This window comes from Haliotis cracherodii, unplaced genomic scaffold (assembly GCF_022045235.1).
Source record: "Haliotis cracherodii isolate W230 unplaced genomic scaffold, xgHalCrac1.p SCAF_8, whole genome shotgun sequence".
Lineage (NCBI taxonomy): Eukaryota > Metazoa > Mollusca > Gastropoda > Lepetellida > Haliotidae > Haliotis > Haliotis cracherodii.
Window position 1 is genome coordinate 35,403,963 of NW_027266341.1, and position 107,601 is coordinate 35,511,563.

The 107,601-nt window shown below is 40.1% G+C and overlaps 1 protein-coding gene across 3 annotated transcripts; it reads right to left on the reverse strand.

The window, feature by feature from the left end:
- Nucleotides 1–15,566: 15,566 nt before the first annotated feature.
- LOC139450730 (protein WWC2-like) lies at nt 15,567–105,549 on the reverse strand. Of its 3 annotated transcripts, none has more exons than XM_071232535.1 (25): nt 105,370–105,549; nt 82,322–82,431; nt 79,235–79,329; nt 75,301–75,409; nt 65,412–65,571; nt 58,905–59,034; nt 51,726–51,854; nt 50,514–50,650; nt 49,650–49,814; nt 48,908–48,997; nt 47,389–48,180; nt 43,958–44,023; nt 37,877–37,963; nt 33,321–33,507; nt 32,693–32,890; nt 31,283–31,398; nt 30,606–30,709; nt 29,968–30,086; nt 28,452–28,703; nt 28,071–28,169; nt 27,539–27,686; nt 26,572–26,645; nt 25,810–25,833; nt 20,229–20,356; nt 15,567–19,594 (listed from the first exon to the last, which is right to left on the reverse strand). In XM_071232535.1, the coding sequence occupies exons 1-25, from the start codon at nt 105,495–105,497 to the stop codon at nt 19,471–19,473; spliced, it is 3,771 nt and encodes a 1,256-aa protein (XP_071088636.1). In that variant the 5' UTR covers nt 105,498–105,549; the 3' UTR covers nt 15,567–19,470. The 3 variants fall into 3 exon arrangements, with proteins under 3 accessions (XP_071088636.1, XP_071088635.1, XP_071088637.1); XM_071232534.1 differs by having other exon boundaries at nt 50,514–50,665; XM_071232536.1 differs by lacking the exon at nt 25,810–25,833 and having other exon boundaries at nt 50,514–50,665.
- Nucleotides 105,550–107,601: the final 2,052 nt, after the last annotated feature.

The window sequence follows — 107,601 nt, forward strand, 5'->3', positions numbered from 1 at the left end:
AGATCACATATCACCCCGGATTCCCAGCCTAGGCCTATCTCGGAAGCTTGACCACTGATTATTATTCTTGTCATTGTCATTTCCACTGCTCTCACATTTTATGTTGCCATTGAACATTGTACTACCACTCTATTGTGTACTGCCATTGTAATTGCCGTGCAATAATTTGTATTGATTTGTAAGCCTAGTTAATTTTGTAATACAATTTTTGATTGTATGCCATTTGTTGTTTGTTGGTTTCACACTAAATTCTTTGAGGTACTGATTTCTGGGTTAATATATTGTTTCAATTTGGGAATCGACACTGACAACACGTCTACCATAAAACCCTTTGAAAGCTTTATTTAGGCATTGAATGTTGTAATCCTGATCAAACAACTTCTGAGCAAGAGTCGTATGACGCTCTTTAAAATCTTCAATGAGTGTACCTCAAAAGTTGTGAAAAGTAAACACCACAGGCTGGCGCTGTTGGGGTATTGCTCGACATCATAAAAAATGACAGCGAAAGAGGGGGTCACTTTTGATTCAGTATTGTCACATAAAATGAGTGGGGGGTCAGCCAAATATGATACAATCCTACGAACATTTTAATGGTCATCGAAACACAGTGTCATCTCTTTGGAAGCGTTATCTACATCAGGGAGACACTTATGCCTTGCCCCCTCGAGCCGATCGTCAAGTCAATAAGACAGCCATATTCGGTTGGTGTAGCTACGGAATCGATACGTTGCAGACGAATAACCAAATATTTTGTTATTATTGTCAATAACATTACATTTACACCACTCTATATGAAGCACGGGGCGAAGGGGTAGCCTAGTGGTTAAAGCGATCGCTCGTCACGCCGAAAATCCGGGTTCAATTCCTCGATTTCTGGTGTCCCCCGCCGTGATATTGCTGGAATATTGCTAAAAGCGGCGTAAAACCATATTCACTCACTCACTATATATAGCACAGTTTTTTCCGCTAGTATATATCTACGGTCAGCACGTTTAGTTACAATGCCCCTTTGGCGTGAGCAGTTGTGGTGCACAAAGTTGAAAAATCCAATGTTTTGACAGAATTGAAGATACTGTTTTTTTCTGAGATTGTAAAAATTCAAGCAAATCCTTTGAGATTTTAAGAATCCACTTTGTATTAATTTCCCTTGTCGCAAATACTTTCTGTGAGCATAAAGTCCGTCCTTTATTGTATTAAAGATTATGGTTTATCTTTGAGGCAGGGATTTGGTGGTACATTTGCTGGACCCAGCAATATATCTTTGCAGGACTTTTATGGAGCTTTGGAATGCAGTATAAAAGAGGAATAAATATGTCTTCAGGTTTTAGAGTTTGGTCCAAAGAGGATGGTACTGATGTATAGTTTTGGTAGATTTCCTCATCAGTTAACGTCCTGGTCTTATATCTGGCATTATTTGACATGCCACTTATACCTAGCACCAAGCGTCTTTAGTGGCAGTTCGACATTATTTTCTTTCTTTCAGAACCATGGACATCATAGCTAACTTGCGTCAGGTCACCGGAGTATAAGTTCCTGACCGAACCATTAGAAATCGCTAACATGCTCGGCAGTGATAATACATGGTCCTCGCGAAAAACCTCTTATGCACTATTAGGTCGACTTGGTACCCATGTCTCGAAAACTCAAATGGACGTCTCACCATGATCCACAAATTAATTTAAGCTTCCATGATTGAGAAGCTCAAATGCAGAACCCATTTATTGCAAAATAGGGCTTGCAGATAATATGTATGACCAGGCGGTGTGCATGGTTCAAGAATGACAAATAAGCGGTGTGACATCACAGCGGTCAGGTTCCTCCGGTCAAAACTCCAAGGTTTATTCAAGGAATAGAGTGAGTTAGATTTTACGCCGCTTTTAGCAGTATTCCATCCAGTGAGTGAGTATGGTTTTAGGCCGCTGTCAGCAATATCACGGCGGGGGGACACCAGAAATGGGCTTCACACATTGTACCCATGTCGGGAATCGAACCCGGGTCTTCGGCGTGACGAGCGAACGCTTTAACCACTAGGCTACCCGACCGCCCCTATTCCACCCATATCACCAGCTTCACACTATGAAACCATGCAGGGAATCGAACCCGGGTCTTCGGCGTAAGGTGTGAACGCTTTAACCACTAGGCTACCCGACCGCCCCTATTCCATCCATATCACAAGCTTCACACTATGAAACTATGTAGGGAATCAAACCCGGGTCTTCGTCGTCATGTGTGAACGCTTTAACCACTAGGCTACCCCGCTGCTCCAAGGTATAGAAAATCAGCATGATGGCGATTCTACCCGATAGTATGATATACAGCGAGTTCTCACACCCCTTGCTCACTGACTTACTTTAATGGATAGGCATAGGGCACCCGTGATCATCCAGGTAGAATAGGTCTTCCACAAACTATGCTTGCTGTAAAAGGCGACTATGCTTGTTGTAAGAGGCGACTGACGGATCGGGTGGTCAGGCTGGCTGATTTGGTTGATGCATGTCATCGTATTCCAATTGCATGAATCGATGGTCATGATATCAATCACTGGATTGTCTGGTCCAGACTTATTTACAGACCGCCGTCATGTAGCTGGAATTTTGCTGAGTGCGGCGTTTCACAACAAACAAACAAACAAACTAATAGATCGGCAGTTTGGCAAGGACTATAGGACTAGTGCCAATAATTAACGCTGCTTGGTTGAAAACGTGTCGTCGTACCACAACGACGAGGATCATTGCTCATTATATCGATCACTGGATTGTCACCAGACTCGATTGTTACATACCGACGTGGAATGGGGGTACTATATCTGGTTACGGCTTGAGACAACAGTTACTACTTATGTGAAATATGAGTGGCGGGTGCTACAGGTACAGGTCATGCTTACCCTTTTCGCGAACACCTGGTGTCATCACTGTTTTTATGTGTTCCAGTGATATAATTATTATCACTATTTTGTTTTTACGCTGAAATGAATCTGTTTTGGCAATGATCGAGACAGATTATTTTCTGGCGTTTTGAATAGACAGAAAGATTAAATGCTACTAACACTATCTGGTATTTCGGGGTATATTTATCACGCCAAACAGATCTTTACAGCTGTTACACAATGTCTTAAATCAGTAGACTCTCATGCAGAGGGCCAGATTATACAGATTTTCCTATAGGATAAACATGGATTCACATTGCTAAGCCAACGTAAGACAACCGGACAGGATAAGGCCATTGCGAATATATAAATACCTGGGTAAGACTCAAAATAACACACATACCAAGGCATTAATCCTAATTCTATCACTATCAATTAACAAGGAAGGGAACACGTAGTTATGTCTCGTCGCCGAGATGTTCTATATTATTTAAACTAGTTTAGGTACAGAAACGCGGCTTCTAAACAATGTATGTGTTGAAGCAATTTGACAGTTTGCAAAATGCAACAAATTTGATTTGACCCTTCTGTCTGATATCATCACAGCCACCACCATAGCACTGCCAACACTGAACGGTTTCGCTGTCACTTTATAATTGGGGGCAGTCCGCCGTGTCACGTTGGTGGTTGTCGTTACTGACCCATTTTTGGTGACAAGAAAATTATTGATTCAGTTGAAAGGGACCCGTGAAGATCGGGGTTAGAATAGGTCTTCAGCAACCCATGCTTGTCATAAAAGGCGACTATGCTTGTCGTAAGAGGCGGCTAACGGGATCGGGTGGTCAGGCTCGCTAACGAGGTTGATACATTGCATCATATCCCAAATCCGTATCAATCGTTGGATTGTCTGGTCCAGTCTCGATTATTTACAGACCGCTGTCATATAGCTGGAATATTGCTGAGTGCGGCTTTAAACAATAAACAAACAAATAATGCACTTGTAAATATCTCTGTTAAATCTATATTTGTAACCGCTGATTTTACACAACTGAAGTATGCCTGAGCAAACCACAGTCAATCAATGCATGAATACTAACTAACCTTACGATAGCCAAAACACTGACCCGTCCCCACCTTTCGTTAATGTTATGTTATTGCTATATAGTTTAAACTCAGCGGTGGCCCCGATACGTTAAATACTCACTCTCAAGCAGACAAACAGTCAAGTATATAGTTACTTGGCAATTAGAGGATTTCAAGTCCCGCGGATATTTGGAGATCGTCGGTCTACTGCATACTCCAAAGATTAGTTTGAGATACTGTGTTTATAGATTGTTAAGCATGGGAGAAAACACACCTCCGAGGTTATGGTTGAAAATATAAACTAGGGAGAGGGATTTCCTGACTCCCGCGTGTTTATTTTTTCAACCAAAACCGAGGGATAGTGTTTTCTCTGGCTCATAAACTGACATCATGAACATCGACCTACGCAATTGGGATACGATGACTAGCGTGACTAGCATCAACCAAGTCAGCGAGCCTGGACACCCGATCCCGCTAGTCGCCTCTTTCGACAAGCATAGTCACCTTTTACGGTGGGCATGGGTTCCTGAAGACCTGTTCTACCGCGGATCTTTACGGGTCTCAAGGTTCTATAGATCATTGGCAACTTGAACAACAGTGCTATAGATCATTGGCTATAGATCATTGGCAACTTGAACAACAGTGCATGAAGACCTGTTCTGCGGCGAAGCGGACGTACAATATCCGTGTATGGCCTACATGATAACGTCAATCAAAACATACAGATGTCCACAAAATGTACAGAAAAACGAAAGCCGAAAAGTAGTTCCACGGCGGTGAAGATATCTTTTGATGGTTTTTCTCTATATTTTGAGTTTACATTTTAATCTTGGTGATTCTCATTTGAATTGTTTCGGTGCTTTTTGGCAATATTCCCGGTGTTCCTGCTATTCCCTTGGTCTGTTTGAAGTTTGGCCTGTCCTAAAGAATATCTGTTGTTTTGTGTATTTAAGACGCTACGGCTCACTCGCGACTCAAGCAGTACAGAGGTAGATCGTGCTTCATGTATTACTCGAATCGGTTCAAATAGACCGGATTTCAATGGCGTACAGTACAGGTCTACAGTCTGTTGTCCACGCAATTGGGATACGATGACATGCATCAACCATTCAGCGAGCCTGACCGTTAGTCGCCTCTTACGATAAGCATAGTCCTATTCTAACCCGGATCTTCGCGGGTACATGGCAGAGGTCAGGAAGGTGCAAAGGACAATAGCAGATTCATAAAGGTTTCAATGGCAATCTGGTTCTGATTGAAAGGAATATACTTCAATACCAAACCGCCAATTGTTCTGACCGCGTGGCCAATGAATTTGCTCTGACACAAACCGAGGCAATTCTAAAAGGTTCCAAACACCCTTATCCATATATAATTGCTTTTATATCCGAAAAGGTAGCCTTACTCCAAGGCTGGACTGAAAGATAAATCCACGGATGTATAGTAACTCTATCCATATAACAGGCAAGTCTAGATAAGTGGTCAATACAAGGACATCTAAAGGACCCAGTCTAAGAAAAAATGATTTAAAATAATAACTATCGCTTTGGAGACTTGTGCAAGTCTCACGAACGAGTGAATCAAAGCTGTGGACTGCTTCATGTTCGCCGTCGGGATTAACGCCACAATATACCGTAACTATTCCGATGTGTACAATACCATTTTCACAAATCACTACACAAACTCAAGGCCTGTTATGAATGCCTCTCATCCAGTAAACCTCAGTGTGGACTTCGTGTTCATATCGCTAGAGGGGCTCTCTGAGGGCGAACAATCCATCACCACCAACGGCTGGTTCGTGCTGAATTGGCAAGATCCGGCACTGAACGGCGGTGGTGACAGGCTTCTAGTTCAACAGAAAACTATATGGCTTCCGGATATCACTTTGAAAAACTCTGTGAGAAAAAGATCGAAAATTGGATCATCACACCTAATGGGATGTTCTGTGGTTGCCTGGGGATATATATGTGACGTCATGTGACCTCGCGGTTACCTATTACCTGTTTGATGTACAGCGCTGTCAGGTGTCGATATACCTCTGGATGTCTAGCCAAACAGATATTACACTTTCATTGGCTAACATTGGAATGGCGTTCTATTCGGAAAACGGCCAGTGGGAGGTCATCAGTCTTCGGCTAAGAAAAGAGGGGTCAATAATGTTCCTGAGATCGTCTTCATCATCAACCCGAGACGTCGTCGACTGTGTTCTACGTCGTCAACATCATTGTCCCTCTTCTCTTTCTCTCCTGCTTCCCACATCTGGTGTTCGCTCTTCCCGCGGATTGCGGGGAGAAAATGGGGTTCTCTATTACTATCTTGCTGGCCTACACGGTATTCATGACAATCATTGGTGAGTAGCCCTCGATTATCCTGTGTACAAGAAGGACGTTGATAGTCATGATCATTAGGATCAACAAACAGCGAGTAAATAAATGTACATCTCACAGCGCCAGTATAGAATAGTGAGTTGGGTTTAACGCCGCTTTTAACAGTATTCCAGTTTACATCACAGCGTGTCAGCTTAATGTGGGAGGAAAGCCCGAAATGATGCAGGTCTCAGACGTTTACCACTTCAGTGAAACCAACCAGCAAGGGTACGGTGCTTACAAACCTAGAAAAAAATAATCGGGGGGAGCCGGGATTCGAACCCACAAGCTGGCGTGCTCAAGGGACGCAACTCTGCACAGCAAATAGCGGCGCCTTAGAGTACTGGGCCATCTTGCCCCTGCAATATATAGAGGTTATCACGCGAGTGTGTTTGGGGATGGTAAATATCCTGCATTAGGAATAAACATTGTATTTAGCTCGCCAAGGCTCGCTAAATACAATGTTTATTCCTAATGCCAAGGCTCGCTAAATACAATGTTTATTCCTAATGCAGGATATTTACCATCCCCAAACACACTCGCGTGATAACCTCTTTATGATATAATGTCATTCTTTAATTCTGTGCTTTAAAATCGCTTTCCCTCTCTCACAAACATTACCGAAACATTGCGAGTTTTCCTGGAATGCGCGCATTAATATTTATTACGTCACAGGGTAAGTGATGTGTCAGTCGGACTGACAGTAGCCAATATAGTTCCAAATGAAATCTATTTCTTATACAGTGGCGAAGCAACTTATACGCAAAACAACAGTTGTTTTTAATTGCCTTTCGCGGCAATCCATCGGTCTGTCCGCTAAAGTAACTGTCCTTTGTCAAAGGGAAGCTACTCTAACCCTAGTCTATGAGACGTCACGGCCACGGTCAGACGTTGTTGACAGTCGGTCTGTCCTTTCATAACGTTAAGAAGTGCAGTCAGATGTACACACAGCGACAAACCGAAACAAGGTAACAGTTCAAACATATTTCGGCCGAATCCGACCATTTTGATTTGTGGAGAAGGTTTCAAGCCACAGAGTTCTACTAGCAGAGATATGGCTACAGATATGGCGCTTGGCTAGGCCTCGTGGCCTCGAAAAATTGTTTCGAAATTTATATCTTATAAAATGCCTTAGCTACGTCACAGTTAGACACTGATTTTTAGTATATTAGACTGTTCGTTTGATAATGATAGAAATTATCCCTGTTGTTTATCCAGATTCACGATGGTTAATTCTGACTCGATCGAATGACGAGGGCGACGCCATGTTTGTTTATAAACAGTGAAAGTAGTCCTACTTAACCTTTTATATTTGCATCTCTATCCGCATATGACCCCAACGGATATCGTTTTTATCCGTTGGCTTTATCCTGCCGAGAAACCTACCCATTATATGATAAAGAATAGTATGCATGTGTATTGTATTGCCGCTGTAAGAAGTAAATGCGTCCGCCCGGAGAGCGGAAGGTCCGGGGTTCAATCCCCGGCCGTGTCATTCCAAAAGATGTTTAAAGATGGTACTTGTTGTTAGCCTGTCTGGTGATCGACATTAAGGGGCTAAAACAAGGAGCTGCCTTTTCTATGTTTTCGGCAGCGTGTTCTCAGATTTATGATGTTGTTTCTTAGCTTTTGGCTACGTTCTTTTTGTTGTCGATTCCTTGTTTGGCGTTTGACATATGACAGTTTTCTGTTGCAGTCTATCAGTTTTCATTGGAAGGCATGACGTAGGAGGTGTAGCGGAAAAAGCGCCCTCCCGGAGATCTATCGGTGATGCGTCAAACCAAAAGATGTTAAAATATGGTACTTGTTGTTACCCTGCCTGGAGCATTAAGGGGATAACTCAAAGCCTCCTGCATGGCAGGCATATACGTAAACTTCTGATCTGTTCTGGGTAAATCAAGGACTGGTCAGCTCGGAGTCAGTATACGTCGTATGTGTGGGGCATTCGTGTTAAACTGCGGCATGGTATCTACATGAGCTGATATTATAAAACCGTCAGGACACACACACACACGCGCGTGCGCTCGACGTTTAAACCGCATGTCATATCTCCATTTATCATCATCCTATTATGATACATATCCTGGATCCAGCATCTTCCGGAAGAAAGGCAGTTAACTGAATGTAAAAGCCCAGTTTCCACCCTTGCCGAACTAGGCTGGAATTTCTGGGCTCGATCGTTGCGCCACCAGTGGCAATTCACTTGTATTTGCTTCGAACAAAACGGCGGTGCAAAGTCAAAAAGATATGATCCATAATCATCATCTATATTGCAATAAAACAGGTTTGTCCCCCTACGTGTCATGTACACATTTCTATACAAAATTACATGATAGTTTCTTAAAGAACTTCATCCGTCATGGGTCTTAAAATAAACAAAATTCAGATTTTGTTGGGTACAGGGTATTCATGGTCAAGTACCGTATTGATGTTTCATACACTTTTCTGGATTTCGAGTTATTTTGCAATTCATCGTTCTCATTTGGAGTCAAACGGACTGTATAGTCTGGAAGGTAATTTAAGGTACCGACGTTTACTACAATATCTGAAAAACTATCGTACCTACTCCAATCTAAGTTGGTATGAGATTATTGAACAGTCATACATAACTGGATATTACATTTAAAGACAATCGGTGCATGAATAAAAAATCTGTCTATTTACCTATCACTATATTTCATCAACAACCAGACCTGTTCGTCACGGGTGGAACGAGTATTCATTGAAACAGCCATCTGCATAATGCTACCCCTGCGTTACAGGGCCATATGACACAGTTGAACCAATCAACTCAACTCGAAAGGGTGCACGGGAATCACGCACGCACGAATACGGTGTTAGCGTTGGGCGTCTCAACGTGCGTGATTCCCGTGCACCCTTTCGAGTTGAGTTGATTGGTTCAACTGTGTCATATGGCCCTGTAACGCAGATATTGTAGTAAACGTCGGTACCTTAAATTACCTTCCAGACTATAATTTAAGCCAGGAACGTTTTTCAGCATAAAACATTACAGTATATGATAGTCTTCTAATTCGAAAGCATATATCGAGGACTCACTTGGACGAGGTCGCGATTTTACATATATCTATCCCGAAGTTGTGTTTAGAAGAGGCAGTTTCATTGGTTGATGATTTCAAGAGCATGCACAAGAAATATTCTGTGCTGAGGTAGTTATATAAACTCTTGGACTGGTGACGTCCTTCAGAAATGAAAGTATGGTGGCGAATGTGTCTGGAGTATGTATATTTTATCATAATAAAATGGCGATGATTTACTGGGATTTTGGTGAGCATACTGGTGAAGGACCGGCAAGAACATGGAATTAACTCTTACTAAACAAAATCCAGTTTCTGAGTTGACGGTTATTCCTAAGAATATCTCAGATGAAGCTTTGTGTTCTTAATGACTGCATTGGATTGGTGTAATTTAGGATGATGAGTGTCGTTAAACTATCAAAACCTATAAACGAAGGGCAGCAATATACAGACTATCACAGGCGTAGTTTTAAGACTAACATGGAACAATGAATAGATATCACCAAAGCTAACAAGACAATACAAATAGGACTGAGCTTCTAACAATCTCCGCCAATAATCATACTCCCAGTTTATTAACAACTACCTGACCCGTGAAGATCCGGGTTAGAACAGGTCTTCAACAGCCCATGCTTGCCGTAAAAGGCAACTATATGTGCTTGTCGTAAGAGGCGACTAACGGGATCGGGTGGTCAGGCTCGCTGAATGGTTGATGCATGTCATTGTATACCAATTGCGTGGACAACAGACTGTAGACATGTACAGTATGCCATTGAAATCCGGTCTGGTTGAAATGGTAAAGAACTGTTCCCAAGTACGATATCGTCATGTTCTTCTACATCTCCCCGAGGAAAGGGCGTTTTTTGACCATGTCTTGCATGTGGTAGTATGCCCCAGACGTCGCTACAAACCGCCATTTTGTCCGTCTACCTGACCGCCATCTTGACCATAAGTGCTCTCGCTGTCATCCTCACCGTCATCCTGCTGAGAATCTGCCTCAAGCCGGAAAACTCAAAACCTACCCACAACTTTCAACTTGTTAGACGAACCCTCCGGCGAATCTTCTCATTTACAAATGGACAACAAAAGAAAATTGCTTCCGGCGAGACCAACAAGGGAGACAACTCTTACTCAAAGTCAAAATTGTCTGTCAGTTCGGCAGATTCCGTTGATGGCGACGTGAGCTGGAAAACCGTACCTCAGACGTTCGACACTTTGTTAGTGATCACCTTTTCAATTATAACGGTACTGTTTACAATCCCTTGCCTTACAACCATGGTATGTCAGTCGACTCAATAGCAAGATGTTTCTATCCCGCTAATGTTAGATTAGGAAGTTCAGAAATGGAAATATTTTCTACAGAAGTCACGTTGTGACATCGTCCCGAGGTAGTCAATTATAAGTTTAAACTCCCTTGCCTCGGGACTATGCTTCGTGAATAAACGTCTTGTCATTTGACACTGTTTTACCCTCAAAGCCAAAAGTGCCAATGGTTGGTTGGTTTGTTGTTTAACGCCGAACTCGGCAATATTCCAGCTATATGACGGCGGTCTGTAAATAATCGAGTCTGTACCAGACAATCCAGAGATTAATATCATGACACATCGATCCAAGCAATTGGGATCATGACATGTATCAACCAAGTCAGTAAGCCTGACCACCCGATCCCGTTAGTCGCCTTTTACGACAAGCATAGTCACCTTTTACGGCAAGCATGGGTTTCTGAAGACCTGTTCTACCCCGGAAAAGTGCCAATGGGATAACTATTGCATCTAACAGTGTGCCTGGTACCTGACAACCTGGTAAATGAATCGGTTGTCAGGCACGTTCATTTGCTTGATTGCATCAGGGAGTCTAGTATATCCTTAAGACTGCCGGGGGTTACAACAAATACTTTTTGCATTAGGGTCGTACTGGAAGTGCCAGACGATTCCTTTGAAATAGCTCTATTACTATTGTCTTGTATGCAGTCACAGAGATAAAGCCCTAAGGTTGTCAAAGATGAATTTGAAACAAGGGTAAACCGTTAGCCGCAAACTTCGGCCCTTCGCGTGGGCTTAATTTTAAAAAACTCTTTGAACCATTTTTTCACCCTGGCATTTCTGTGTCTGTATTGAGATTACTGCCCAGGGTCTGTTCTTTCCGCAGATACCAAATTGTTAGGAGTTTTCCACATAGGTCTTGAAGTATCAGGGGTTACTGATAAAAATTTAAAAAGCACTGAATATTTTTCTTCTTTTCATTACTTCAAATGGCTTTAACGTCATTAGTTTGGTAGTTTTGATTTATTTTAGTGATAATGTTGAATGTGCATTTCCAAGACCTTTCCATATATCTATTACACATATGGTACGGTTGCCAAAAGGGGTCACGTGACCAGCCCAAAATGCGTTTTAGTCGGTAATTACGTTTGAACCCGGCTTGGACGTGCAAAGGGTATAGTCTTTGCATGTTATCGTATCCCAATTGCGTGGATCGATGTTCATGACAATAACAGGACTGGCCCACACTCGATTATTTCCAGAATGACTGAGTGCGACTTTTAGCAAAACAAAACAAGCAAAGATCCCATATTCTTCTGTGAGGTTGCAAACTGTGTTTATTCATTCACACCATATAATAGAAACTTTATTTATTATCAAAGAGAAGACCTACATTTGTATTATTCAATATATACCGCTCAATAAAGTTAAAGAACATCTGATTTTTTTTTATCGGACTCTAGAGACTGACATTTAGTCCCAGAAAAAAGTTATGTTTTAAATATGTATATCTGCAAAATAAAATGAATAAGATCCAAATGGAGCCCAGAACAATTCTACATTTCAGAGCAGAGGCAATCTAGACTTGTCAAATCATTCTATCCTTGAGCTGGTCTCCTTTTTAATTTTTCTCTCTAAGGTCTGGGTGACAGACTCTGAGCCTGTTAACAAGTGTACTAATTTATAAGCTTGACCTTTGACATGGTGTGTGCGAACAACTCTCCAAGGTTGACCATGGCCCAATTCTACATGTCCATCAAAACAATAAAAAATCAAACTTCTACTGGTCTCAGGCAGGTGTCTGGCTCAAGAGATTGGCCACAGGCAACATTTTGTGTGTTTGAAGCTGCACCCTGTTCCAGCGGAGTCAGGGTTTGAATGACGATGTTTCGAACAGTAAAGTACTTACGACAGTGTTTCAGTCGTGGCAGGACAGCCGGAGTGGTAAAGGTCAAAGATGTTTACCATTTTGGTCAAACCATCCCACGGAACTGTGCTGGCAAACAATCGGGTTCGAGACCCACACATATAACCACAGCTCAGACCACTGGGCAAACTTTACCACCCCATCATAAGTGAAAATTGTTTTTGATTCAGCCATGGGCACTTTCTTTTATTAACTATAGGAGTTCATGTCTGGCTGTCTGGAGTAGCAGGAGTGGTGTTGCCATTTTTAAAAAAATCCGAGTCATGCTGGTATGCAAACAAATCCATTATATTTTCTTATATAAAAATAAAATGGAAAATAAAGTTTTGATACAGTAGAGCCCTCTGGCAATAAAATCCTTGAAACTATCGACTCAGTGGGTGGGGTCCATAGCCCTTTTGTGGGTGCAAGTTTTGTAACCCAACTCAGACTGCTTTAAAATAAACTTCTTGTCGAAATTGAGTGGGGCCACAGTTGTGCTGCATGAAATTCACATGGTTGGAACATGACCTTGGGGGATGCAGTAGGACAGACAAACTACTAATGTTGTCAATCTTAACAACACAATAGTCCCTTTATGCTCTATAAAATACACAAATTTGTTCATTTTCAAAACTTTGAATCCACATCTACCATACCCCAGCAATAACCTGGAAATCCTGGAATGGGATGTTGGGACACTCTATGGTGTTGCAAAGGCCAACCAGAAAGCCCATATTGTGCCTCTGAAATATCAAACCTGTCTTATGCAAGACATCACACCTTCCACAAGGCTACCCAATAAAAAACAAAACAAATTCTATGTTTAATATGTCATTTTATGCAAAATATATAAATGTTACATTTAATTTAAACAGACAATGTGCTCATAATCCAACCTGAGTATGAAGATATTAAGTTTTGGCTGTGTACAGGATGCGAGAGTCTACACAGGCAGCTGTCAGCCGGTCCAGAAACACCCTCACACACAGGAACCAGCAAAACACAAATATGATCTCCGTTATCCTTAAAACTTAACAGACATTTCTTAAATTTATTTGATCCAACGTGAACAAGTTATCACACATTAAGACTTGATCAGGTCAATAAATAAAAATGAGGACGAAGCCACAATTAAAAGTAAAATCATTGATTATCAACAATTAGCCTAAAATAAATGCAAAAATATTTTTCGGATCTAAAATATGGCTGGCACCTTGTTGAGGGTGTCTAGGATCAGGTGAAGGTGACAGAAGGGGCAGAGATAGAGAGAGATGTCAACTCGCATAGAACAGTCGGTATGGTTTTACATCACTCCAGCAACACAGCTTCAGCAACACTGTCATATCGGGACAAAGTGATGGGCTCAACAGATCTTACCCATGGGTCTTCAGTGTGTCGAGCTTGAACCACTGACTACCCACTGCCCACAAGAAAACAGCTATGTACATCGCCTGCCTATGCTGGTGTTGAATACACAGAGTCAACAAGCACCTGCATCTTTCAAAAAAGAAACAACCACCTCATAAACAAAAGGTGCATTAATTTATGGAAATGGAACTGAATCATATACTACTCTCCATGTCAGTTTTGAATATCCCTATTGAAGTTGAGTAGCATAATTTGGATGAATGCATTACAGTTTCTTCTGTGTATTCAACACTAGCTGTGAAGAAGCATTTTCAGAGATAATGTGGAACCCTACACGGGAAACTATCAATGTCTCTTTGAGAGTACATTCCATTCTTTTTGAAGTTTAAATGCCGCGGGAAAGAAGTTAAAATCTGGAGTTAGATATACAATAAGATTAAAATAGGATCCGATCAATACCCACTCCCACAAGTCTATTGGATGTGTTTCTAGGTTAATTTGTGTCTTCCTCCTCATTAAAATATCTTACAAACAAAATGCAAGTTTCAGAAATATACTCTTTCACATTAGGATTGTCAGCAACATCAGAAGTTAAAATTACAGCAAACCATGTTATTGGTACTTTAATGTGAAGAGGATAATTTTATCTTCCATTGTCCCTACTCGTGCAGGAGTTGACAGGGAGGAAAGAGGTGGAACTACTTTTGATAATAAGCTCGTGTATATAATTCTGACAAAGCAGAGTCTTTAGAAAAGACAGGTTTCACACCAAGTCTCCACTATTTTGACAAAAAGACTTCGTAGCAATATTGTCAGAGTCTCATGTACAATTATGACAAAGGTCTTCGAACAAAATTTTACAAATGATCTCTTATGCTTTTGGATAATACATACTCATGTTGGAATCTGGTTAAGTGAAATAAATTTATGTTTGCAAAAAACATATTAATGGATAATTTAATATGAAAAATTTAAACAAAATTCCAAAAGAAAATATTTCAGATAAAACTGTTTTCTGATTAAATTTTGAGTTAAGATCAAATTAATTTTAAGTCACAATGTGAGTATTTCCACCATATTGGGGATTTCAAGTTATTGAAGTCGTACAACTCATGTCTTAACTCCACATGTCACTCAAACAATAATATGTTTCAAGAGTTTATGACAAATTGCAGTCAATTCTTGATCAACATGTGCCAAACGCAACGGAAATAGTCCTTATTGAAACAATTCAATTGACTTGGCAACAACCCAAACTTGCATATATTTCATGTTCAACATATAGTTTCAATTTCAAATTTCACATAAATACCATTTATAACTTTTAATAATGTCACTGAAACCATACACATATCATTCAAGAACTAACTGCAAAAAGAACATGATTCTTAAAGCAAGGAGAAAAACTTCAAAACAGAGTATTATCAACAAGTCATTCTACGCGACTTTCTGTAAAACTTGCTACATTCTAGACGGAGCACCCGACCAGCTCTCCACACATAGAATAGAGTCTTGCACAACTGCCATCAGACACAACACTACTGTATTTCTCCCACAGTTCTTAATATACTGGCCTTGTGCTAGAGAAATGCAACTGTTTACCAAGATGCTAACAGTGTCTTCAATGAAAATGGACTCTTTCCTTTGACATACTGTCCCCCCCCCCCCCCCCCCCCCCCCCCATCTTTTGTCTTACTGATGCTCAAACGATTTTTTTCTCTCATTCTTTTGAATAGTACATATCAAATAAAAGACTTATGGCGCTAAGATTCAGCCAAAGTTTGGGCACCAGAATCCATCAGTATTTAAGCTGTTGTGTCTCCTCACAATGGTAAGGGCCGGTGAGGATGGTAACTGTGCAGGGCCTAATCCATGCAAATGCCAGTTCAGCTGATCTCGGTAAGGATTGAACGATGAGGTTATGTCAATGTATGTGAGGGCGCAGATGGGTTCTCGAGAACATTGTCAAGTAATTCTTACAAAAATAACCATAACAATTGGTGTCCAGCTTTTTTTTTAGCAAAACAATTATTTCAGTTTTCTTCTTGGATATAAGTGAAAAAAGGAGCGAGTTGCCTCCCTTGCGGGTCCTCGTGAGTATATGCCAGCCGTGACAAACAACTCTATACATACATATCTACGTAGTGTAGATCCACCGTAAGTCCCTGACGGCTGCACAGTGGTATCCGAGCGGTTGTCATTATCGCGTTTCACGACAAATGTCCCCACCCTTCCCGATGAGTTATCATATAAAATACACTATCAAATATCATGTGGTGTGTAATGAGAAGTATAACAATGTTAATATTGACACAAGTGGGTGATACTATATTGTTGAGTATGACGGATGATTCTATGAAAATGTATACACAATATTCAATATCATGACGGCGATAGATACTCTATACACACAATGACTATAGACAGATGAGGATGAAGATGATGATGATGATGATGATGATGATGGTGGTGACAATGAAACAAATACAATATGGATATGCTCTATGAGAAATAAATATGATCACAGACAGGAGTAACCAAGTATTCCTGCTTCTACAATAGACTATATACAGTTAGACTTTGGCATGCACGTATTGTCTCACTAAGTAGATCCTTTTTATTTACATATCGTACAAAAATCTAATAACCATGTTCAACAGCAAAGCCCAAGCCTCGCCACGTAGGTCTTCCGTTAATGAGTTTTCTGGAATAAATCAACGAACACAACGTTCCTATTGCATGGTTTGTGCAGCACAAACAACACACATGTTCAAGCATACGATTGTTATATAATGACAAAATATGTAACATACACTCTTTGTACTACTCCATGTAAACTACACAACATTCGAGAGGGGAATTTCGAGTATCAAGGGGGGATAAATGACGGGATGTCTGAAGATGTATGAATCAGATGTGATTTGGGCCGGACTTGACTCATGTGAAGCGGACATAGAAACAAAAGTATCTTGTCTCATGGCTTTCGTAAGAGTGTGAGCTAGCACAGCATCTCAATCAGGAGTTGAGAAGGATTGTTCAAACACAGGCATCTGAGTGAGCTTAGGACTCATTTTGTTGTTTTGGCAAGAAGTGAAGCTGTTTGCATCAAAGATTTACTTCTTCCAATTCAGTGTCTAAACACATACACTCGCTGTTTAAACAATGAAATCTTATTCTTATCACTATTGCATGCTCCCATGGCATGATGGTTCATTCAGGGGTGAAAATATTCTGTGGATCCTTGAATTTCCGCAAATTTTAATGACCACAAATTTGATAAAATCCCATGGCTTCCCCCTAAACACCCCCAAATTACGGACCACGGTCCTTTGCAAAGAAGTTTCAGCTGAAAAGAAAAACATCCATTCTCATCCCTGTTTAAAGAAGCTTAACAGACATCAGCTCCAGCCCAAATGGCATCCTATTCGTAGGCCAACATCTCCAACCATCCAGACCGATTTATCCCGCATCTGGGCACGCCGAGTATCCCTATGCCATGTTGAGTAGTATATGACACAAGAGTAAGAATTGCGGTACAGAAATCCATACTATCAGCAAACTATCACTTCACTGGTAAAATGTAAAAACTGCGATATCACAATTATCACATGTATCCTCATCACCAAATATGGACACAGATTTTCAGTATTGCCATAGTAACATCAGCATTCATATTCTCAGAGTTTATCAACATTCATGAAAACCTTTTGAAAATGAAACCTTACAACTGAACCCAGCATGACCAAAAAGTTTCAGTTAGAGCAATTCCTACATAAACGTTAACCATGAAAAACAGATAAAAACCACTGTATCCATGACAGCGGAATATTAGAGGAAATCATATTCAAACTAGTTTCCCACATAATGTTCATCCACAAGAGAAGCCAAGTTCCTGCCAGCATCTGCTAGGCATCTTTTGTCTAACATGAAATATGGCTCAGGGATCTTACAAAAATAATTTGATCATTATTATTATTTTTTACATTCAAAAGCACATTTTTTTTAATTGATTGCCTAAAAGTATTGACTATCAGGTGGAAAATAGAAATCTGAAATGCAAGAAAGTGTTTGTCATGAAAAGTTAACTCTTCTTTGAAGTTTTGTCCATAAGAAAACCTGGTTTAAGTTCCTGACACTAAAAGTATACAGTTCTGAAATTATAATTTCTCCACATTTGTGAATTTTTGGTAGGCAGATCCTAAACCCAAATAAATTAAACTAAAATGCCTAATATACATTCATAATCTTGTGGTCAGAGGACAAGGACAGCCATATTGTACCAAGTCAAGCCTACAACATCCCAATACTGATTCCAAGACTGAACACGTCACTGCACACATATCATTCCCAGTCGCATGGCAGTTTATCATATAACTATGTAACCATGGCAACCTGGGCTTTAGTTTAACTTGCTACTGAGACAATTACAACCACTGAAGCTGAAGAGTGCTATTTTTATAACTGGTATGGAAAGCTACAATATTATTAATAACGCAGAGCTAAATTGCACGATGTAACTGAGACATTCATTTATATATGAATATTCATAAATCAAAAGTCACCGCAATAAATTCACTTTTAAAGAAGAAAGACAACTGCAAACTTAGTTTTTGCGTAATCAACAATCTTTCTTTCAAAAGAGCAGAATATAGTATACATATAGCCAATACATATACCTTCAGGGAATACTGAGTACAATCTTTTGATGTCAACCATTGTCTTTCAAGACAAGTACCCTGTTGCAGAATCTAGCCATCAATACCAGTGCATTATCTCATGGTCTCCATGACGACATGTTTTCATTATTTCTGCAAATGGTATCAAATAAAATTTACGGAAAATATAAAATTTAGAAAATACTTTTTGAGCTTCATCATGTTAATATCCAGTAGTAATACTGAGAAGATATTCTGATAATGTTCTTGCCCGTCAAATGATGGACTGGTTTTATAATGCTGATCATGAAAATGAAACACAACCATTCACCTAATAAACAAATTGGAAGGCTTGTCCCAGCTTCAACTTGATTTTTTGGAAGAAATTTCGAGGTATAATTCTTTCTGTTCAATACTGACATGACAATGTATCCGTGTATTATAAAAAAGGCAGGAAAAACAAAGTAAACTTATCCAAAATTTTAGTTTGTAAACTTTCCATTAAAATTAGTTGCCAACATTTCCTCAGATCATGTAAGTACTGCTAAATCACATGACTACCAAATATGGTACTGCTGATCACATGACAACCAAATATGGCTCTGTTGATCATATGAGTATCAAATATGGCCATACGGCCTAATGGCAATTGTCTTCAAAGATCATGTCACCCACATGATCCTCACAGCTGTGATTTCTTCTTTTCCACTTTGCTCTTACTCGGTCACATTCTTGTTCCTTGACTTCCACAAGCTCTACCTCACCACCAGCACAACCATTGGTGTGAACAGCAGAACATTGCCTGTGTTCTGTCCAATCAGTATGCAGATGTTGGGCAGCTCTTAAATGTGTCTCTATGCTGACGACTTCCTCAGGGGCAGATAATTCATCTTATGACTTCTTTCACAAATGGACATTTGGCAAAGCAATCAGACTTCTTCTCCAACTCGGTCATCGTTGAGGAATTCCTCGAGTCTGTCGTCCGTCGTGGTGGTTTCACAAGGTATGACAGGCACCTTCATGTTGACTGTTGTGAAAAAGGCCATCTTTTCTCTGAAACAAATCAACATTACCATTCAAAATTTCAAACAATAAGTTTATAATGTGTTCCATGGTCATATGGTTTTGACACAGACAGCAGGTCAATTTTCAAATTCATACCCAAATGTGCTCAGTTGAGAATTGAACTAGACATATCATCCTTCAGACAAACCAGTGATATATCACTGCATGGGAGCTTGGTGTTGATAGAAAGTCCTAGCTGATGAAACAAATCACTGACAGGACCAGAAGTAGGGCACAGGCAGTGCATTCTCTCCGCTTTCTCAGTTCACGTCTTGACTTGATCAACTCAGTCATAAATTTACCGGACCAGAAATCTTATACGAATTCAAAACTATACAAAGTGCATCCACTGGGACACAGACAATTTGTATGCATGTTTAGGAATGAATGTGCTATTTCCAAATTACACCAAATTTCTTTCTGTACACAATCATCTTCCAAACACAGTCGAATGATTCACGATCTTCTCATGCTCCTACTGAGCATGTGCAAACTGGTGTCACTTGTGGAGGAGTATTCAATTTTTGACATTTCTATAGGATCCTGCTACCCATACAAATAAAGGCTTTGAGTCCTGTGGACCTCAAATTAAACACCCAAGGTAAATCCTGACGACTATTACCTGAAGTTGATGGCATTACACTGCTGACTTCCTCTGCGCATGCGCTGTACATCCCTTGTGACCTTCTTCATCAGCTGCTGGGCACGGCGATCTTGTTTAGACACATTCATCAAAGTTTTCTTTTGACTCTGCAAGACAAGGAAAGGATCAACTTGAGCACTGACAAATAGCCACCCCTCCAGCAGACCAATCAGCACCTGTCATCCAAGGACAGGTGAGTACAAGGGGAGTGGTCTCCCTTGACACAAGTCACATTAACACTCCTCCTCTGTATCTCCTAGGCTCACATTTCAGTAAACTGACACTGGCCCATGGATCCATTCCCTTTGTTCTTGCTATTTCAAATCACCCACCCTTAATTTTCAGTAACATTTTACCAACCCATCAAACGTCAAGATAAGGAAAAGGGAAATGGGTAAAGGACTTCCCATCCCTAGCTTTAATGGACACAAAGACATCTTTACCATCAAAAAGTATCTTAAAGCCTTTTTTTTACATGTCAGTCAGTTCTTTAATGTTGAATTTCTCACAAACTCTATCCTAATCAATTGAACTGACTGCCATGTTGTTGATATTGCCAATCCAACATTGAGGGTGGCTTATAACTCGCATTCTGAATGAGTAGCAAATGAAATTGGTAAATGAAAATAATGGGAGGTGGGGGGTGGTGGTGGTGGTAATTTAAGTCTGTGAGAACCATGGGAAAGCATAAAGGGGTGAGTGTAGGTTTACTGAAATGTGAGACATAGAGGATGTACAGCACAAGAGCAAAGTCCTTCTTGAAGGATATCATCAGGACATCTTCGTAATACAAAACAATAATGATATGGCATATATCTTTTGAGACAGATTGATAATACTTCGCCCACACGAATTTGAAAAAAAGCAGAGAGAGAAATAGTATACATAATGCAGACTGTTATATGCGATAATTTTCATCAATACAATACAGACAGCTTGAACATCAACATCAAAATATATTTTCCAACTCTATACTTAATGATATTCATTTCAAATTTCGGAACAACAGTGTTTGTTCAAATTGAGAGGAACAATCAAATTTTCATAACATGCATGGGTCATGCCAGCTCTATCATATGTCACGATATGTATGACACACATTCCGGCAGTGTTTACAAACAAACATCACATGGAAAGTCACTCGCGTCAACATTCTATACAGTACAATGATCAAGTCGTACTCCGGCATGCCAAACATTCCAAATATTCCCCTCAGGCCCAGATTAGTGTTAATAGACCATACATATTGTTCATTGCAATAACTAGGTCACTGCCAGCAAATCACATGCCTTGATGTACACACTGACCTGTGATGGAGTTCACTGAAGTTTAATGACCAAATTCTTCAACTCAAAAGCATCTTCATTATAACACCTGGTTCTAACCATGTTAACTAGTTCAAAGGTAACACAAACAAATAGCCTTCAAGGTGAATATACATGCTCCAGGGCTATAGTGTGCTGTACTGACTCCAGAACATGTATAAACCTTGATAAGGTATGTCAATGATCAAAGTCAAGCCTGGTGGGGATCAATCATGCACAAACAGACATCAATCAGGACAGCTCTATACTCCAGTTGTGAATGAATGACCTACTTCCTGACATGGTTGTCAAGAGCAACATGACCCCAATCTCTGCCATTCACATTCCAGGACATCCAAGTAACTTGTATACAACAGCATGTGATGAATATATTAACATTTACACATGGGACCAAGGGAGGTAACTCACTTCAACTGAAAAGCAAATTGACCCCAAACACTGATGATACCATCTTTACAGAAACCCAAATTATTTATAAAATACAAACATTAGGGATCAAAGTGGTCCCGTTTGAAGATCAGTGAAGAAGGGTCTATTCAATCCAGTTTCTTTCAGACAATTCCACTACATAAAATTAGACTTCTGATTGGTCATACTTTTTAAAACAATTATAAATCATACTATTTCTGGTCTATGGCAGATTCCAAAGCCAGTCAACAATGATGTGCATGGAACTATCGGTAGATTCAAGAGGGCTCCATTCCAGAAAGTAATCTTTGAGCAATGATCGTCGTAAGTCTATGTTAAAGTATGATTGCCTCCTCTTTGAGGAATGGGGCCCAGCCACTGAGTGAATAAGTTCTCACACCATTGGTACAGTTGTTCAGTAACATTACACAGCACCAGCTTAATGTGAAAGTGTGACCCTGCAAGGCATTATGACATCATATCCTGTTACAACCAAGGGATACAACTCTGTTCAATGATGTAACACAATGAAGGGAAAACATGAAGAGAAAACTTCAAACACGATGAGAATCAAACCTGGCACTCATGTATACCATGCAAATATGCTACCCATTAGGTTGGTCATTAGTGTAAACATCCACTCACCCATCCATCCATACACCAACCAACGACAACTACTTTCAACATGACCTATACTTCATATTGTCAATAACCAATCGATCTTCTACATATTTCATGGCGACTAATACAACTAAGTGGTTTTGTATTGTTTACGTAATCTAATGTAAAATATTCATGCTAACAAACAGAAAGCAGATGCAATCTCTAGAATTACCAGTCTAACAAGACACTAACGAGAGGCAAAACAATAGCATCCTCAAACACACATGCTTCCATAGTTGAATTTCTGTCTATTTTGCTAATGCTAATTTGCAGAAGACAAATAGAAGCTGACATTCAGCATACTGTACATTTGGTATCAAGGTGCACGAGCCACAACACATTACACAATACACACTCACAAATCATTGCATACCCAAGGTAATCTAAGAAACAGTTTACCCTATTTTTATGCAAGATGATTCTGAAATTCATATGCAAATTCTTATTTTCATGCAAACACAATGTCCAAGACAAACTGAATCTGTTAATAAAGATGGATGAGGGCCGCCAAATGATTGATACATGTAGAATCTCAATCATGTGTCTTTTGGTATCAAATATATCTACATAAGTCGAGAAAACTTTTATCAACGAGTGTTGACATATTTGATATCAAAAGACACAAGCGTGAGATTCTATTTATCATCCAACATCATTCTTCCAACTTTTTCAGTTTGTAGACATTAATAAGCAGTGTCTTAAGTGTAAAAAGTACTGCTAACAGCTTCAGTAGCAGAGCCATATTAGTGATGTCAATGGATTGTGACATCATGGTACCCAATGACGTCACAATGGTCTGGGAAGCATTGTGATGTAATTTCATTGCAGCGATATCTAAAATGTAGATATCGCTTGATCTCACCCAATCAATATCTCCTGTGGGAGACAGTTTTGGAAGATAAATCTAAGTTCTCATTAGTTTGTTTGATGTGTAATGCCACATACAGCAATATTCCAGCTGACCAATATTCTTGACAAGACAATCCAGTGACTGATATTGTGAGCAACGATCCATACTGTCGTGGTACAATGAAACACAATCAACCAAGCCACCAAGTCTTGTTACCTTTGACCCGTGTGGTTGCCTCTTACGACCAGCATAGGTTGCTAGGGACCTATTCTAACCCAGAATCCCCCTTAGGGTTTCTCATCAGTACCTGAATCCTTATTAGCAAAAGAAAAAGATGTCATCACACTTCAACCACTGTCATTCCAATATGCTTATTCTAATGATGACGATAGAACTACCATCTTTGGTCTAGAAAGTGGATTTTAATGACAAGCTCAGGACTAATGCAGAAGTATCTCTGACATCAGAAAATTGCTTTCACAAATTGCGTTACGCATGGAATTGGACCAGGTAGAGGCATGATTCAGCAAGCTGGCACACGACACAAATCGGGAGCAGAGAGCCGCACTGATCAGCTGTATAGATCAAGGGACAGCCGGGCAGATCAAAGTCTAGTGTGATACAGGTATTTAGTAGTCAGAGTGGGGTGTGAGTGGTGAGGAAGTTAGTTCCTAGACTGTTTCATATGCCTGTAAGTTGCGTCTCGCCGCAGTCAGCAATATTCCAGCTACAATATGTGGAATCTGTCCAAATCGGGACTCTGTCAAATTCGGATTTCGGCGAAAATCTGGACCTTTTCTCCAGTCTCCTGAGTTCCTTAATAATTTATCGTCAAACGGACCTAAAACTCTCTAATACCGACTTTTTACACGTCAGACTTCGGACTAAAATAACAGTCCCAAAAACCAATTTACTATTGAAATGAAGCTGCATGCCGGACATTCTCGTACTTGGAAGTAAGCTCAGTCATTGTCAGCTCAAACAACACTGCTAATCCTGAATGTAATCCTATTGATCCCAACACTTTGTTGTCCATTTGGTTAATTAGAATTTACTCACCTGTTAATGAGAAACTAAGCTTAATTAGATTGACTAAACGGAAAACACAGATTTGTCAGGAGTGAACCACTTCCTGAACTTCACCTCTGAACTTCACCTCTGAACTCCGACTGAGGACACGACTTTGAAAAACAGTCTTCAGAAACAAGGCAGTCTGTTTGTTCTCAGCATCCCAGGTCAATATTTCATGTACAATGTATGTGTACGCAAACAAAGATGAATGATTGTTGCTTTCTGTTTTGTCTTTATATATAGTCCAACCTTTTAACCAGTCCCAACAGAGTCAAAATTTGACAGATTCCAAGGATATAGTTCATGAGTGAGTTAAAAATTAGTCACATATAAAGTCACAGTTGGTGACTGGAATAGGTTCTACATGTACATAAAGATCTACAAACTTCAAACCACAGGTTGTTTATGTCAACATGGGGTGAACTTTTAGACACATTTTATGATAGTTAGAAGATACAGAGTTTACATTACATGCTCCTGTCTACAGATATATACGAATAAACCCGAGAACAGCAAAAGTAAAAACTGGCAACACCAAAAATGGCAACAACTTCTTCTTACGTGTTTAACAAAAAACACCACACTTGAACGGAAACCGTTTTTGTAAAAAGATGACAATTTTTAATCTGTCAGAATAGAAAAATCGACCAATGATACAATGCCGCAACACATTTATGCCAAATGCTATTTTGCTCATTATGTGATTATCGTGTTGTTATGGAAGCAAAACATATCGATCTTATTGCCAGTCGTAAGAAATAGTCAGTACACACAGACACAGAAATACACCAGGTATACAGGGTTTCTGTAAATTTTGTACATTGTTCCTATTAATTCCTTCTGTATTGACAGGATAATGATATAATACCTGTAAATTCGTGCACACTGAGTGACGTGGAAAAATCATAATTTCTGTTGATTTCTTTTTCTACTGACCACCACATATACCATACCAGATAATATATCAATGTTAAAAAGGGTTAATGAAAATGTGTTTCCATTTTTGTTTCTAATCTAAAGAAAAAGCTGTCACGTTTTCGGTTAAAAACATCTTGCCGTTTTGGGTTTTGCCATTTTTAACAATTGTCGTTTTCGGTTGATCCCATTTACACTACAAAGGTTTTCTTGTCGCCATATGTTTCTGTTAACACACACATGCTATGGGAGAGGGCAAACAGCATCAGCATCATGCGTTCATGCTGATTGGTCGACTGACTGCAGGATTAACTAATCAAACGCTTACATGATGTCGAAGAATCCCCAGTTTCTGTAACGAACACAGCATAATGAGGATGCAGTCTGTGAAGGTTTATTTCATAGCAGTCACTGAAGGGGATTCCAAGAATAAGCTACAAAAACTGGGTCCATGTTTGGATCCAAATATTGATGTTGTGGAGGATAGTGCCTTCCCTATCAAACTACCCTACCACCCTGCCACTCCAGCACAGTGATGGCTTAGCATTACACCGCTGCCACAAGCTTATCTGTACATCATGTGACTGGACTTTCCTTTTGTTTTTAAACAAACAAACATATTCTGAAACCCATTAGCTGGTATGGTGCGGAAACACTTAGAAACATAATCAGGGTGAATCAGATATACGAAAAAAATGGTGCTAAGGATGCAACTCTGCAGAGTACGACTGAGGTGTCCTGGTTGACAGGTGCCATTGTACAAAACAACCTTAGTGCCACGACTGTCGTAGGTCTATGTTAAGGAATTGGAGTAACGATCACCCTAGTGCTAAGATCGCTTTGTACAATGGCACCCTGGACCACCTGGTCCCACCTCAAGTTTTACCCTTAATGTCCATGGGGTTGAGGAACTACTCTGATCCATCATCTCCATGAAGAGCACCAGGACAACCTCACCTCAAGGAGAGCATCCTGCAGACAGGACTGGCCCTGGCGTTTCCAGGAGGAACTATGTTCGGCCATATTGTATTTCTAAACTGCCAGTTCCTATTTCTCTTCACAAATGTATCAGTAACTACTTTTTACTCACCAACTTCTCCGCATCGGACAGCAGCTTCTGGAGCTGGTCGTCATCAGACAACCAATTTGGCAGCTCTGTTGCTCCTGTGGGAGAAGGTGTAACATGTCAAAGGCACTCTTACTACATAGCTTCTGAATTGAGGGCATAACAACGTGGTTCGCAGATAATCTATAAATCTATCAATCCTTGCTTATATTCCATATATCAGAGTCTGTATATACCCAAGTCTGTGTTGGGAAAACTGGTGGTTGATAGTATCAGCAACTAGCCATGCTTTCGGGATACAATGACAGCCAGGTCACATGTTGCAACCATCAAAAAAATTGTTAATCTTAAGAACACACCACAAGCAGCCCACCCCCACCCCATCCCCATCCCAATGCTCTGTTCATGCTTCAATTTCAGCCATTTCAAAATTAGGGTAGGTAGTTTTGTTTGTCTACTTTGAAAAAAGTGACATGTAGTAGGTCAAGAGAAGCCTGCTTTCAATTGGCAAGTATTGCTATATTGACAACTGGCTTTTCAAAAGTGAGCCTGTGAATAGTAACAAATTAAAGTCAATGAAAGGTCCGGTGAAATGGGGTTTAACATCGCAAGATTATTGCACTTATATAGCGATGTGCATGTACGTGTGTGTGTTTGTGGCTGCTTGTTCTAGTCCGGACTGATGGAGATTTAGAGTGATAGCACACTGAGATACTATACCGCAGTTTCACATGAATACCCCAATCAGACACAGTATACGGACTCCGATCTAACCGAGCGCCACACAGGGAAACAGTAAGTACCATCTTTTAACGTCTTTATGTATGAAGCTGCCAGGGATCAAACCCCAGACCTTCCGCTCTCCACTGATGCTCTACCACTAGACCAGAGAGGCGGTTTAAAAGAAGTAAAAAGAAGCAAAACGCATGAGCTACTGGAAACCACTTCATCATACTAACATAGGGTAGTTTGACAGATCCCATCAATGTACCTTTTGACTTGGCATCCTCCATTAGTCGCTTCAGTTCTTTTAAGCGTGTGATTTCATCGTTGAGGTGCGAGAGCTTGACGTGGGAGGCCTGCAGGTCCAGCTCCAGGTCCAGAGATGTCCTCGGGTTCAGGTGGGCGGAGGACGACGACTGCAACATCCAGAGGGGTGCAGTGCAGGGTAAGAAATGTTCACCAGATCATGTTTTATTGGGGGGAGGAATTCACCAGCCTTTATATTGGATCAAAATGTTGGCATGAGCCTACTCCACTGCACTTTTCTATACAGAATGTTTTATAGGTACCGTATTTGACATAATAAGCGAATAAATAAGTGTTGAGTACATTGATCAATCAGAAGGGGTGCTAATTGGTATTGTTCACTGGCCAATATATTAGCAAATATCGCCGTGGGAGCTTATTAGAGCGGAGCCCTTATTACGTTGAATACGGTAATACCTTACATTCATGGAAATAGTATTGGGGGATTTTGGACACAGAATGGTTGAATTGTGTCTCAACATTGTGATAAGTACCTTGGCTTTCCATCGAAGGCTTCTTCTCTCCAATGCATTTCTCTGGAATGGCCCTCGTTTGTACAATGGCATAGAACTGTCACTGTCGCTACGATTGAGCTGGAAAATAGGGAACTCATAACATCATGTAATACATGAAAAGAGTAAGCACCCCATTTCATTAAACAGAAAAATATCAAATATATTATTCTGAAACAAGTTTCCACTCGTGTTTAGCGCCATGGACAGCAAGAAATCACGACAACCACCAGTGTTAACACCAACTATCCAAGACAGCCGTTAATAATGACACGTAATCAGCCAAGTGAGGCAGTGATTCTTTTCAGAAATGTTTACCTTATCATAAATGAGTGGGAGAGTGAGTTTTCTGAGGTTACATACCTTGCACACATAGCCAGGCGGTTGTTGTCTGCATGCCGGTGAGAATGTTTGTGACCGACGGATGGTGCTGTTTCGAATGTGATGATTGTGTGGCCTCCGTTTGATTTCTTTCACCGAATAATCTCCTTCGGTATTTGTCTCAGCATCACATGTTTTCACGTGTAGAGATTCATCCGATTCAGAGAAGTGGTCGTCCAGGTTTTCAATGTTTTCCAGTTCAGCCAGGACTTCCTGCATCATTTCATTGTAGTCCTGAAGCAGGGAGCACACACAAACTCAGGCTACCTTCTCAAGGTGGATCCAACATTTTCAAAAGGGAGGGGTCATCTTCAACATAATACAACCCCCTAGAACCCCTTTTGAATCCACCATGCTTCTCACACCTGGAACTAATGCCATCTAGCATGGGATATGGCAAAGTAAGGCCTTTATTTTCTAATTTAATATTGGCTGGTTTAAAAAAAATATGGTCTAAAATTCAATGTAGGTGGCCGGAAAAAAGTCCACTTCCAGATTAGTACTGCTACAGTTAAAAAGAAAATAGGTCTTAACATGGCATGACACCACAAGGTAACTGATTGTTATTTAGTTAAAATAAAGACTTTTATACATATTATTCATCCATCTTACGAGGAGCAGTGATAAAATCTTGTGTGCCTTTTTTATTTAATCTAATTGTAAAACAGAGTTGGACCAACTTTTTTTGTCAAAAATATTTTCTTTCTTTCATGGTTTTATTGTCAGTTGGTCTCTTCACCTTCACCACCTAAAACCAGGGGTCAATCGATATCAATTTTTTTTATGGTCAATAATTAAGTACAGTTGAAAAAGTATTCAAATAACTACTGCTATCAACGATAGTTTAGGATTTATGATTATATTATCTGTCTTGTTTTTAAATAATCTTTAGTTTAAAAAACTTTTCCCGTGAGGTCACGTGATAACCAAATATGGGATAATAGTCTCGATCCAAATGTTACAACGCGTACACTTGAGAAGACTCATGAATATTAATTAGACCGTTGACAGATCGATATTATAACAGAAACAAACGTATGTTTTCCATATATATCTAAAATGATATTATTTGTTATTAATTGTCCGGTGAATTAAACAATTTAAATTGAAACAATTCATAATTCATCATATTATGAATACGTAACAACTTGTAATTTGTGTGTAAAAAGTCGTACTAAAACACGCTGTTTGAAGGGGGCGTGGCATAAATGTAAATGTCCGATTGGGATTTTAAATTTTACGGACCCCTGCCTAAAACACTACATACAGACATAAGGCGTAACTAGCTGTTAATGAACTTCCTCACAAACAAACACATTCATACTTTATGAAAATCAGAAAGAAGTACACAATACTATATGCACATATAAGGAACTGGAGTTTATTTAATATAAAATATATCAAATGACAATTGTTGTAATTCTTCCTTTTCTTGTATGCTTTTCATACTTATTGTCCATTGTTCACTAAACATTCCCTTATTATATTTGACCCTCACTTTCTCATCTTCTTCTTCCAAGTCGTCATCATCTTCGTCCTCCTCATCATCATTCTCCCCAAATCCAGCCAGACGTGGGCTTGTCTCCCTATCTTGGTGGCTGGCCATGTCCTCGGGACCTGTCGGCAAAGGTGTTTGTTAAATAGATGCATCTGACCGGAGGTAAACCTTGTCTAATTTCATTCAGAAAGCAAGCGAGCGAGCGAGCGAGCAATGTATGGTTTTAATCACCATCATCAATATTTCAGCACAGCAGGGGACACCAGGAATGGGTTTCATGTGGGGAATTAAACCCAGGTGTTCAGCACTTTAACCACTAGGCTACCCTACCGCCGTGTTGAATGTGATTCAAAGCCCAGATTGAAACAGTATATGAATAATTGTCTCACTAAAAATCTTGTCCTCTTGTTCACATTGTCACAACATGGTACCTAACATAGTCACCTGCATGTGTTACTCATACTTTCAACAAGACAAATGTCAGGCAGCAAAGCATTGCTTTAGTTGACTCTTTGCATTTGAACATTTAAAACCTCCGCTACACTTCTGACATAGAACACTCATCTAGAGGATTACAGTCCTGGAACGTTTCTAGTCATCAACTGAATAAATGATTGTGGCATCAAGTCTGCTGTTACCTTGGTTCCTGGTGAGCGTGGATGTCTGGGAGGAGATGATGGTGGACTCGTCGCTACTTTCTTCCTTCACCGAGGACACGGCAGGATGAGGAGACTTGTAGTGACTGAAACACGGCACACTTAAATATAATACACATCAGCTGAACACTGTCATATTGCATACACCATCCTGTCCAGCATACACCATCTCATATTCCATACACTATCTCATCTTGCATACACCATCTCATAGTGCATACACCATCTCATATTGCATACACCATCCTTTCTAGCATACACCATCTCATATTCCATACACTATCTCATCTTGCATACACCATCTCATAGTGCATACACCATCTCATATTTCATGTACCATCTCATATTTCATACACCATCTCATGCTGCATAAACCATCTCATATTTCATGTTCCATCTCATATTTCATGCACCATCTCATATTGCATACACCATTTCATCTTGCATACACCATCTCATATTGCATACACCATCTCATATTGCAAACACCATCTCATATTTCATGTTCCATCTCATATTGCATACACCATCTCATCATATTGCATACACCATCTCATATTGCATACACCATCTCATATCGCATACACCATCAAATACTGCAAACACCATCTAACAATGCCTGTCACATATGACCTAGTTATGTTCTACAGCACGCCTACCTGGCCTCCTTCACGACGACCTCCAGGACTGGCTTCTCGTCACTTGGAAGAGACGACTTGCGCAGCTTGGCAGAAGAAGCTTCAAGCAGCTGTGTAACTCTGTCAGACGATTCTCTCTGGAATAAAACAGATGGTTGGAATGTTCAGGTCTTGTGTGCAAGAAACAATAATAGTGTGTGTTATAAAGCAGGCTTTGTGGAACATGCTAAGGAGGCATTTAACTATCAGTACCACATTCAGGAGAAACAAAAGCTGGTCATCCAGATGTGTGTTAAGGAAACACAAAATGGGGGACACCAGTGGGTGACAGCATGAGCCACAAAGGAATTCACCCACAGACGTACAACAACATTTGCATGTTAATCCCCACCAGGAATTCACCCACAGACGTACAACAACATTTGCATGTTAATCCCCACCAAGAATTCACCCACAGACGTACAACAACATTTGCATGTTAATCCCGACCAGGAATTCACCCACAGACGTATAACAACCCTTTGGATATTAATCCCTACCAGGAATTCACCCACAGATGTAGAACAACATTTGCATGTTAATCCCGACCAGGAATTCACCCACAGGCGTAGAACAACATTTGCATGTTTATCCCGACCAGGAATTCACCCACAGATGTAGAACAACATTTGCATGTTTATCTTGACCAAGAATTCACCCACAGACGTAGAACAACATTTGCATGGTTAATCCCGACCAGGAATTCACCCACAGATGTAGAACAACATTTGCATGTTAATCCCGACCAGGAATTCACCCACAGACGTAGAACAACATTTGCACGTTTATCCCCACCAGGAATTCACCCACAGATGTAGAACAACATTTGCATGTTAATCCTGACGAGGAATTCACCCACAGACTTAGAACAACATTTGCATGTTAATCCCGACCAGGAATTCACCCACAGGCATAGAACAACATTTGGATGTTAATCCCCACCAGGAATTCACCCACAGACGTAGAACAACATTTGCATGTTAATCCCGACCAGGAATTCACCCACAGACGTATAACAACCCTTTGGATATTAATCCCTACCAGGAATTCACCCACAGACGTACAACAACATTTGCATGTTAATCCCGACCAGGAATTCACCCACAGGCATAGAACAACATTTGGATGTTAATCCCCACCAGGAATTCACCCACAGATGTAGAACAACATTTGCATGTTAATCCCGACCAGGAATTCACCCACAGGCGTATAACAACCCTTTGGATATTAATCCCTACCAGGAATTCACCCACAGACGTAGAACAACATTTGCATGTTTATCCCTACCAGGAATTCACCCTGACCTACCACAACCCTTGCATATTAATCACTTCAAGACCCACAGACCTTCCACCACCTTGCATGAAAACGTTCCCCCATCTAAACTGTTACCTGTGTGAGAGTTTGGCTGGAGGAGTGCCGTGTGTCATCCGAGCTGAGGGTACTGCTGGACGATGGCTGACTGGCTTCACTTGATTTCTTCGTCCCGGTCCTCAAATCTGACTGCATGAACTTAAAACTCAGAATGTTGTACCATCGGGTAGAAACCTCCTTCGGGTCGAAATCAGCCAGACTCACTTGAGCACAGCCCTGTCAACACAACAGACATCTGGGAATAAGTTGACTCTCCATGGGTTTGACATGGTACAAGATCCCATTAGTCCATATACTACTCAAATTTTGATAGGGATATTTAAATCTTTCCATGACTCACAAAAATGAATCTCAAAATATATCACGTACATACAGTAGAACATGGATATGGACTACAAGGAACTGGAGAAATCAGTTCGTTTTTATATGTTGAATAAAGATAAAGCTTCAGTCAACTTCAGTGTATATATGACCAGATCGATTTATAGTGTATATATATATATATATATATTCTCAATTGGACATTTTGTATTCATCTCTTGAGACCTACAGTGGGTATCAGTGTAGAGTTGGGTAATAGGGGGCTTGGTACCCAGGTAGTAAATTTGGACTCCCAGCCGAAATGTGACACATCTGCCGCACTCACCAGGCACTCCTCCTCCCTAGTGGGGTGTACGCTCCACACGTTGACCTGCAGCGTCTTAGAAGACAACTTCTGCTCAGCGAGGGTCACCCGAAATGTCTCTGCAAACTTGGTGTTCTTCAGATCTGGTAGCGTCTTTGTCTTCCACGCCGTCTCCATGTTGTGAGGCAACAGTGCAGCTTTAATACATCTGAATACCGAGAACGTCAGCATTAGACTGGGAGGGAGGAAAGGAGGGGTGCAGCTTTAATACATCTGAATACCGAGAACATCAGCATCAGACTTAGAGGGAGGAAAGGAGGGGTGCAGCTTTAATATATCTGAATACCGAGAACATCAGCATTAGACTGGGAGGGAGGAAAGGAGGGGTGCAGCTTTAATATATCTGAATACCGAGAACATCAGCATTAGACTCAGAGGGAGGAAAGGAGGGGTGCAGCTTTAATACATCTGAACACCGAGAACATCAGCATTAGACTCAGAGGGAGGAAAGGAGGGGTGCAGCTTTAATATATCTGAATACTGAGAACATCAGCATTAGACTCAGCGGGAGGAAAGGAGGGGTGCAGCTTTAATATATCTGAATACCGAGAACATCAGCATTAGACTCAGCGGGAGGAAAGGAGGGGTGCAGCTTTAATATATCTGAATACCGAGAACATCAGCATTAGACTCAGAGGGAGGAAAGGAGGGGTGCTGCTTATAACAGGAGCTTAAAATTGGGGGATAGTCCAGTGATGCAGGTTGTCAGTGTTTGTAGTTTAACGCCACACTCAGCAATGTTCCAGCTATATGACGGCGGTCTGTAAATAATCGAGTCTGGACCAGACAATTAGTGATTGACATCATGAGCATCGACCTACGCAATTGGCTTACGATGACATGCATTAACTAAGTCAGCGAGCCTGACCATCCAATCCCTAGTCACATCTTACAACAAGCATAGTCGCCTATAAAGAAACGTAAGGGTTGCAGAATACATATCCAAACCCGGATCTACACGGGTCAGGTTGTCTGAATGTGTGAATTGTGTGACCTTCTATTGGTACGTGTGTAAGAAACTAGGCAGACATGTACACATTGACACGGAATCTTTCAGAAACACACATCGAAATATCCTAACAAATGTTTGGGAGCACAGTATGAAAAGGTGTACAGACAGATTCAAGCAGTTACACAATTATCCAAAGTTGGCAAAATCTCTGATAAACTAAGGGAAACTAATTGCAAGTATTTCCACGAATCATAAACATGGTGAAACAGGGATTAAAACCATATCTATCTGTTGATCATTACAGCAAAGGGAAGCAACTCTGCACACCAACAATTTTGAAAGTGGAACTGGGAATGATATGAGCATTGTAGGCTTAGAATATTACTTTCCATACTGCAGCATCGTGGTTTTCTCGTTTCTTCCAGAGACTCCCCAATCAATATCCTCATTCCATGAAAACAAGGAGGAAACCATTCACATCTTGTGTGGCCAAATCAAAACCAAATACTTTGCAGTGTCTAATTAATCTACGACAGCCAGCTCATTATGAACAGAAGTAATTTCACGGTTGATCCACTGTGATGCAGTTTGGCTTGTTTCTGTGTTGCATCGATGTGGGGGGGGGGGGGGGGGGGCGAGAAATGTGTGCATAACATGCCGAATTCATCTACACTCGCTAAAATCACAAATTCCTGGAATTCAATTTGGGCACTTTTTAGTCAAATAACACATTTTCCTTGGTATAAACAGAGAAATATATGACAATCTCTTTAGTCAGACTTGTCCTGACCTTCATACAATATTTGAAGCAGACAATATCAGTAGCAGAAAAGCTTCAAAGCAGACAATCTCTGATGGTTGCTTATTTAAACACTAGTACTCTTTCTAAGCATTGATGCAAACACAACTGCAGAAGAAGAACGATAAAGTTAGTAACTTCAGCAAGATCAATTACTTTTCAAAATTTTCTCATAAATGAAATTGAACTAACTTAAAGGTCATGTATGACAAAACCTGTTGCGTCCAAATTCTGTCAGTACACCATCTCTGGCGGACCCATGAAGATCCGGGGTAGAATAGGTCTTCAGGAACCCATGCTTGTCGTAAGAGACGACTAACGGGATAGGGTGGTCAGGCTCGCTGACTTGGTTGATGCATGTCCTCGATCCTAATCATGTGGATCCATGTTCATGATGTAAATCACTGAATTGCCTGGTCCAGACTCGATTATTTACAGACCGCCGTCATATAGCAGGAATATTGTTGAGTGTGGCGTAAAACAACAAACCAAACCAAACCAAACCAAACCATCTCTGGCGATCATATTTCTTGACAAAGGCTACAAATTAAGTGATGGCAGCTGGGTTTAAAGATACCTTACAGTATTTCAGGGACCCTCCATTTAATATTCTGGAAGGCACCTGGGACATTAGTGAGAAACAGGATATTTTTTCGGTCACTGCTTTCAAAAACATTTCACTGTTAGTTTCAGGACAGTCAGTATATCCAGTGAACAATAGTCAGGTGTTTCATGGAGATTATTATCTGAGTGTCTTTCTGTATCGCAAATATGTTAAGGATAAAAATTGTATTATGAGCACATAATACATAGTTTGTATTTCTAGCATACTTACACACAGGGGTCCGGAAACCGTCATATGCGCCGGACATGTCCGATTGGGAATCTCAAATGTCCGGTTTAAAATATTGCTTACCGGACATTTAAATTTTTCTGTCCGGACATTTTAAAAAGTATTGTCCGGACATTCTTAAATTTTGACCGGACATGATCAACAGTTAGGACTAAGCAATTTCTGTCTGCAATTGTAACACAATGAAGATTATCTACACTGACAAGCTTTGTTTGTTTTGATTGCTGTAAATACATCGTACCTAGAATGATAGTCCAATCGGTCAATCACTGTAATAGGCAATAAACTGAGTTGACACTGATTAATCGAGGATTTATTACTGAGAACATCTTGTTAATTTGAGTAAAATGTGTTTACAACTGTACATAAATACCTTGCATCATCGATGTACCTCATTATCCTCACAATGCTACGATACGTAACCTCAGACAAGAAGCGAAAGCGTGACGACAGCCAGTCGACCGATGCAGATCAGTCGAGCGGATCTGACAAACCCACGAAGTCTGAATGATCATTTTGTAAGTCGTGGCAAACGACTTTCACTTGGTTGACATACAATGAGGATTTGCCGATTATATTGTTTTCAGTAGCTAGTCGTATATTGAATCTTGATTGACCGCCATTTTGCTTTCTGTGACGATCGATATCAAATTTTTTTATGGTCAATAATTAAGTAAAGATGAAAAAGTATTCAAATAACTATTGCTATCAACGATAGTTTAGGATTTATGATTATATTATCTGTCTTGTTTTTAAATAATCTTTAGTTTAAAAAAAAAACTTTTCCCGTGAGGTCACGTGATAACCAAATATGGGATAATAGTCTCGATCCAAATGTTACAACGCGTACACTTGAGCAGACTCATGAATATTAATTAGACCGTTCACAACGTTGACAGATCGTTATTATAACAGAAACAAACGTATGTTTTCCATATATATCTAAAATGATATTATTTGTTATTAATTGTCCGGTGAATTAAACAATTTAAATTGAAACAATTCATAATTCATCATATTATGAATACGTAACAACTTGTAATTTGTGTGTAAAAAGTCGTACTAAAACACGCTGTTTGAAGGGGGCGTGGCATAAATGTAAATGTCCGATTGGGATTTTAAATTTTCAAGACCCCTGCTTACACATCAGAAACCACTACGTAAACTTATTGGGAATATTAGCTAGTTATTGATTGAGCAGAAATTGTGTTGATGTATGGGGCCTAATATTCCTGCAAGGTGACCTTATTTGCGTATTCATCTAATCAGGATACCAAATTTATCCGATTTGTTCATCACATCAATGACACCATCCATCATATGATAAATGTCGACAACAGCATGACCTGCTGTGCCATCCCCCATTCAGCAGATGAAGGTGCATGGGGAGAAGGGATATACCCCTGGTGTCAAGGCTGTTACATCAGACATGAGTAGTGGTATTCAAATTAATTGCAACAATTGTAAAAGATCAAGAAGATCCATGAATGATTTTGGCCCCCTCTCGAGATGGTAACTATTCTTATGGTATAACCGCCTCTGTGGTCTAGCAGAAGGTTTGGGGTTTCATCCCTAGCTGCGTCATACCAAAAGACGTTATAAAGATGATAATTATAACCCTGTCTGGTGCTCGGCATTAAGGGGCTAAAAGAAGGGCTGGTCAGCTCAGAGTCAGTATACTGTGTCTGAGTGGGGTATTCATGTTAAACTACGGCAGTGGGCTAGCACTATAAAATCGACATTAGTCCCGACTAGTACAAGCAGACACAAGTGCATGCACATCGCCATACCAGTGCAACCTTGGACACGACGTGAAACCCTATTTTACCTCACCTCACCCTAAGGTGTATTCAGTACATAGTACTCGGACAGTCAAGTGAGAACCACTTCCCGGCACCAGCAATAATACTTACACATGGCCTCCTTCCGGGAAAGCAAGTGCCATCAGGTTGCGGGCTTGTTCGATCCCTATCAACAACATCTTCTCGACACCTTCGTACCTGGAACAAAAAGCAGCACTATAAAACAATGTCCGGAGTAAGCAGCATCAAGAAAAACAGAGTACCATCACATTATGCAGAAAACAGCATTACAATTGACCGATATCAGCATTATAATTGACCGATATCAGCATTACAATTGACCGATATCAAATAACAATTTGCTGATATCAGCATAAAAATTGACCGATATCAGCATAACAAATGACCAATATCAGCATAACTATTGACCACTATCAGCATAAAAAATGACAGATATCAATAACAATTCGCTGATATCAGCATAACAAAGGACAGATATCAGCATAACAATTGACAGATATCAGCATAACAATTGACCAATATCAGCATAACAATTGACCGACACAGCATAACAATTGAGATATCAGAATAACAATTGACCGATATCAGCATAACAATTGACCGATGTCACAATCACAATTCACAGCTAACAATTAGGCCGATGAGTGAGGGGGATATTGTCCACAATACTATCTTATTGGACAATTTCCCTGGAGTCCAGGAAGACCATTGCTTGAAACTATCATCAGGCCATATGCTTTCTGACTAAAAATGCAACTGAATGACATAAAGAAATTGACTTTGTAATGATTTAGTCTTCCAAATCCATGAACAAGACAAGATGGATTCATAATTATTTGTACAAGAGTAAAAAGACCAAACAGAAAAACACAATTTCGAACAACCAGTTTACAGAATCTTTGTGTGCAGACGTCATCGTCTGTGTTGAAGTAGATGCCGGTATGTAGGAGTCATGGCAGATCACCATGACATAGGTCAGTGAAAACCCATCTCCCCCCAATAATAACACATGACACACATTCCTCCCATTTCATCTCAAACCACAGGAAACAAACCAAGAAAGATGCAACCTGGTAAAGTGCATGTGCGTCTCTCTGAACCCTTGGAGTAGGCCTTATATTGAATTACACAGCTCGGCAGACACTGGAATCTGTCCAATACCTTTGCCTAGCAATGTGCAGAAAACAGCATCTTTCCACCAAAACCAGCAATCAAAAATAATATTCAAAACAAATCCAGAAAAACATTTTCAAATTATCAAACATCTTTTAAACCCTGAACATCTCAAAAAGGAAAAGCGCTCCCTCCCTGTCTCAGACAATTCTATTTCTCCGGTCAGTAGGTGCTCTGTTCATCGGCAGCAAGACTGAAAGACAACTGGGAGATGAGGGTTTCTTGCGCACTCAAAGACGAACCAGGCAGGAGAGTGTGCATCACAAAATACACGCCTTCGGCTTGTTGCCAAGATCTGCACAGAGGAGAGACGACAGTTTATCGCACAATAATGGCGGAATGGTCCTGCCCATCAGGGAGTCTGCTCCATGATCTATAGTGGAGAATCAGATACACAGGTACTGCTTACTGAATTCTAAGGAAATATGAATCATAGCTCAATGTCAAGGTGTCCCATTAGGTGTCCCTTCGTCAAACTGAACCTGAGACAGCCCTGACTGTACAGTACTCTTGACGAGATGAGTTAATGAGGGAGGGGGTCCTCAAATTGGCTTAACACATTAACCATATTGAGAACTGAACCTGGCATGACATTGAAATGCTCTGAGACAGAACACAGAACATCCTAAGTGACAGTGCACATCACACTGACATGGGAAACAATGCATGAGTGAGTGAGTGAGTGAGTGAGTGAGTGAGTGAGTGAGTGAGGGGTTTAAGGCCGTTTTAAATAAACAGTACTCCAGTTATACCACGGGGTGTCAGCTTAATGCGAGAGGAAAGCCGGAAGTGCCGTAGTTCTCACTTTTATCACGTAGGTGAAACCCATGAGCACGGATATGGTGCTATCAAACCTAGATACACAGTAGGTGAGTGAGTGAGTGAGCGAGCAAAATCTGGAAAAGCACAACAAGTGGTTGGCATTAATCGACAACGATTCAGGCTGCTCATGCAATGATACACACGGCTGGCGTGCCATGTCAGTCAACCAGTCCGATCACACACAGGCATCACCTGATTCTCTTATGACAAGCATAGGGTACAGACTCCTCTACTCTGCCCCTGAATACTGACAGGGATCAACTCCAGTAAATGTAACCACTCACCCCAAACCTACACCCACAGTGTTGCTACACAACAGCAAGAAAAGGCACGTTTAACAGTGAAAGAATTATTCAAAACCCTACACCACATTGAAAGCATCATCATGGAAAGAGAATGAAAATTAAATTGGAGTTACATAAACAAAAGTACTATCATATTTCAAACCCACTAGGAAAAACAAACGGCACTGAATATTGAAGCACATGCTATTAAAGAAAGCGAGAGAACTATTTCTGTCTGTACAGTGCAGACACCATGAATGTATGACAGTGTGTCTGGCACGCCACCAAGGCATGCACACCGGCTCGTGGCCAGCGCCAATAGAACGGCATACAGGGACTGGGTTACTACGTTCCGCTCAGAAAACAATCCACACTCATTCCGTAACCGCAATGTCCGATTTTTTTAATTTTGGAGATGCTGGCTGCAAGTTTGCCAAGATTGAGGTACAGAGGCATCTTCTTCAGTGTGACTCATGCTGTCTGAGACTGTATTCCTCGGTGCTGGAAGTCCATCAGTGTCTGGCGCCACCGCCAGCTTTACCATATTCCTTATAATCAACACCATGTCAAATATAGTGAGGTGATATCATATTCCTCAATATCAACACCTTGTCATATATATTGTGAAGTTTATACATCATCTGGTCAGCTGATCATGTACCACATACTGGTAATTAACACTCCAACACAGCTGACATACAATATTCCTTATAATCAACATCCTGTCATATATATAATGAGTTTTTTAGACCATATTCCTTATAATCAACACCCTGTCATATATATATATATAATGAGGTTTCTAGACCATATTCCTTATAATCAACACCCTATCATATAAATATAATGAGGTTTCTATACCATATTCCTTATAATCAACACCCTATCATATAAATATAATGAGGTTTCTATACCATATTCCTTATAATCAACACCCTGTCATACATAGTGAGTAGGACCTGTGGTTAGTCACTTCATGATCAGATTGTTTTATACATGTTTTAGACTCCAGTAAACCAATTCCCAAACAGACATTTTGTACCCAACACTTGAGACCTACAGCATGTACCAGGGTCGGATAGGGTCGGGTAATAGGGAGCCAGGTACCTGCAGGGTAGGGTAGGGTCGGGTAATAGGGGCCAGGTACCTGGGTAGGGTAGGGTCGGGTAATAGGGGGCCCGGTACCTGGGTAATAAATTTAGACTCGCCCCAGCCCTACGTCGCATGTGTTCATACTAATGTTCATATCCCAGAACCAAAAAGGGCAATGAGTTATTGATAAATACCCCTGAGATTGTTGTTTGTTGTTTAACAGAGTGGCCTGTAAATATTCAAGTTTGGACCAGAGAAACCAGTGGTTGATATCATGAGCAACACCCAATGCCATCTGTACAGGACACAATGCAATCAACCAAGCCTGACCATCTCATCCATTTAGTTGCCTGCTAGCATAGGTTGCTGGGGACCTATTATTTTCCAGAACACCAAGGGGTTCTAACCCGTGGATCAAGTGATGGGCGAAACCTTGGCAAGTTGTTCTGCCTCTCATCAACAAGCTCATTTTCTAAATATTTCCCACGCTTCACTGTAAAGTTGTTCTTGAACGCAGCAAAAGGATGAGTCAACATTGTTCAACATTGCCATTATTTTTAGACCATAATATACAGAAGAAACAACCTTGTCCTTACTTGAAGCCACTGGGTGAGTGAGTGAACCTGATTTAACACTGCTTAACAGTACCTCAGATTATAATGTCAGTTAAAGGATGAAATAAAGAAACAAAAGTACCATCATACCATGGAAAACAATGACAAAAAAATAAAATATTTGACAAGCAAAAAGAAATATGTAATGCAGAGATGCCAAAACTATTTGAAGCTTTGAAGTAATCAGTGGCGTAAAAAGGAGTAATTTCATTAAAAAAGAGTATTTTTAACTTTTTCCGTAATCACCTTTGAGAATCTCTAAAGCAGGTTTTCACTTTGACATTTTTGTGAGGCCTAGGTGTATGTGAAATATGTGGTCAAAGCTCCAATTCATCACATGACTGTTTTTCAGAAGTAAAAACAAGTATACATGCAATTAGTTCCCTGTCTGCACAAGCAAGGATCGATCGATAAAATGACTTGAGTTTGTTTAAACATTACAACGAATCAGAGACCTTGTATCATTAAGTAATGGACATTTTAACACTATGTGAATGGAAAACATGGCTCTCATTTGTCAGCATAGTTTAATCAATTTCATCTCCCTGATATTTCATTGTAATTATTGTTAATAATTAGTGAAAATATAATGACAAAAGTCTTAATTTGGGGGAGCAATAGCGGAAATAGCAGAATTTTAGGCTGAAAATTGTAACTATTACTCCACAATCGTAATGACTGGCATCTCTGCATGGCATGTTGAAAGGAAGAGTGTGAGTAAGTTGAGTTTAAACAGTATTTCACTCCTATCACTGTGTGACAGCATAGTTGGAGGGAAAGCCTCAAAGTAGATGTATATGTTTACCATCGAAATCTATATGTAGGATACAGATTATAAATCACAACCACACAAACATTAGATCCTGATACTGCCAAGGGATGCAACTCTTCCATTTGGGCAGATAGGCATTCTGTAGCCCCAGTTACTCTATTCCTTGCAAGAACATACCAATGACGTTCATAAAGATATTTACACATCACGTTTATGAAATACCGAAGAGGAATCCATAACATAGACCTTGTAAATAGTGAACTTAAGTACAATGGAACAGACAGGAAATCAGAGTAACCATTCTGAAGAACCAGTACTGGCAGCAGGAAGTGGAACAATGAGAACATATTTCACAGGCTTACACACCGTTCATATCACTAGCAACTTCCTTGTAGGAAAACTTCAAACCAACCAAACCATGAATCACTTTCAGTGGATTACTAACCACTTAGGAATGTAATAAACCTAAATACTGTCTTAATGCACAGCAATAAATAATAATTCTAGTCAGTTGCATAATAAACTGGTGAGCGAAGGTAACCTTTCTCCTGCGGTAGCTCTTAAAATGAAAAACAGAGTGACCGCTAGGCTTGCAAATTATTTTCTAACAGATAACCTTGATAGTTCAGACAGTGTACTTGAACACACATGTACATCACTAGATTTGCTAATTTGCTTAATGGTAAAACTTGATAGTCCAAATTGATATACTGAACCATAAATAGTTGACTGCTAGTCTTGGTGCATATAAAAAACGATAACCAGTTTGATATTCACACAGTAATACATTGGCACTCTCACAACCAACACTAATGACATCGACCTAGTGCTGACATACTGAGTAAAACAGTGTAATCTCACAACCAACACTAATGACATCGACCTAGTGCTGACATAATGAGTAATACATAGTACTCTCACAACCAACACTGATGACATCGACCTAGTGCTGATATACAAAGTAATACATTGTATTCTCACAACCAACACTGATGACATCGACCTAGTGCTGATATACAAAGTAATACATAGTACTCTCACAACCAACACTGATGACATGGACCTAGTGCTGATATACAGAGTAACACATTGTACTCTCACAACCAACACTGATGACATCGACCTAGTGCTGATATACAAAGTAACACACTGTACTCTCACAACCAACACTGATGACATCGACCTAGTGCTGATATACAAAGTAACACACTGACACTCTCACAACCAACACTGATGACATCGACCTAGTGCTGATATACAAAGTAACACACTGTACTCTCACAACCAACACTGATGACATCGACCTAGTGCTGATATACAAAGTAACACACTGTACTCTCACAACCAACACTGATGACCTACTGTTGATACACTGTGTACTTTATCAACTCCACAACAACACAGTATCACTTACTTGAGCTTTATCTGGATCTGTGCACTTTCCAGATTTGTTTCTAGCACCTCATCGATCACACCAGTCCTGCAACATCAACACAACCCATTAATGATATATCATGTATTATGTGCACCATAATCTGCACCATCACTCTTACCAGTCACTTGATAGTTGTACAAGGCGTCAAAATTCAACACTGACAAAAACCCATCGATCAAGATGAATCCACTCCTGAGTGTTGGGGCACCAGTTGGGCAGGACATGCTTATCCTTTTTGTGAACACCTTTTGTCATCACTGACTTTCAGTGATCTATTCCTATCATTTTCAGCGCTATTTTGCCTTTTACGCCCAATGAAAGCTGTTTCGACGGATAATCAAGATGGTTATTCTCAGGCATTGATCATAAATTGAGATACAGTAAACTACGGTTATAAGAAACCCAAAGGGACCACTGATTTTAGTTCGTTATAACCATAGTTCATTATAAGCACGTATACAGCATAACTATAGCAAATAGTCAGGACAAAAAAATAAGTTTGTTATCTCTGTTAGTTCGTTATTTTAATGTGTTCATTATAAACATAGTTTACGCTATATCAATAGTGTCTTGTTCCACATAGTTTCATAAGACAATGAGCGTTGCATGCAAATCTCATAGTTTTATGTTTAGGTGTGATGTCATTTTTGTTTTCACTAGATGTTCTATAATATACATGCCAAAAATTATCTAACAAGATATTTCTAAATTAAGTCCACAAAAACAAGAATCACTGATGTTAGAAAACTAGATCACAGAGGAAATGGACAAACATTTTAAAATGACTTTGGTAATACTTGATTCTGATTGGTCAATCCAAAGTTTGGAATCAAATTAGAACACCTAAAATCTAGTTAATGTTGCTCTTAATTGAAAACAGTATGCTTATCAACTATGAGACACACCTTATCACAAACACTGGTATTTATTTCAAAACCTGTTGCTACTTCAGTAACACAAAACCCGTTGCTACTTCAGTAACGCAAAACCCGTTGCTACTTCAGTAACGCAAAACCCGTTGCTACTTCAGTAACACAAAACCCGTTGCTACTTCAGTAACACAAAACCCGTTGCTACTTCAGTAACGCAAAGCCTTTGCTACTTCAGTAACGCAAAACCCGTTGCTACTTCAGTAACGCAAAACCCGTTGCTACTTCAGTAACACAAAACCCGTTGCTTCTTCAGTAACACAAAACCCGTTGCTACTTCAGTAGCACAAAATCTGAAGATGAAACATCCTGATGAGCGTGCTATCATCCGACATCCACATGGCAGACTATTTCAGGAGATCGGAGATTTTTAATTTCAACACAAGTCTCCTCCCCAAGAGCCGGCTGGGGTGAAGGCATTAGCTGTCCTAACTTGAGTTCCCAACTCAATGTTTACACACCATGTGGAACTAACAGGTCAGTCGAGTGCTCCAAACCAATACCAGAAATCAGGCCTCACAAAGCCCCCAAATTCCCTGATAACCATCTTGAACCAGCAATGGGGGTCTACTGCCACAGCTGTTCACAGCCTGTAGCTTGATTGTAGATACTGTCAGCCACTAGGTAACCATTGTTCAATCAACATTTCCACTTTCTCATGACATAAACTTGCTTTTAATATGGGAAAATGTCAGCATTTGAATGTGATAAGGTGAGTGGCTATTGTTTTATGCCACTGTTAACAACAGTCCAGTCATATCATGGCAGGACACAAGTTGGCTTCACATGCATGGGGAATCAAACACACTCCCTTATCATGATAGGCCAACGTTTTTACCACTATGCCACCCCCATTCCCCGAAAAGGGACATAACTCCCAAACAATAAGTCATAATACAATACTGAGTAACTTTTTACAGAATGTTTCTCTTCCAAAATAATAAATGGATACTTAGATACACAATCTATACAGTAATATAGTTTGCACATGATACAATTATGACCGATTATCATGTCTTGCGTCAATAAACACAGACCACAAGCTACACAAATCTCAGAGGACATCCCATTACAGGTCATGTCAGAATGACCTTTCGCCCAACCAATCAGAATGTCGCTTACAAGATCACAAAGTAAAAGACTGAATGTGGTTTATTTTATCATGAAAGCTCAAAAAGGTTAACATGGTTAAGACGGGGCATTCCGTTACTGCTGTATGACCGACTCTGACTGCTGGACACTGTTTATTTCTTGATTCAACATGTTCAGTGAGATAAATATTCGAAACAAGACTTTTCATTGACCATAAAGTACTGCCCTACAATCTCAGCCATCTATCAGACATTCCAGAATTTTCTTGTCTTTTGAGTTTTCGAACTTTGAATCGAGGATTTTGTCAAAATATGTTTCAAATCGTGGTTTTTGAAACTAAGGCAGTAAATCTTGAGAGAGATGCTTTCTGACTGGCTAATGTCGACTTCCTGTATGTGATTTCATTGGTCATTCAAAGTTCATTAAAGGTCGTTATGATGTGACCTGTATTGGGATGTCCTCAGATCTTTGGTCTGGCGGTATCGTGTGCTAAGATCTGAATTTAATGAGACTGCTCTAAGACCGGAGATGACTCATGATGGTAGATGTAAAAACATTGGGGGAAAATACATGTCAAAGAAGACAAGGAAATCCTTTCTTAAATCCTTTTAGCATCATTGCATAAACATCAAAGGGAAAACACTGATATGGTTTTACTGTTCCCTTGTTGGGAATAAAGTATCTCTGACAGGCAACTGATCTAACCATTTGGCTACCTCATATCATCTTCAATAGGAATGGGACACTAAAACTTCAGCTCAAGGCAGCAATCAACACAATCCAAAGCTGACATTTATCACACACAAGCCTATTCCTGAAAAAGGTGTTTGAAGAACATTTGCATCATATTGCAATCTCATTGAAATCAGATCTAAGTTCTCGCTACCGCTAAACAAAGATCTGAGGACATCCCATTACGGGTCATGTCAGACCGACCTTGCGTGAACTGTGATCGACCAATGGAATGACTGACAAGAAGTCGACATGAACCAATCAGAAGGCAGCTTACTCGTGCACTAATTTCAAATTGGCGACTACGCTTTGAAACATATTTTGACAAATTCTTGATTAAAAATTTGAAACCTGAACAAAAGAACATTCTGGAATGGCTAATAGATGGTCTAGATTGTGTGGATTCAGTCGTTAACCCCATAACTATCTTGTGGAATACCCCGTGTAAAAAGTTCTTGGGGTTGCATGATGAGAAATTACATGCCGACTGTCACTTTCATGATCTTGTAAGCGACGCTCTGATTGGTCAGGAGAAAGGTCGTTCTGACATGACCCCTAATTGGATGTTCTCAGATCTTTGTTTAGTGGTAGTGAGAACGAAGATCTGATTTTAATGAGATTGCATCATATTGTTGTTGAAATTGAGTTGATACTGACCTTTTGACTGATGCTTCGAACACCCCACTGTCACCAGCCACAGACTCATCACTCACTGCTGCAGAAACACTCCGCGTATTTCCGCCAGACAAATTGTTGCACACACCGGAACTACTTTCACTGATTGGACTAAGAGGAGGGTTAGATGTGGAGTCCAAGTTCTCTAATCCTTGTGAACGTTTTGAGTTTATTTCACCACTCTCCGCTAGTAAAGATTGCGGAACCATCTGTCCAACAACTGGCACTCTAGTCCGAGAGTTTTCTACCCTAGGGTATTGTGGAGAATTTTCCATTAATTTTGATTGATCGCAGTTCGTTAGCGGTTGCCCACCAACCATCCAGTTGCCACCCAGGCTAACATGACGCTGCCGTTCCACGGCACTCATGTGTTGCTCGTAAGTGGGCGGGGGAACTATTTCCATGGGCATATAAGGAGACACTGGCGGCGACGTTGATGAAAATGAGGATTTTGGGGACACCGATTTAACTGAAGGCACTTTATCCCCTGTTGCCATGACACTATGTAGATAATTCCCCGTCGCTGCCGCTGTGATGTCCAAGTTGGACATTTGCGGAATGACCGCTTCCTGAATAGGGGCCATCACATGACCCTGCAGAAGTTTCTCAACACGTTGATGAAGGTCCTGTAAATTAATATCACTTCCACTTTGGCTCTGATTGTAAATGTCCACAGCACTGAGGGAGTTGAGGGACCCCAGGCTGCTGGCCGAGAGAGACCCTAGGGATCCCAGGCTCGAACCCGAGGACATCGACAATGTGCTCAGCGACAAGCTGAAACATAACATAAACAGATTTAAGTCTTGACAAGCAAGCATCATCATGGAATGAGTGAATGTTGTTTTGTGCCAAATCAGCAATATTCCAGCCATATCATGGCAACATTTTAATCGGTAAAATCTCGACCACAAAAAAAAGTGGCTGAAAACATGAGCAATGGTGCAAGCCTGACCATCTAATCCCCATTTTAGACAACTTTTAAGTGAGTGAGCGAGTTGGATTAGCTAAGAGCAGTATTCAAGCTCTGTGAAATCTTGTCAGTTTCGTTTAGGATGAAAGCCGGAAGTGATGCAGGTCTCAGACATTTACAACTTTGTTAAACCCACAAGCACAATCATATGTTCCTTGAGTGCCCAAGGGAAACAACTCAAGACAGAAAATTGCATGGTCTTAGATGACTGGGCCACCCTTGTCCTGATAGTAGATATAAATCTTGCTTCATAAGTATCACCTTACCAGGAAACACCCACACTGATTTGGGAGTCAAACCCAAGAGTAAGCATCAGTCAGAGAAGGTGATGCCACACTGAGCAATATTTCAGCTATATATTCCATCTGGACCTGACATACAAGTGATCTCACACCGCCAGGGTATGATGACACACAGTCAGTCACAAAGCCAGCCCACTGATCTACTTTGTTGTCTCATACGACCAGCCTAGATTGCTCCAGACCTCCTCAACCCGGAATTCCAATGGGCATCGACAGTAACAACACTCACCTCTTCAGCTGTGTCTCAAGGTACGACGTTAACTTGGTGGTCTCCGAAAGTTGATGCATCACAGTAACCTTCTCATTGTTTAGTTTTAATCTGAAATGTCGAAAAAATTGTAGATAAATATTTCCATTTGTTTGCCATTTTTCAGTTAAGATTATGCAAAAAATTATTCAGGCATGTTTATCCAAAATCAGATTGTTCAATCATGATAATCACAGTGAGCAGACTGTCAGCAAAATTATATACAACCCACAGCTGAATGTGAGCCATCAAGCCTGAAATAAGCATACCAGTGGTCGACATCATGAGCAATGATTTGCAGTGTCGGAGCATGATGACCAACAATCAGCCAGATCAACCAGGGTCATCTATGGCTCTTGTGTGGTGTGGTGTGGTGTGGTGTGGTGTGGTGTGGTGTGTGATAGTCAGGACTAATGCCTGTTTTATAATGCTAGCCCACTGAGAGACAATGCAACAGTTTCAATGTGCATACCCCTCCTAGACACAGTATACAACCAGTCCTTGCTTTATCCCATTGAAAGCCTAGCAACAGGGGCATAGTAACAACAAGTATCATCTTTTAATGTCTTTTGGTATGACGTGGCTGGGGATCAAACCAAAACCTGACCTTACTCTCTTCGGGTAGAGACTCTACCCAGACCATGGCACTAATGACAAAACATGAAGTACCAGTGACCTAGTCTGTACCGGACTCAGGCCAGGAAGTAACAGACTCGTTTCCTACCTCTCTGCTATCTGCTTGTTGGAGATCTCCAGAGCATGGTTGATGTCATATTTCAACTGTGCTATACGCTGTTGTATTTTGGCCAGCTCACTCTCACTGCGACCTTTGGGGTCAATACTTCTTAATTCACGTAGCAACTGTTCCTTCTCTTGCAGTAACAACAATCTGTAGAAACAAAAAAATAATTGACAAGACACATAAAAAAGTGGTTATTCTGTTTATCAAGACTTTCAGAATGGACCATTTTCTTCTACTTGATGAACCAACGAACAAACAAACACCTCCCTCTTCCACTCTTAAATGAAGAAGTGAGGTCGGCTTTAGTCATGTCACAGTATGAAATCAACAAGCCTGGGTATGGTTCTGACAAACCAATGATCAGTATCAGACGTTGGAATTCAAATCCAAGATCAGAAGAGATCACAGTACCTCTAAGGAGAGAAACTGTACAGAATTGCACAGCCTTGGATCTCTTGGACACTAATAGCCGCAACTCTATCAGGAGTGAGTGAGAATGGTTTTACGCCGCTTTTTGCAATATCAAAGCAATCTTATGGCGAACGACACATAACTTTATCAGGAATAACTTTCAATACATATAAAAAAAAATTCATTGCATAAATTCATTCCTTTCTGAGTGTTTGTTGTTTATCGCCACGCTCAGCAATATTCCAGCTGTATGATGGTGGCCTGTAATAATCAAGACTGGACCAGACAATCCAATTATAGATATTGTGAGTAGCGTTTCATGCCATCAGGGTACAGTGACACCTGATACATTAAGTCTCCTCTTACGCCCAGCAAAGGTTGGTTGCGACCCATTCTTGGCCGGCATTGCCACAGGGTCAACCCTGATTGATGTACCTGTCTTTGTCGCACTCGGTCTGTCCTGGGATCATCTGATCTTCCACCTTGGCAAGCTGAACCTTGAGTTGACTGAGTTTCCGTCGGGCCTCATCATACTGGAGACGCAGCCGCGTCTTCTCCGCAAAGATTCGACTCTGATTCAAACCAAACTGAAATTGCATGATTTGTGAGAAATGCCACAACATCATCTGACTTAGCTGACAGTGGGACTGCGTAATACGCCATGGGCTCATCCTTGATGTCATGAATAGTTTGTTGTTAAAGCCCCACATAGCAATATTCCAGCTATGTGACCGCAGTCTGTAAATGATTTGAGTCTGAACCAGAAAATCCAGTGATTGACATCATGAGCATCGATCTACACAATTGAGATACGATGACATGTGCACCAGCAAAGTCAGCAAGCCTGACCACCCGATCCCGTTAGCTGCCTCTTACGACAAGCACATGTTGCTGAATACCAGTTCTAACCCCGATCTTCATCGGGTTCATGATGAGTTCTATGCCCCAAATTTAAGGTCAGTATATATAGAATATTTTTCATAAAGATTTCAAATTCAAATATATTTTTTTTCATTTCTTCAAAATGCTGAAGGTAGAAAAGGAGAAAGAAAAAATTGGGGCGGGAGGTATAAGGGAAGACATACAGGATTTGTAGCAATTCGTCATAATTCTTTTTGTTTTGAAGTTAAGATACCATCACAGCAATGAAGTACTGGCGACATACAGGATTTGTAGCAATTCGTCATAATTCTTTTTGTTTTGAAGTTAAGATACCATCACAGCAATGAAGTACTGGCGACACTCACATTAATGGTGAGATACCGTTATAGAAGTGATCTACTGGGGACACCTTTTAATGGTGAGATATCATCATCGCAATGATCTTCTAGCGACACTCACATTAATGGTGAGATACCGTTATAGAAATGATCTACTGGGGACATCTTTTAATGGTGAGATATCGGAGTTATAAAAGATAAAGTTTAGAGTTACCTCCCTTCTGTTGACGACACAAGATTTGTAGCAATTCATCATAATTCTTTTTGTTTTGAAGTTAAGATACCATCACAGCAATGAAGTACTGGCGACGCTCACATTAAAGGTGAGACCATAATAGAAGTGATCTACTGGGGGACACCTTTTAATGGTGAGATATCAGCATTACAATGATCTCACCCTCTAATGGTGAGATTGCTTGTTACTCACCTCTCCTCTCAGGTCCGTCTGCGATGCCGTACTGGACCTCTCGGCAAGTGCCAATGACAGCGTTGACACGTCTGGTGAGGAGCCCCCATTCTTCCCCAGCATGAACTCCTCCTTCAACCTGGCCAGAGACTGCAACAAGAGGGATGAACTATATTACCATGTTACACAGCAGTAGTTTCCACTCAATCCATGAAGGGTCCTGCTGTGACTGCATGAGGTCTATTACCTCTATAGTAAGTGAGTACGGTTTTACGCCACTTTTAGCAATATTCCAGCGATATCACGAAGGGGGACACTGAAAAATGGAGTTCACACACTGTACCCATGTGTGGAATCGAACTTTCTTTGTTTGTTGTTATAATGCCGCACTCAGCAATATTCAAGCTATGTGATGACGATCTGTAAATAATCGAGTGGACCAGACAATCCAGTGATTGACATCATGAGCATCGATCCACACAATTGGGATATGATGACATGCATCAACAAAGTCAACGAGCCTGATCACCCGATCCCTTTAGTCGCCTTTTACGGCAAGCATGGATTGCTGAAGACCTATTCTAACCCGGATCTTCACAGGTCCTGAACCCTCCCCTTCAGCGTGACGAGCAGACACTTTAACGACTAGCCCACAAACCAGCAATAGCTATGCAGGGATCACCACAACAGAACTGTGCATGACAAGCAAACATTTACCCTCTCGACTATCCTAAAGACCTAGCGATGCAAGAGCCATTGATACATGGATGTCACCTTCTAACGAAGAACTGTGAAAAAGTAAGTGGGCAGTCAATGTGAATGGTGGGTTTGGCTGAACGCAGGTTTGAACAGTATTTCAGTTACATCAGACGATGTCAGCCTGATTGGAGAAGAAAGCCCAAAGTGATGCAGGTCTTAGACATTTGCACATTTTCATGAAGACATGAACACAGGTTTGGTGCTGACAACCCAAGAAACACAATCAAGGTGAACCAGTATTCAAACCTTACATCATGATTCTGGCATGACTAAGGGACACAACTCCGCACAGCAAATTACAGCACCTTAGGAGACTGGGCCACTGGTGCCCATGTTGTTTATTGACCTTGACATCAGACAAACCATCAATGTGGACAAGATGACAGTGTCTTTTAAGATAAGGAATTTCATTTATCATCAAATACTTTTCACTTTATTCACGTAAGGAGGCCGTATTTCAACATATCCTAAAAACAATTTCAAAGCAATAATCAAAGTTCAAAACATCAAATACAGCATTTTGGTCCTCCTCACTGAGTTCAAAGTTCGAAACACCGTTTTCTCCATTCATGTTATTCTGTACGTTATCTAACCTGTGCTACCTACAACCCCTTGCTTCCGATTGCAATCTTCAGTTGGTCAATAAATTCAATTAGAATGTCTCTAATTGGATCTACTACACTGTAAGAAGTGTAGTTTCTGACAAACCCCTATAAAAACAGCTGTGGACCTATTTGAGACAACTGCCAAGTTAAATTGTCAGCCACCGAAGCTTATCGGACCACATGATAGCTTCAAGGCAGCCCGAGGCTGCATTTGCATGGATTGTCTGTCTAAAGTTAGTATTTACATAGGTGTATTACAGTAATGTCTGTGAAGTAAAATAACACTCACTCACTCACTCAAATTCACCCACCAACCAACAAACCAACCCTTCCACCCCTGGTCCAAAGTTTTTACAAAGCACTCACTCAAACACTCACCAACACATTCCCCCAACTCACTCACTCAAACACACACCAACACATTCCCCCAACTCACTCACTCAAACACACACCAACACATTCCCCCAACTCACTCACTCAAACACACACCAACACATTCCCCCAACTCACTCACTCAAACACACACCAACACATTCCCCCAACTCACTCACTCACTCAAACACACACCAACACATTCCCCCAACTCACTCACTCAAACACACACCAACACATTCCCCCAACTCACTCACTCACTCAAACACACACCAACACATTCCCCCAACTCACTCACTCAAACACACACCAACACATTCCCCCAACTCACTCACTCACTCAAACACACACCAACACATTCCCCCAACTCACTCACTCAAACACACACCAACACATTCCCCCAACTCACTCACTCAAACACACACCAACACATTCCCCCAACACACTCACTCACTCAAACACACACCAACACATTCCCCCAACTCACTCACTCAAACACACACCAACACATTCCCCCAACTCACTCACTCACTCAAACACACACCAACACATTCCCCCAACACACTCACTCACTCAAACACACACCAACACATTCCCCCAACACACTCACTCAAACACACACCAACACATTCCCCCAACTCACTCACTCACTCAAACACACACCAACACATTCCCCCAACTCACTCACTCAAACACACACCAACACATTCCCCCAACTCACTCACTCACTCAAACACACACCAACACATTCCCCCAACTCACTCACTCAAACACACACCAACACATTCCCCCAACACACTCACTCACTCAAACACACACCAACACATTCCCCCAAACACTCACTCAAACACACACCAACACATTCCCCCAACTCACTCACTCAAACACACACCAACACATTCCCCCAACACACTCACTCAAACACACACCAACACATTCCCCCAACTCACTCACTCAAACACACACCAACACATTCCCCCAACTCACTCACTCATAAATGTACCTATTGAAACATTATGGCTCACAATTTACTGGTAAATAATCAAACTACTGCACGGTAAATAACTGCTTAATATTAAGATAACACCCTACAAACTGAATTTACCTAGAACTTATGGAAGACTTTACCAAGTCAAAAGTTCCAACACTGAGATACTCATTCTTCAAGATATCAAGTTCTATAATGTTGCAACTCCATATTCTTTCAGAAATCAAGTATCCACACAACTCCTCACCAAACATGAAGCAAAAAACTCTTCAAGACTGTTAAAGAGAGGCAGTGTTTATGTGATAGCGCCGAGTGGAGAGTGTGTGGTTTATCTGCGAGGGTCGGGTGCCTCACGACTTCCACCTACGCACTGTTGAAGGAGACAAGTAACACAGGTCTACAAGTGTTCCTCCCCAGATCCACAACTCATTCAGAAAAACCATCATTCACCATTCTGCTGACACAGCACACATCACAGCACTGCATGAACGGAACATTACCACAACGTCTCCAGTAAATGCCCAACCCTTTTCACATTATTCCCTTTCATACATACTAAGCTTTTGATTGGGATATTTTTCTTTCTATAATACACAAAACTGATTCTCATATGTCAAGAGCATATTCAAATAGAATGAGATCTGATTAACCTTAATAAAAGTGGAACAGTATATTAAGTGTTCCTTTAAAATGTTAACCATATTTCATACATTCTACTCATTATAAGTATCTGAAATAATCCTTTCTTTCTCTTTATGTGTAATCAGTTGTGTCCTAAATGTATCTGATGATCAGTTGGATGTCCATGATGTCAATGGCTGGATTGTCTGTCCTTCCAGATTTGACACAATGATGTCATATCGCTGGAATATTGCTGAGTGCAGCATTATTATACAACGCTGCTTTAAACAATCAAGACCACAAACCAAGCTAATGCTATTCATGGGACAGTCAAAATATGGAATATGTCGTATCATAAATAAATTAATAAAATTTTAATTAACATTTGAAAGTCATGACATAAGATAAGCTTATTGATATTTATGCAAATTTGCATGTGACAGTGACTATGGAGTCTGACACTTTTGTGGATGTATGAATACATCCCTTCATCTCGACGGACACATAGGAAATCATTCAAAGAAAAATGAACAATGAATATGTGTTTACAAAACACATAATTCACTTTCCTTGACAACTACAGACATCTGAGTTGGTTACAGTTGTCATCCATCTCATCTCATCCGTAACAGCATCTTCACAAACACATTTTATGATATTTCACAGAATAAGAACTTAAGGTTTTAAGCAAGTCTGCAATTTTCAAGTTAGACTATGATAGAGAGAATACGAAGCACAGTGGTATATAAACCCTCATATCACCCAGGTCGCATGAAACAGAGACAGGAAACTGTCACTTTCTTATTACATAAAAGGTATAACATATACCAAGTGGTACGTTTACTTTCTGTTGTCTGTTGGCAAAGTGAAACAGTAATAAGATCGGCTTTAACTAATGTTATATTTGGGATAACAAAGTACAGATTCTAGTACTTTTTTGGGTTGAGTCCCGTCCGGGATTCGAACCCACACCTGCCAGGGTGAGGCACCTAATCGCCAGCACACAAAGTCAGCGATCTAACCCACTCAGCCACCGAGCCTTCCACAAAAATGAAAGTCCGACAACTGGTAGTCTAGATCACGTACTTTGAGTACCCCCCTGACAAGTGTAAATTGGCACGGCTCCCATGGCCGAAAGCTATGAATACACAATGCCATTTAGAAAGTGGTCAAATGTAACTAATGTTATATTTGGGGTAACACTTTCTCAGATCGCTGACTTTGTGTGTGTGCCTCACCCTGGCAGGTGTGGGTTCGAATCCCGGACGGGACTCAACCCCAAAAAGTACTAGAATCTGTACTTTACTAAGAAAGTGTTATCCCAAATATAACATTAGTTACATTTGACCACTTTTTAAATGGCATTGTGTATTCATAAGATCCGCTTTGTTGCATCCCAGGAAAGTCAAACTAAACCCAGGAGTTTGAAACAATGGGTTAGACTGTAAACATTTAACCCTATTAAAGAAATTCCTTCACTTCCACGTGTCCATCAAACACCAAGGTGAAGTTGAAAAAGAGTATACTAATAGTTCCAAAACAACGGATTTACAGAAATGATTCTCTCAGACATTTGATGCAATTTCCCCAGTTCTCATTGTATCTTTTCTGTGAGGAAGCCAGTGAGATCCTTAATATGTTGGCAATCAATGACAACTATAAGTCTGTTGCAAAGGAAATGAGCTTATGAAATAGAGCCAATACGCCACCTGGTGTTAAAATGGCCAGCACAGACAGGGAGTGACAAAAAACTCAGGAGTTATTCCGTCAATGTAAATAAATATTGACAGGTAATGTGCATGCATGCAGTGCACACGGGGTGCTGAGTTGCCCGGCACCGACGAGGGGGGCATCCGCTGCATGGCTACATAACATTGCATCATGTACGGCAGTCACTCCACCGATGAGTCAGCCCATGTGTGTCCAACTGAATTCCATTTCAAACACAATTAATTATCTCTCACTTAACAAGCCGTGAGTAATGTTTGTTCAATACTCTTGACTGCTAATACCCCCTTTTCCAGCATCCTACTCCTCTTCCAGGACCCTACCCCCTCTTCTAGCATCCTACCACCTCTTCCAGTATTGATACCCTTCTTCAACCCTACCCCCTCTTCCAGGACCCTCTACCCCTTCTTCCACCCTACCCCCTCTTCCAGCATCCTACCCCCTCTTCCAGCACCTTACCCCCTCTTCCAGCATCCTACCCTCTCTTCCAGCATTGATACCCTGTGTTTGTTGTGAACACATGTGGTACAAGCCCCTATCTGCAGATTAATCAGACATGGTGTCCCATTCACATTCCATCGTGACCCAGATCCCCATGACCTGCTATTTCTCTATGACTATTGATTACTGTGGACCAAGAGGTCTGTCCCCAACTAATTGAAACAACATCACAAATATAAATCTACAATAACATGTGTAGCATCTAAATCATGATTAATTACATTTCAAGCCTGAGCAGCAAAATACCGAAAACTCAGAGTCTGGAACATACAGGTTGTTTTTCTATGAACATAAAAGCACTATTTTAAATAAGTGTAATAAGTTTTCCTTGTCATTTACATATTTAGATGATCAAAATTGTTGAATAAGTGCAAAAAGTGTTTATAGGTTAATATATGCATGAGTACGTCACATATTTCAAAATATAGATGCATATCCAAACTTTTACTATCAAATCCTGCCCAACATGCACCTCAGGGTCGGGCAGATACATTATGCTTCCTCCTCCAGCTTGCGATGGGATGATAAGATGGGGGATACACGATACTCTCCACCAAGGTAGTGTTTTGCATTACTTTGTGTTAGGCCAACTCCCACCAGCCCCGGTAATACAATATGTTTCAAGTAATCGCCTCTAGCTTCTAATTTCTCCCCTTTTCCTTTTTACCAATTGGCTGAAAATTCCAGGCATACCATCATATGCTCCGTACACAAGCAAGAAGATTTTGAAAAGATCTCGGAAGGATTGTAGGATGTGCAAAAACAGTGCCGGCAGCAAGCTGATGAGTTCTGTTTTCCTCGTCAGAAGTGTTTGGGGGGAACACGATAACAAGTCAGCTATGTGGAGGTGGTCAGTGTCACACAAAGCCCGAAATTACCCCCGATTTCGGTGAAGAAGAAGTGTAACCTTCAGTGACAAGCTATTCCGAATGCTTACATCAACACTAGTTTTTCTGTCTGGTCTCATGTCATGCTTTATACAGGAGCTTGTAGGTTTGGTTGTGATACGCTAATAACACCATGTTAACACAACAGTGAAACATGACTGGAAAGTACATCTACAAAAATAAAAAGATTTCCCAAGTCTTCATTATTAAAGAGTTAGTTGGATAACACTGCTTTGAACAGAATTTCAGTTATCCCTGTGTCAGATTATTGAGGGAGAAAAGCCCAAAGTATTAGCTGTTTACCATTTTGGTGAGACAAGTCATAATGTTTGTGTGTCGCTTTTAGCAATATTCCAGCAATATTATGTACCCAAGAATCTTGGGGATCAAACCTGTGTCTTCGGCCAACGCTCAAACCAGATCGCTACCCAATCACTCCCAGTGAATAATGAATAAGTAAGATTTTGTATAATGTCACAATCTAAACATTCTAGAGAGAACTGACTCTGGATATTAATGAGTATCCAAGTGTCTAGACAGTAACATGAAGAGAAGGAATAGATCAAGAACATCAAATCCACAGCATTTCTTCTTGACATCTCACCACCGAGATGACATATCATACAGGGTCATCTCAGGCATGACATCCAACCACAACTGGATTACGCATATCTGCCGAAGATCTTAGTCCGACTCAAAGATGCATTCTCCCAATTTTGTTTTGAAATATGGCTTTTACCTGCATGAGGTCCATTTTTTCCTTCTCGCCCGTGTTGACATGTTGCTGCAACTGTCGGATCTCTGCGATGATGGCTTGGGCTTGCGTCACATTGTATCCTCCGCCCAGTCCCGCCAGCTTCTGGTCCACCCTGCACACACAGACACAGGACATTATGGTGAAGTCTATGGTGAAGTATGTTTGCTATAATCGCTTAAGTTTGTATGTGTATTTGTTCTTGTTTAACACCGAACTCAGTAATATTCTAGTGATATGACAAAGGCCTGTAAACAATCGAGACTAGACCAGACAATCCAGTGATCGATATCATATGAGATATATATATATATATATATAACTAGGTTCTGGACATTTGTAGCAACTAACGGGATCGGGTGGTCAGACTCGCTGACTTGGGTCATTGAACCCATTTACTTGGATCGATGCTCATGATATCACTGGATTGTCTGGTCCAGACTCAAATACTTACAGACCACCATCATATTGCTGGAATATTGCTAAGTGTGGCATTAAACAACAAATACATAAACAATAATACAACCTTTCAACTATGTTCATTTTCAATTCAAATTTACTGAAAACCACATTCCGGGAAAGACACCACTGCTCGTATACAACTAGTCTTCAGCTCATTGTCCACTCGTGTAATGTAAAATAACTACATGCCATTAGATTTTCACCAGACTAACGTACTAGTGACGTGTCTAACCCTTACTTTTATGAACGTTCTCTTCACATTGCAAACATAGTGCAAACACCTTGTCACACATTTCTGGAACTTCAGTGCACACATTAAAAATACTATCTCTGAATTATCACCAAAGCAAGTGACATTACTGGTTCATCAAATTGTTGTTAACTAATGTCGTGTCTGAACAACCACAGACAGACATGACACACAGGACGTGAAGCTTCTCCTCAACGGCTACAGGTAATACATCATATCTGGACTTGCCCAACCTGAAGGTCATAACATCAGTCTTCCAACCACATCTCTCCACCAAATACAACAGCCATTAACACAGCACAGCCAGTGCAATCATCCCCTAACAATACAATCCAGGTTTTAGGTTGGATTCCAAACTAGTTCCCTTGGCACATAAATTGGGGAAATAATGCTAGTTTGTTCAAAATAGGATTTTCTGAGGTTATAATTTTTTTTATTTCAAAGGTATGTTTTTGACATTGCACTTAAAGCAATAATGTAAATTATGAATTAAAGCCCCTTCCTTCTTATTGGTCCTGCCATCAGTGAAATACAAGTTAACTTTATAACATGAATATTTGGAATTTTTAATTGACATGTTCTGCAAACATGGGCCACATATCGGGACTTAGCAGGTCTATACAATTCCCTCCTTAATGTAGATTGAATTACAGAAATGAAACTTTATATTAAATCAAACTCAATCTTATACAAAAACAGATTTCCAAAGACAGAGTAAAATATTTCTGTCGCTCGTCTATCCTCCCTTCTGGACCCTCACATGACATTCCTTCTACCTCCCTGTGTAAGCCCCCACATTCCGCCTGTTACGGCTATGGTTTATTATGACAGATAGTATGATGTAAGAAATACAGGCAATGGTTAAATCGGCCTAATGTTTCCCCTTTCTTCTCCTTAATGGGACCAGCTTCCTGTAGCCAAATAACTCCTGTCTCGTTGGCTCAAAAAGTACATTTGGAATCCTTGCATACATTTAACTTTCTCTTTAAATGTCCAACTGTACGTGATAACCACACATCTACGTCCCCACTGCAATAGTATCTTCCTTGTAAAATATGTGCTGAATTGTGTTCAGGCTGGAGGCAGTATGGGTCGCAATGAAAAACAGGGGGTTTTTTTATTGAAGGAAGTTTTATAGGACAGTGAGTATTATTTCAGCTATATCATTATGACTTTAGACGATTGGAATCTGCACAAGAAAAATCAGGGATTGACCGTACCACCAATATAACCTGTTCCTTTTGTTTGTTTGTTGTTTAACGCCGAACTCAGCAATATTCCAGCTATATCATGACTGTCATTATCAAGTCTGGACCAAACAATCAAGTGATTTACATCATGAGCATCAACAAGTCAGCAAGCCTGACCACCTGATCACAAAAGTCACCTTTTATGACAAGCATAGTCACTTTTTACGCCATGCATGTGTTGCAGAAGACCTATTCTACACCGGATCTTCACAGGCCCAACCTGTTCCTTTCTGCCCTGAATCCCAAATAGAGGATTTGAGACACAGAAAACCAGTGGTTGATAACACGACAACAATCCACACATCTGGACAGAGCTCGAGATATCTTTTTGAGCAAATGAGTTTTTACTTAAGGTTTCCCAGTATAATTGGGTTTTTACATTTTTCATTGGGTAACCAATATTTTTTCACTCATCTATTCATTACTCTATTGGGTTTTTCCCCAAATAAGTGAATATTTTAAGATTTTAAAAAAATGAAACAATGTTTTAGATGTATATAACTGTTCTAAACATATAGGCGTGACTCGGAAAGTAAATTAGCTCGTAATTTTGTTTCCAATATTAGCTCCTTTGTACACATACTGAAAAAGCTTCATTGAGTATTTACAGGTGCTGTTTTTATACATTCGAGTTTTTCATCTAATTCATGAGTTTCTGTACGCAAGTTAATTGAAACTAATTGAGTTTTCAATATTCTGGGGGGGTATTTTAGCAAATATGCTTATCTGTAGCTCTGTCTGGGAGGTTGACACACAGACTACACACTGGGGGTCTGTTCTCCTGAATACATTCAAAGAAGGATTTGACTAGACGCACTGGCAGCCCGATTGATTCAAGTCTTAAAAATGCTTCTCATTCTAGCGACACACATTTTGTGAAGTGTATAAATTTATTTAATAAGCCCTAATTAAACAATATGTCATGTCACACACATAGCACTACTGACCGTGTGTAGGCCTGTACCATGAGGAATACCTACCCCTTTAAGAGGCCTAACATGTACACTCCATATTACCTTTACGTCATCCTTCCAACACCATACATTGGGCCAAGACATAAACTGGACCAGAGTATATTGCCTTCTTAAAAGTGACATCACCCAGTGTTTTATAACAGAGCATAGGCCCCCTTTAAAAATGACTACACCCAGTGTTTTGTAACAAAATAGTACCCCTTTAAAAGTGACAGCACCCAGGGTTTTTAAAAAAGCATGGTGTCACTTAAAAGTGACAGCACCCCATGTTTTATAACAGAGCGTAGTGCCCCTTTAAAAATGACTACACCCAGTGTTTTATAACACCAGACTGAATGTTGCCAATATGCAACCAACAAGACAGTTTTGTGCAGGTACAGAATACCTGTGTCCCCTCAATAACGAGGTCAGTCCCCCAGCGAAGGGGCAGGTAACAGGACAGGTAACATGGAGGAATTTAACCTCCTGGATAACAATAGAGCCATTCTTCCATCTCTGCTAAGTGGGAAGGCACAAAACAGAATGTCAGGATTAAATAACGCCTGCGTCAACTGGGAGATGTTGGGGTCAGATTTTCCTCATCGGAAATGTAAATAAAAATCTGGAGGTAAAATATTTCCGGTTCACTAGAAGTGGCACTTGAAAATGTTACCTTTTCACTTACAAGAACAAACCATCTTCATTAATCAATTAAAAGAGACAAGGATGTATGAGAAGCACGTCAACCTGACAAATGTAAAACTGATAAAAACATGGGATTAAACTTGAAATTCAGAGACTCCATTTTGAACTATATCCCTGTTGTCAGCTTGATGTGGGACGAAATCCTGAAGTGACGCAAATCTTAAAGTGAGTGAGTGAGTGAGTGAGTTGGGTTTTATGCCACTTTTAGCAAAATTCCAGCAATATCACGGTGGGGTGACACCAGAAAAGGCTTCACACATGGCACCTGTGTGAGGAATTGAACCCCTTGCTTGCAGCATGACGAGAGAACACTTTCACCACTGGGCTACCCCACCACCCCAGGTCTGAGACATTTACTACTTTGGTGAAACCAAAAACGTAGAGGTACAGTGCTGACAAACCTAGAAACATAATCAAGGCGAATTGGGAGGCAAACCATTTGAAACGAAAATGTTATTCAAAATGAAACATAGGGGGCAAGATTCATGTTATTCAAATTGAAACATAAACGATGTCATATAAAACATAACAGTTGGGAATAAAACTCAAATCAACATTGAAAATCTGGACTTAATATCAGTGCCACAGCACTTAGGCCAAGACCCGTGAAGATCCGGGGTAGAATTGGTCTTCAGGAACCCATGCTTGCCGTAAGAGGCAACTATGCTTGTCATAGGAGGCGACTAACGGGATCGGGTGGTCATGCTCGCTGACTTGGTTGATGCATGTCATCGTATCCCAATTGTGTGGATCGATGCGCATGATGTCAATCACTGTCTGGTCTAGACTTGATTATTTACAGCCTGCATCATGTAGATGGAATCTTGCTAAATGCGACGTTAAACAACAAACAAACTAAGGCCAAACAGCTGAATGGCACTAGTTACTTTAGAGTAGTTGATATTTCTTCGATTTTAAGCTTATCTTCCTATGCTTTTATTTTCACTTAAGTTTTATCACAATAGCACGGTATCGTCCTCGTAACTGTGTGCACTTCACAAGCCTACATAGACAGAGCTTGGGCTTATCCAGTCATCCAGTCAGTTATTCGGGGCCTGGTCTCAGCACAAGCCAAGATCACCCACAATGCAATGTCTGACTTTGTGCCAAATCGTGATGTTCCCACCAGAACAATTAGCAACGAGACGCAATGATAGAGAGCGCCCAAAGCCGTCTCCTCTCACTGGTGAACTGTGGGTAATTAAAGCTTAATCTTTAGCTTGTACAAGCTCCTTGCATATAATGTTAATATATGAAGGCTTGTTTCCCTCGGCAGGAATTACGCGAGTCTTACATTGGTGAGTGAATCCAGTGCACAGCCTACCGATGGCTGTAAGGACATACTTGATGATAGATGTGTTAAGTCATTAGAAGAATTTCAGCATGGTTATCCAGTGCACTGCATCTGTCCTGCTCTATATGATAAGTGTCTACACACGAGAAGTAGTAGGGTCAACAGTCAAAGTTCATTGCTAATGCCTTTTGGGATATTAACCCTACAAAGTTCAATCACAGAAATATATTTTCACTAAACTAAAGTCAAACAGCAGGGCTATTTAGGTTTCTGAGTTAACAGAAAAGGAGATTTAGTGATGCTTTTCACATTCCATATCACCTTACGAAAAAGGTTTGAATGACAAAGTTGTAGACTTAAGAGATATCATTAAGCCATTTTGTGCATTTCTCTTCGCTTCTTTCGACCATACTTGTTAGCCCATTAGGATCTGCTGCTACAACTCTAAACAATGAGGCAGAGCTTCAATAGACTTAATAGTTAAAATGCCACCTCGGTCTCGCCTAGAAACAGTTGTTCTTTGTTGTTTCCACACTCAGCAATATTCCAGCTATATGACGGTGGTCTGAAAAAAATCGAGTCTGGACCACACAATCCAGTGATTGACATCATGAGCATTAATCCACGCAATTTGGACACGATGAAATGCATCAATCAAGTCAGTGATCCTAACCACCCGATCCCGTTATTCACCTCTTATGACAAGCCTAGTCGCTTCTTACGGTAAGCATGGGTTGCTTAAGACCTATTCTACCCCCGATCTTCACTGGTGTCTCCGAGAAACCAACGCCACTTGATTGGGGTGGTCAGCTTGGAGACTTTGTTGATTGTATAACGCAATACTCAACAACATGGGACATTAGGAATAATCTCAATCAATGATTCGTATGGTCCTGACTCACCTATTTACAAGCTGCGCTAATAAAGCTGGACTATTACTGTCCTGTGTATTATGTACAACAAAACTTTTTCACTTAGATAAATGAGGTTTGAATGAGGAGTGAATGATTTTTTTTAGCATGAAAATACTATTTACAACTGTTTGAACTATTAGGTAAATGGAGAATTATATATATATATGTATTTACTGAAAAAGTAGGCCCTGAAGACCCTGCCTAAAGTCAGCAGTCAGTTATCTCCCCTTGTGACACTGACCTTGGTGTCAACATGACTTGCAAAACAGAGAGACATGGAGTTAGACAAGAAATTAGAACTTTAACTACCTCAGCACACGTGTTCGCCCAATATGCAATATAAACGTTTATTTGGTAAAAGATTTACATAACCATATAAACAGAAGAGACATTGAGAGCTACCTTCCTTCATTATATGACGTATCTCACATCGTCCATGGTGAAATCCATTTTAGAACGTTCTGAATCACGTCCCCATCACAAGAGACAACCAGAGGGACCAGAACCTCATGTGATCACTGTATGAAACTATCATCCACAAAGTTATCTACCAAAGTGCCACCATACTGTAGGTACATTGAGGGATTTACTAGTACTCCAGTGACATGGGTAGGGAACAAGCCCAAGCGGATACGAGGTGACAAAACATCAAGAGTTATCTTACCTTGTCAGTGTCTCCACGCCTCTCTCCTTGTACTGCATTTCAGCCCGAATCTGTTCCAGCTCATTTTTGAGTCGAGCCACACTTTTCCGCGCCAGGCATATGTCGGACTTGAGGAGGTCCGGGTCATACTTCGTACTGCCTACACTGGAGTTGGAGTTCACTGAAAGAAGATGTCAAGATGACGTGAAGGAACTGTTTGGTCAGCGACATTCCTCTTTATCACATAAAGGCTTGTGTTGTTGATGCAATAAACCAATCTGATAAACTGTATCATGATCCAATAAATATGCAAATGACTGGCAGGAACTACTTTTAGGCTCCATACATCAAAGTGATGCCCACATCGTAATAAACTATTGACTAATATTCCCAAATGCTAAGACAGGCATTTCCCATAAGTCATCATAACACGGCAACAAACATGGCTGCAAGGGGTTTTGGCACAATTTGACAAAATGGGATGATCACTCAAAAATTGTATTAAGCACGATTTCAAAAGCTACTTTATTGAGTGAAATTACGTCTTAAACATTTATTATTTTAAGAAAGACATATGACAAATAGATATGACCCTCATATGTATGGCTCAGGTGATACATTTTTTATTCCTAATATATATTTACGACACAGATATACACTCGACTTTTAATCTCTATTTATCACAAATGCCTTTTTTTCAAGTCTTGGCCAGTGAAGATGTGAGCATTCATCCATGAGTGAGTGAGTGAGTATGGTTTTATGCCACTTTTAGCAATATTCCAGCAATATCACGGCAAAAGAACACCTGAAATGGGCTTCATACATTTGACCAATGTAGGGAATCGAACTCGGCCTTCAGCATGACCAGAACGCTTTAACCACTAGGCTACCCCACCGTCCCTCCATCCATGAGGTCATGGCACAGACTGAAAAGTATTCAATTTCAAGTGTGCCATGGGGAACTCATCCGCATGTGCAGTTGTTTTCACTACCAGCAAAGAAAAAAGGTTTAAGAACATAAATCATTTCCAAACTAACAGACATGAAAAAATATTAGTCGCATTATCTTATAACATAATTTGGTCTTCAGCAACCCATGCTTGCCGTAAAAGGCGACTATGCTTGTCGAAAGAGGCGGCTAATGGGATCGGGTGGATAGGCTCGCTGACTTGGTTGATGCATGTCATCGATCGCAACTGCGTGGATCAATGCTCATGATATCAATCACTAGACTGTCTGATGCAGACTCGATTAATTACAGACCGCCTTCATATAGCTGGAATATTGCTCAGTGCGGCGTTAAACAACCAACCAACCAACCAACCAACCAACCAACCAACATAACATAATTTACAAGAATATCTTGATTAAGTCACTATAACTCGCGAACAAGAACACACTTCCCAGGCCATTAATCTCCACTACAAGCTAAGTCTATTCTCAACAGACTTTCCATTGTTACACCAGACGGCCATTTAAGCAGGTAAGAGTTCTTAGTAGCAATGGAAGCTTGATTACCTGGCACTCCCGTCTAAATGGGCTACTTTACGATACACTGGTCAAGAATGTAGCCCTTATCTGCTCAACTAGTCCCCATACGCCAGGATAGAAACTGTTTTGTTTCACATGTTCCACCTCACAAGAAGATACCCTAATACCTAGACCAGTGCAAGTCAGCAGTGTCTGGTAGTACTTGTGGTCTTTACAGACATATTCCTACTGTACAGTGGGGTCTGTTTGCATGAGGAGGAACCACTGTGGTGAAGTGAGGGGATGGGCGGGAGGGGAAGGGATCAGAAGATTAAAGGAGAGAGGGGAGGAGGAGTCATTGGCGGGGAGGGAATACTGAGGAGGGGAGAGGAGAGAAGAAGGGAGTCAGAGGTGGGGAGGGGAAGAGGGAGTGGGAGGTGGGGAGGGAAAGAGGGAGTCGGAGTTGGGGAGGGGAAGAGGGAGTTGGAGGTGGGGAGGGGAAGAGGGAGTGGGAGGTGGGGAGGGGAAGAGGGAGTCAGAGGTGGGGAGGGGAAGAGGGAGTCGGAGGTGGGGAGGGGAAGAGGGAGTGGGAGGAAGTGGGTAAACAGGTGTTTTTTCATGACATTGTCAACAACCTTCATGTAATAGTGCAGCAGGATGTAAATCAAGAGTGGGCCAGGAGACCAGATGTTGAAAGCAGGAGTCCTGAATCGTCCCAGTCACATATTGAGCCCACCCGATCCCCATGTCGGTCCACTCTTACAGCCACCACAGGGACCAGTCAGTGTTTGTGTGTAAACCAGGAAACAGTGAACTCTCCCCAGTCCATGCTGACTGACGTGTTGGTACAGAGCAGGGCAGATAGTACATTCTAGCACTGCTTCATGGTATGTGTGTTGTAGTCGACACATCCTACCCTGGCCCGCGCTCTCAGACCTCCCACTCACAAAGTCACAGCAGCCACCATGACAAATAACACACTCCTCCTCAAAAGGCATGGAAATGACTTCCAACATAATGATCTTACTAAACAAAAAAACCTGCAAAAATAACTTCCTGTTTTCAAGTCGTAATATTTGTATCATAGTCTAAATCATAACATAAAACCCTCGAGTCAAGATTCCTCACCAAGCTTATGTATGCAATTTACAAATTAAGCATTACTGATCACCACCACTAAAAGCTAATAGGCTGGAGCTCAACATAACATATTTCAGTCAAAAAACTAAAACCCCAACACATGCTTAGCTATCCTACTTCAGACTCAGGAGATACTGTTAAAACGCATGTTATTCATCACTTGAACATAATAATCCTTCCTATTTCAGGATTCCACCATCTATTTTCCACACAGTACCTAAGAGCAATTTTCGTAGAAAGCGTTCAACTTAACATTTCAAAGCCTGCCGAGCAATTGAGAAATCGGAAGAGGCTTGTCGCGATTATGTGGAATGTATGCAATTAAGCGGGCATTGTAGTGTCAGTATCCTGCTTGGCTGTCCTGAAGGACTAGACCCTCTTAGATAGGTCAGCTAGCGCCAACACCAGCAGCCTTGTGCAAAGATGGGACCTCGTGTGGATCTCATTTCATCCCGTTTATGCAAAATTACATGAAATCATAAAAAGATAGCATCGGTAAATACAATTTACATTTTTATTTCTTCAGATGAGTGAAAATAGCATCAAACTAGTAACAAAATTTCAATATCAAGCTGATTTATTGTTTTGTATAATTCTTCTACTATGTCCCATTGTCAAATACAAATGAATAAACTTAATCTGGTTAATTGTTTGATTCAAAGATTACCAATAAAAAACAAAGATATCTATTTAACCAAATTGAAAATCTCAAATCATTTTTTAAAAATATTTTAAATTTCAACCTAGAAATAATTATATCACTCAAAACATACAAGAAACAATTACTGTAAGAATCTGAATCCCACATCAACGATGCCAATAACTTGTGTGTATGAATATTCATGTGTTACACTTCAGCCATGTCCCAAAACATTAATTCTTCAGGTAAAATATCTTTGTGTTTGAGTGAAGCATGCGATGTGGCTCTGCGGTTCTGTCATGGTATTTAAGCCTCTAAGACAGGAGTCATTAATTATCCACAGCAGCTATACTGATATGTGATGCAAAACAATGCTAACTGGAGTGGAGCTGCAGGCACTGCTACAAAAGAGATGGGGAGGTTATACACCATGATGGACTGATACACAATGCTAACTGGAGTGGAGCACCACGCAATGCTACAATAGAGATGGGGAGATTACCGTATTTGACGTAATAAGCACCCAGGGCGCTCATGAAATTTAAAATCGGGGGCTCTTATTAGAATATTATTTTCGTGAAAAAAAACAGTTTAAAGATAAATTTTGTGGTTTATGCTGACAGCCTGAAATGTTTATGTTTGACAGATATATTTTTCTAGAATTTAATTGCCCATAATTAAGGGTGCATATAACACACGAGTGCGTATTGTACGCAAATAAATAAGTCTTTTGAACATTGATCAATCGGAAGGGGTGCTAATTAGGATTGTTCACTAGCCAATATATTAGCAAATACCGCCGTGAGCGCTTATTACGTCGAATATGGTATACACCATGTTGGACTGACACCGGATCATTTTATTTGAATTATGTAAACCTTCACATCTGGACAAACAATTACCTGAGAAATTAAAAAACCTTAAAATAAATACATGTTTTATTCACTTTACATTAACTGGATACTAGTTTCAAATACACAATTGTGATAGTCCAGTTGTTTTACAGTCCCTTGTAGACAGATTTTATATTATTTATTTATCAGCAATGTACAACATATTTTCGTCATTAAATGGCTTTTATTTGAATTATGTAACCCTAACATCTGGACAAACAATTACCTGAGAAATAAATAAATGTTTTATTCACCTTTCATAAAGATGTGTTTAATTGTTTGGGTTCCTCTTGAATTTAAAACCCTCCTGAATTATGAACATGGTTAAGCCTGTGTTAGTACTTAACAGAGAATACTCCATGCATCCACAGAGCCTTTCACCCCCCAAATACTGACATAATACTGTACTGTCATTCATTCAAAAGCTATTATTTTAAACATGGAACAACTCTCTGTCTTAATTTTGGCTAAACTTGATATCACTCGCCAGCAACTAGAGGGATGGTGTAAATCTTAGTGGGGAACTATGCAGGTAGCAGATGTACTCTAGTCTCCATGGTCCTTAGCAGAGTGGCCTACCTTTGTTGCTGATGATCTAAAGCCTGTTTTGTAACATACTTTAGTGTATGAGATATTTTTATGGTTGCATACAAGTTTTAAATACAAACTTGTTGTATTTCCATATGTTTTATGGTCCTTTTTGTAGACAGACCTCATATTATTTATTTATCATTAATGTACAACTTGTTATCGTCAATATATAGCTTAACTACCGACGGTATGACACTGAATTTTGATTCACTCACTAGTTGTATAATTAGTCTGTAAACTGCACGTGGGGCATCAAGAGTTGTTCATGAACATTTGGAAATGTAGACTTACAAACAAAACCAACCAAACATAAAAATGAAAACATTAATTAACCCCATTGGGATTCCAGGTTAGAAATGTTCCCCAGCAACCTAAGCTAGTTGGAAAGAGGAGACTTATGAATAAGGTGGCCACATTCAGTGACTTAGTTCTTACCCCATTGTACTCCAAAATTGTGGAAAGCTGCTCCTGATATCAATCACTGGATTGCCTGGACCAGATTTGATTATTTACAGGCTGCTGTCATATAGTGCCCCTCTCCCCAAAAGAAATACATATGGCACAACAATTCATGTTTCACCAACTTTCTGCCTCTGGGTATTTGTCAGGCTGAAGTTGAAACTACTGCACCAGAAAGCCAGGAGGTTGGGAAAACTAGAATTATCTCAGAGTGTGTTGTGTCCTGACAATCATCTTCCTAAAACAGCTTGAGCGACCACCTGACAATCCTCCTCTAGGCAACAATATCAGGAAACCCAATAATCTTGCATCAAGACAAATTCTGATTTTGTTCTACAGAACAGGTGGCATTGTGTCAGACCATGCCATCTGGCCAATCCTACATCCAGAAACTAATAAGCCTTATGGAACAATAACAGTTTGCAATAACAGAATACCATTAGATTGATTAGGCAATGTAGTTGATTACATCAAACAGGTGCTTCTTTCAGCAAACTTGTTTTCTTGATAAGTATTGCTTATATAAATTAATAAATACTGTTACACACAACTAATCATAACTGCACTATGGGATCTTAACATTAATTGGAGCACTTAACAATCAAGTTAAAACAATATCCCTAGAAACATATTGTATTATCAACAATATATAACTTAACATTCCTGAAACTGTGCCCAAATCTACATCCCTCAAGAATGGTCAAGTCAAACAGAAACGCCATACTCTTGTGTAGCTTCTGTTCAGATTGTATCAAAGTACATGATAATTTATAGATAATCTTTTTTAACAAACCGCCTACATTCAACCAACTAAAAGAGAGGCCATACAACCTTACTGCACAACCATATACACTGCATCAGTATATTTCTTTAACTGATTTTGGTCAAATTGTCATTCATTGTCTTGTTCTGCGAAGCTTGTATACATATCACTTTGTCTATTTCTTACAGAATCACGATACATTGATATTGTAATATGCAACAGAATATTTTATCAAAAAGACAATAGAAGGACACATGGTGGTTCCATGGAAAAAACAAACTCCTTAACCACGAAGTCAACCTTGACAAAAAAATGTTTGTCAAACTGCAGCCAGAATGTTGATGCGGCATCAATCATAATCAACTCACTCTTTCATCCTTTACAGACCCTTGCACATGAAATGTTAATCCTTAGATATTAACCATTCAGACTAACCAATTAAGAAGCAATGCATCGCATCTTGTGAGACTTATCTGATTACTAACATTTTTAACAGACTTGGCTTGCTAAACCCTTCAGTCTCATTACAGCTGGCCAATATTAATGAATCCTAACCCAGAGAATATAAATCTCTGACTAGGCAACAGGTAGGATATAAATATCCACAACAGTAATGCCAGAGCTTAAGCCTGCTCGGCCACCCAGCCCCCAAAGCATTTGACTGCCAGAAGAATTGGCCTCTGAGAACCATGGTAAACCAAGCGAAAATATGTTTTTTCATCCATTAGCACATTCCAGTAATAGTCGAGATAGCAGTAGCATCTTTGCATTAACCCCTTCGCCTCTGACCCCACGCTGACTTCCAACAAACACTTTAAGGGTTATCAAACCTGAGATAGGTGTAGGACTCCCTTCATAACAGTATCATCTCAATGGGTCTTTTCACCATTTAATGTGAGTCGGGGAAGCCTCCTTGTAGTTAAGGAGAGGTAAAGATTTGACACTGCTAGAGTTAAAGCGATTGGATATATCAGTGCTCAATAAACAGTCTGACACTTCCTACACAAAGATAAGAACTCCACAGGGAAACAGTATGTAGACTTTATTGTGTCGGGGATCATCACAACGAGTGAGTGAGTTTGGTTTAGCATTGATTTTAACAATATTTCAGTTTATATCACAGCATGTCAGTTTAATTTTATTGTTTTTTGTGTAGCACCACACTCAGCAATAATCCAGCTATATGACAGTCTGGACAGCAAACCCTGTGACTGATATTGTGAACAACGATCGACTATCAACCAAACCCAAACCGAGCCCGACCATCTGACCCACATGGTTGCCTATGACAACTAGCATAGGTTCATGGGTACCTATTCTAACACAAGGAGTTTCATTTTGGAGGGATCAGAGATGACATGATCAAAACCCTATGCTAGGCTGACAAATAAGGTATCTGAAAAAGGGGTGTGCACCCAGTGAATAACCCATCCACCAGTGACTTCCGTGATACCCACAAGAAAGGGTATGGTGCAGACAGACCACAGACCTTAATCAGGGCTAATCTGGGATTCAAACCTATCATGGAGTGCCCCATTCCATAAAGCGACCTTATCACTATGACTATCGGAAGCCCGTGTTAAAGTATTTGGAGTTACAATCTCCTTAGCGCTAAGATCGCTTTGTGGAGCGGGACCTAGAACTCCCAATAACATAAGTTGTACTACTCAGTATGCATGATACACTTTTGTAAAAGTCACCCATTTTTCATTATCCTCCTTCAGTAATTTCCAAAGATCAATTGCAAGAGAGCCAGTTATAATGAAACACCAGAAGTAACAAGGCAAATTTCAAAATCCCCTGAAGAATTAATGTCTCCCTCATATAGTCCGAGCCTGATGATACAGCTCCATTGGACATGATAACCTCCTTTCATTTCATCTTCCTTCATATGAAGACACAAGCTACTCTTGATACTGATCTCCTGCTAAAGGATCTGCAATGTTGCCAGGTCTGATACAAATTTAGCTGATTACAACTTTAAATCCCAAAATGGAAAACACAACTCTCTCCTTGACTAAATACAGATGGAGCCTTGATGCAAGTCTAGCTGTGAGGGGGATTCCCTGCATAGCTGACCACATTTCTCCTGTCCAGTGGTATCTAGGCTGACCAACACAGCACACCATCCATCACTGGCGGCTTCAAGAATGTGCAACATCAGACGGAAATAGAAACCGCTTGTTTCTCTTATATATATCAGGTGGCTAGTTGACCTTATTATGGGCGCACATATTTCAGGCGTAATTCTGGAATAGGTACTGCGCCACATGAAAACAAACAATAGTCAGGATCAGTTTGTAGTTCCTTTTTGTAGTCATATCTTATGTTTACCAGCACTGGATTGAAGAACAATGTTTAGCTCGTTTAAAGATGGTCCTGACTGCCACATAGATTAGTCTAACACTTCACTCTCCTCCTTCAACTTGGCAAAACTTGGATGTCATAATTAAAGAGACAGTTTTCTCATTAGACACAGCATGCTAAATAGGCAGTCTAGACAGACACCTGTTAAAGACAACCCGGTATAGTAGCAACCATTGATAGGACTCACACAAGTCCTCATCCAAATCAAAAGTTGAGGGCTTCCTAGGGCAAGGAACCACGGTCAAGGGATTTCCTTAACAGGACTATTCAGATTAGAAAATGTTTCTGGTTAATTTCCAATGATGAACAAGCTCATCTCTGGCTCAAAAAAAGATTGAACAAAATATTTGTTCAAGAAAGATATACAGCATCCCTCCATGAAAGTACAGCCTCGACTGCTGTTTTTTTTTCAGGACATTCCTCAGTTTAAGTTAATAACCAGTGAATGAAACTTCTTCCCATGATGCTGTCGGGCAGAGAACTGTTACTTCCCTATTAACGTGGGCGATGGTTGCTTTCTGTTTTTCAATGTTACTTCCAAGTATTTATAGCCCGGTGTAATTAAGTGCACTTAAGGCTTTCTGCTGTTTAACGAGGAAATAGTGTTGATGTGGCATAAAATTTCACAGAGCAACGTCCGATAGACTTGAAGTGTGCTATGTCCCAATGATAAGTGAGTGAGTGAGGTTTTACAGCAATTCATGTCATAGTTACACAATCACATGGCTGAGACACGAGGAATGGACTTCGTGTTCTCATGGGAATGGAACCCAGATTTGACATCCCTGAACACTTAGCTACCTTAACGGAGACTACATAATTAATATCAATTTATTTAACTACAATCTTGTCAAATTGTAGCTCATCAACTTCAGATTTGCATTTTTGAAGATGCAACAAAAGAGTGAGTGAGTGAGTGAGTGAGTGAGTGAGTGAGTGAGTGAGTGAGTGAGTGAGTGAGAGTGAGTGCGAGAGAGAGAGATAGTGAATGCTGTTATGCCACAGTCAGCAATGTTCTATCACAGAAGCCAGTACATATTCAAATCTGGTCCAGGTAAACCAGGTCTGAATGCACAACCAACATCATCAAGCGATCAACCATGTCAAAGACCCCCACCAACCAATCCCCATTACCTGGCCCTTCTGAGCATGATGTACCGACGATCTATTCTCACCTCTTAAAGCTAGTCTTCACCGTGCATGAGTGAGTGAGTCAGTTGGGGTTTGAACACTGTTTTGAACACTATTTCAGTTCCAACATGGTATGTAAGCGGGGGAAGTTGTTTGATAGGCATTAGAAGTTGACGGATGACAAAGTAGACACAATTTATGAATAACAACTTCTTTAATATTGTGAAGGCGACGATTCGGTATAGAAAAAAGAAAAGAAAGCCTGAATTGTACAGGTCTTCAAGGCTTACCACTTTGGGGAAAGCTCACGATTTTAGGTACGGTGCAGACAAACCCGGAATCGAACCCATGATCATGGACATCATGGTTCCATAGCAAGCGACAGAGTGAACTGAGACTGGGCTTCTCCTGCTCACCCGACCCCCAGTACATGACAGAAACAGTATGGCTACTTACAACTGGTTCTGGAGGACTTCCATCCCGACAGTGTCTCATTGAGGTGGAGGAACTCATCCTGTGCCAGCATCAGTCGCTGCTCCTTCACAGCATATATCTCCTTCTTGGCCTGGAAAAAAGTGATACAGGTAAACAACAGTTGTACTGCAAATAGTATCAGCATATATCTCCTTCTTGGCCTGGAAAGAATGCTTCCAGGTAAACAACAGTTGTATTACAAATGGTATCAAATACCCAATATCACAAGCCCATATGTTAGACTACATATCACCTAAGAAGAAATAGAAGAACCTTCTCGCCACTGGGAAGTTTATCAGTCCCAACTGGAATAGTGTTGAAATCCCACGCCAAGGCTTGTTGAGATAAATGTTATTTTATTTGGGACAGTCAATCCACATTTCTCCATAGCTGTGTGTCATTCACCAAATAATTTATTCAGTTATGATTAAATCCACCGATTACCTGACTGCTGCCAACACGTAGCTTCTTGCAAGGCTCCTACTGAGGCACAAAGTATGTGTTTGTGTGTCATGTAACGCAGCACTCAACAATATTCCTGCTACATGACACTGGCCTGTGAATAATCAAGCCTTGACCAGACAATCCAGTGATTGATATTGTCTGCAACGATCCACGCTGTCGGGGTATGAAGACACACCGCCTACCAAGTCACAGGTCTGACCACACGATCAACCACCCATTTTGGAGCGATGAGTACCGAAATGAAAATTGTCACATGACAAACAAGATGTCTGAAATAAGGGTGTCGACCCAGTGAATCACATGCTTTCATATTTTTTTTCTGTTTTTCACTTTAGGGAGATCTTTGCAATCTAATTAAAAACAGACATTAGGATGTCTCTACACATTCAACAAACACACATGCCTCTAACCAAAGTATTCAAACCTGTCCCTCTTGCATACTGTAACCAGCTTCACAAATATTGAATAATCAAAATAACATTACCCACTGGATCTACATGTTCTTTTACAATGTATGACAGGTAGAAAGAAGTATGAGAAACATCCTAATGGTGTTTATTAACACAGAAGCTCAACACATCCTTTCAGTTCTACATTTGAGTAGTCACCCTGAAGCTATCGCCCACACCACTGTTCAGGGTCCTTCAGAAAGGCGTGGGCCTATCACAATGGGCCTTAATGGCTGATGGCAATTGGTTGTGTCTGAATACACAAGCACAGACATCTAACAGGATGATACTGGTTTGTTCGGCCTTAATAAACATTATATATAAGCAGTCTGCAATCTAATCCACTTGTCTGAGTCAAATTCTGTTTGGTCAAGTCGGTTCTACGGGACTCAATCCAAAAAGTTTGAGAATCTGTACTTTACTCAAAAAGTGTTATCCCAAATATAACATTTGTTACATCTGACCACTGTTCCCAAGTAGGTTCTGCAAACAACAGTCACAAAACCTTACACTAAAACTTTGTCTGGTAGCCACGTTTTTTTGGCGCTGTTTGCAAGGTTCAAGTGGTGGCTGAATAATGTGCATATTCTTCAAAATATCTCACATATCTAATTGATTCCCCCCTACTAGTATATGACAATTTTATCGACCATGTTGTTAACAGAGCTACAGATAAGCAGCGTATTTGCATAAAATACCAGAAACGCATGTATTAATTGAAAAACTCAAATGTATAAAAACAGCACGCAAAAATACTCAATAAAGCCTTTTAAGAATGTATACAAAGAAGCTTATTTAGGAATTTATTTAGCTTATTTCCTTTCCGAGTCAATCCTATATATTTAAAAGTGTTACATCTAAAACATAATTTCGTTTTTTGTCAATCATAAAATGTTCGCTCATTTAGGGGGAAAAACAATAGAGTGACGGATAGATGAGTGAAAAAATATGAAAATGTAATAACCCAATTAAAATAGAAACCTTCGAGTAAAAACTCAATTGCTCAAAAAGTTGCTGGAGATCTGGTTACAACTTCGAAGTTACCATCAATCCTTTAATCTGTAGTGTACGTTTCCAAGAGTGAGAGAGTAACTCCAAACAATCTCAGTTATTTAAGTGATAGCATGAGGGCAAAACATTGTATGAACATCGTTGCAAGCTTCATGTTTACACTGACTTCATTATTGCACTGACAGCCAAACACCAACCCTCTGTAACGCAGAATAACTTGTTCATCAAAAGTTGTAGTTACATGAGAGTATGCTCAACTGGCTCTACAGGAACAGCATTCATAGTTTGAATACAACAAATAATATCATAAGTAGATGAAAAAGGTCTGAAACTACCTCAGTAAGTCAGTCATAGTGACAGGGAGGCATAATACATTAACAAATACAAGACGTCAAAATGGCCGAGACGATGAACGTGACAGGAGAGATATCCGAAGTTGTTAATGAACCTGAGTTTTAGTCAATTGATCAATTGGCCGATCATTGAAAGGTAATTATACAGATGTGTTAAATAGATAATAAGGTAAATTCATAGATTACTGAGGACTGTCACTTGTCAGACGAGACGCGGATCGAGTCCACAGACCTTGTATGGATGTGCATTTCTTCGTTTTATTAACTAGAATGGGTCGTAGTGAGGTTATTTTTGAACGAACATTCAGTAAAACTCTTATCCCAATCTATGCTAAAATGCACAGATCAAGATGAAAGCGTCTAAATTATCAGAAATAATGCTGTTGTATTTCTTCATGATAGGGAATATACCACAGGTTTCTCCAGAAATGTGGAATTGGCCAACTGTGGAAAACAGTCTCGTGAACGCAAAAATCCTTGATTCAAACACTTATGAACGTCAGTTTTATGGTCATATGACCGACCTCTCTTCCAATGGAAAAGCCCTAATATCATGTAAACTCCACATTAAAAAACTATATGACAGTGTACATATCCAAGAGGGAGTGAGTAACTCCAAACAATCTCAATTATATGACGATGTATGTGTATGAGACTTGTTTACAACATAAAAAATGTAAGTGTGATGAATGAAACTGCTCCATTGTTCCCCCTGATCTGGCTGCCTGTCAGTCCCACCATGAACAGAGACACACATACATCACAAAATGTCAGCCCCACAAGATAGATGGCCGCTGATCAATGGCAGGCCTCACTCTTGTCCTGTGTTCTAGGCTCTACCGGAGGTTAGTCCATAATTACATCTCATCAAAAACAATAATATCTCCATACACTTCCATCAGTGGATACGGCAAAGGTTACATCACGACAAACAAGTAAATTAATTTGATTATTTCCTCTTCTGTTGCAGTGTGTTAAAGTGACACGTCAACGTATTTATGAATTTTAGGAAATCCGTGTAATTCAGAAAATATATTTGAAATTGAAAGTATTAGGTATCAAAAGGAAATACAAAATCATTAAAACTGTCATTACTACCTAGTGAGTGAGTGAGTGAGTATTCTTAAATCGCACTGGCAATATTTCAGCCATAGTGATGAGATCAGTGATTTCTGTCTATAATCTTCAGGGATTCAAACCCACCACAATCCTTCAAACGTTGATCACCCACAAGTACTCTCCACATTCCAAAGGCCTAAAATGTGCTTCCGATTTCATAGCGCTTAAAGTAACATTCAGAAAATTTTATTAAATGTATTTCTGCCAAAAAACTTGTCATGTTATTTATAAGAATGTGAAAAAAATTATCAGGGTCATGTTTGAAACCACAAGATTGTGGATTCCAAATGGCTCATGTTGATTTTGAATATCAACCCTTCAAATTTCTGGAGTTGGGAGATGTCCATTATGAAGGCGGTATTTGTATTCAGCGATCTACTTTATCTCCATAACATCACTCCACTTTCATCACTGATGGTGTCAAGCCTGTATCAATAGGGAAGTGTTTGTGAAGCACACAAAGTGCAAGGATACAAGGTGGAAGTGGAAGTGCAAACAATTCTCAGCCTAATTGCTCACCTCCAGATCTTCTTGCGCTGTGACAAGATAGTCCTTTAGCATCAATTCCTGTTCTTTGCGCCATTGTAACCTTGGGTCTTCCAGCTGATTTGTTTCTGAATAACACAAAAGCAATAATTACACACCCACTTCACCTACTTAAATAATAATTCAAAGAAATAAGGTCAAAACACCACACTTGTCCATTTTGCCAACTTGCAAAATGTTTCTTCGATTTACAACGTCCTCAAGCCAGGACTCTGGTGAACAATCCATGGAATTTTTCTGTGCGCAAATTATATGTTGTGATAGGCTGTACAATGCAAAACACTCAATTGTTAAAAGCAGTCAATTTTACACGAAAATACCATTTACTTTGCAATAAACACACTGCATGTTGTTTATTTACGGAGCTGGGTGGTAATTCTTCAAATGCTACAAAAATGTCAGCAATATGTTACAAGATCGGACAGGAAGTTTTTTCAAGGGACACTGGTGACCTAAATATTTTTGCCAGGTAGCTACTGACATGGTTGAGGGAGCCTGGCCGAACAGTCTGGCCTACAGACAAAGACGCATAGCGCGACAATCAGGCAGTCCTAACACGTTAGTTATTTCAGCGAGGTGGCGTAAGGTTGGAGCAGCCATTGTACCACAAAGTGGGCACACACATAAATACACTGTTAGCAAGTTCAGCTTTTGTTCAACACTTGTAAGGCTCTTACTTGAAAATATTTTCGTTTCCCACGGAGGGAACATAAAAGACATCGAAGTGGCTTTGATCATGGTATATAGAGTTTTATTCAATACATGGGATATAAGTTCTAAGTGCGTAATACGGAATGGGGATCAACAGTCTTAGGGTGATAAGTAACTATACGACTGCCATATGCCATCTTAATATAACTGAGTACACTTAAGGAGTGCTTATATGTTTATTACATACCTGAAGGTTTGGACAAAACCTCATAGTGTTTGTAAGTGTTTACAATAAACACTCAGGGGTCATAAATTCATTACATACCTATGATACTGACCCTTTCAGCAACAGCATTAGTGCATTATAGTTTAGAACAGGCAAGCCATTCTGCTCAAATTAGCAGTTCAGTTGACCAAAGTTACAGAACAATGAATGAACCTATGCTAAACATTAATAAAAATATACCCATTAAACATCAAAAGTAGGTGCCTTCTTTTTAGGCAGTTAGATGATGTAGACCTAAGTCATGATATAATGTTTGAGCAAGATTCGGGACACACCAACTGTATTTATTGTACAGATTTACTTTGCCAGTTGGCAAGGAGCAAAAAAACAGATATGAATAAAAATGTATGTAAGGCTTTATATGAGGTGCAATTTTAATAAAATAAAGATGTTCAAAACTATATCTCAGGGAAACAGCATAAGTACACATTTGTCATGTATTCCTTTTTAATGTATCCAAATTTAGGAGAACATTTACTGTTAAATGAGAAAATAAATTTGCTGTGGCCTAAAAAAAAATCAGACACTAATGGAGCACTCCCCACTGTGATCAACTAACGTAAAAAACGTCTTCCTGGAATGAGTTCATGTGGCATGATCTCTTTTGATAAAATAAATTCAATGCATGTCACAATATTTAATTTTGGAAGTGAAACATTGCTTGCAGTTGTAGACAGCCTATCCCAGCATCTTGGGCGGACCGTACACAAACGTTCCTGCAAATTTATCAATGAGCTTGAGATAAGATCTCCTAACATCATGCTCTCATCCTGAAATACAGCATAAACATTTTTCTGGAAACATAGTAGTCGGCTGTTCATGAGATAGGGAGATTCAGATCGACTGACAAGTTTATCAAGTCCCTCAAAAGTGGGTTTGACAAGGAAACACTATATTTCCTTTACACTTATTTCATTCAAAGGCATTTCATATGTGACAAGAAATCACTGAAATTGATACCCAAGGGATAGACATAAAGGTATTCTTCTGGTCAGAAAGATGAATATTTGTTTTTTTACTTATCAGCATTATATCATATTGGGATGGGTACTGATGCTCACCTCCAAAATAAATGGAAACACACAGATCGTTGTGTAACTCATCTTTGATGTGAAGCAAATCACCGAGGTTTTATAAAAGTCATGTTTTGTTTGTTTGTTTGTTGTTTAATGCGGCGACTCAGCAATATTCCAGCTGTATGACGGTGAACTGTAAATAATCAAGTCTGGACCAGACAATCCAGTGATCGACATCATGAGCATCGATTCACGCAATTGGGATACGATAACATGCATCAACCAAGTCAGCGAGCCTAACCACCTGATCCCATTAGTCACTTCTTACGGCAAGCATGGGTTGCTGAAGACCTATACTACCCCAGGTCTTCACGGGTCAGACAGTCATATAATTGTGAAATTATCTGGACCAGGCAAACAACATCATCAGACTACGATGACCATCATGACACGCAATCAGCCACATCTAATCTATGGATTTCAGTCAGCTCTTATGCCAAGTATGAGGCACTGGGGACTGGTTCTGTCTAATCAAATGTTTTCCTTATTTCGGACAACTTGCTACAACTCCAAAAACTAACTCCAGAATCAAGGTCAGCCTTCCTTGTTCATACAAGTAACTCGGAGCCAAAAGGCATCAGTGTCAAAATTCGTGACATGGAACAGCAACTGAAATATCTAAAGAACTTAAAATTAAGTGGCTATGTTGATGTCCTTTCTGCCATTCACATGTATACGACTCAAATAAAAACTGCCTTACTTATCACACTGTTTGTAAGGATACTACTCAAGTTTAGATAGGGATAATCAGATTTCAGATATATCTAAATATACACTGGACATCATGAGAATCGGTTTTGTGTATCATGGAAATACAGAAATATCCCTATCAAAAGTGGAGTAGTATACAATAGGATAAGTAAGGCAATTTTAACAATGAAACAGTCTTCATTAAAACACTATTACGATTAAAATTTGTGAGGAGCCAAATGGCGACTTCTTGTCTCCTAGTTTGAAACAATAGCTTCAGCTTGAACGGAAGCCTGACAAAAACTGTTTCTATGACACACTGTTATCTTCATCAAACATTCAACTATCGAAACTTACGATTTATATGATTGATGTAGTATATTCCCACATTGGGGTCATATGACTCCTCCCAGCCAATGGGTAGTTCATCTCCAACACAGTCTGCAAATGTCTGAGGCTTTGTGTATCTGAAAAAAGACGAAGTAGGTTAAAAAAATATAATTGTGTGTTTGGAACAGTATTTCAGTCATATCCAATGTGTCAGTTTAATTTCAGAGGAAAAGTAATGTGTGTTAGTGAATATGGTTTTATACCAATCTTCCATCAATATGATGGCAGGGACACCTGAATGGGATTCACATGGTACTAAGTTTGGGAATCAAACCCAGGCCTTCAGCAAGACGAGCCAAACCACTCAACTATCCCCTCAAATAGCATCAACCTAACATCATGGAAAAACCTTGAGTTGACAATCATATGGGAGAATTTGAATCTTGAACACCTACAAATCTGGTCATCTAAGGGACACAACTCTGCTGTGATTAATGGGAGTTATGGTTCCTTTGACCAATACAGATTTATCGGCTCCAGTCGCTGATCACGTGGCAAGGGAAACGCACTGGACAAAATGGCGACCCTAAAACTCAACTGTTCTAGATATGTATCTGTACCCACAGTTGTTGTATCCTCAAGAAGGACACAAAGTCCACATGATGTACATACCCCAGTCACCAGCTGGTAACTGACAGAGAACTGGTGTGAAGCAGTGTGCAGATATGCTGCAGTGTCTCTACCCAGTAGCATGTCCTATGTCACATGTTTAGCAACAGTTCTTGTAGACCAGGATACAGACTTTTGGCCACATGTGATATATCTCACGTTTAATGTTAGTAAACTGAAAGGAAGTCTGTGCTGATAACAACTTCTGATTTCTTAAACTTCAATACAGATCAAGCTCATCATGCTGCAACGATGTAACAAACTGTGATATTCATTCCTGATAAGCCCCCAGTTACCTGTCAGAACAAGGCCCAACAAGGTCCAACAAGGCCCAATGTAGAATCATCTTTGTTAAGGATTTCAGTCACACATAACAAAACTCTCCCCAGTCATTTTTCATCATGAGTCTTCTTTCATTTTGAATTACAACATTGTCTCATGCACCAGAAACAAAACAAAAGTTTACAAAATATTGTTTTTCAAGAATAGAACTAAAATGCCCAGCAGGTCTGATACACTGGGTGGGGGAACCCAGCATAAAATATGAGAGTAAATCTCTGCCAAATCCTACCCCTCCCACTGAATCCCAACTTTACTTCACTAGCCTGCTACAGGACTGTTGACTTTGGTTTCCCCTTTTTACCTCTATATTGCTGCCAAAATCACAACACAAACACCAGCAGTTATCACAGTGATCCACCCAGTAGGACATGACGGGGTGGTGTAACATTCCGTATCAGTCAGTCATGTCCTCACTGCACACGGGCCTGCACCAATACAGACCAATTTTGATCTGGCAGCAAAGAAGTTCATGTTTACATCTCTGTCATAACACTTGTATCCATTCTTTCACATTTGTGTTGACACATACGATTTCTTCTCATCTCACACCCACTCACAGTAAACTAGGCCGTCAAGTTCACCTGGACTACTTGGGCTATTGTCACCTGTAAAGTGATACTTAAAATGTCAACAACAAAATAACGGGCAATACTGGTGTTATTCCCACATGCAAGTGACAATGTAACAATGCCTGGCAGTGGGATACAAGTGCAAATCATTTACTGTAAACGCAAGCCAGGTGTTTGTCAGATTACCCTACAAACAAGGTGAAGTTCAAACTCTCACATTTTAAAAATTGACAATTATGTATTTCAGTGTAACCTTCGGTTTACACTTTAGTGCAAACTGTAGCTCTGAACGGATAGTGTCTCCGTTAATCAGGATGCACATTTGCTACCCATCAGAATAATTAACTGGAACTTGATACACATAGCCGAAATATTACATCAATGTCAAACTTAAGCAAGGCCAAAAGCTTAAACTGTTTGTTCTTCTTAGATGCTGAAAGAATGTGGGGAAAGGTGGGTAGACAAGTAAATATTCACACACTTTGTTCGAATTACCATATCTTGATACAAATACAGTAAACAAAGAACCACATTATACACATTGAGACTCCCCGAGGAGTACTTGATCACGTCAGTCCCCAGCATAAGGTCAAACGATTGTAAGCATTCAGAAAACATACTGATGTGATACTCAAGAACCTATAAAAACTCCTAGCAGACTAGCAGTAGAACACTAGAATCAGCCTAGTTTACACCCAACAAATAATTACCTTTTAATTTGAAACCTAATATTCCTAAAAAAGAACTCTTGGAAGATAAAACAAACATACTGAAAATAGACTGCACAAGAAGTGAATAATGATGAAAACACAGCTCATATACAACAACCCTGTAGTACGCACACTCCTTCATCCACAGAACACCTCCTGATCCACTCTCTCCTTCATCCACAGAACACCTCCTCCCGCACACTCCTTCATCCACAGAACACATCCTCCCGCACACTCCTTCATCCACAGAACACCTCCTGATCCACTCTCTCCTTCATCCACAGAACACATCCTCCTGTTCCACTCTCTCCTTCATCCACAGAACACCTCCTGTTCCACTCTCTCCTTCATCCACAGAACAGTTCCACTCTCTCCTTCATCCACAGAACACCTCTTCCTGTTCCACTCTCTCCTTCATCCACAGAACACCTCCTGTTCCACTCTCTCCTTCATCCACAGAACACATCCTCCTGTTCCACTCTCTCCTTCATCCACAGAACACCTCCTCCCGCACACTCCTTCATCCACAGAACACATCCTCCTGTTCCACTCTCTCCTTCATCCACAGAACACCTCTTCCTGTTCCACTCTTTCCTTCATCCACAGAACACCTCCTCCCGCACACTCCTTCACCCACAGAACACCTCCTGTTCCACTCTCCTCATCAGTTTCAAAAAGTCATGTTTATGTTTCATTAATAACTCACCTTATTTATAGACAATAAATGGGTAAATCAGGTTCAATGACTCTATGAACAGTATTCCAGTTCTATCATGGCGTGTCATCTTAATTTGGGAGGAAAACCCAAAGTGATGCAGGTCTTGGATGTTTACTTTGGTGAAACCCATGAGCATGTATATGGTGTCAACTAACCTAGAAACATAATCGGGGTGAACTGAGATTCGAAACCGCGATCATAGGTTTCTGGAGTGCACAAGGGATGCAACTCTGCACAACAAATTGCGTCACCATGGACAACTGGGCCATTATTTAGATAAAATCTTGCACTTCCTTTATAACCAGCCCTACCTCTTCTCCACAAAGTCCCCCTTCAAACTACAACATGTTTATAGCAGCTGTAACTACTTGTTGATACAAGTAATTGGTGATAAAGTGAAACTGAGGCACCATTCCCAGCCAGCTACCAGCTGTCTTCCCTCCCTCCCTCCCTCCATCTTTCTCTCCACAGTCTCTCTTTGTAAACAAGCAGTATAACTAAACTAGCAGTAAAACTGTAAAATAGTGATATAACTGTAACCTAGCAAATAACTGTTAACTAGCGGTATAACTGTAAACTAGTGGTATAAATGTAGCCTAGTAGTATAACTGTAAACTAGCAGTATAGCTGTAAAATAGTGATATAACTGTAACCTAGCAGTATAACTGTAATTTAGTCTAAACTAGCGGTATAACTGTTAACTAGCAGTACAACTGTAAACTAGTGGTATAACAGTAACCAAGCGGTATAACTGTAACCTGGCAGTTTTACTGTATACTAGCAGTATAACTGTAACCTGGCAGTATAACTGTAACCTGGCAGTATAACTGTAACCTAGCGGTATAACTGCAAACTAGCAGAACTGTTTAAAGGGACACGAAGCAACCTTGGCAGAACAGTCTCCACTGCATATACCTGCAGAATGCACTTGACCTCATTCTGACTTCCAACCACTTTTGTTATGGACTGATATTCAGTGCATCCTTCCCGTGCCAGCTTGTTATGAAAACATGAGGGGTGGCATCGATTAGTCCTAATTTGTTGTATACAATGCGGCTTTACACATTATCCCTGAGGCTCATTCACATCATAAAGGATACCTGGTCCACACTGAACCTGTCTTCATGATACACAGACGTTATCCCCATAGGTAAAATCTTGCAAGACCTTTATTCTTGACCACTTTAAGTGGATGAACATATCATGTCCTGTTGGATATCAGAACTGTCAACTCTCCTGCATTTTGTGGGAGACTCCCATTTCATTCATTTCAAAATCCGCCTCCATTGTTCCACAAGTAAAAGGTGAGGTGAAATGGGGTTTAACGTCGCGTCCAAGATTATTGCACATATATAGTGACCTTCATGCACATGTGTGTGTGTGTGTGGCTGCTTGTACTAGTCTGGACTGATGCCGATTTATAGTGCTAGCTCACTGAGATATCATGTCGCAGTTTAACATAAATACCCCACTCCGACACAATATACTGACTCCGAGCCGACCAGTCCTTGTTTTAGCCCCTTAATGCCAAGCGCCAGACAGGGTAACAATAAGTACCATCTTTTAACGTCTTTTGCTATGACGTGGTCGGGGATCGAACCCCGGACCTTCCGCTTGCCAGGCGAACACTCTACCATTAGACCACTGAGGCAGTCTCCACAAGTTAAAAACAAAGAACAACAACAATTATTGAATTCTACAAGTAAGATTTCCAATTAAATCTGTATGCATACATGCATGTGATACCTCCAACCTGTCTGGGAGGCTCCCGGATTAGCGACCCTCATTGCGGTCACCTGCCGGGGGCCCAGTTTGCTCTGGATGGCCCTTTGTCTTGTAATCAACTGATGATTAAATCCATATGGTGAACGATTTAACAATTTAAACTGTAAAATAAAAATTTGAATAGTCCTAACAGGTGCCTGAAGGGTTGAACTTGAAATGAATAATCAGCCGAGTACTTATTGAAATGAATTGTTCTCTTCATGTTCTTAGCGTCTTTATTCCTCCATAATTTAACAACATACATATATGTGGCTGACCCAAATCAAATACCATCAAACACTTTGAAATGAAAACAAAATAAGACCAGGAAGTGCCGTCTTCAGACACAAATACTATGCATGACTGGTTGATTCGGTAATTGAAATAACAATTACACGATCAGGTTGCCTCCTAGGGTATTTTTCAAAGTGCAAAGTGCAAGTTTAAATAAAAAAATCTTTTATTTGACTGATATCGTGACTCGTCTGCACAGAAATATCAACACACTGATCAGTGTGATTTCGCAAGAATGCATCATGTGATTATTTTACACAAATTGATTGGCTTAAAGGTTGCTAGCGTCCAAGAACGGTAATCTAATTTGCATACAAGAGTATTAGTCAACCAATGAGATTAATACAAGTCGAGGTCAGAAATAACGATAACGAGACACATTTCATTTATAAACATTATAGCACTTCCTAAGGATATCATGACAAACTATCAACTAAGTCTCCGAGCATACTTCATGACCAGCATAGCTTCTTTGGCACCAATTCTAATCCAGAATCCCCACAAGGAAATTTGTCTATGACAGTCAAATAATATATCAGTATAAATCAGCATCTAACATTTATTGCTTTCAATTTTCTGTCAAAATAACACGTTCTTTCACAGCAATAGGAGTCATCACTCATGTCTGTTGAGTTATCTCTCATGTCAGTTGAGTTATCTCCCATGTGTGTTGAGTTATCTCCCATGCCTATGGTGTTATCTCCCCTTTGAGTATGCAATGGTGGCCTCTGGTCTACTACGTTGATGCAGACAATGATAACCCATATTGTCTAAATAAGCACCTGTCAACATGCCAAGCATTCCTCAACTTCTGTTGACAACCACTGATAAATATAGCCCTGAATTACACAATATCTAAAGCTATCAAGTATGCCCCCATATTTTAGGCATGTCATTCACAGTCTGAGGACAAAGTGCTGGAGCAGGGTAATAATTCAAAGTGAAATAATGGTGTCACCCAAGACATTAAACACCGGTTATTATCTGAATACATGCATGATGCTAATGCATTAGCTTGCTGGAACTGGCAATGTAGAGAACTGGTGACTCCAAATAGTCGAAATGTCAAACTGTTAATTTCTGTCAGGATAGTTGACTATCAGATACTGAACATCTGATACACGAGTGAGTGAGTTGGGTTTTACACCACTTATAGAAGTTTTCCAGCAATATCACTCCAGGGAACACCAAAAATGGTTTTCACACGTTGTAACCATGTTAGATTGCTAAATTGCAGCCTTTGGCGTTACTGATGCCTTCATGTAAAGGCCTTCAAAACTAGGCTATCCAACATCCCTTGAAAAACCATGAAACACAACAAAGTGTTGGAATTAACTCGAAACAATTACTAGCCTAAGATAAAATTCCCCTGTAATGTTAAACCAATGGGAAAATTTGTACAAGCCCCAGGCTAGCGGGCAAATGGGCTGGCGGGCAAGCAGGCTTGTGTTAAGTTTTAGCAATGATTACAAACGCTGATATTTACATTCTTCTTTGATTTTCTTTGTATGGAAATGTGACCAGATGTGATTTGAGGAACCATTTTGATTTTTGCTGGTGCTGGCAAAAATGGCCCTATGCAAAACTAAAGACTCCTGCTTCTGTGTTCATACCAATAACAACTGCCAAATAAAATGCCAAAATTATATCGAGTGAGTTAGTATGGTTTTACACAGTTTTAGCAATATTCCCACAATATCACTACGGGGGACACCAGAAATGGGCTTCACACATTGTACCTATGTGAGGAACCGAACCCGGATCTTTGTCATGACGAGCAAACACATTTATCACCAGGCAACCCCACTGCCCCAAATATATATAAGAATTTCAGCATATAAACTTTCCCAATGAACTGATTATCAACCGAAAGAAAGTGTTTTCAGTATCTGACAACCATTTTTATACATCATCGTGCAAAGTTATTCAGTAAACAACTACTAAAGACACCTTTTTACCACAAGGTATGTTCAAGGTTACAGATGCCAGGATCACAGAACAAGGAAGGTATGTACAGTGCTGCACAACAGTCGCAGAAAATGATCCTCATCCCAAGAAAAGAATGCAACCGAATACCAGGCTGTCAATATGATCCCCACACTCAACTGCATCCTCCCCATACTACACTACCATCATCCAATCGGGAACAATTAGTTTGGGCATCAAGTTGCCACTGATGACCCAGAGACAGAATGAAAACTTAGGTTTTCCTGACAATGAAAGCATACAAATATGTGAATTCCTAGAATCAACATTCCAGTGCCTGTTGTCTTCATCATAGCCAATCCGGAGTCATCCTGACCTTGGCATGGAAAAAAGTAGATGTCGGCTCATCTGCAGAAAGCATGCAGAAAGTGCACACAATTGGCGGAATGTGGCTGGCGCTTGGCTACGTATCCCAACTGTATCAAGGGTCTCAGAGACTGGAGAAGACGATTCCTATAATGGGATCAGATATCTACACATGCTTTCATGGTGGACCATGTATTCCTGGGGGGTATACAGACACCTGCTTGAGAGTCAGGAGATATTATATACATAAGTCAATAATGAGGTTAGGTTAACGATACATCGATTATTTAAAGCATAATATTTTACTCACAATTTGATACAATATATGGGAACAAATATTAGTTTGCCGGCACGTTAGAAAGGAATCAATTTGTAGATGCATCAGAATACTTGCCTCATGATAGATAGTATGCTTTGATACAATTCAATTCTTGACATTAGGATACACAATATTTTAGAGAATACACATCAGTTTGAAGGTAAAGTGGGGTGGTTTACGGATTCAACATGAGACTTGTCATTATCAACAAACATATGTTTACAATAGCTGCCAGCCATTCTATAGGCTATTCAGCTTAAGGACCAGAGAGTAACATTTATCATCTTTCCACGGACTCATTCCACAACTGCCTATCATCCACTGACTAACATATTCCGGCTTGGAGTTAATCATGTTAATTGCCCCTAGCCAAAGCAGATAGCAATACATGGAAATATTATCACGATGTGTATCTCTCTGTGACGAGCCAATATTCCAAAGCCAGTCTACTGTAATATTGTTTGGTTAAGTAAGTTTTGTGTTTTGTTTGTTTGTTGCTTAATGCCTCACTCACCAATATCCTAGCTATATTACAGCAGTCTGCACAAAATCGAATCCGGACGAGACAATCTAGTGATTGATATTGTGAGGAACAATCCAAACTATCATGGCACAATGACACCCACCCACCCACCCACCCACCCACCCAACCGAGTCACCGAGTCTGACCACCCAATCCATTTTGTCACCTCTTACAACTAGTTTAGGTTGCTGGGGACCTATTCTAATCCGGATTCCCAAAGGGATAGCACTAAACATCAAGCATGAGGCAATGGGCATGTTTCTGGCAAGGAATCTCAACAGGAGGACCTTACCAGTACAAGTTTTTGTTTGTTTGTGGTTTAACGCTCCACTTAACAATATTCCAGCTATATGATGGCGGTCTGTAAATAATCAAGTCTGCAACAGACAATCCAGTGATTGACATCAAAAGCATCGATCCACATAATTTGGATACAATGACATGCATGACCAAGTCAGCAAGTCTGACCACCCGGTCCCGTTAGTCACCTCTTACAACAAGCATAGTCGCCTTTTTACGGCAAGCATGGGTTGCTGAAGACCTATTCTACCCCGGATCTTCAGGTAATCAGCTGATACAAGTCCTGATTAGTAACAAGGACTAAAATCTAGTCTACTATAACATGAAATAATGCCACAATACAAAGTTGACAGCACACTAAATAAGAACTCTCTGTATTCTTGAAGCCCTGAGATGACTAATCTGTTTGGTGATATAGAAATCTGTATCATGAACAGGGATATATTTCACGGAGTAAGTGAATCTTGTTGATTCACACAGCAACTAGCAATGTTCCAGCATCTCCACTTGTACTGACAGGTGTAAAGTTCCTTATCATTCATAGAACACTGTAGTACATGAAGATAGAATGCATCCTATGTCTCACAAGTCAGCAAAAACAATTTTTCACTTGTCAGAGCATTCTATTGGTCAACAAAATAGAGACTATTATTTCAGATTCATATCAGGCCAGAATTTAAAAGTAAAATTAACTTTACTGCTACTGAAATCCAGAATAATCTTAACATATTTAAACATTATAAAATAATGCGTCATTTACCCAAAAATATTAACATGGTCAGCATGGTCAGAGACTTATTTCTTAAATTTCATCGAAAATCTAAGTGTAACTATGGTAGCCTAAATATGGCTATTCCCATTGATCCTGCTGTTTCTTATGAATGATCAGTTGAATTCAATACAGACAGACATAACTTGCAAGAAGAGAACAGAATTAGGCCACAATAAATTAATAATCAATTAGACATTCTTTCAAAACAATCACAATGAAGGGGGAAAGCATCTTATTTCTAACTATTTATTTTTTTCAAACAATTCTAGTCTGTTAGCCACCCAAAAGCATATTTAAAAACTAGATATATCTCAAGAAAAATTACTTCTACAAAATACATGCACATAAGGTGTGCATGCGTGCATGTGAGTAGGCAGGCAGAAGGACAGGAGACTGTGGGCTAGGTCGCTTCCGTAGTGCTTGTTCACTGAGATACCATGCCGCAGTTTAACATGAATACCCCACTCAGACACAGTATACTGAATCAGAGCCAACCAATCCTTGTTTTATTCCTTTAATGCCGAGCACCAGGCAGGGTAACAACAAGTATCAGCTTTTAACATCTTTTAGTATGATGCGGCTAGGGATCAAACCCCAGACCTTCAAACCTCAGGTCAGATGCTCTATCCGCCAGACGACGTAGGCCTTCTCGACTGGAGGTACTTCTTTTCCAAATTTTAACACATGCCTATTCCTTTAAAATTCCAGTTCCCTCTTTTGGATGATCAGCTGAACTCTAAACATTTTCCACTTCAAATTACAATGGCATACAGGATGGGGATGTTTAATACTGAAACAGTGAACCTGTCACACTGGGTGCATTGTAAATGGGGCAGGATGGGAGTTTTTGCACACCAGGGGTTTACTCCAAATAACATTTAATCAAACCAAAACAATTTTCTATGGGAAAATAGTTAGTGAGCTATCTGCTACAAAGATGACTTCCTTCATGTCTGCATATGGTTCAGTTTCTTTGAAAGGGCAGATTTCATTAAGATAGGAGGATGTTTATTTTGAATCTCAAATCACTGCTAATGGCATTTCAGTTTATAAGGTTTTGCTGACATGAACAATTTTTGTCTGTATACATAAAAGCTCAGCAAGTATTTTTCTTTTATAAAGCTTAAACAGTTCTTCATTATTCATTATCAAACAAACAATTTTTTTTAAAACACTCAAATATTTTTCCAGATTTTCTTTTTTCTCATTGCTCATGATGAGGCTTATCGCTACATCAAACAATGTCTGGAATGATATGCGAAGAGACAATGAAAGATTTTGTAAGAGGCATCAACCAAGAAAGTGTATGATTGAATGAATGATAAGCCTTAGTCAGCAATATTTCAGCTGTTACGACAGCCTGTAGACAGTCAAATCTGGATCAGGCAAACCAATAACTACAAACATCTTCTACAATCAATGCCATTTTTTGGGCCATTGACAAGCAATCAGCAGATTCACAAAGCCTATCACCATTGAACGTGTGTGTGTTTAAGGCTTAACACCACACTCAGCAAAATTCCAGCAATATGAAGGCGGCCTGTACATAATCCAGTCTGGACCAAACAATCAGGTGATTGATATTGTGAGCAAGGATCCATGAAGTCGGGGAATGATAATGCGCCATCAACCAAGTCACAGAGTCTGACCACCAAATTGATAAAGCCGCCTTTTACGATCAGCATAAGTTGCTCAGGGCAATTTTAACCTCAAAACCCCACAGTATGATAGCAAAAGTTGTTGGGGTCCGATTCTAATCCAGATTCCCCTTGGGTAGCACTGAGAGTCGAGCGCTGGGCAATCTTTCTGATGAAGAGAACCTCATAAGAAAAATTCAAAATAGTGTACTTTTTTGTAGAAGATGATGTCAATATAAGAATTAATGAGTGGGTGATTAATGTTGCACTGCACTGTCAGCAATATTTTAGCATGGGACTCCCACAGCTTACACATGGGAAACTGAACCTAGGCCTTGGCATTGACAAGCAAACGCATTCACCACTAGGCTACCCCACCTCCCCTGATAAAGTATGAAGCTATAGTGTATGTTCTGTTGAGTTCTGTATCTCAGAGCAATTGTGGATTGTCTCAGTCTCAGGACCTAACCTTGATTCCCCGGGAGAGCAAGACAGACTAGCATCATGCACTTGCTATTGTATACATGGCAGAAATGCCAGCCAGCCAACATGAAAGACAGACAGACTATATAAACACTCCCAACATGAAAAACAGGTGCTTGTTCTTCCTCTGTAACTTACTACTTGACACAGACAGGGGATTACACAAATTTCACCAGGGGGTGAGTCAAAGTTGAAATATCTAGATTTCCATTTATTTCAGTTGTTTGTTAAGAGGAACATTAAGTATAGTCACTGAGACAATGTGAGTGAATCTCCGGTCCGACCGACTATACCAGCCAGCAATGAATGTCCCATGCCAATGCCCCTAGTTCTTAAAGACAAAAAGATTGTGTTTCCTATTTCATCCAACCAAAATAGGGTGGGTAGTTAAGTCAGGTTTTTTTTGTTTACTTTTTTTAAATTACTCTACTGGTTTTATTATGGAAAAAGCTATGGTACAATTCAAGAGGAAAGAGTGCTGATACAGATATTTCATGATTCATAATGGCACAAATGAAACTGATATTTTTCTATTCAAGTATTTAGTATCCAACATGTCCAACATTACTTAGATTAAGATTACTAGGATTAATCTTTTATTTCCATTACCCTTCAAATAATTGAAACAATAATGTACTGTAATCATTTGAAAAACAAGAAAATAGAATCATGTCTGTATGTTGGAGTCCGGAGTATGTTCTTATACATGTATTGAGCAGATATTAACCTGACACACTAACCCAAACATCCTGTGAAGATATTGCTAGTCAAAGGAGGCAATAAACGGAAATGGGTGGTCAGGCTCGCTGACTTGGTTGATGGAGGGCACTGTATCCCAACTGCATGGATTTATGCTCATGATGTCAATCACTGATTATTTACAGACCGCCGTCATATAGCTGGAATATTACCGAGTGTGGCAATGAACAGTCGTAAGAGTCGACTTAATAAATCAGGTGGTCTGACTCAGTGACTTGGTTGATGCCAAATTATCATATATTGTGGATTGTTGCTCACAATATCTATCATTAGATGGACCCGATTATATACAGACCACCTTCATATAGCTGGAATATTGCTGAGTGAGGTGTTAAACAACAAATAAACAAACAACAAATAAACAAACAACAAAAAACAGCAACAACATATAGGGACATCCCTACTAAGCCTTAATTTTTACCTAGCCCTGGGGTGGTCAAGTAGCCTTGTGGTTAAAGCATTCACTCGTCACGCTAAAAACCCGGGTCCGATTCCCCACATGGGTACAATGTGTGAAGCCCATTTCTGGTGTCCCCAGCCATGATATTGCTGTAATATTGCTAAAAGTGGCATAAAACCACACTGACTCACTCATCTAGCCTTTGGACACCGTTACAACAGACTCGGGATAGTGATAATTTATACACCTGCTTGCACCATTTTGTATCACATTATGTGATACATCTATATCATGGCACAGTGATGCACCAGTGACGGAGAATCAATATATCACTGATCAACAAGAACTTCAACACCTTTGCCATTATCATTATACATACTCAGAACAAATTTGTCTTATCCATAACACGTTCTACACCACTGCTCTTGCCACTCCATCCAACAAGTGTGCTATGCTGAAAACACTTCCAATACCAAGGGGAAAACAATCTAAAGCACTCCCATTGTGCTGTGCACACAAACCACTCACCATCACTTCACATTGATAAAGACCTATCTATTCTGTCAAGGACATCAATAACAGGACAATGGCGCCAACGCCGGCAACATGTGTTCCTGGTTCCATATAAACAGTAATATTTCAGGAATTAGATCACCAATATGAAGTAGCACATATTTGACCCAGTTCCTCATTTGAACACATGGCCGGTCATACACTGGGTCTCTATATACAACATATCTTTCATGAATGGCCTTTTGTGACTTCTTGCTATAGGTTCCTTGATGTGGGTACGGGAATCACACCCAATAGGCCTCAGTCCACTGTGCAACTTAAGCCAGGATAGTTTGGCCATATGTTGATTAAAAGATTTATATCACTGGCTAGCCTACTTCTAAATAATGCATTATCAAACCTTATGACTTATATTTTTACTTTCAACTTGCAACTGAATAAAACCATCAACATGTAAAGAGGGTTTTACACAATGATCAAATCACTGAATGAGCTGTTTGACGTCAATGTTCTAATTACACATTCAAGCACAGCTGGAGGTCCCTGTCCTATGTATCTAGTCATATCCAGATACCCACAACTTCAGGAACACAGCTGACAACACAACTGACAATTGTGTATTGTATGTGTTTCATTCATATGGTTGTAAGTTAGTTAAGTTGGAAAGTTGAGGGGAGGTGAGATGGGTTTACCAAGATTATTGCACTCACATAGTGAAGTGCATGCATGTGTGTGTGCTTTTGTACAAGTCCGGACTAATGCTGGTTTGACAATGCAAACCCATTGAGACACCATGCTGCAGACACAGTACACCTGAACATTGTTTTGTCAACTTGTGTCAAATTCCATTTTGTCTCGAACTAATTTGGGAGATCAAAGTATCCACATTAAGCATAAAATTGCCCTGATGTCTTCGACCCCAGACAACTCAAACCTTTTCCCAGGGCCCCATGAGTTTGACACCAGAAGGTTCGACTGTACATACTGACTCCAATCATTTCATATGTGTTAATAAACATGTCATTTACAACAACAATATGTCAGTGAAAAATTAAAAGTTAACTGCACAATTCCACAAATTTCCAGTGGCAAGACATTAGTCTAGCTCCCAACCCTGGAGACCAAATTAAACTTGAGCATAAAACTCAACCCAGAATGATTTAGCAAATCTAGATTGCCTCAGTTCAGGGAAGACAGGCATTATTCTGGGCTCCATTTGGATTCTACTCTCTATTTAGTTGATTTTTATTAAATATGATAACTTTATTTCTGGAACTAACTGCAAGTCACTGATGGAGACAGACATGGGAAACTATATCTCCCACATTCATACAGTGTTTAACACTATCAACAGTGGCATGGGAGAATGGTATGGATTTGTTTGAAGACAGCTGCTAATGTAGTGGCAACTCAACTTGTTACAGGATGAAGTGCAAGGACACATGCTCTGTGAATAATTCATAATGGCAGGTGCTTCCAAGTGATGAAAATGTCATTTTCAGTCAGTCATAAAACTACAACTTCAAACACGGCCTGAAATTAACAACTTCAATAGTGTTAGCGCTTCACTTGGATGTCACTTAGGCCATACAGAAAACTTGTGTTTCAGGTAACTGAGAAGTCAAAGGGATGTTATGCTGCTTTTAACGATATTCTAGCAATAATGCAGCAGAGGACACCATTAATTGACATAACATTTCATTTCCGTAATGACAAGCAAAAACATGGCTACCCCACCACCCCTCAAGACAAACGTTGATACGTTGGGTCACACTTTTTTAGTTCTATGTTTCTTGGATTTATTCCAGCTTTTCTACACAAGGACGGTCGAAATAAAATGAAAACAAATGTCAATTATTTATTTATTTACATGAAAGTCATTCTGCTGTGGAGTTAAAACTGCAGCTGGCTTCTTGAATCACTGATAGTGATGTAGACATGGAATTTATACATAACATTTATATTGTATAAAATGGTCTATATTGCTATATTGGGATACAAAACAAAAATAAATATTTTAATGTTTAATTTATTTCTTAGACTGGCTGCTTTTCAGTCGGGGTGACGGGCACGTAAAACGAAAAATATAATATGTGTGGCCTTGAATCGAGAGAGTTTGATATGATGCTGCTGAGGTAGAAGGGACCTTCGAGTGAGTGAGTGAGTATGGTATTACGCCGCTTTGAGCAATATTCCAGCAATATCACAGCGGGGTACACCAGAAATGGCCTTCACACATTGTACCCATGTCGGAAATCAAACCCAGATCTTCAGCATGACGAGCAAACGCTTTACCCACTAGGCTACCCCACCGCCCCTCATGTCACAATACAAAACCTCACTTGTACCACTTTGAAAAGAGTGACAATGAAGCTCATAAGGCAACAAGCATGAAATACTCACATCCCCCGCTAATATGACATGTCGGGTGTGTGCAATGCATTAGCTCCTGTGAACTATGTTCACTGGGCCTTTTTGTAAAGAGATATAGTACGTTTTTCAAGATCAGCTCCGGAAACTAGGACTACTTCCATTTTCAGTTTAAATCAACGTCGTTGCCATGGAAACTCGAAAAATAACTTTTAAAAAAAATCCAAAACTATCCAAAGGCACCAGTTCACCACTAGACCTATCAATGTGAAAAATAAGGTGAAGAAAAATGGTACGGTTTTCAAGATCTGCTCCGGAAACGAGGACTACTACCATTTTCATTCTAAATCAAAGTCGGTGCCATGGAAACTAAAAAAATATTGTTTTTAAACATGCCAAACTATCAAAAGGCACCAGTTGCCAAGTTTGGTGAAGAAATATGGTACGGTTTTCAAGATCTGCTCCGGAAACGAGGACTACCGCCATTTTCAGTCTAAATCAAAGTCGGTGCCATGGAAACTAAAAAAATAACTTTTTTAAAAATCCCAAACTATCAAAAGGCACCAGTTCACCACTAGATCTTTCTATGTGCCAAGTTTGGTAAAGAAATATGGAACGGTTTTCAAGATCTGCTCCGGAAACGAGGACTATCGCCATTTTCAGTCTAAATCAAAGTCGTTGCCATGGAAACTCAAAAAATAACTTTTTTTAAAATCCCAAACTATCAAAAGGCACCAGTTCACCACTAGATCTTTCTATGTGCCAAGTTTGGTAAAGAAATATGGTACGGTTTTCAAGATCTGCTCCGGAAACGAGGACTACCGCCATTTTCAGTCTAAATCAAAGTCGTTGCCATGGAAACTCAAAAAATAACTTTTTTAAAAATTCCAAACTATCAAAAGGCACCAGTTCACCACTAGATCTATCTATGTGCCAAGTTTGGTGAAGAAATATGGTACGGTTTTCAAGATCTGCTCCGGAAACGAGGACTACCGCCATTTTCAGTCTAAATCAAAGTCGTTGCCATGGAAACTCAAAAAATAACTTTTTTTAAAATCCCAAACTATCAAAAGGCACCAGTTCACCACTAGATCTCTCTATGTGCCAAGTTTGGTGAAGAATATATGGTAGGGTTTTCAAGATCTGCTCCGGAAACGAAATGTGACGGACGGACGGACGGACGGCACCCATTCCTATATCCCCCTTCCACTTCGTGGCGGGGGATAATAATGCTGAAGAAACAGCCTTCATGCCAACATATTTATCAATATATAACTGGTAAGATAATTCCATTCTCCCTAACATAATGTCAACTCTTCCAAGAATGTCAGCGCAACTTGCAGGTGAACTTCTTGCACTGGCCATGGACTTCCCAAATCTCTTCAAGCCGAAGTTTTTCCCCTGGGAGTGAGATTGCATTCTGATTGTAGAGTTTAATAACAAATGTTTCAAGCAATGGCTGATATGCAACAAAGAATTCTATCGCTCTCCAATCTGCATCTCCCCACTACAACCATTAAAAGAGAACAGACACACTAATAATAGCCGCACACCGGTTACTCCAGTTTACTAGAAGACACAGTTGTTTCCGGTAATTGGACACGGCAATATTTCATTTGGAACACAAAATGTTTTCAACAACTTGTAAGTAGTTTTTCACACCCTGTGGGTATCTGGGTTTAGAACAGACTCAAAGTACTTGCTTGTTAGAAGAGGTGGAAACATGGATTGGTTGGTCAGGCTCAGTGACTTGATTGATTGTATGCCATTCAAATATTTACCATTGATTACAGGCTTGCTTTATTTAACTGGAGTATGCCCACTGTAGTGTAACACAAAGTATTTCAGAAGTTTTCATTCATTCTTGTTTTACAATACTCTACGACAGAGAGAGGGAGAGAGAGGGAGAGAGAGAGAGAGAGAGAGAGGGGGGGGGGGAGGGGAGAGAGAGGGGCGAGTGAGAGGGAGGAGAGAGAGGGAGAGAGAGAGAGAGAGATGGAGGAGAGAGAGAGGGAGGAGAGAGAGGGAGGAGAGAGAGGAGAGAGGGAGGGGAGAGAGAGAGGGGCGAGAGAGGGAGGGGAGGGGAGAGAGGGAGGGGAGAGAGAGAGAGAGAGAGAGAGATATTTTAAGCTACTTTTAGCAATATTCAAGCTTTATCACAGCGGTTGACACCAGAAATGGGCTTCACATATTGTACCCTTGTGGGGAATCAAACCCGGGTCTTTGGCATGACGAGCGAAAGCCTTATCCACCAAGCTACCCCGTACCACCCCAATAATGTACTAAGTAAAAGTGAGTGCGTTGGATTTAACACCACTTTTATCAGTATTCCAGTTACATGACGGCATTTCAGCTTGTTGTTGGAGGAAAGCCCGTAGTGATCCACGTCTTAGAGGTCTACCACTTTGGGGAAACCCACAAGCAGGAGTATGGTGCTGAGAAACCTAGAAACATAGTCAGGGATTCAAACCCATGATCACAGGTTTCTCGTGTGCCCAAGTGAAATACAGTACAAAAATAACATCACTTAGTAGGTGTTGAGTGAGTGAGTATGCTTTTGACACTGCTTTTAGCAAAAATCCAGCATTATCACAGCAGGGGACACAATGAATGGGCTTCACACAATGTACTCATGAGGAGAATCGAACCCGGATTTTCGGCGTGTCTAGCCAACGCTTTATAAATTAACCACTAAGCTACCCACTGCCCCAGTAAGTATATATAACTCAATCTTTCAAAATATTATGGACATGTTTAGAAAAGGAAGATTGAAATTGACAAAAATGTTCCATAAATGTGCCGAGCTCATGAAACAACTGTCATGCATTATCCAGCTACCTGCTAATTAGGCGTCATCAAATACCAATTAGTGCTAATTGCTGGTCACACCTGATGATGTAAGAACATAAACTGCCTGTAATTGAGTTGGTGCCCAAGTGTTAATGGCTATTTGATGAGTAGAGGGTTAATTCAAACAGCTGTATTCTCACAGACCAAAGCGGTTCCCATATGACATTTGGAGCATGCTAATGAAATAATTGCACTTGGAAATTGGGGACCCTAAGATAATGGAATGATTGTATTTGCTGTGATACTCAATGGTATGATTGTCAGATGATTGTTTCCAAGTATCAGCAACCACAGCATATCAACCACAGCATATCAAGCACAGCATGTGCAGGACATGACCGCAGTTAGTCCAATATTCTGGGATTTATCTTCGAGTTCCAACAAACTGCCAAATTTGCAAATTGGGAAGAAGGCGTTTTTTGCCCAAAAGTTTGAAAAATCCAAAACTTCCTTTTTTCCTAAATTTCTATTTAAATTCAGTAGTATCTTAGCATAGCTATCTATGAAACTAACTGAAACAAGTTCCTAAAGCCCTACCTCTTCATTGATCCTGAATAAGTGACATATTCATTACTGGTGCAACACTGATATTGAAATAAAATTATCACAACCTAAAATAATTCACTCAAATTTGGTAAATGCTTACTGACATTTCCTGGCATGTGTTAACATGGAAAATCGGCTTGGTAATATTTGTTAGCTCACTCCTTGTAGATAACTGGTTTTAAATAAGTATTATCAGTTCAGGACAAAGTATAGAAAACTGCGAACTTGAAATACTGATAACCCCAAATTTATGGCCATTTAGGTTAACATTGAGCTTCCATATTTGTTGGTGTTCCTGAGTATTTGATGATCAGTAATATCATTTGGAACTGATGGCACATAATCTATTGATGTTTTACACAAGAAAACTTAACATCAAAACTTATCATTTGTGTTCTGCAACCCCTGAAAATCTGGGTTAGAATAGGTCTTCAGCAACCCATGCTTGCTTTAAAAGGTGACAATGCTTGTCGTAAGAGATGACTAACGGGGGTTGTGCATGTCATTGTATCTAAAATGCGTAGATTGGTGGTCATGATATCAATCACTGGACTTGGTCCAGACTCAATTATTCACAGACCGCCATCATATAGCTGGAATATTGCTGAGTGCGCTGTTAAACATCAAAGAATGAAAGAAAGATAGAATTGGTCTTCAGCAACACATTGCTTGTCATAAGGAGGTGACCAACAGGAATGGGTGGTCGGTCTTGCGGACTTGGTTGATGCATGTCATCATTTGGTTTGGTTGTTGTTTTTTGTTTAACGTCGCACTCAGCAATATTCCAGCTATATTGACATGCATCAACCACTCGATCCCGTTAGTCACTTCTTACCCATGTCATTGTATACCAATTGCTTGGATCAATGCTCATGTCAATCACTGACTAATTATTTACATCCATCACATAGCTGTAATATTACTGAGTGTGGCATTAAACACTCGTAAGAATCGACTTAATAAATCGGGTGGTCAGCCACATTTCCTTGGTTGATGCCGAATTATCATACTTTGTGGATTGTTGCTCACAATATTGATCATTCGATAGACTTGATTATTTACAGAGCACCATCATATAGCTGGAATATTGCTGAGTGCAGCATTAAACAAATAAACAAAGTTTTACGAAGCACTGCCTTCAGTGAACTTTGTGAGACTGACAGGACCTCAATCTGGAATGCTATGACATCCTGATACAATGTGTGGTGTCATACAAAAGGCATTCCTCAGAAGTTGACAGATGAAAAAGTAGACAAAAGTCTGTGGATAAGAACTTCCTTATAACACTGTAATAGCAATGTTTCAGTGTAGATCCTCATATCATTGTCAAGCAAGACGTGTTTGACAATGGTATAAGGATCTATACTGAACCATCACTATTTAAATAATAAAGAATTTATCAATTAGCTATTTTTTTCTACATATTACATTGAACTTGTTCTGATGAAGGCTGATGAAACATCATACATAACAAAAAGGTGTTCATTTCACAAAGCCAACTGTCACCTTTTTATATATTTTGATTAAAAACAATAATTAGAAAATATTCAACAAAGTGAAAAAAGTGCAGATTTCCACGACGTAATCTCATTTTTCAACCAATCAGATTACAGTACACTCTTCCATTCATTTTATACTAACAATCGCAGATCAGCCTTAACACTGTGCTGTGTGGTTGAATGGCAACAGGGCACGAAACAAACATCCCTTTTATAAACTTTAACATATTCAGCCAGAATTGAAAACTGACATGACACAAACATGCCATGCATGTTACATTGTTTCACAATGACCCCGCCAGATGCTATAATCAAACTTTAAACCAAGCTACTTCAATGCACCGATTAAACATCATTGTCCAAATAAAAATGGTGCTAAACTTGACGCCAAAGAGTACAAGGACCACAGGTCACTTCAGTGTTTGCCTCACATCATAAATACTGTCATAATAAGCTGCTCCAATCAATCACCTATTACACATTGTTACACACTGTTTTCTGCCAAAACTTCCAATCCAAGGCAGTATTGAGGTTTGTGGTAAGGGGGCTGGTTGGTCATGGCTTAATGCGTCACTGAACCAGATGTGTGGATCCATGCTCCTACTGTACTGTTAGTTTGTCTGGCCCAGACTCGATTATTTACATTGCCAGTAAAATAATATCCTTAACAGGATTTATCCAGGATTCTTAACTCAGTGCCCCCGGCAACCAAATTTGGAACTTATCGTTATTTTGCTCAAAACTGGGATTTTATCAAATTTGTAATTTCTTAAACTCAGAGGTATTTAACACCGTACTTTGAGAAGGTATTCAAAGAAATAGTGAATAACATAAGACTAAGAATTAATACTTCTTCTTTTTTATTGGTCCTGATATCAGAGCAAAACAGGCTACCCCTGCAAAGCCCTAAAATCAGCTAACAAGGTATTATTTATCTATATTAACATGAATTCGGAAATTTGTATATCTAGTTTGGAAATTTTTGATAACATTTTCTGCAGACTTGGTGCAGAATATCCGGTTTTGAGCAAGTCTAGATAAATCCCTGCCTTATAACAACTTTTAGGTGGGTGATATTATTGGTGAGCAAAATAAAATATTAAGCACTCACTAACACAACATTATTATTTTCACATTCTAAAACTTAAAAAATCAACATTGAAAAGATTTTTTGAATATTTTTGAATATCTGTAAATACAGCACTTGTAAATTACAAGGCTCTTATCAGGTTGAACATGTTTGTTATGGCTGAACAGTTTCAGAATTGTGCCTTAGGGGGAGCTATTTTATACACATATTGTACATTCTTGAGACAGGCATACTGATAATTAAATCAAGGATTGTTTGGGAAGAAACACCAGGCTTAACACCTCAGCGTAGTGGTGCCTTTGTTACCTGCTAGGCTAGGCTGAAAACACTGTTATCACTACCTACAATGGATAGAATATGACAAGCTAAACACATTCCAACAGTAATTAAAATTAACACTGTCTAAAGCATTTCACAAGATGAATCAGGACATTCTCGAGAGTGTTCTACTTCTATTGTAGCGAGGCTCTTGACAGGTTCACAACATAGGAAGTTGGAGAAAGGAAATTGGTCTGTAGAGGGAGAGGGGTCACCTTTGTAGTGTGTAGTGTGGTCTACTTTCTACTGTTCACCGGATAGCATTACTTTCCTGTTTCAAAAGTGTTTCATTGTTGCCATAAACACTTAATTTGTGAAATAATATACTTGAAAGGAGCAGCCATATCAGATGGTTATTTCCCATGGTATAATTGTATTATTTCTAGCCCCTTTTCTCCTTAGCCACTATTTTTGGAGCATTGTTTCAATATTGCAACAAAGTTTCAGTTTGTGGTTAAACTGTGATTAAATTCGACATAAACTGTTATTTCCAATAATATATGTTGCATGAAGTATAACATTGAATATGATCTAATAACTAATAATAAAGTATTCTGCATATTATCTTAGGGTATTATGAGTCCATATTAAACACAAAATCAGTATTGAACAGACCACAACCTGTTGATTCTATAAACGATGGCAATAACTGTTTCATTGGGACAATCATCATTTCGTTATCTTCGACCCCACTATTTACATAGTTGAAATATGTAACACTTGGCGATGGTAATATGACAATCATACATGTACACCATAATCGGTAAGTAAATAATAAATACAACAATGTGTGAGTGAACCCGGAGAGAAACGTTCGTCATATGTCACATCCCAACGACTTTTATACCCGTCCTGACAGCCATACCGTCTCCATGTAAAATGCGCGCCGAGGTGTGAATATTCCCTTGGTCGTTAGAATAAGCAACATGTGTATTGGCGTGATATGCAATACAAGTAATTGACATTTAAGTGAAAGTCCATTCCTGCATATACAACAGTATTCCGTGTGCAGTACTCATAAACGAAAATAACCGACTGACCGGGCCGGGATCGGATGGTTGTGTGCCGTTTGTATTTCCCACCTAGAACCACACGTCCCTCGGGATTAGCTCAAACGGAAAGGAATGTTGGCTCGAGAAGACTCATCACATATTTTACACACTGAATGAAGCACAAAATAAATAGTCCATTATATGCACTTTGAAGATACATGCTTCCTTCGACGTAAACCCATTTCCACACAGTGTAGACAGCCGAAACAAAAGTCAGTGGTCTGACTCCGTCCCACACTCTCTGCCTTGACAGAGTGCACCATGTTAGACTTCATGCTAGACTCACCTATCTCGCGGGTCGATCCAAGTGGTCTGGCCATTATTATGGTCAATATAAAACACTTTTCCGTCATAATCTATCGCCTCTTCCCATCCGTCGGGAAGGAGGATCTCTCCATTACGGCCCTTTGGCATAGTTCATCGGTAAAATTCGCTATCGTCTCCCTACACTTCTTACAGTACTGTCCACCATTTTGACTGGGGATATTAACATACGTCACGTGATGCTGACAGCCAATGAGAGGAGACAATAGATCTATTCGCGAGATCGGAATGCATATCTAAATAGCAAAACATTTCTATGTGGGTTAACAGGGGGAAAGTATTTCATCACTAGAAAACTAATAAACAATATGGAAAATAATAACATGCTTTCGGTGGAATTCGATCAGAGATAGCATTTTGTCAATAAACGTATAACGCCAGCATTCCAGGGAAGAAAAGCATGCATAATCGTATCGGGTATGTCAGAGTTGGCAATGTGTAAATGCCCCCTACAAAGCAAGATTGGTTGATTTTAGTACATGTCCCATTCAAGCACATTCGGAGCGTTGTAGATAGTGTAAGACACAGGGAAGTCAGATTCTATTATTACATTTTTGTCTAAGAACAACAATATTTATTAATCACATTCATGGTTTTTTTTAAATGTCCTCTATATCTTTGTTTTGGAGGCTTACTTTTCCATGTTAGTATTACCGTACAAGCTCGATGGCATGTCTCGGTAAGTACAACAGTAAACACTACCCCGGTATGTTGTTTACAACGCTAGGTCTCGTTCAGGATGTTTAAAGCACCTGCGCGCTCGACCATATACAAATAGTAGAAATATTTAGTAACTACAAATAACATGAATATATTCAGGAATTCAAATGCATTGTCTATCTGAACCAGTGTGCTGTGTGATATTAGTCATGCATGCATGCATGCGGATGCATTTTGATTGTTTTTGTTTGTGGTAATTGCTTTTCACAAGGAAACCAGTCACGATTTGCATTCTGAGTGAAGGGCTTTAGACTATAGTTTTGTATGCACACTTAGGATATGGATATAGCAAGGCTTTTTAATTCCTGGCTTACACCATATGCACAAGATTAGGGGTTCTTTTCAATGCGGAATCAGTTTGATTGTTCTGTACGAATTCCATTCTATTTACGATAATCCGACAGACGGATTTTCCCTATGGCAGTTGTATATGTAGAGAGAAAGTATGGTTTTATGCCGCTGTCAGCAACATTCCAGCAATATCACGGCGGGGGACAACAGAAAAGGGCTCCCTGGTTTTCGGCGTGACGAGCGAACGCTTTAACCACTAGGCTACCCGAGCGCCCTGTATATGTAGTAGTCGTGCTGCATGACGGTGGAACACGTACGAAAGCACGCACGCACGCACGCACGCACACACACACAGGGACGTTAACGTACACGGATAGTAACAATGTGTGACACGGTGTCCTTACGACTTGGATCGTTGTCCATACGATCAAAAACTGGTTTACCTAGCCCAGATTCGATCCTGGGTAGTCCGACACAGGGTATAGCTGCATGGAATATTGATGATTGCGTTATAAAACAACATTCACTCACTCAAGCTCAGTACGAAGTTTTCAGAAAGTAGTAGGAGTAGCAGTAGTAGTAGTGGTGGTATATGTGACGGCGGTCTGTAAATAATCAAGTATGGACCCGAAAATTCAGTGATAGATATCATGAGCATCGATCTACGCAATTGGGATACGATGACATGCATCAACCAAGTCAGCGAGACTGACCACCTCATCCGGAGTAGTAGTAGTAGAAGTAGTAGTAGTACCTGAATTAATCGGGTGGGATGATAGTCTATAGCTGCTACCACAACAGCACTTCTGTCACAATTTCGAACAATATTTCATTAAAAAAACCTTAATGAAACTAAAAACAAAACAGTAAGTTTCAGTTCATTAGTGTATACCAGAATACGCCAGATTCATGCAATCGTGAAATACGAGCGGGATATTAATACAGTGCATTCCGCTCATAGCGCCGTAGGCTGCCGGGACAACTGTATTACGAATGTGCGGAGTGCGTGAGTTTCACAGTCGCATTCAACATATAGTCTTATAACCCTGATTCAAAATCGTAATATATGCAGACATGCCGACTATTTACATGTCATAAAACGCGCGAGCGGAAGGTAAATACATCCGGGTTGTGGACCTGTCGTCAATGTTGCAGTATACAGGGGGACGGTCGCTTTAACGCC

Bases quoted from the DNA above. Each gene is read 5' to 3' on its own strand.
- LOC139450730 (XM_071232534.1), bottom strand. From the start codon at position 105,497: ATGCCAAAGGGCCGTAATGGAGAGATCCTCCTTCCCGACGGATGGGAA. The intron at 65,572-75,300 runs GTAAGTAGCCAT...ATCTTCTTTCAG, and splicing joins GAAGTCCTCCAGAACCAGTT to TGAACTCCAACTCCAGTGTA. The intron at 20,357-25,809 runs GTAAGCGTTTGA...CTTGTCTTGCAG, and splicing joins TGGGGATTCTTCGACATCAT to AGTCAAAAGAAAACTTTGAT.